The sequence below is a fragment of the Paroedura picta genome, chromosome 5, assembly GCF_049243985.1.
Source record: "Paroedura picta isolate Pp20150507F chromosome 5, Ppicta_v3.0, whole genome shotgun sequence".
In the NCBI taxonomy this organism is placed as follows: Eukaryota; Metazoa; Chordata; class Lepidosauria; order Squamata; family Gekkonidae; genus Paroedura; species Paroedura picta.
Window position 1 is genome coordinate 25,383,193 of NC_135373.1, and position 144,179 is coordinate 25,527,371.

A 144,179-nucleotide genomic window follows, 5' to 3' on the forward strand; every position below is an offset into this window, starting at 1 on the left:
CATGGCCTTTCCCAACCATTTAAATTTTTCTCTTACAGGTCTAACACTTCCGAAAAACCAATACAACGCCCACCCGGAAATATGTATAAAGCTAAACGAACCGTTCACTGGGTACTTATCCGTACGAAAATCCCTATTGATTTACCTGTTTTTACAAGGAAATAAAATGTGAAAAAAATATTTCTACATCCCATGGCCTTTCCCAACCATTTAAATTTTTCTCTTACAGGTCTAACACTTCCGAAAAACCAATACAACGCCCACCCGGAACAATGTATAAAGCTAAACGAACCGTTCACTGGGTACTTATCCGTGCGAAAAGCCCTATTGATTTCCCTCTTTTTACAAGGAAGTAAAATGTGAAAAAAATATTTCTACATCCCATGGCCTTTCCCAACCATTTAAATTTTTCTCTTACAGGTCTAACAGTTACGAAAAACCAATACAACGCCCACCCGGAAAAATATATAAAGCTAAACGAACCATTCACTGGGTACTAATCCATACGAAAATCCCTATTGATTTACCTGTTTTTACAAGGAAATAAAATGTGAAAAAAATATTTCTACATTCCATGGCCTTTCCCAACCATTTAAATTTTTCTCTTACAGGTCTAACACTTCCGAAAAACCAATACAACGCCCACCCGGAACAATTTATAAAGCTAAACGAACCGTTCACTGGGTACTTATCCGTACGAAAATCCCTATTGATTTACCTGTTTTTACAAGGAAATAAAATGTGAAAAAAATATTTCTACATCCCATGGCCTTTCCCAGCCATTTAAATTTTTCTCTTACAGGTCTAACAGTTGCGAAAAACCAATACAACGCCCACCCGGAACAATGTATAAAGCTAAACGAACCGTTCACTGGGTACTAATCCATACGAAAATCCCTATTGATTTACCTGTTTTTACAAGGAAATAAAATGTGAAAAAAATATTTCTACATCCCATGGCCTTTCCCAACCATTTAAATTTTTATCTTACAGGTCTAACACTACCAAAAAACCAATACAACTCCCACCCGGAACAATATATAAAGCTAAACGAACCGTTCACTGGGTACTTATACGTACGAAAATCCCTATTGATTTACCTGTTTTTACAAGGAAATAAAATGTGAAAAAAATATTTCTACATCCCATGCCCTTTCCCAACCATTTAAATTTTTCTCTTACAGGTCTAACACTTCCGAAAAACCAATACAACGCCCACCCGGAACAATGTATAAAGCTAAACGAACCGTTCACTGGGTACTTATCTGTGCGAAAAGCCCTATTGATTTACCTGTTTTTACAAGGAAGTAAAATGTGAAAAAAATATTTCTACATCCCATGGCCTTTCCCAACCATTTAAATTTTTCTCTTACAGGTCTAACACTACCGAAAAACCAATACAACTCCCACCCGGAACAATATATAAAGCTAAACGAACCGTTCACTGGGTACTTATACGTACGAAAATCCCTATTGATTTACCTGTTTTTACAAGAAAATAAAATGTTAAAAAAATATTTCTACATCCCATGGCCTTTCCCAACCATTTAAATTTTTCTCTTACAGGTCTAACACTTCCGAAAAACCAATACAACGCCCACCCGGAAAAATATATAAAGCTAAACGAACCGTTCACTGGGTACTTATCCGTACGAAAATCCCTATTGATTTACCTGTTTTTACAAGGAAATAAAATGTGAAAAAAATATTTCTACATCCCATGGCCTTTCCCTACCATTTAAATTTTTCTCTTACAGGTCTAACACTTCCGAAAAACCAATACAACGCCCACCCGGAACAATGTATAAAGCTAAACGAACCGTTAACTGGGTACTTATCCGTGCGAAAAGCCCTATTGATTTCCCTCTTTTTACAAGGAAGTAAAATGTGAAAAAAATATTTCTACATCCCATGGCCTTTCCCAACCATTTAAATTTTTCTCTTACAGGTCTAACAGTTGCGAAAAACCAATACAACGCCCACCCGGAAATATATATAAAGCTAAACGAACCGTTCACTGGGTACTTATCCGTACGAAAATCCCTATTGATTTACCTGTTTTTACAAGGAAGTAAAATGTGAAAAAAATATTTCTACATCCCATGGCCTTTCCCAACCATTTAAATTTTTCTCTTACAGGTGTAACAGTTGCGAAAATCAATACAACGCCCACCCGGAAAAATATATAAAGCTAAACGAACCATTCACTGGGTACTTATACGTACGAAAATCCCTATTGATTTACCTGTTTTTACAAGGAAATAAAATGTGAAAAAAATATTTCTACATCCCATGGCCTTTCCCAGCCATTTAAATTTTTCTCTTACAGGTCTAACACTTCCAAAAAACCAATACAACGCCCACCCGGAACAATGTATTAAGCTAAATGAACCGTTCACTGGGTACTTATCCGTGCGAAAAGCCCTATAGATTTACCTGTTTTTACAAGGAAGTAAAATGTGAAAAAAATATTTCTACATCCCATGGCCTTTCCCAACCATTTAAATTTTTATCTTACAGGTCTAACACTACCAAAAAAACAATACAACTCCCACCCGGAACAATATATAAAGCTAAACGAACCGTTCACTGGGTACTTATACGTACGAAAATCCCTATTGATTTACCTGTTTTTACAAGGAAATAAAATGTGAAAAAAATATTTCTACATCCCATGGCCTTTCCCAACCATTTAAATTTTTCTCTTACAGGTCTAACACTTCCGAAAAACCAATACAACGCCCACCCGGAACAATGTATAAAGCTAAACGAACCGTTCACTGGGTACTTATCTGTGCGAAAAGCCCTATTGATTTACCTGTTTTTACAAGGAATTAAAATGTGAAAAAAATATTTCTACATCCCATGGCCTTTCCCAACCATTTAAATTTTTCTCTTACAGGTCTAACAGTTGCGAAAAACCAATACAATGCCCACCCGGAACAATGTATAAAGCTAAACGAACCGTTCACTGGGTACTTATACGTGCGAAAAGCCCTATTGATTTACCTGTTTTTACAAGGAAGTAAAATGTGAAAAAAATATTTCTACACCCCATGGCCTTTCCCAACCATTTAAATTTTTCTCTTACAGGTCTAACACTACCGAAAAACCAATACAACTCCCACCCGGAACAATATATAAATCTAAACGAACCGTTCACTGGGTACTTATACGTACGAAAATCCCTATTGATTTACCTGTTTTTACAAGGAAATAAAATGTGAAAAAAATATTTCTACATCCCATGGCCTTTCCCAACCATTTAAATTTTTCTCTTACAGGTCTAACACGTCCGAAAAACCAATACAACGCCCACCCGGAAAAATATATAAAGCTAAACGAACCGTTCACTGGGTACTTATCCGTACGAAAATCCCTATTGATTCACCTGTTTTTACAAGGAAATAAAATGTGAAAAAAATATTTCTACACCCCATGGCCTTTCCCAACCATTTAAATTTTTCTCTTACAGGTCTAACACTACCGAAAAACCAATACAACGCCCACCCGGAACAATGTATAAAGATAAGCGAACCTTTCACTGGGTACTTATCCGTACGAAAATCCCTATTGATTTACCTGTTTTTACAAGGAAATAAAATGTGAAAAAAATATTTCTACATCCCATGGCCTTTCCCAACCATTTAAATTTTTCTCTTACAGGTCTAAGACTTCCGAAAAACCAATACAACGCCCACCCAGAACAATGTATAAAGCTAAACGAACCGTTCACTGGGTTCTTATCCGTGCGAAAAGCCCTATTGATTTCCCTCTTTTTACAAGGAAGTAAAATGTGAAAAAAATATTTCTACATCCCATGGCCTTTCCCAACCATTTAAATTTTTCTCTTACAGGTCTAACAGTTGCGAAAATCAATACAACGCCCACCCGGAAAAATATATAAAGCTAAACGAACCATTCACTGGGTACTTATACGTACGAAAATCCCTATTGATTTACCTGTTTTTACAAGGAAATAAAATGTGAAAAAAATATTTCTACATCCCATGGCCTTTCCCAGCCATTTAAATTTTTCTCTTACAGGTCTAACACTTCCGAAAAACCAATACAACGCCCACCCGGAACAATGTATAAAGCTAAATGAACCGTTCACTGGGTACTTATCCGTGCGAAAAGCCCTATAGATTTACCTGTTTTTACAAGGAAGTAAAATGTGAAAAAAATATTTCTACATCCCATGGCCTTTCCCAACCATTTAAATTTTTATCTTACAGGTCTAACACTACCAAAAAAACAATACAACTCCCACCCGGAACAATATATAAAGCTAAACGAACCGTTCACTGGGTACTTATACGTACGAAAATCCCTATTGATTTACCTGTTTTTACAAGGAAATAAAATGTGAAAAAAATATTTCTACATCCCATGGCCTTTCCCAACCATTTAAATTTTTCTCTTACAGGTCTAACACTTCCGAAAAACCAATACAACGCCCACCCGGAACAATGTATAAAGCTAAACGAACCGTTCACTGGGTACTTATCTGTGCGAAAAGCCCTATTGATTTACCTGTTTTTACAAGGAATTAAAATGTGAAAAAAATATTTCTACATCCCATGGCCTTTCCCAACCATTTAAATTTTTCTCTTACAGGTCTAACAGTTGCGAAAAACCAATACAACGCCCACCCGGAACAATGTATAAAGCTAAACGAACCGTTCACTGGGTACTTATACGTGCGAAAAGCCCTATTGATTTACCTGTTTTTACAAGGAAGTAAAATGTGAAAAAAATATTTCTACACCCCATGGCCTTTCCCAACCATTTAAATTTTTCTCTTACAGGTCTAACACTACCGAAAAACCAATACAACTCCCACCCGGAACAATATATAAATCTAAACGAACCGTTCACTGGGTACTTATACGTACGAAAATCCCTATTGATTTACCTGTTTTTACAAGGAAATAAAATGTGAAAAAAATATTTCTACATCCCATGGCCTTTCCCAACCATTTAAATTTTTCTCTTACAGGTCTAACACGTCCGAAAAACCAATACAACGCCCACCCGGAAAAATATATAAAGCTAAACGAACCGTTCACTGGGTACTTATCCGTACGAAAATCCCTATTGATTTACCTGTTTTTACAAGGAAATAAAATGTGAAAAAAATATTTCTACACCCCATGGCCTTTCCCAACCATTTAAATTTTTCTCTTACAGGTCTAACACGTCCGAAAAACCAATACAACGCCCACCCGGAAAAATATATAAAGCTAAACGAACCGTTCACTGGGTACTTATCCGTACGAAAATCCCTATTGATTTACCTGTTTTTACAAGGAAATAAAATGTGAAAAAAATATTTCTACATCCCATGGGCTTTCCCAACCAATTCAATTTTTCTCTTACAGGTCTAACAGTTGCGAAAAACCAATACAACGCCCACCCGGAACAATGTATAAAGATAAGCGAACCTTTCACTGGGTACTTATACGTGCGAAAAGCCCTATTGATTTACCTATTTTTACAAGGAAGTAAAATGTGAAAAAAATATTTCTACATCCCATGGCCTTTCCCAACCATTTAAATTTTTCTCTTACAGGTCTAACACTTCCGAAAAACCAATACAACGCCCATCCGGAACAATATATAAAGCTAAACGAACAGTTCACTGGGTAGTTATCCGTACGAAAATCCCTATTGATTTACCTGTTTTTACAAGGAAATAAAATGTGAAAAAAATATTTCTACATCCCATGGCCTTTCCCAACCATTTAAATTTTTCTCTTACAGGTCTAACACGTCCGAAAAACCAATACAACGCCCACCCGAAAAAATATATAAAGCTAAACGAACCGTTCACTGGGTACTTATCCGTACGAAAATCCCTATTGATTTACCTGTTTTTACAAGGAAATAAAATGTGAAAAAAATATTTCTACATCCCATGGGCTTTCCCAACCATTTCAATTTTTCTCTTACAGGTCTAACAGTTGCGAAAAACCAATACAACGCCCACCCGGAACAATGTATAAAGCTAAACGAACCGTTCACTGGGTACTTATACGTGCGAAAAGCCCTATTGATTTACCTGTTTTTACAAGGAAGTAAAATGTGAAAAAAATATTTCTACATCCCATGGCCTTTCCCAACCATTTAAATTTTTCTCTTACATGTCTAACACTTCCGAAAAACCAATACAACGCCCACCCGGAACAATATATAAAGCTAAACGAACAGTTCACTGGGTACTTATCCGTACGAAAATCCCTATTGATTTACCTGTTTTTACAAGGAAATAAAATGTGAAAAAAATATTTCTACATCCCATGGCCGTTCCCAGCCATTTAAATTTTTCTCTTATAGGTCTAACAGTTGCGAAAAACCAATACAACGCCCACCCGGAACAATGTATAAAGCTAAACGAACCGTTCACTGGGTACTTATACGTGCGAAAAGCCCTATTGATTTACCTGTTTTTACAAGGAAGTAAAATGTGAAAAAAATATTTCTACACCCCATGGCCTTTCCCAACCATTTAAATTTTTCTCTTACAGGTCTAACACTACCGAAAAACCAATACAACTCCCACCCGGAACAATATATAAATCTAAACGAACCGTTCACTGGGTACTTATACGTACGAAAATCCCTATTGATTTACCTGTTTTTACAAGGAAATAAAATGTGAAAAAAATATTTCTACATCCCATGGCCTTTCCCAACCATTTAAATTTTTCTCTTACAGGTCTAACACGTCCGAAAAACCAATACAACGCCCACCCGGAAAAATATATAAAGCTAAACGAACCGTTCACTGGGTACTTATCCGTACGAAAATCCCTATTGATTTACCTGTTTTTACAAGGAAATAAAATGTGAAAAAAATATTTCTACACCCCATGGCCTTTCCCAACCATTTAAATTTTTCTCTTACAGGTCTAACACGTCCGAAAAACCAATACAACGCCCACCCGGAAAAATATATAAAGCTAAACGAACCGTTCACTGGGTACTTATCCGTACGAAAATCCCTATTGATTTACCTGTTTTTACAAGGAAATAAAATGTGAAAAAAATATTTCTACATCCCATGGGCTTTCCCAACCAATTCAATTTTTCTCTTACAGGTCTAACAGTTGCGAAAAACCAATACAACGCCCACCCGGAACAATGTATAAAGATAAGCGAACCTTTCACTGGGTACTTATACGTGCGAAAAGCCCTATTGATTTACCTATTTTTACAAGGAAGTAAAATGTGAAAAAAATATTTCTACATCCCATGGCCTTTCCCAACCATTTAAATTTTTCTCTTACAGGTCTAACACTTCCGAAAAACCAATACAACGCCCATCCGGAACAATATATAAAGCTAAACGAACAGTTCACTGGGTAGTTATCCGTACGAAAATCCCTATTGATTTACCTGTTTTTACAAGGAAATAAAATGTGAAAAAAATATTTCTACATCCCATGGCCTTTCCCAACCATTTAAATTTTTCTCTTACAGGTCTAACACGTCCGAAAAACCAATACAACGCCCACCCGAAAAAATATATAAAGCTAAACGAACCGTTCACTGGGTACTTATCCGTACGAAAATCCCTATTGATTTACCTGTTTTTACAAGGAAATAAAATGTGAAAAAAATATTTCTACATCCCATGGGCTTTCCCAACCATTTCAATTTTTCTCTTACAGGTCTAACAGTTGCGAAAAACCAATACAACGCCCACCCGGAACAATGTATAAAGCTAAACGAACCGTTCACTGGGTACTTATACGTGCGAAAAGCCCTATTGATTTACCTGTTTTTACAAGGAAGTAAAATGTGAAAAAAATATTTCTACATCCCATGGCCTTTCCCAACCATTTAAATTTTTCTCTTACATGTCTAACACTTCCGAAAAACCAATACAACGCCCACCCGGAACAATATATAAAGCTAAACGAACAGTTCACTGGGTACTTATCCGTACGAAAATCCCTATTGATTTACCTGTTTTTACAAGGAAATAAAATGTGAAAAAAATATTTCTACATCCCATGGCCGTTCCCAGCCATTTAAATTTTTCTCTTATAGGTCTAACAGTTGCGAAAAACCAATACAACGCCCACCCGGAACAATGTATAAAGCTAAACGAACTGTTCACTGGGTACTAATCCATACGAAAATCCCTATTGATTTACCTGTTTTTACAAGGAAATAAAATGTGAAAAAAATATTTCTACATCCCATGGCCTTTCCCAGCCATTTAAATTTTTCTCTTACAGTTCTAACACTTCCGAAAAACCAATACAACGCCCACCCGGAACAATGTGTAAAGCTAAACGAACCGTTCACTGGGTACTTATCCGTGCGAAAAGCCCTATTGATTTACCTGTTTTTACAAGGAAGTAAAATGTGAAAAAAATATTTCTACATCCCATGGCCTTTCCCAACCATTTAAATTTTTATCTTACAGGTCTAACACTACCGAAAAACCAATACAACTCCCACCCGGAACAATATATAAAGCTAAACGAACCGTTCACTGGGTACTTATACGTACGAAATTCCCTATTGATTTACCTGTTTTTACAAGGAAATAAAATGTGAAAAAAATATTTCTACATCCCATGGCCTTTCCCAACCATTTAAATTTTTCTCTTACAGGTCTAACACTTCCGAAAAACCAATACAACGCCCACCCGGAACAATGTATAAAGCTAAACGAACCGTTCACTGGGTACTTATCTGTGCGAAAAGCCCTATTGATTTACCTGTTTTTACAAGGAAGTAAAATGTGAAAAAAATATTTCTACATCCCATGGCCTTTCCCAACCATTTAAATTTTTCTCTTACAGGTCTAACAGTTGCGAAAAACCAATACAACGCCCACCCGGAACAATGTATAAAGCTAAACGAACCGTTCACTGGGTACTTATACGTGCGAAAAGCCCTATTGATTTACCTGTTTTTACAAGGAAGTAAAATGTGAAAAAAATATTTCTACATCCCATGGCCTTTCCCAACCATTTAAATTTTTCTCTTACAGGTCTAACACTACCGAAAAACCAATACAACTCCCACCCGGAACAATATATAAAGCTAAACGAACCGTTCACTGGGTACTTATACGTACGAAAATCCCTATTGATTTACCTGTTTTTACAAGGAAATAAAATGTGAAAAAAATATTTCTACATCCCATGGCCTTTCCCAACCATTTAAACTTTTATCTTACAGGTCTAACACTACCGAAAAACCGATACAACGGCCACCCGGAACAATATATAAAGCTAAACGAACCGTTCACTGGGTACTTATACGTACGAAAATCCCTATTGATTTACCTGTTTTTACAAGGAAATAAAATGTAAAAAAAATATTTCTACATCCCATGGCCTTTCCCAGCCATTTAAATTTTTCTCTTACAGGTCTAACACTTCCGAAAAACCAATACAACGCCCACCCGGAACAATGTATAAAGCTAAACGAACCGTTCACTGGGTACTTATCCGTGCGAAAAGCCCTATTGATTTACCTGTTTTTACAAGGAAATAAAATGTGAAAAAAATATTTCTACATCCCATGGCCTTTCCCAACCATTTAAATTTTTCTCTTACAGGTCTAACACTTCCAAAAAACCAATACAACGCCCAACCGGAAAAATATATAAAGCTAAACGAACCGTTCACTGGGTACTTATCCGTACGAAAATACCTATTGATTTACCTGTTTTTACAAGGAAGTAAAATGTGAAAAAAATATTTCTACATCCCATGGCCTTTCCCAACCATTTAAATTTTTCTCTTACAGGTCTAACACTTCCGAAAAACCAATACAACGCCCACACGGAACAATGTATAAAGCTAAACGAACCGTTCACTGGGTACTTATCCGTGCGAAAAGCCCTATTGATTTACCTGTTTTTACAAGGAAATAAAATGTGAAAAAAATATTTCTACATCCCATGGCCTTTCCCAACCATTTAAATTTTTCTCTTACAGGTCTAACCGTTGCGAAAAACCAATACAACGCCCACCCGGAAAAATATATAAAGCTAAACGAACCGTTCACTGGGTACTTATCCGTACGAAAATCCCTATTGATTTACCTGTTTTTACAAGGAAGTAAAATGTGAAAAAAATATTTCTACATCCCATGGCCTTTCCCAACCATTTAAATTTTTCTCTTACAGGTCTAACACTTCCGAAAAACCAATACAACGCCCACCCGGAACAATGTATAAAGCTAAACGAACCGTTCACTGGGTACTTATCCGTGCGAAAAGCCCTATTGATTTCCCTCTTTTTACAAGGAAGTAAAATGTGAAAAAAATATTTTTACATCCCATGGCCTTTCCCAACCATTTAAATTTTTCTCTTACAGGTCTAACACTACCGAAAAACCAATACAACTCCCACCCGGAACAATATATAAAGCTAAACGAACCGTTCACTGGGTACTTATCCGTGCGAAAAGCCCTATTGATTTACCTGTTTTTACAAGGAAGTAAAATGTGAAAAAAATATTTCTACATCCCATGGCCTTTCCCAACCATTTAAATTTTTATCTTACAGGTCTAACACTACCGAAAAACCAATACAACTCCCACCCGGAACAATATATAAAGCTAAACGAACCGTTCACTGGGTACTTATACGTACGAAAATCCCTATTGATTTACCTGTTTTTACAAGGAAATAAAATGTGAAAAAAATATTTCTACAACCCATGGCCTTTCCCAACCATTTAAATTTTTCTCTTAAAGGTCTAACACTTCCGAAAAACCAGTACAACGCCCACCTGGCACCATATATAAAGCTAAACGAACCGTTCACTGGGCACTTATCCGTACGAAAATCCCTATTGTTTTACCTGTTTTTACAAGGAAATAAAATGTGAAAAAAATATTTCTACATCCCATGGCCTTTCCCAACCATTTAAATTTTTCTCTTACAGGTCTAACACTTCCATAAAACCAATACAACGCCCACCCGGAACAATATATAAAGCCAAACGAACCGTTCACTGGGCACTTATCAGTACGAAAATCCCTATTGATTTACCTGTTTTTACAAGGAAATAAAATGTGAAAAAATATTTCTACATCACATGGCCTTTCCCAACCATTTAAATTTTTCTCTTTCAGGTCTAACACTTCCAAAAAACCAATACAACGCCCACCCGGAACAATGTATAAAGCTAAACGAACCGTTCACTGGGTACTTATACGTACGAAAATCCCTATTGATTTACCTGTTTTTACAAGGAAATAAAATGTGAAAAAAATATTTCTACATCCCATGGCCTTTCCCAACCATTTAAATTTTTCTCTTACAGGTCTAACACTTCTGAAAAACAAATACAACACCCACCTGGAACCATATATAAAGCTAAACGAAATGTTCTCTGGGTACTTATCCGTACGAAAATACCTATTGATTTACCTGTTTCTACAAGGAAGTAAAATATGAAAAAAGTATTTCTACATCCCATGGCCTTTCCCAACCATTTAAATTTTTCTCTTACAGGTCTAACACTTCCAAAAAACAGATACAACGCCCACCCGGAACGATATATAAAGCTAAACGAACCATTCACTGGGCACTAATCCGTACGAAAATCCCTATTGATTTACCTGTTTTTACAAGGAAATAAAATGTGAAAAAAAAATTTCTACATCCCATGGCCTTTCCCAACCATTTAAATTTTTCTCTTACAGGTCTAACACTTCTGAAAAACCAATACAACGCCCACCCGGAACAATATATAAAGCCAAACGAACCGTTCACTGGGCACTTATCCGTACGAAAATCCCTATTGATTTACCTGTTTTTACAAGGAAATAAAATGTGAAAAAATATTTCTACATCACATGGCCTTTCCCAACCATTTAAATTTTTCTCTTTCAGGTCTAACACTTCCGAAAAACAAATACAACGCCCACCCGGAAAAATGTATAAAGCTAAACGAACCGTTCACTGGGTACTTATGCGCACGAAAATCCCTATTGATTTACCTGTTTTTACAAGGAAATAAAATGTGAAAAAAATATTTCTACATCCCATGGCCTTTCCCAATCATTTACATTTTTCTCTTACAGGTCTAACACTTCCGAAAAACCAATACAACGCCCTCCCAGAACAATATATAAAGATAAACGAACCGTTCACTGGGTACTTACACGTACGAAAATCCCTATTGATTTACCTGTTTTTACAAGGAAGTAAAATATGAAAAAAGTATTTCTACATCCCATGGCCTTTCCCAACCATTTAAATTTTTCTCTTACAGGTCTAACACTTCTGAAAAACCAATACAACGCCCACCCGGAACAATGTATAAAGCCAAACGAACCGTTCACTGGGCACTTATCCGTACGAAAATCCCTATTGATTTACCTGTTTTTACAAGGAAATAAAATGTGAAAAAATATTTCTACATCACATGGCCTTTCCCAACCATTTAAATTTTTCTCTTTCAGGTCTAACACTTCCGAAAAACAAATACAACGCCCACCCGGAACAATGTATAAAGCTAAACTAACCGTTCACTGGGTACTTATGCGTACGAAAATCCCTATTGATTTACCTGTTTTTACAAGGAAATAAAATGTGAAAAAAATATTTCTACAACCCATGGCCTTTCCCAACCATTTAAATTTTTCTCTTAAAGGTCTAACACTTCCGAAAAACCAATACAACGCCCACCTGGCACCATATATAAAGCTAAACGAACCGTTCACTGGGCACTTATCCGTACGAAAATCCCTATTGTTTTACCTGTTTTTACAAGGAAATAAAATGTGAAAAAAATATTTCTACATCCCATGGCCTTTCCCAACCATTTAAATTTTTCTCTTACAGGTCTAACACTTCCGAAAAACCAATACAACGCCCACCCGGAACAATATATAAAGCCAAACGAACCGTTCACTGGGCACTTATCAGTACGAAAATCCCTATTGATTTACCTTTTTTTACAAGGAAATAAAATGTGAAAAAATATTTCTACATCACATGGCCTTTCCCAACCATTTAAATTTTTCTCTTTCAGGTCTAACACTTCCAAAAAACCAATACAACGCCCACCCGGAACAATGTATAAAGCTAAACTAACCGTTCACTGGGTACTTATGCGTACGAAAATCCCTATTGATTTACCTGATTTTACAAGGAAATAAAATGTGAAAAAAATATTTCTACAACCCATGGCCTTTCCCAACCATTTAAATTATTCTCTTACAGGTCTAACACTTCCGAAAAACCAATACAACGCCCACCTGGCACCATATATAAAGCTAAACGAACCATTCACTGGGCACTTATCCGTACGAAAATCCCTATTGTTTTACCTGTTTTTACAAGGAAATAAAATGTGAAAAAAATATTTCTACATCCCATGGCCTTTCCCAATCATTAACATTTTTCTCTTACAGGTCTAACACTTCCGAAAAACCAATACAACGCCCTCCCAGAACAATATATAAAGATAAACGAACCCTTCACTGGGTACTTACACGTACGAAAATCCCTATTGATTTACCTGTTTTTACAAGGAAATAAAATGTGAAAAAAATATTTCTACATCCCATGGCCTTTCCCAACCATTTAAATTTTTCTCTTACAGGTCTAACACTTCTGAAAAACAAATACAACGCCCACCTGGAACCATATATAAAGCTAAACGAAATGTTCTCAGGGTAATTATCCGTACGAAAATCCCTATTGATTTACCTGTTTCTACAAGGAAGTAAAATATGAAAAAAGTATTTCTACATCCCATGGCCTTTCCCAACCATTTAAATTTTTCTCTTACAGGTCTAACACTTCCAAAAAACAGATACAACGCCCACCCGGAACAATATATAAAGCTAAACGTACCATTCACTGGGCACTAATCCGTACGAAAATCCCTATTGATTTACCTGTTTTTACAAGGAAATAAAATGTGAAAAAAAAATTTCTACATCCCATGGCCTTTCCCAACCATTTAAATTTTTCTCTTACAGGTCTAACACTTCCGAAAAACCAATACAACGCCCACCCGGAACAATATATAAAGCCAAACGAACCGTTCACTGGGCACTTATCCGTACGAAAATCCCTATTGATTTACCTGTTTTTACAAGGAAATAAAATGTGAAAAAATATTTCTACATCACATGGCCTTTCCCAACCATTTAAATTTTTCTCTTTCAGGTCTAACACTTCAGAAAAACAAATACAACGCCCACCCGGAACAATGTATAAAGCTAAACGAACCGTTCACTGGGTACTTATGCGCACGAAAATCCCTATTGATTTACCTGTTTTTACAAGGAAATAAAATGTGAAAAAAATATTTCTACAACCCATGGCCTTTCCCAACCATTTAAATTTTTCTCTTACAGGTCTAACACTTCCGAAAAACCAATACAACGCCCACCTGGCACCATATATAAAGCTAAACGAACCGTTCACTGGGCACTTATCCGTACGAAAATCCCTATTGTTTTACCTGTTTTTACAAGGAAATAAAATGTGAAAAAAATATTTCTACATCCCATGGCCTTTCCCAACCATTTAAATTTTTCTCTTACAGGTCTAACACTTCCGAAAAACCAATACAACGCCCACCTGGAACCATATATAAAGCTAAACGAAATGTTCACTGGGTACTTATCCGTACGAAAATCCCTATTGATTTACCTGTTTCTACAAGGAAGTAAAATATGAAAAAAGTATTTCTACATCCCATGGCCTTTCCCAACCATTTAAATTTTTCTCTTACAGGTCTAACACTTCTGAAAAACCAATACAACGCCCACCCGGAACAATGTATAAAGCCAAACGAACCGTTCACTGGGCACTTATCCGTACGAAAATCCCTATTGATTTACCTGTTTTTATAAGGAAATAAAATGTGAAAAAATATTTCTACATCACATGGCCTTTCCCAACCATTTAAATTTTTCTCTTTCAGGTCTAACACTTCCGAAAAACAAATACAACGCCCACCCGGAACAATGTATAAAGCTAAACTAACCGTTCACTGGGTACTTATGCGTACGAAAATCCCTATTGATTTACCTGTTTTTACAAGGAAATAAAATGTGAAAAAAATATTTCTACAACCCATGGCCTTTCCCAACCATTTAAATTTTTCTCTTAAAGGTCTAACACTTCCGAAAAACCAATACAACGCCCACCTGGCACCATATATAAAGCTAAACGAACCGTTCACTGGGCACTTATCCGTACGAAAATCCCTATTGTTTTACCTGTTTTTACAAGGAAATAAAATGTGAAAAAAATATTTCTACATCCCATGGCCTTTCCCAACCATTTAAATTTTTCTCTTACAGGTCTAACACTTCCGAAAAACCAATACAACGCCCACCCGGAACAATATATAAAGCCAAACGAACCGTTCACTGGGCACTTATCAGTACGAAAATCCCTATTGATTTACCTGTTTTTACAAGGAAATAAAATGTGAAAAAATATTTCTACATCACATGGCCTTTCCCAACCATTTAAATTTTTCTCTTTCAGGTCTAACACTTCCGAAAAACCAATACAACGCCCACCCGGAACAATATATAAAGCTAAACGAACAGTTCACTGGGTACTTATCCGTACGAAAATCCCTATTGATTTACCTGTTTTTACAAGGAAATAAAATGTGAAAAAAATATTTCTACATCCCATGGGCTTTCCCAACCATTTCAATTTTTCTCTTACAGGTCTAACAGTTGCGAAAAACCAATATAACGCCCACCCGGAACAATGTGTAAAGCTAAACGAACCGTTCACTGGGTACTTATACGTGCGAAAAGCCCTATTGATTTACCTGTTTTTACAAGGAAGTAAAATGTGAAAAAAATATTTCTACATCCCATGGCCTTTCCCAACCATTTAAATTTTTATCTTACAGGTCTAACACTACCGAAAAACCAATACAACTCCCACCCGGAACAATATATAAAGCTAAACGAACCGTTCACTGGGTACTTATACGTACGAAATTCCCTATTGATTTACCTGTTTTTACAAGGAAATAAAATGTGAAAAAAATATTTCTACATCCCATGGCCTTTCCCAACCATTTAAATTTTTCTCTTACAGGTCTAACACTTCCGAAAAACCAATACAACGCCCACCCGGAACAATGTATAAAGCTAAACGAACCGTTCACTGGGTACTTATCTGTGCGAAAAGCCCTATTGATTTACCTGTTTTTACAAGGAAGTAAAATGTGAAAAAAATATTTCTACATCCCATGGCCTTTCCCAACCATTTAAATTTTTCTCTTACAGGTCTAACAGTTGCGAAAAACCAATACAACGCCCACCCGGAACAATGTATAAAGCTAAACGAACCGTTCACTGGGTACTTATACGTGCGAAAAGCCCTATTGATTTACCTGTTTTTACAAGGAAGTAAAATGTGAAAAAAATATTTCTACATCCCATGGCCTTTCCCAGCCATTTAAATTTTTCTCTTACAGGTCTAACACTACCGAAAAACCAATACAACTCCCACCCGGAACAATATATAAAGCTAAACGAACCGTTCACTGGGTACTTATACGTACGAAAATCCCTATTGATTTACCTGTTTTTACAAGGAAATAAAATGTGAAAAAAATATTTCTACATCCCATGGCCTTTCCCAACCATTTAAACTTTTATCTTACAGGTCTAACACTACCGAAAAACCGATACAACGGCCACCCGGAACAATATATAAAGCTAAACGAACCGTTCACTGGGTACTTATACGTACGAAAATCCCTATTGATTTACCTGTTTTTACAAGGAAATAAAATGTAAAAAAAATATTTCTACATCCCATGGCCTTTCCCAGCCATTTAAATTTTTCTCTTACAGGTCTAACACTTCCGAAAAACCAATACAACGCCCACCCGGAACAATGTATAAAGCTAAACGAACCGTTCACTGGGTACTTATCCGTGCGAAAAGCCCTATTGATTTACCTGTTTTTACAAGGAAATAAAATGTGAAAAAAATATTTCTACATCCCATGGCCTTTCCCAACCATTTAAATTTTTCTCTTACAGGTCTAACACTTCCAAAAAACCAATACAACGCCCAACCGGAAAAATATATAAAGCTAAACGAACCGTTCACTGGGTACTTATCCGTACGAAAATCCCTATTGATTTACCTGTTTTTACAAGGAAGTAAAATGTGAAAAAAATATTTCTACATCCCATGGCCTTTCCCAACCATTTAAATTTTTCTCTTACAGGTCTAACACTTCCGAAAAACCAATACAACGCCCACCCGGAACAATGTATAAAGCTAAACGAACCGTTCACTGGGTACTTATCCGTACGAAAATCCCTATTGATTTCCCTCTTTTTACAAGGAAGTAAAATGTGAAAAAAATATTTCTACATCCCATGGCCTTTACCAGCCATTTAAATTTTTCTCTTACAGGTCTAACACTTCCGAAAAATCAATACAACGCCCACCCGGAACAATGTATAAAGCTAAACGAACCGTTCACTGGGTACTTATCCGTGCGAAAAGCCCTATTGATTTACCTGTTTTTACAAGGAAGTAATATGTGAAAAAAATATTTCTACATCCCATGGCCTTTCCCAGCCATTTAAATTTTTCTCTTACAGGTCTAACACTTCCGAAAAACCAATACAACGCCCACCCGGAACAATATATAAAGCTAAACGAACAGTTCACTGGGTACTTATCCGTACGAAAAGCCCTATTGATTTACCTGTTTTTACAAGGAAGTAAAATGTGAAAAAAATATTTCTACATCCCATGGCCTTTACCAGCCATTTAAATTTTTCTCTTACAGGTCTAACAGTACCGAAAAACCGATACAACTCCCACCCGGAACAATATATAAAGCTAAATGAACCGTTCACTGGGTACTTATACGTATGAAAATCCCTATTGATTTACCTGTTTTTACAAGGAAGTAAAATGTGAAAAAAATATTTCTACATCCCATGGCCTTTCCCAACCATTTAAACATTTCTCTTACAGGTCTAACACTTCCGAAAAACCAATACAACGCCCACCCGGAACAATATATAAAGGTAAACGAACCGTTCACTGGGTACTTATCCGTACGAAAATCCCTATTGATTAACCTGTTTTTACAAGGAAATAAAATGTGAAAAAAATATTTCTACATCCCATGGCCATTCCCAACCATTTAAACTTTTCTCTTACAGGTCTAACACTTCCGAAAAACCAATACAACGGCCACCCGGAACAATGTATAAAGCTAAACGAACCGTTCACTGGGTACTTATCCGTACGAAAATCCCTATTGATTTACCTGTTTTTACAAGGAAGTAAAATGTGACAAAAATATTTCTACATCCCATGGCCTTTCCCAACCATTTAAACATTTCTCTTACAGGTCTAACACTTCCGAAAAACCAATACAACACCCACGCGGAACAATATATAAAGCTAAACGAACCGTTCACTGGGTACTTATCCATACGAAAATCCCTATTGATTTACCTGTATTTACAAGGAAATAAAATGTGAAAAAAATATTTCTACATCTCATGGCCTTTCCCAACCATTTAAATATTTATCTTACCGGTCTAACACTACCGAAAAACCAATACAACGCCCACCCGGAACAATATATAAAGCTAAACGAACCGTTCACTGGGTACTTATCCGTACGAAAATCCCTATTGATTTACCTGTTTTTACAAGGAAGTAAAATGTGAAAAAAATATTTCTACATCCCATGGCCTTTCCCAGCCATTTAAATTTTTCTCTTACAGGTCTAACACTTCCGAAAAACCAATACAACGCCCACCCGGAACAATATATAAAGCTAAACGAACAGTTCACTGGGTACTTATCCGTACGAAAAGCCCTATTGATTTACCTGTTTTTACAAGGAAGTAAAATGTGAAAAAAATATTTCTACATCCCATGGCCTTTCCCAACCATTTAAATTTTTATCTTACAGGTCTAACACTACCGAAAAACCGATACAACGGCCACCCGGAACAATATATAAAGCTAAACGAACCGTTCACTGGGTACTTATCCGTACGAAAATCCCTATTGATTTACCTGTTTTTACAAGGAAATAAAATGTAAAAAAAATATTTCTACATCCCATGGCCTTTCCCAGCCATTTAAATTTTTCTCTTACAGGTCTAACACTTCCGAAAAACCAATACAACGCCCACCCGGAACAATGTATAAAGCTAAACGAACCGTTCACTGGGTACTTATCCGTACGAAAATCCCTATTGATTTCCCTCTTTTTACAAGGAAGTAAAATGTGAAAAAAATATTTCTACATCCCATGGCCTTTCCCAGCCATTTAAATTTTTCTCTTACAGGTCTAACACTTCCGAAAAATCAATACAACGCCCACCCGGAACAATTTATAAAGCTAAACGAACCGTTCACTGGGTACTTATCCGTGCGAAAAGCCCTATTGATTTACCTGTTTTTACAAGGAAGTAATATGTGAAAAAAATATTTCTACATCCCATGGCCTTTCCCAGCCATTTAAATTTTTCTCTTACAGGTCTAACACTTCCGAAAAACCAATACAACGCCCACCCGGAACAATATATAAAGCTAAACGAACAGTTCACTGGGTACTTATCCGTACGAAAAGCCCTATTGATTTACCTGTTTTTACAAGGAAGTAAAATGTGAAAAAAATATTTCTACATCCCATGGCCTTTCCCAACCATTTAAATTTTTATCTTACAGGTCTAACACTACCGAAAAACCGATACAACGGCCACCCGGAACAATATATAAAGCTAAACGAACCGTTCACTGGGTACTTATCCGTACGAAAATCCCTATTGATTTACCTGTTTTTACAAGGAAATAAAATGTAAAAAAAATATTTCTACATCCCATGGCCTTTCCCAGCCATTTAAATTTTTCTCTTACAGGTCTAACACTTCCGAAAAACCAATACAACGCCCACCCGGAACAATGTATAAAGCTAAACGAACCGTTCACTGGGTACTTATCCGTACGAAAATCCCTATTGATTTACCTGTTTTTACAAGGAAATAAAATGTGAAAAAAATATTTCTACATCCCATGGCCTTTCCCAACCATTTAAACTTTTCTCTTACAGGTCTAACACTTCCGAAAAACCAATACAACGCATACCTGGAACAATATATAAAGCTAAACGAACCGTTCACTGGGCACTTATCCGTAAAAAAATCCCTATTGAATTCCCTCTTTTTACAAGGAAGTAAAATGTGAAAAAAATATTTCTACATCCCATGGCCTTTCCCAACCATTTAAATTTTTCTCTTACAGGTCTAACACTACCGAAAAACCGATACAACGGCCACCCGGAACAATAAATAAAGCTAAACGAACCGTTCACTGGGTACTTATCCGTACGAAAATCCCTATTGATTTACCTGTTTTTACAAGGAAATAAAATGTAAAAAAAACATTTCTACATCCCATGGCCTTTCCCAGCCATTTAAATTTTTCTCTTACAGGTCTAACACTTCCGAAAAACCAATACAACGCCCACCCGGAACAATATATAAAGCTAAACGAACAGTTCACTGGGTACTTATCCGTACGAAAAGCCCTATTGATTTACCTGTTTTTACAAGGAAGTAAAATGTGAAAAAAATATTTCTACATCCCATGGCCTTTCCCAACCATTTAAACATTTCTCTTACAGGTCTAACACTTCCGAAAAACCAATACAACGCCCACCCGGAACAATATATAAAGGTAAACGAACCGTTCACTGGGTACTTATCCGTACGAAAAGCCCTATTGATTTACCTGTTTTTACAAGGAAGTAAAATGTGAAAAAAATATTTCTACATCCCATGGCCTTTCCCAACCATTTAAACATTTCTCTTACAGGTCTAACACTTCCGAAAAACCAATACAACGCCCACCCGGAACAATATATAAAGGTAAACGAACCGTTCACTGGGTACTTATCCGTACGAAAATCCCTATTGATTTACCTGTTTTTACAAGGAAATAAAATGTGAAAAAAATATTTCTACATCCCATGGCCATTCCCAACCATTTAAACTTTTCTCTTACAGGTCTAACACTTCCGAAAAACCAATACAACGGCCACCCGGAACAATGTATAAAGCTAAACGAACCGTTCACTGGGTACTTATCCGTACGAAAATCCCTATTGATTTACCTGTTTTTACAAGGAAGTAAAATGTGACAAAAATATTTCTACATCCCATGGCCTTTCCCAACCATTTAAACATTTCTCTTACAGGTCTAACACTTCCGAAAAACCAATACAACACCCACGCGGAACAATATATAAAGCTAAACGAACCGTTCACTGGGTACTTATCCATACGAAAATCCCTATTGATTTACCTGTATTTACAAGGAAATAAAATGTGAAAAAAATATTTCTACATCTCATGGCCTTTCCCAACCATTTAAATATTTATCTTACCGGTCTAACACTACCGAAAAACCAATACAACGCCCACCCGGAACAATATATAAAGCTAAACGAACCGTTCACTGGGTACTTATCCGTACGAAAATCCCTATTGATTTACCTGTTTTTACAAGGAAATAAAATGTGAAAAAAATATTTCTACATCCCATGGCCTTTCCCAACCATTTAAATTTTTATCTTACAGGTCTAACACTTCTGAAAAACCAATACAACGGCCACCCGGAACAATGTATAAAGCTAAACGAACCGTTCACTGGGTACTTATACGTACGAAAATACCTATTGATTTACCTGTTTTTACAAGGAAATAAAATGTGAAAAAAATATTTCTACAACCCATAGCCTTTCCCAACCATTTATATTTTTCTCTTACAGGTCTAACACTACAAAAAAACCGATACAACTCCCACCCGGAACAATATATAAAGCTAAATGAACCGTTCACTGGGTACTTATACGTATGAAAATCCCTATTGATTTACCTGTTTTTACAAGGAAGTAAAATGTGAAAAAAATATTTCTACATCCCATGGCCTTTCCCAGCCATTTAAATTTTTCTCTTACAGGTCTAACACTTCCGAAAAACCAATACAACGCCCACCCGGAACAATATATAAAGCTAAACGAACAGTTCACTGAGTACTTATCCGTACGAAAAGCCCTATTGATTTACCTGTTTTTACAAGGAAGTAAAATGTGAAAAAAATATTTCTACATCCCATGGCCTTTCCCAACCATTTAAATTTTTATCTTACAGGTCTAACAGTACCGAAAAACCGATACAACTCCCACCCGGAACAATATATAAAGCTAAATGAACCGTTCACTGGGTACTTATCCGTACGAAAATCCCTATTGATTTACCTGTTTTTACAAGGAAGTAAAATGTGAAAAAAATATTTCTACATCCCATGGCCTTTCCCAACCATTTAAATTTTTCTCTTACAGGTCTAACACTTCCGAAAAACCAATACAACGCCCACCCGGAACAATGTATAAAGCTAAACGAACCGTTCACTGGGTACTTATCCGTACGAAAATCCCTATTGATTTCCCTCTTTTTACAAGGAAGTAAAATGTGAAAAAAATATTTCTACATCCCATGGCCTTTCCCAGCCATTTAAATTTTTCTCTTACAGGTCTAACACTTCCGAAAAATCAATACAACGCCCACCCGGAACAATGTATAAAGCTAAACGAACCGTTAACTGGGTACTTATCCGTGCGAAAAGCCCTATTGATTTACCTGTTTTTACAAGGAAGTAATATGTGAAAAAAATATTTCTACATCCCATGGCCTTTCCCAGCCATTTAAATTTTTCTCTTACAGGTCTAACACTTCCGAAAAACCAATACAACGCCCACCCGGAACAATATATAAAGCTAAACGAACAGTTCACTGGGTACTTATCCGTACGAAAAGCCCTATTGATTTACCTGTTTTTACAAGGAAGTAAAATGTGAAAAAAATATTTCTACATCCCATGGCCTTTACCAGCCATTTAAATTTTTCTCTTACAGGTCTAACAGTACCGAAAAACCGATACAACTCCCACCCGGAACAATATATAAAGCTAAATGAACCGTTCACTGGGTACTTATACGTATGAAAATCCCTATTGATTAACCTGTTTTTACAAGGAAGTAAAATGTGAAAAAAATATTTCTACATCCCATGGCCTTTCCCAACCATTTAAACATTTCTCTTACAGGTCTAACACTTCCGAAAAACCAATACAACGCCCACCCGGAACAATATATAAAGGTAAACGAACCGTTCACTGGGTACTTATCCGTACGAAAATCCCTATTGATTTACCTGTTTTTACAAGGAAATAAAATGTGAAAAAAATATTTCTACATCCCATGGCCATTCCCAACCATTTAAACTTTTCTCTTACAGGTCTAACACTTCCGAAAAACCAATACAACGGCCACCCGGAACAATGTATAAAGCTAAACGAACCGTTCACTGGGTACTTATCCGTACGAAAATCCCTATTGATTTACCTGTATTTACAAGGAAATAAAATGTGAAAAAAATATTTCTACATCTCATGGCCTTTCCCAACCATTTAAATATTTATCTTACCGGTCTAACACTACCGAAAAACCAATACAACGCCCACCCGGAACAATATATAAAGCTAAACGAACCGTTCACTGGGTACTTATCCGTACGAAAATCCCTATTGATTTACCTGTTTTTACAAGGAAATAAAATGTGAAAAAAATATTTCTACATCCCATGGCCATTCCCAACCATTTAAATTTTTCTCTTACAGGTCTAACACTTCTGAAAAACCAATACAACGGCCACCCGGAACAATGTATAAAGCTAAACGAACCGTTCACTGGGTACTTATACGTACGAAAATACCTATTGATTTACCTGTTTTTACAAGGAAATAAAATGTGAAAAAAATATTTCTACAACCCATAGCCTTTCCCAACCATTTATATTTTTCTCTTACAGGTCTAACACTACAAAAAAACCGATACAACTCCCACCCGGAACAATATATAAAGCTAAATGAACCGTTCACTGGGTACTTATACGTATGAAAATCCCTATTGATTTACCTGTTTTTACAAGGAAGTAAAATGTGAAAAAAATATTTCTACATCCCATGGCCTTTCCCAGCCATTTAAATTTTTCTCTTACAGGTCTAACACTTCCGAAAAACCAATACAACGCCCACCCGGAACAATATATAAAGCTAAACGAACAGTTCACTGGGTACTTATCCGTACGAAAAGCCCTATTGATTTACCTGCTTTTACAAGGAAGTAAAATGTGAAAAAAATATTTCTACATCCCATGGCCTTTCCCAACCATTTAAATTTTTATCTTACAGGTCTAACACTACCGAAAAACCGATACAACGGCCACCCGGAACAATATATAAAGCTAAACGAACCGTTCACTGGGTACTTATCCGTACGAAAATCCCTATTGATTTACCTGTTTTTACAAGGAAATAAAATGTAAAAAAAATATTTCTACATCCCATGGCCTTTCCCAGCCATTTAAATTTTTCTCTTACAGGTCTAACACTTCCGAAAAACCAATACAACGCCCACCCGGAACAATGTATAAAGCTAAACGAACCGTTCACTGGGTACTTATCCGTACGAAAATCCCTATTGATTTACCTGTTTTTACAAGGAAATAAAATGTAAAAAAAACATTTCTACATCCCATGGCCTTTCCCAGCCATTTAAATTTTTCTCTTACAGGTCTAACACTTCCGAAAAACCAAGACAACGCCCACCCGGAACAATGTATAAAGCTAAACGAACCGTTCACTGGGTACTTATCCGTACGAAAATCCCTATTGATTTCCCTCTTTTTACAAGGAAGTAAAATGTGAAAAAAATATTTCTACATCCCATGGCCTTTCCCAGCCATTTAAATTTTTCTCTTACAGGTCTAACACTTCCGAAAAATCAATACAACGCCCACCCGGAACAATGTATAAAGCTAAACGAACCGTTCACTGGGTACTTATCCGTGCGAAAAGCCCTATTGATTTACCTGTTTTTACAAGGAAGTAATATGTGAAAAAAATATTTCTACATCCCATGGCCTTTCCCAGCCATTTAAATTTTTCTCTTACAGGTCTAACACTTCCGAAAAACCAATACAACGCCCACCCGGAACAATATATAAAGCTAAACGAACAGTTCACTGGGTACTTATCCGTACGAAAAGCCCTATTGATTTACCTGTTTTTACAAGGAAGTAAAATGTGAAAAAAATATTTCTACATCCCATGGCCTTTCCCAACCATTTAAATTTTTATCTTACAGGTCTAACACTACCGAAAAACCGATACAACGGCCACCCGGAACAATATATAAAGCTAAACGAACCGTTCACTGGGTACTTATCCGTACGAAAATCCCTATTGATTTACCTGTTTTTACAAGGAAATAAAATGTAAAAAAAATATTTCTACATCCCATGGCCTTTCCCAGCCATTTAAATTTTTCTCTTACAGGTCTAACACTTCCGAAAAACCAATACAACGCCCACCCGGAACAATGTATAAAGCTAAACGAACCGTTCACTGGGTACTTATCCGTACGAAAATCCCTATTGATTTACCTGTTTTTACAAGGAAATAAAATGTGAAAAAAATATTTCTACATCCCATGGCCTTTCCCAACCATTTAAACTTTTCTCTTACAGGTCTAACACTTCCGAAAAACCAATACAACGCACACCTGGAACAATATATAAAGCTAAACGAACCGTTCACTGGGCACTTATCCGTAAAAAAATCCCTATTGAATTCCCTCTTTTTACAAGGAAGTAAAATGTGAAAAAAATATTTCTACATCCCATGGCCTTTCCCAACCATTTAAATTTTTCTCTTACAGGTCTAACACTACCGAAAAACCGATACAACGGCCACCCGGAACAATAAATAAAGCTAAACGAACCGTTCACTGGGTACTTATCCGTACGAAAATCCCTATTGATTTACCTGTTTTTACAAGGAAATAAAATGTAAAAAAAACATTTCTACATCCCATGGCCTTTCCCAGCCATTTAAATTTTTCTCTTACAGGTCTAACACTTCCGAAAAACCAAGACAACGCCCACCCGGAACAATGTATAAAGCTAAACGAACCGTTCACTGGGTACTTATCCGTACGAAAATCCCTATTGATTTCCCTCTTTTTACAAGGAATTAAAATGTGAAAAAAATATTTCTACATCCCATGGCCTTTCCCAGCCATTTAAATTTTTCTCTTACAGGTCTAACACTTCCGAAAAATCAATACAACGCCCACCCGGAACAATGTATAAAGCTAAACGAACCGTTCACTGGGTACTTATCCGTGCGAAAAGCCCTATTGATTTACCTGTTTTTACAAGGAAGTAATATGTGAAAAAAATATTTCTACATCCCATGGCCTTTCCCAGCCATTTAAATTTTTCTCTTACAGGTCTAACACTTCCGAAAAACCAATACAACTCCCACCCGGAACAATATATAAAGCTAAATGAACCGTTCACTGGGTACTTATACGTATGAAAATCCCTATTGATTTACCTGTTTTTACAAGGAAGTAAAATGTGAAAAAAATATTTCTACATCCCATGGCCTTTCCCAACCATTTAAACATTTCTCTTACAGGTCTAACACTTCCGAAAAACCAATACAACGCCCACCCGGAACAATATATAAAGGTAAACGAACCGTTCACTGGGTACTTATCCGTACGAAAATCCCTATTGATTTACCTGTTTTTACAAGGAAATAAAATGTGAAAAAAATATTTCTACATCCCATGGCCATTCCCAACCATTTAAACTTTTCTCTTACAGGTCTAACACTTCCGAAAAACCAATACAACGGCCACCCGGAACAATGTATAAAGCTAAACGAACCGTTCACTGGGTACTTATCCGTACGAAAATCCCTATTGATTTACCTGTTTTTACAAGGAAGTAAAATGTGACAAAAATATTTCTACATCCCATGGCCTTTCCCAACCATTTAAACATTTCTCTTACAGGTCTAACACTTCCGAAAAACCAATACAACACCCACGCGGAACAATATATAAAGCTAAACGAACCGTTCACTGGGTACTTATCCATACGAAAATCCCTATTGATTTACCTGTATTTACAAGGAAATAAAATGTGAAAAAAATATTTCTACATCTCATGGCCTTTCCCAACCATTTAAATATTTATCTTACCGGTCTAACACTACCGAAAAACCAATACAACGCCCACCCGGAACAATATATAAAGCTAAACGAACCGTTCACTGGGTACTTATCCGTACGAAAATCCCTATTGATTTACCTGTTTTTACAAGGAAATAAAATGTGAAAAAAATATTTCTACATCCCATGGCCATTCCCAACCATTTAAATTTTTCTCTTACAGGTCTAACACTTCTGAAAAACCAATACAACGGCCACCCGGAACAATGTATAAAGCTAAACGAACCGTTCACTGGGTACTTATACGTACGAAAATACCTATTGATTTACCTGTTTTTACAAGGAAATAAAATGTGAAAAAAATATTTCTACAACCCATAGCCTTTCCCAACCATTTATATTTTTCTCTTACAGGTCTAACACTACAAAAAAACCGATACAACTCCCACCCGGAACAATATATAAAGCTAAATGAACCGTTCACTGGGTACTTATACGTATGAAAATCCCTATTGATTTACCTGTTTTTACAAGGAAGTAAAATGTGAAAAAAATATTTCTACATCCCATGGCCTTTCCCAGCCATTTAAATTTTTCTCTTACAAGTCTAACACTTCCGAAAAACCAATACAACGCCCACCCGGAACAATATATAAAGCTAAACGAACAGTTCACTGAGTACTTATCCGTACGAAAAGCCCTATTGATTTACCTGTTTTTACAAGGAAGTAAAATGTGAAAAAAATATTTCTACATCCCATGGCCTTTCCCAACCATTTAAATTTTTATCTTACAGGTCTAACAGTACCGAAAAACCGATACAACTCCCACCCGGAACAATATATAAAGCTAAATGAACCGTTCACTGGGTACTTATACGTATGAAAATCCCTATTGATTTACCTGTTTTTACATGGAAGTAAAATGTGAAAAAAATATTTCTACATCCCATGGCCTTTCCCAACCATTTAAACATTTCTCTTACAGGTCTAACACTTCCGAAAAACCAATACAACGCCCACCCGGAACAATATATAAAGGTAAACGAACCGTTCACTGGGTACTTATCCGTACGAAAATCCCTATTGATTTACCTGTTTTTACAAGGAAATAAAATGTGAAAAAAATATTTCTACATCCCATGGCCATTCCCAGCCATTTAAACTTTTCTCTTACAGGTCTAACACTTCCGAAAAACCAATACAACGGCCACCCGGAACAATGTATAAAGCTAAACGAACCGTTCACTGGGTACTTATCCGTACGAAAATCGCTATTGATTTACCTGTTTTTACAAGGAAGTAAAATGTGAAAAAAATATTTCTACATCCCATGGCCTTTCCCAACCATTTAAACATTTCTCTTACAGGTCTAACACTTCCGAAAAACCAATACAACGCCCACCCGGAACAATATATAAAGGTAAACGAACCGTTCACTGGGTACTTATCCGTACGAAAATCCCTATTGATTTACCTGTTTTTACAAGGAAATAAAATGTGAAAAAAATATTTCTACATCCCATGGCCATTCCCAGCCATTTAAACTTTTCTCTTACAGGTCTAACACTTCCGAAAAACCAATACAACGGCCACCCGGAACAATGTATAAAGCTAAACGAACCGTTCACTGGGTACTTATCCGTACGAAAATCGCTATTGATTTACCTGTTTTTACAAGGAAGTAAAATGTGACAAAAATATTTCTACATCCCATGGCCTTTCCCAACCATTTAAACATTTCTCTTACAGGTCTAACACTTCCGAAAAACCAATACAACTCCCACCCGGAACAATATATAAAGCTAAATGAACCGTTCACTGGGTACTTATACGTATGAAAATCCCTATTGATTTACCTGTTTTTACAAGGAAGTAAAATGTGAAAAAAATATTTCTACATCCCATGGCCTTTCCCAACCATTTAAACATTTCTCTTACAGGTCTAACACTTCTGAAAAATCAATACAACGCCCACCCGGAACAATATATAAAGGTAAACGAACCGTTCACTGGGTACTTATCCGTACGAAAATCCCTATTGATTTACCTGTTTTTACAAGGAAATAAAATGTGAAAAAAATATTTCTACATCCCATGGCCATTCCCAACCATTTAAACTTTTCTCTTACAGGTCTAACACTTCCGAAAAACCAATACAACGGCCACCCGGAACAATGTATAAAGCTAAACGAACCGTTCACTGGGTACTTATCCGTACGAAAATCCCTATAGATTTACCTGTTTTTACAAGGAAGTAAAATGTGACAAAAATATTTCTACATCCCATGGCCTTTCCCAACCATTTAAACATTTCTCTTACAGGTCTAACACTTCCGAAAAACCAATACAACACCCACGCGGAACAATATATAAAGCTAAACGAACCGTTCACTGGGTACTTATCCATACGAAAATCCCTATTGATTTACCTGTATTTACAAGGAAATAAAATGTGACAAAAATATTTCTACATCCCATGGCCTTTCCCAACCATTTAAACATTTCTCTTACAGGTCTAACACTTCCGAAAAACCAATACAACGCCCACCCGGAACAATATATAAAGGTAAACGAACCGTTCACTGGGTACTTATCCGTACGAAAATCCCTATTGATTTACCTGTTTTTACAAGGAAATAAAATGTGAAAAAAATATTTCTACATCCCATGGCCATTCCCAGCCATTTAAACTTTTCTCTTACAGGTCTAACACTTCCGAAAAACCAATACAACGGCCACCCGGAACAATGTATAAAGCTAAACGAACCGTTCACTGGGTACTTATCCGTACGAAAATCGCTATTGATTTACCTGTTTTTACAAGGAAGTAAAATGTGACAAAAATATTTCTACATCCCATGGCCTTTCCCAACCATTTAAACATTTCTCTTACAGGTCTAACACTTCCGAAAAACCAATACAACTCCCACCCGGAACAATATATAAAGCTAAATGAACCGTTCACTGGGTACTTATACGTATGAAAATCCCTATTGATTTACCTGTTTTTACAAGGAAGTAAAATGTGAAAAAAATATTTCTACATCCCATGGCCTTTCCCAACCATTTAAACATTTCTCTTACAGGTCTAACACTTCTGAAAAATCAATACAACGCCCACCCGGAACAATATATAAAGGTAAACGAACCGTTCACTGGGTACTTATCCGTACGAAAATCCCTATTGATTTACCTGTTTTTACAAGGAAATAAAATGTGAAAAAAATATTTCTACATCCCATGGCCATTCCCAACCATTTAAACTTTTCTCTTACAGGTCTAACACTTCCGAAAAACCAATACAACGGCCACCCGGAACAATGTATAAAGCTAAACGAACCGTTCACTGGGTACTTATCCGTACGAAAATCCCTATAGATTTACCTGTTTTTACAAGGAAGTAAAATGTGACAAAAATATTTCTACATCCCATGGCCTTTCCCAACCATTTAAACATTTCTCTTACAGGTCTAACACTTCCGAAAAACCAATACAACACCCACGCGGAACAATATATAAAGCTAAACGAACCGTTCACTGGGTACTTATCCATACGAAAATCCCTATTGATTTACCTGTATTTACAAGGAAATAAAATGTGAAAAAAATATTTCTACATCCCATGGCCTTTCCCAACCATTTAAATATTTATCTTACCGGTCTAACACTACCGAAAAACCAATACAACGCCCACCCGGAACAATATATAAAGCTAAACGAACCGTTCACTGGGTACTTATCCGTACGAAAATCCCTATTGATTTACCTGTTTTTACAAGGAAATAAAATGTGAAAAAAATATTTCTACATCCCATGGCCATTCCCAACCATTTAAATTTTTCTCTTACAGGTCTAACACTTCTGAAAAACCAATACAACGGCCACCCGGAACAATGTATAAAGCTAAACGAACCGTTCACTGGGTACTTATACGTACGAAAATACCTATTGATTTACCTGTATTTACAAGGAAATAAAATGTGAAAAAAATATTTCTACAACCCATAGCCTTTCCCAACCATTTAAATTTTTCTCTTACAGGTCTAACACTACAAAAAAACCGATACAACTCCCACCCGGAACAATATATAAAGCTAAATGAACCGTTCACTGGGTACTTATCCGTACGAAAATCCCTATTGATTTACCTGTTTTTACAAGGAAATAAAATGTGAAAAAAATATTTCTACATCCCATGGCCATTCCCAACCATTTAAACTTTTCTCTTACAGGTCTAACACTTCCGAAAAACCAATACAACGGCCACCCGGAACAATGTATAAAGCTAAACGAACCGTTCACTGGGTACTTATCCGTACGAAAATCCCTATTGATTTACCTGTTTTTACAAGGAAGTAAAATGTGACAAAAATATTTCTACATCCCATGGCCTTTCCCAACCATTTAAACATTTCTCTTACAGGTCTAACACTTCCGAAAAACCAATACAACACCCACGCGGAACAATATATAAAGCTAAACGAACCGTTCACTGGGTACTTATCCATACGAAAATCCCTATTGATTTACCTGTATTTACAAGGAAATAAAATGTGAAAAAAATATTTCTACATCTCATGGCCTTTCCCAACCATTTAAATATTTATCTTACCGGTCTAACACTACCGAAAAACCAATACAACGCCCACCCGGAACAATATATAAAGCTAAACGAACCGTTCACTGGGTACTTATCCGTACGAAAATCCCTATTGATTTACCTGTTTTTACAAGGAAATAAAATGTGAAAAAAATATTTCTACATCCCATGGCCATTCCCAACCATTTAAATTTTTCTCTTACAGGTCTAACACTTCTGAAAAACCAATACAACTGCCACCCGGAACAATGTATAAAGCTAAACGAACCGTTCACTGGGTACTTATACGTACGAAAATACCTATTGATTTACCTGTTTTTACAAGGAAATAAAATGTGAAAAAAATATTTCTACAACCCATAGCCTTTCCCAACCATTTATATTTTTCTCTTACAGGTCTAACACTACAAAAAAACCGATACAACTCCCACCCGGAACAATATATAAAGCTAAATGAACCGTTCACTGGGTACTTATACGTATGAAAATCCCTATTGATTTACCTGTTTTTACAAGGAAGTAAAATGTGAAAAAAATATTTCTACATCCCATGGCCTTTCCCAGCCATTTAAATTTTTCTCTTACAGGTCTAACACTTCCGAAAAACCAATACAACGCCCACCCGGAACAATATATAAAGCTAAACGAACAGTTCACTGGGTACTTATCCGTACGAAAAGCCCTATTGATTTACCTGTTTTTACAAGGAAGTAAAATGTGAAAAAAATATTTCTACATCCCATGGCCTTTCCCAACCATTTAAATTTTTATCTTACAGGTCTAACAGTACCGAAAAACCGATACAACTCCCACCCGGAACAATATATAAAGCTAAATGAACCGTTCACTGGGTACTTATACGTATGAAAATCCCTATTGATTTACCTGTTTTTACAAGGAAGTAAAATGTGAAAAAAATATTTCTACATCCCATGGCCTTTCCCAACCATTTGAACATTTCTCTTACAGGTCTAACACTTCCGAAAAACCAATACAACGCCCACCCGGAACAATATATAAAGGTAAACGAACCGTTCACTGGGTACTTATCCGTACGAAAATCCCTATTGATTTACCTGTTTTTACAAGGAAATAAAATGTGAAAAAAATATTTCTACATCCCATGGCCGTTCCCAGCCATTTAAATTTTTCTCTTATAGGTCTAACAGTTGCGAAAAACCAATACAACGCCCACCCGGGACAATGTATAAAGCTAAACGAACCGTTCACTGGGTACTAATCCATACGAAAATCCCTATTGATTTACCTGTTTTTACAAGGAAATAAAATGTGAAAAAAATATTTCTACATCCCATGGCCTTTCCCAGCCATTTAAATTTTTCTCTTACAGGTCTAACACTTCCGAAAAACCAATACAACGCCCACCCGGAACAATGTGTAAAGCTAAACGAACCGTTCACTGGGTACTTATCCGTGCGAAAAGCCCTATTGATTTACCTGTTTTTACAAGGAAGTAAAATGTGAAAAAAATATTTCTACATCCCATGGCCTTTCCCAACCATTTAAATTTTTATCTTACAGGTCTAACACTACCGAAAAACCAATACAACTCCCACCCGGAACAATATATAAAGCTAAACGAACCGTTCACTGGGTACTTATACGTACGAAATTCCCTATTGATTTACCTGTTTTTACAAGGAAATAAAATGTGAAAAAAATATTTCTACATCCCATGGCCTTTCCCAACCATTTAAATTTTTCTCTTACAGGTCTAACACTTCCGAAAAACCAATACAACGCCCACCCGGAACAATGTATAAAGCTAAACGAACCGTTCACTGGGTACTTATCTGTGCGAAAAGCCCTATTGATTTACCTGTTTTTACAAGGAAGTAAAATTTGAAAAAAATATTTCTACATCCCATGGCCTTTCCCAACCATTTAAATTTTTCTCTTACAGGTCTAACAGTTGCGAAAAACCAATACAACGCCCACCCGGAACAATGTATAAAGCTAAACGAACCGTTCACTGGGTACTTATACGTGCGAAAAGCCCTATTGATTTACCTGTTTTTACAAGGAAGTAAAATGTGAAAAAAATATTTCTACATCCCATGGCCTTTCCCAACCATTTAAATTTTTCTCTTACAGGTCTAACACTACCGAAAAACCAATACAACTCCCACCCGGAACAATATATAAAGCTAAACGAACCGTTCACTGGGTACTTATACGTACGAAAATCCCTATTGATTTACCTGTTTTTACAAGGAAATAAAATGTGAAAAAAATATTTCTACATCCCATGGCCTTTCCCAACCATTTAAACTTTTATCTTACAGGTCTAACACTACCGAAAAACCGATACAACGGCCACCCGGAACAATATATAAAGCTAAACGAACCGTTCACTGGGTACTTATCCGTGCGAAAATCCCTATTGATTTACCTGTTTTTACAAGGAAATAAAATGTGAAAAAAATATTTCTACATCCCATGGCCTTTCCCAACCATTTAAATTTTTCTCTTACAGGTCTAACACTTCCGAAAAACCAATACAACGCCCACCCGGAACAATGTATAAAGCTAAACGAACCGTTCACTGGGTACTTATCCGTGCGAAAAGCCCTATTGATTTACCTGTTTTTACAAGGAAATAAAATGTGAAAAAAAATATTTCTACATCCCATGGCCTTTCCCAACCATTTAAATTTTTCTCTTACAGGTCTAACCGTTGCGAAAAACCAATACAACGCCCACCCGGAAAAATATATAAAGCTAAACGAACCGTTCACTGGGTACTTATCCGTACGAAAATCCCTATTGATTTACCTGTTTTTACAAGGAAGTAAAATGTGAAAAAAATATTTCTACATCCCATGGCCTTTCCCAACCATTTAAATTTTTCTCTTACAGGTCTAACACTTCCGAAAAACCAATACAACGCCCACCCGGAACAATGTATAAAGCTAAACGAACCGTTCACTGGGTACTTATCCGTGCGAAAAGCCCTATTGATTTCCCTCTTTTTACAAGGAAGTAAAATGTGAAAAAAATATTTTTACATCCCATGGCCTTTCCCAACCATTTAAATTTTTCTCTTACAGGTCTAACACTACCGAAAAACCAATACAACTCCCACCCGGAACAATATATAAAGCTAAACGAACCGTTCACTGGGTACTTATCCGTACGAAAATCCCTATTGATTTACCTGTTTTTACAAGGAAATAAAATGTGAAAAAAATATTTCTACATCCCATGGCCATTCCCAACCATTTAAATTTTTCTCTTACAGGTCTAACACTTCTGAAAAACCAATACAACGGCCACCCGGAACAATGTATAAAGCTAAACGAACCGTTCACTGGGTACTTATACGTACGAAAATACCTATTGATTTACCTGTTTTTACAAGGAAATAAAATGTGAAAAAAATATTTCTACAACCCATAGCCTTTCCCAACCATTTATATTTTTCTCTTACAGGTCTAACACTACAAAAAAACCGATACAACTCCCACCCGGAACAATATATAAAGCTAAATGAACCGTTCACTGGGTACTTATACGTATGAAAATCCCTATTGATTTACCTGTTTTTACAAGGAAGTAAAATGTGAAAAAAATATTTCTACATCCCATGGCCTTTCCCAGCCATTTAAATTTTTCTCTTACAGGTCTAACACTTCCGAAAAACCAATACAACGCCCACCCGGAACAATATATAAAGCTAAACGAACAGTTCACTGGGTACTTATCCGTACGAAAAGCCCTATTGATTTACCTGTTTTTACAAGGAAGTAAAATGTGAAAAAAATATTTCTACATCCCATGGCCTTTCCCAACCATTTAAATTTTTATCTTACAGGTCTAACAGTACCGAAAAACCGATACAACTCCCACCCGGAACAATATATAAAGCTAAATGAACCGTTCACTGGGTACTTATACGTATGAAAATCCCTATTGATTTACCTGTTTTTACAAGGAAGTAAAATGTGAAAAAAATATTTCTACATCCCATGGCCTTTCCCAACCATTTAAACATTTCTCTTACAGGTCTAACACTTCCGAAAAACCAATACAACGTCCACCCGGAACAATATATAAAGGTAAACGAACCGTTCACTGGGTACTTATCCGTACGAAAATCCCTATTGATTTACCTGTTTTTACAAGGAAATAAAATGTGAAAAAAATATTTCTACATCCCATGGCCATTCCCAACCATTTAAACTTTTCTCTTACAGGTCTAACACTTCCGAAAAACCAATACAACGGCCACCCGGAACAATGTATAAAGCTAAACGAACCGTTCACTGGGTACTTATCCGTACGAAAATCCCTATTGATTTACCTGTTTTTACAAGGAAGTAAAATGTGACAAAAATATTTCTACATCCCATGGCCTTTCCCAACCATTTAAACATTTCTCTTACAGGTCTAACACTTCCGAAAAACCAATACAACACCCACGCGGAACAATATATAAAGCTAAACGAACCGTTCACTGGGTACTTATCCATACGAAAATCCCTATTGATTTACCTGTATTTACAAGGAAATAAAATGTGAAAAAAATATTTCTACATCCCATGGCCTTTCCCAACCATTTAAATATTTATCTTACCGGTCTAACACTACCGAAAAACCAATACAACGCCCACCCGGAACAATATATAAAGCTAAACGAACCGTTCACTGGGTACTTATCCGTACGAAAATCCCTATTGATTTACCTGTTTTTACAAGGAAATAAAATGTGAAAAAAATATTTCTACATCCCATGGCCATTCCCAACCATTTAAATTTTTCTCTTACAGGTCTAACACTTCTGAAAAACCAATACAACGGCCACCCGGAACAATGTATAAAGCTAAACGAACCGTTCACTGGGTACTTATACGTACGAAAATACCTATTGATTTACCTGTATTTACAAGGAAATAAAATGTGAAAAAAATATTTCTACAACCCATAGCCTTTCCCAACCATTTAAATTTTTCTCTTACAGGTCTAACACTACAAAAAAACCAATACAACTCCCACCCGGAACAATATATAAAGCTAAATGAACCGTTCACTGGGTACTTATCCGTACGAAAATCCCTATTGATTTACCTGTTTTTACAAGGAAATAAAATGTGAAAAAAATATTTCTACATCCCATGGCCATTCCCAACCATTTAAACTTTTCTCTTACAGGTCTAACACTTCCGAAAAACCAATACAACGGCCACCCGGAACAATGTATAAAGCTAAACGAACCGTTCACTGGGTACTTATCCGTACGAAAATCCCTATTGATTTACCTGTTTTTACAAGGAAGTAAAATGTGACAAAAATATTTCTACATCCCATGGCCTTTCCCAACCATTTAAACATTTCTCTTACAGGTCTAACACTTCCGAAAAACCAATACAACACCCACGCGGAAGAATATATAAAGCTAAACGAACCGTTCACTGGGTACTTATCCATACGAAAATCCCTATTGATTTACCTGTATTTACAAGGAAATAAAATGTGAAAAAAATATTTCTACATCTCATGGCCTTTCCCAACCATTTAAATATTTATCTTACCGGTCTAACACTACCGAAAAACCAATACAACGCCCACCCGGAACAATATATAAAGCTAAACGAACCGTTAACTGGGTACTTATCCGTACGAAAATCCCTATTGATTTACCTGTTTTTACAAGGAAATAAAATGTGAAAAAAATATTTCTACATCCCATGGCCATTCCCAACCATTTAAATTTTTCTCTTACAGGTCTAACACTTCTGAAAAACCAATACAACTGCCACCCGGAACAATGTATAAAGCTAAACGAACCGTTCACTGGGTACTTATACGTACGAAAATACCTATTGATTTACCTGTTTTTACAAGGAAATAAAATGTGAAAAAAATATTTCTACAACCCATAGCCTTTCCCAACCATTTATATTTTTCTCTTACAGGTCTAACACTACAAAAAAACCGATACAACTCCCACCCGGAACAATATATAAAGCTAAATGAACCGTTCACTGGGTACTTATACGTATGAAAATCCCTATTGATTTACCTGTTTTTACAAGGAAGTAAAATGTGAAAAAAATATTTCTACATCCCATGGCCTTTCCCAGCCATTTAAATTTTTCTCTTACAGGTCTAACACTTCCGAAAAACCAATACAACGCCCACCCGGAACAATATATAAAGCTAAACGAACAGTTCACTGGGTACTTATCCGTACGAAAAGCCCTATTGATTTACCTGTTTTTACAAGGAAGTAAAATGTGAAAAAAATATTTCTACATCCCATGGCCTTTCCCAACCATTTAACTTTTTATCTTACAGGTCTAACAGTACCGAAAAACCGATACAACTCCCACCCGGAACAATATATAAAGCTAAATGAACCGTTCACTGGGTACTTATACGTATGAAAATCCCTATTGATTTACCTGTTTTTACAAGGAAATAAAATGTGAAAAAAATATTTCTACATCCCATGGCCATTCCCAACCATTTAAACTTTTCTCTTACAGGTCTAACACATCCGAAAAACCAATACAACGGCCACCCGGAACAATGTATAAAGCTAAACGAACCGTTCACTGGGTACTTATCCGTACGAAAATCCCTATTGATTTACCTGTTTTTACAAGGAAGTAAAATGTGACAAAAATATTTCTACATCCCATGGCCTTTCCCAACCATTTAAACATTTCTCTTACAGGTCTAACACTTCCGAAAAACCAATACAACACCCACGCGGAACAATATATAAAGCTAAACGAACCGTTCACTGGGTACTTATCCATACGAAAATCCCTATTGATTTACCTGTATTTACAAGGAAATAAAATGTGAAAAAAATATTTCTACATCCCATGGCCTTTCCCAACCATTTAAATATTTATCTTACCGGTCTAACACTACCGAAAAACCAATACAACGCCCACCCGGAACAATATATAAAGCTAAACGAACCGTTCACTGGGTACTTATCCGTACGAAAATCCCTATTGATTTACCTGTTTTTACAAGGAAATAAAATGTGAAAAAAATATTTCTACATCCCATGGCCATTCCCAACCATTTAAATTTTTCTCTTACAGGTCTAACACTTCTGAAAAACCAATACAACGGCCACCCGGAACAATGTATAAAGCTAAACGAACCGTTCACTGGGTACTTATACGTACGAAAATACCTATTGATTTACCTGTATTTACAAGGAAATAAAATGTGAAAAAAATATTTCTACAACCCATAGCCTTTCCCAACCATTTAAATTTTTCTCTTACAGGTCTAACACTACAAAAAAACCAATACAACTCCCACCCGGAACAATATATAAAGCTAAATGAACCGTTCACTGGGTACTTATCCGTACGAAAATCCCTATTGATTTACCTGTTTTTACAAGGAAATAAAATGTGAAAAAAATATTTCTACATCCCATGGCCATTCCCAACCATTTAAACTTTTCTCTTACAGGTCTAACACTTCCGAAAAACCAATACAACGGCCACCCGGAACAATGTATAAAGCTAAACGAACCGTTCACTGGGTACTTATCCGTACGAAAATCCCTATTGATTTACCTGTTTTTACAAGGAAGTAAAATGTGACAAAAATATTTCTACATCCCATGGCCTTTCCCAACCATTTAAACATTTCTCTTACAGGTCTAACACTTCCGAAAAACCAATACAACACCCACGCGGAAGAATATATAAAGCTAAACGAACCGTTCACTGGGTACTTATCCATACGAAAATCCCTATTGATTTACCTGTATTTACAAGGAAATAAAATGTGAAAAAAATATTTCTACATCTCATGGCCTTTCCCAACCATTTAAATATTTATCTTACCGGTCTAACACTACCGAAAAACCAATACAACGCCCACCCGGAACAATATATAAAGCTAAACGAACCGTTAACTGGGTACTTATCCGTACGAAAATCCCTATTGATTTACCTGTTTTTACAAGGAAATAAAATGTGAAAAAAATATTTCTACATCCCATGGCCATTCCCAACCATTTAAATTTTTCTCTTACAGGTCTAACACTTCTGAAAAACCAATACAACTGCCACCCGGAACAATGTATAAAGCTAAACGAACCGTTCACTGGGTACTTATACGTACGAAAATACCTATTGATTTACCTGTTTTTACAAGGAAATAAAATGTGAAAAAAATATTTCTACAACCCATAGCCTTTCCCAACCATTTATATTTTTCTCTTACAGGTCTAACACTACAAAAAAACCGATACAACTCCCACCCGGAACAATATATAAAGCTAAATGAACCGTTCACTGGGTACTTATACGTATGAAAATCCCTATTGATTTACCTGTTTTTACAAGGAAGTAAAATGTGAAAAAAATATTTCTACATCCCATGGCCTTTCCCAGCCATTTAAATTTTTCTCTTACAGGTCTAACACTTCCGAAAAACCAATACAACGCCCACCCGGAACAATATATAAAGCTAAACGAACAGTTCACTGGGTACTTATCCGTACGAAAAGCCCTATTGATTTACCTGTTTTTACAAGGAAGTAAAATGTGAAAAAAATATTTCTACATCCCATGGCCTTTCCCAACCATTTAACTTTTTATCTTACAGGTCTAACAGTACCGAAAAACCGATACAACTCCCACCCGGAACAATATATAAAGCTAAATGAACCGTTCACTGGGTACTTATACGTATGAAAATCCCTATTGATTTACCTGTTTTTACAAGGAAATAAAATGTGAAAAAAATATTTCTACATCCCATGGCCATTCCCAACCATTTAAACTTTTCTCTTACAGGTCTAACACATCCGAAAAACCAATACAACGGCCACCCGGAACAATGTATAAAGCTAAACGAACCGTTCACTGGGTACTTATCCGTACGAAAATCCCTATTGATTTACCTGTTTTTACAAGGAAGTAAAATGTGACAAAAATATTTCTACATCCCATGGCCTTTCCCAACCATTTAAACATTTCTCTTACAGGTCTAACACTTCCGAAAAACCAATACAACACCCACGCGGAACAATATATAAAGCTAAACGAACCGTTCACTGGGTACTTATCCATACGAAAATCCCTATTGATTTACCTGTATTTACAAGGAAATAAAATGTGAAAAAAATATTTCTACATCTCATGGCCTTTCCCAACCATTTAAATATTTATCTTACCGGTCTAACACTACCGAAAAACCAATACAACGCCCACCCGGAACAATATATAAAGCTAAACGAACCGTTCACTGGGTACTTATCCGTACGAAAATCCCTATTGATTTACCTGTTTTTACAAGGAAATAAAATGTGAAAAAAATATTTCTACATCCCATGGCCATTCCCAACCATTTAAATTTTTCTCTTACAGGTCTAACACTTCTGAAAAACCAATACAACTGCCACCCGGAACAATGTATAAAGCTAAACGAACCGTTCACTGGGTACTTATACGTACGAAAATACCTATTGATTTACCTGTTTTTACAAGGAAATAAAATGTGAAAAAAATATTTCTACAACCCATAGCCTTTCCCAACCATTTATATTTTTCTCTTACAGGTCTAACACTACAAAAAAACCGATACAACTCCCACCCGGAACAATATATAAAGCTAAATGAACCGTTCACTGGGTACTTATACGTATGAAAATCCCTATTGATTTACCTGTTTTTACAAGGAAGTAAAATGTGAAAAAAATATTTCTACATCCCATGGCCTTTCCCAGCCATTTAAATTTTTCTCTTACAGGTCTAACACTTCCGAAAAACCAATACAACGCCCACCCGGAACAATATATAAAGCTAAACGAACAGTTCACTGGGTACTTATCCGTACGAAAAGCCCTATTGATTTACCTGTTTTTACAAGGAAGTAAAATGTGAAAAAAATATTTCTACATCCCATGGCCTTTCCCAACCATTTAACTTTTTATCTTACAGGTCTAACAGTACCGAAAAACCGATACAACTCCCACCCGGAACAATATATAAAGCTAAATGAACCGTTCACTGGGTACTTATACGTATGAAAATCCCTATTGATTTACCTGTTTTTACAAGGAAGTAAAATGTGAAAAAAATATTTCTACATCCCATGGCCTTTCCCAACCATTTAAACATTTCTCTTACAGGTCTAACACTTCCGAAAAACCAATACAACGCCCACCCGGAACAATATATAAAGGTAAACGAACCGTTCACTGGGTACTTATCCGTACGAAAATCCCTACTGATTTACCTGTTTTTACAAGGAAATAAAATGTGAAAAAATTATTTCTACATCCCATGGCCGTTCCCAGCCATTTAAATTTTTCTCTTATAGGTCTAACAGTTGCGAAAAACCAATACAACGCCCACCCGGGACAATGTATAAAGCTAAACGAACCGTTCACTGGGTACTAATCCATACGAAAATCCCTATTGATTTACCTGTTTTTACAAGGAAATAAAATGTGAAAAAAATATTTCTACATCCCATGGCCTTTCCCAGCCATTTAAATTTTTCTCTTACAGGTCTAACACTTCTGAAAAACCAATACAACGCCCACCCGGAACAATGTGTAAAGCTAAACGAACCGTTCACTGGGTACTTATCCGTGCGAAAAGCCCTATTGATTTACCTGTTTTTACAAGGAAGTAAAATGTGAAAAAAATATTTCTACATCCCATGGCCTTTCCCAACCATTTAAATTTTTATCTTACAGGTCTAACACTACCGAAAAACCAATACAACTCCCACCCGGAACAATATATAAAGCTAAACGAACCGTTCACTGGGTACTTATACGTACGAAATTCCCTATTGATTTACCTGTTTTTACAAGGAAATAAAATGTGAAAAAAATATTTCTACATCCCATGGCCTTTCCCAACCATTTAAATTTTTCTCTTACAGGTCTAACACTTCCGAAAAACCAATACAACGCCCACCCGGAACAATGTATAAAGCTAAACGAACCGTTCACTGGGTACTTATCTGTGCGAAAAGCCCTATTGATTTACCTGTTTTTACAAGGAAGTAAAATGTGAAAAAAATATTTCTACATCCCATGGCCTTTCCCAACCATTTAAATTTTTCTCTTACAGGTCTAACAGTTGCGAAAAACCAATACAACGCCCACCCGGAACAATGTATAAAGCTAAACGAACCGTTCACTGGGTACTTATACGTGCGAAAATCCCTATTGATTTACCTGTTTTTACAAGGAAGTAAAATGTGAAAAAAATATTTCTACATCCCATGGCCTTTCCCAACCATTTAAATTTTTCTCTTACAGGTCTAACACTACCGAAAAACCAATACAACTCCCACCCGGAACAATATATAAAGCTAAACGAACCGTTCACTGGGTACTTATACGTACGAAAATCCCTATTGATTTACCTGTTTTTACAAGGAAATAAAATGTGAAAAAAATATTTCTACATCCCATGGCCTTTCCCAACCATTTAAACTTTTATCTTACAGGTCTAACACTACCGAAAAACCGATACAACGGCCACCCGGAACAATATATAAAGCTAAACGAACCGTTCACTGGGTACTTATACGTACGAAAATCCCTATTGATTTACCTGTTTTTACAAGGAAATAAAATGTAAAAAAAATATTTCTACATCCCATGGCCTTTCCCAGCCATTTAAATTTTCTCTTACAGGTCTAACACTTCCGAAAAACCAATACAACGCCCACCCGGAACAATGTATAAAGCTAAACGAACCGTTCACTGGGTACTTATCCGTGCGAAAAGCCCTATTGATTTACCTGTTTTTACAAGGAAATAAAATGTGAAAAAAATATTTCTACATCCCATGGCCTTTCCCAACCATTTAAATTTTTCTCTTACAGGTCTAACACTTCCAAAAAACCAATACAACGCCCAACCGGAAAAATATATAAAGCTAAACGAACCGTTCACTGGGTACTTATCCGTACGAAAATCCCTATTGATTTACCTGTTTTTACAAGGAAGTAAAATGTGAAAAAAATATTTCTACATCCCATGGCCTTTCCCAACCATTTAAATTTTTCTCTTACAGGTCTAACACTTCCGAAAAACCAATACAACGCCCACCCGGAACAATGTATAAAGCTAAACGAACCGTTCACTGGGTACTTATCCGTGCGAAAAGCCCTATTGATTTACCTGTTTTTACAAGGAAATAAAATGTGAAAAAAAATATTTCTACATCCCATGGCCTTTCCCAACCATTTAAATTTTTCTCTTACAGGTCTAACCGTTGCGAAAAACCAATACAACGCCCACCCGGAAAAATATATAAAGCTAAACGAACCGTTCACTGGGTACTTATCCGTACGAAAATCCCTATTGATTTACCTGTTTTTACAAGGAAATAAAATGTGAAAAAAATATTTCTACATCCCATGGCCTTTCCCAACCATTTAAACTTTTATCTTACAGGTCTAACACTACCGAAAAACCGATACAACGGCCACCCGGAACAATATATAAAGCTAAACGAACCGTTCACTGGGTACTTATACGTACGAAAATCCCTATTGATTTACCTGTTTTTACAAGGAAATAAAATGTAAAAAAAATATTTCTACATCCCATGGCCTTTCCCAGCCATTTAAATTTTCTCTTACAGGTCTAACACTTCCGAAAAACCAATACAACGCCCACCCGGAACAATGTATAAAGCTAAACGAACCGTTCACTGGGTACTTATCCGTGCGAAAAGCCCTATTGATTTACCTGTTTTTACAAGGAAATAAAATGTGAAAAAAATATTTCTACATCCCATGGCCTTTCCCAACCATTTAAATTTTTCTCTTACAGGTCTAACACTTCCAAAAAACCAATACAACGCCCAACCGGAAAAATATATAAAGCTAAACGAACCGTTCACTGGGTACTTATCCGTACGAAAATCCCTATTGATTTACCTGTTTTTACAAGGAAGTAAAATGTGAAAAAAATATTTCTACATCCCATGGCCTTTCCCAACCATTTAAATTTTTCTCTTACAGGTCTAACACTTCCGAAAAACCAATACAACGCCCACCCGGAACAATGTATAAAGCTAAACGAACCGTTCACTGGGTACTTATCCGTGCGAAAAGCCCTATTGATTTACCTGTTTTTACAAGGAAATAAAATGTGAAAAAAAATATTTCTACATCCCATGGCCTTTCCCAACCATTTAAATTTTTCTCTTACAGGTCTAACCGTTGCGAAAAACCAATACAACGCCCACCCGGAAAAATATATAAAGCTAAACGAACCGTTCACTGGGTACTTATCCGTACGAAAATCCCTATTGATTTACCTGTTTTTACAAGGAAGTAAAATGTGAAAAAAATATTTCTACATCCCATGGCCTTTCCCAACCATTTAAATTTTTCTCTTACAGGTCTAACACTTCCGAAAAACCAATACAACGCCCACCCGGAACAATGTATAAAGCTAAATGAACCGTTCACTGGGTACTTATCCGTGCGAAAAGCCCTATTGATTTCCCTCTTTTTACAAGGAAGTAAAATGTGAAAAAAATATTTTTACATCCCATGGCCTTTCCCAACCATTTAAATTTTTCTCTTACAGGTCTAACACTACCGAAAAACCAATACAACTCCCACCCGGAACAATATATAAAGCTAAACGAACCGTTCACTGGGTACTTATCCGTGCGAAAAGCCCTATTGATTTACCTGTTTTTACAAGGAAGTAAAATGTGAAAAAAATATTTCTACATCCCATGGCCTTTCCCAACCATTTAAATTTTTATCTTACAGGTCTAACACTACCGAAAAACCAATACAACTCCCACCCGGAACAATATATAAAGCTAAACGAACCGTTCACTGGGTACTTATACGTACGAAAATCCCTATTGATTTACCTGTTTTTACAAGGAAATAAAATGTGAAAAAAATATTTCTACATCCCATGGCCTTTCCCAACCATTTAAATTTTTCTCTTACAGGTCTAACACTACCGAAAAACCAATACAACTCCCACCCGGAACAATATATAAAGCTAAACGAACCGTTCACTGGGTACTTATCCGTACGAAAATCCCTATTGATATACCTGTTTTTACAAGGAAATAAAATGTGAAAAAAATATTTCTACATCCCATGGCCTTTCCCAACCATTTAAACTTTTCTCTTACAGGTCTAACACTTCCGAAAAACCAATACAACGCCCACCCGGAACAATATATAAAGCTAAACGAACCGTTCACTGGGCACTTATCCGTAAAAAAATCCCTATTGATTTTCCTGTTTTTACAAGGAAATAAAATGTGAAAAAAATATTTCTACATCCCATGGCCTTTCCCAACCATTTAAATTTTTATCTTACAGGTCTAACACTACCGAAAAACCGATACAACGGCCACCCGGAACAATATATAAAGCTAAACGAACCGTTCACTGGGTACTTATCCGTACGAAAATCCCTATTGATTTACCTGTTTTTACAAGGAAATAAAATGTAAAAAAAATATTTCTACATCCCATGGCCTTTCCCAGCCATTTAAATTTTTCTCTTACAGGTCTAACACTTCCGAAAAACCAATACAACGCCCACCCGGAACAATGTATAAAGCTAAACGAACCGTTCACTGGGTACTTATCCGTACGAAAATCCCTATTGATTTACCTGTTTTTACAAGGAAATAAAATGTGAAAAAAATATTTCTACATCCCATGGCCTTTCCCAACCATTTAAACTTTTCTCTTACAGGTCTAACACTTCCGAAAAACCAATACAACGCACACCTGGAACAATATATAAAGCTAAACGAACCGTTCACTGGGCACTTATCCGTAAAAAAATCCCTATTGAATTCCCTCTTTTTACAAGGAAGTAAAATGTGAAAAAAATATTTCTACATCCCATGGCCTTTCCCAACCATTTAAATTTTTCTCTTACAGGTCTAACACTACCGAAAAACCGATACAACGGCCACCCGGAACAATAAATAAAGCTAAACGAACCGTTCACTGGGTACTTATCCGTACGAAAATCCCTATTGATTTACCTGTTTTTACAAGGAAATAAAATGTAAAAAAAACATTTCTACATCCCATGGCCTTTCCCAGCCATTTAAATTTTTCTCTTACAGGTCTAACACTTCTGAAAAACCAAGACAACGCCCACCCGGAACAATGTATAAAGCTAAACGAACCGTTCACTGGGTACTTATCCGTACGAAAATCCCTATTGATTTCCCTCTTTTTACAAGGAAGTAAAATGTGAAAAAAATATTTCTACATCCCATGGCCTTTCCCAGCCATTTAAATTTTTCTCTTACAGGTCTAACACTTCCGAAAAATCAATACAACGCCCACCCGGAACAATGTATAAAGCTAAACGAACCGTTCACTGGGTACTTATCCGTGCGAAAAGCCCTATTGATTTACCTGTTTTTACAAGGAAGTAATATGTGAAAAAAATATTTCTACATCCCATGGCCTTTCCCAGCCATTTAAATTTTTCTCTTACAGGTCTAACACTTCCGAAAAACCAATACAACGCCCACCCGGAACAATATATAAAGCTAAACGAACAGTTCACTGGGTACTTATCCGTACGAAAAGCCCTATTGATTTACCTGTTTTTACAAGGAAGTAAAATGTGAAAAAAATATTTCTACATCCCATGGCCTTTCCCAACCATTTAAATTTTTATCTTACAGGTCTAACAGTACCGAAAAACCGATACAACTCCCACCCGGAACAATATATAAAGCTAAATGAACCGTTCACTGGGTACTTATACGTATGAAAATCCCTATTGATTTACCTGTTTTTACAAGGAAGTAAAATGTGAAAAAAATATTTCTACATCCCATGGCCTTTCCCAACCATTTAAACATTTCTCTTACAGGTCTAACACTTCCGAAAAACCAATACAACGCCCACCCGGAACAATATATAAAGGTAAACGAACCGTTCACTGGGTACTTATCCGTACGAAAATCCCTATTGATTTACCTGTTTTTACAAGGAAATAAAATGTGAAAAAAATATTTCTACATCCCATGGCCATTCCCAACCATTTAAATTTTTCTCTTACAGGTCTAACACTTCTGAAAAACCAATACAACGGCCACCCGGAACAATGTATAAAGCTAAACGAACCGTTCACTGGGTACTTATACGTACGAAAATACCTATTGATTTACCTGTTTTTACAAGGAAATAAAATGTGAAAAAAATATTTCTACAACCCATAGCCTTTCCCAACCATTTATATTTTTCTCTTACAGGTCTAACACTACAAAAAAACCGATACAACTCCCACCCGGAACAATATATAAAGCTAAATGAACCGTTCACTGGGTACTTATACGTATGAAAATCCCTATTGATTTACCTGTTTTTACAAGGAAGTAAAATGTGAAAAAAATATTTCTACATCCCATGGCCTTTCCCAGCCATTTAAATTTTTCTCTTACAGGTCTAACACTTCCGAAAAACCAATACAACGCCCACCCGGAACAATATATAAAGCTAAACGAACAGTTCACTGGGTACTTATCCGTACGAAAAGCCCTATTGATTTACCTGTTTTTACAAGGAAGTAAAATGTGAAAAAAATATTTCTACATCCCATGGCCTTTCCCAACCATTTAAATTTTTATCTTACAGGTCTAACAGTACCGAAAAACCGATACAACTCCCACCCGGAACAATATATAAAGCTAAATGAACCGTTCACTGGGTACTTATACGTATGAAAATCCCTATTGATTTACCTGTTTTTACAAGGAAGTAAAATGTGAAAAAAATATTTCTACATCCCATGGCCTTTCCCAACCATTTAAACATTTCTCTTACAGGTCTAACACTTCCGAAAAACCAATACAACGCCCACCCGGAACAATATATAAAGGTAAACGAACCGTTCACTGGGTACTTATCCGTACGAAAATCCCTATTGATTTACCTGTTTTTACAAGGAAATAAAATGTGAAAAAAATATTTCTACATCCCATGGCCATTCCCAGCCATTTAAACTTTTCTCTTACAGGTCTAACACTTCCGAAAAACCAATACAACGGCCACCCGGAACAATGTATAAAGCTAAACGAACCGTTCACTGGGTACTTATCCGTACGAAAATCCCTATTGATTTACCTGTTTTTACAAGGAAATAAAATGTGAAAAAAATATTTCTACATCCCATGGCCTTTCCCAACCATTTAAACTTTTCTCTTACAGGTCTAACACTTCCGAAAAACCAATACAACGCACACCTGGAACAATATATAAAGCTAAACGAACCGTTCACTGGGCACTTATCCGTAAAAAAATCCCTATTGAATTCCCTCTTTTTACAAGGAAGTAAAATGTGAAAAAAATATTTCTACATCCCATGGCCTTTCCCAACCATTTAAATTTTTCTCTTACAGGTCTAACACTACCGAAAAACCGATACAACGGCCACCCGGAACAATAAATAAAGCTAAACGAACCGTTCACTGGGTACTTATCCGTACGAAAATCCCTATTGATTTACCTGTTTTTACAAGGAAATAAAATGTAAAAAAAACATTTCTACATCCCATGGCCTTTCCCAGCCATTTAAATTTTTCTCTTACAGGTCTAACACTTCTGAAAAACCAAGACAACGCCCACCCGGAACAATGTATAAAGCTAAACGAACCGTTCACTGGGTACTTATCCGTACGAAAATCCCTATTGATTTCCCTCTTTTTACAAGGAAGTAAAATGTGAAAAAAATATTTCTACATCCCATGGCCTTTCCCAGCCATTTAAATTTTTCTCTTACAGGTCTAACACTTCCGAAAAATCAATACAACGCCCACCCGGAACAATGTATAAAGCTAAACGAACCGTTCACTGGGTACTTATCCGTGCGAAAAGCCCTATTGATTTACCTGTTTTTACAAGGAAGTAATATGTGAAAAAAATATTTCTACATCCCATGGCCTTTCCCAGCCATTTAAATTTTTCTCTTACAGGTCTAACACTTCCGAAAAACCAATACAACGCCCACCCGGAACAATATATAAAGCTAAACGAACAGTTCACTGGGTACTTATCCGTACGAAAAGCCCTATTGATTTACCTGTTTTTACAAGGAAGTAAAATGTGAAAAAAATATTTCTACATCCCATGGCCTTTCCCAACCATTTAAATTTTTATCTTACAGGTCTAACAGTACCGAAAAACCGATACAACTCCCACCCGGAACAATATATAAAGCTAAATGAACCGTTCACTGGGTACTTATACGTATGAAAATCCCTATTGATTTACCTGTTTTTACAAGGAAGTAAAATGTGAAAAAAATATTTCTACATCCCATGGCCTTTCCCAACCATTTAAACATTTCTCTTACAGGTCTAACACTTCCGAAAAACCAATACAACGCCCACCCGGAACAATATATAAAGGTAAACGAACCGTTCACTGGGTACTTATCCGTACGAAAATCCCTATTGATTTACCTGTTTTTACAAGGAAATAAAATGTGAAAAAAATATTTCTACATCCCATGGCCATTCCCAACCATTTAAATTTTTCTCTTACAGGTCTAACACTTCTGAAAAACCAATACAACGGCCACCCGGAACAATGTATAAAGCTAAACGAACCGTTCACTGGGTACTTATACGTACGAAAATACCTATTGATTTACCTGTTTTTACAAGGAAATAAAATGTGAAAAAAATATTTCTACAACCCATAGCCTTTCCCAACCATTTATATTTTTCTCTTACAGGTCTAACACTACAAAAAAACCGATACAACTCCCACCCGGAACAATATATAAAGCTAAATGAACCGTTCACTGGGTACTTATACGTATGAAAATCCCTATTGATTTACCTGTTTTTACAAGGAAGTAAAATGTGAAAAAAATATTTCTACATCCCATGGCCTTTCCCAGCCATTTAAATTTTTCTCTTACAGGTCTAACACTTCCGAAAAACCAATACAACGCCCACCCGGAACAATATATAAAGCTAAACGAACAGTTCACTGGGTACTTATCCGTACGAAAAGCCCTATTGATTTACCTGTTTTTACAAGGAAGTAAAATGTGAAAAAAATATTTCTACATCCCATGGCCTTTCCCAACCATTTAAATTTTTATCTTACAGGTCTAACAGTACCGAAAAACCGATACAACTCCCACCCGGAACAATATATAAAGCTAAATGAACCGTTCACTGGGTACTTATACGTATGAAAATCCCTATTGATTTACCTGTTTTTACAAGGAAGTAAAATGTGAAAAAAATATTTCTACATCCCATGGCCTTTCCCAACCATTTAAACATTTCTCTTACAGGTCTAACACTTCCGAAAAACCAATACAACGCCCACCCGGAACAATATATAAAGGTAAACGAACCGTTCACTGGGTACTTATCCGTACGAAAATCCCTATTGATTTACCTGTTTTTACAAGGAAATAAAATGTGAAAAAAATATTTCTACATCCCATGGCCATTCCCAGCCATTTAAACTTTTCTCTTACAGGTCTAACACTTCCGAAAAACCAATACAACGGCCACCCGGAACAATGTATAAAGCTAAACGAACCGTTCACTGGGTACTTATCCGTACGAAAATCGCTATTGATTTACCTGTTTTTACAAGGAAGTAAAATGTGACAAAAATATTTCTACATCCCATGGCCTTTCCCAACCATTTAAACATTTCTCTTACAGGTCTAACACTTCCGAAAAACCAATACAACTCCCACCCGGAACAATATATAAAGCTAAATGAACCGTTCACTGGGTACTTATACGTATGAAAATCCCTATTGATTTACTTGTTTTTACAAGGAAGTAAAATGTGAAAAAAATATTTCTACATCCCATGGCCTTTCCCAACCATTTAAACATTTCTCTTACAGGTCTAACACTTCTGAAAAACCAATACAACGCCCACCCGGAACAATATATAAAGGTAAACGAACCGTTCACTGGGTACTTATCCGTACGAAAATCCCTATTGATTTACCTGTTTTTACAAGGAAATAAAATGTGAAAAAAATATTTCTACATCCCATGGCCATTCCCAACCATTTAAACTTTTCTCTTACAGGTCTAACACTTCCGAAAAACCAATACAACGGCCACCCGGAACAATGTATAAAGCTAAACGAACCGTTCACTGGGTACTTATCCGTACGAAAATCCCTATTGATTTACCTGTTTTTACAAGGAAGTAAAATGTGACAAAAATATTTCTACATCCCATGGCCTTTCCCAACCATTTAAACATTTCTCTTACAGGTCTAACACTTCCGAAAAACCAATACAACACCCACGCGGAACAATATATAAAGCTAAACGAACCGTTCACTGGGTACTTATCCGTACGAAAATCCCTATTGATTTACCTGTTTTTACAAGGAAATAAAATGTGAAAAAAATATTTCTACATCCCATGGCCATTCCCAACCATTTAAATTTTTCTCTTACAGGTCTAACACTTCTGAAAAACCAATACAACGGCCACCCGGAACAATGTATAAAGCTAAACGAACCGTTCACTGGGTACTTATACGTACGAAAATACCTATTGATTTACCTGTTTTTACAAGGAAATAAAATGTGAAAAAAATATTTCTACAACCCATAGCCTTTCCCAACCATTTAAATTTTTCTCTTACAGGTCTAACACTACAAAAAAACCGATACAACTCCCACCCGGAACAATATATAAAGCTAAATGAACCGTTCACTGGGTACTTATCCGTACGAAAATCCCTATTGATTTACCTGTTTTTACAAGGAAATAAAATGTGAAAAAAATATTTCTACATCCCATGGCCATTCCCAACCATTTAAACTTTTCTCTTACAGGTCTAACACTTCCGAAAAACCAATACAACGGCCACCCGGAACAATGTATAAAGCTAAACGAACCGTTCACTGGGTACTTATCCGTACGAAAATCCCTATTGATTTACCTGTTTTTACAAGGAAGTAAAATGTGACAAAAATATTTCTACATCCCATGGCCTTTCCCAACCATTTAAACATTTCTCTTACAGGTCTAACACTTCCGAAAAACCAATACAACACCCACGCGGAACAATATATAAAGCTAAACGAACCGTTCACTGGGTACTTATCCATACGAAAATCCCTATTGATTTACCTGTATTTACAAGGAAATAAAATGTGAAAAAAATATTTCTACATCTCATGGCCTTTCCCAACCATTTAAATATTTATCTTACCGGTCTAACACTACCGAAAAACCAATACAACGCCCACCCGGAACAATATATAAAGCTAAACGAACCGTTCACTGGGTACTTATCCGTACGAAAATCCCTATTGATTTACCTGTTTTTACAAGGAAATAAAATGTGAAAAAAATATTTCTACATCCCATGGCCATTCCCAACCATTTAAATTTTTCTCTTACAGGTCTAACACTTCTGAAAAACCAATACAACGGCCACCCGGAACAATGTATAAAGCTAAACGAACCGTTCACTGGGTACTTATACGTACGAAAATACCTATTGATTTACCTGTTTTTACAAGGAAATAAAATGTGAAAAAAATATTTCTACAACCCATAGCCTTTCCCAACCATTTATATTTTTCTCTTACAGGTCTAACACTACAAAAAAACCGATACAACTCCCACCCGGAACAATATATAAAGCTAAATGAACCGTTCACTGGGTACTTATACGTATGAAAATCCCTATTGATTTACCTGTTTTTACAAGGAAGTAAAATGTGAAAAAAATATTTCTACATCCCATGGCCTTTCCCAGCCATTTAAATTTTTCTCTTACAGGTCTAACACTTCCGAAAAACCAATACAACGCCCACCCGGAACAATATATAAAGCTAAACGAACAGTTCACTGGGTACTTATCCGTACGAAAAGCCCTATTGATTTACCTGTTTTTACAAGGAAGTAAAATGTGAAAAAAATATTTCTACATCCCATGGCCTTTCCCAACCATTTAAATTTTTATCTTACAGGTCTAACACTTCCGAAAAACCAATACAACGCCCACCCGGAACAATATATAAAGGTAAACGAACCGTTCACTGGGTACTTATCCGTACGAAAATCCCTATTGATTTACCTGTTTTTACAAGGAAATAAAATGTGAAAAAAATATTTCTACATCCCACGGCCATTCCCAGCCATTTAAACTTTTCTCTTACAGGTCTAACACTTCCGAAAAACCAATACAACGGCCACCCGGAACAATGTATAAAGCTAAACGAACCGTTCACTGGGTACTTATCCGTACGAAAATCGCTATTGATTTACCTGTTTTTACAAGGAAGTAAAATGTGACAAAAATATTTCTACATCCCATGGCCTTTCCCAACCATTTAAACATTTCTCTTACAGGTCTAACACTTCCGAAAAACCAATACAACTCCCACCCGGAACAATATATAAAGCTAAATGAACCGTTCACTGGGTACTTATACGTATGAAAATCCCTATTGATTTACTTGTTTTTACAAGGAAGTAAAATGTGAAAAAAATATTTCTACATCCCATGGCCTTTCCCAACCATTTAAACATTTCTCTTACAGGTCTAACACTTCTGAAAAACCAATACAACGCCCACCCGGAACAATATATAAAGGTAAACGAACCGTTCACTGGGTACTTATCCGTACGAAAATCCCTATTGATTTACCTGTTTTTACAAGGAAATAAAATGTGAAAAAAATATTTCTACATCCCATGGCCATTCCCAACCATTTAAACTTTTCTCTTACAGGTCTAACACTTCCGAAAAACCAATACAACGGCCACCCGGAACAATGTATAAAGCTAAACGAACCGTTCACTGGGTACTTATCCGTACGAAAATCCCTATTGATTTACCTGTTTTTACAAGGAAGTAAAATGTGACAAAAATATTTCTACATCCCATGGCCTTTCCCAACCATTTAAACATTTCTCTTACAGGTCTAACACTTCCGAAAAACCAATACAACACCCACGCGGAACAATATATAAAGCTAAACGAACCGTTCACTGGGTACTTATCCGTACGAAAATCCCTATTGATTTACCTGTTTTTACAAGGAAATAAAATGTGAAAAAAATATTTCTACATCCCATGGCCATTCCCAACCATTTAAATTTTTCTCTTACAGGTCTAACACTTCTGAAAAACCAATACAACGGCCACCCGGAACAATGTATAAAGCTAAACGAACCGTTCACTGGGTACTTATACGTACGAAAATACCTATTGATTTACCTGTTTTTACAAGGAAATAAAATGTGAAAAAAATATTTCTACAACCCATAGCCTTTCCCAACCATTTAAATTTTTCTCTTACAGGTCTAACACTACAAAAAAACCGATACAACTCCCACCCGGAACAATATATAAAGCTAAATGAACCGTTCACTGGGTACTTATCCGTACGAAAATCCCTATTGATTTACCTGTTTTTACAAGGAAATAAAATGTGAAAAAAATATTTCTACATCCCATGGCCATTCCCAACCATTTAAACTTTTCTCTTACAGGTCTAACACTTCCGAAAAACCAATACAACGGCCACCCGGAACAATGTATAAAGCTAAACGAACCGTTCACTGGGTACTTATCCGTACGAAAATCCCTATTGATTTACCTGTTTTTACAAGGAAGTAAAATGTGACAAAAATATTTCTACATCCCATGGCCTTTCCCAACCATTTAAACATTTCTCTTACAGGTCTAACACTTCCGAAAAACCAATACAACACCCACGCGGAACAATATATAAAGCTAAACGAACCGTTCACTGGGTACTTATCCATACGAAAATCCCTATTGATTTACCTGTATTTACAAGGAAATAAAATGTGAAAAAAATATTTCTACATCTCATGGCCTTTCCCAACCATTTAAATATTTATCTTACCGGTCTAACACTACCGAAAAACCAATACAACGCCCACCCGGAACAATATATAAAGCTAAACGAACCGTTCACTGGGTACTTATCCGTACGAAAATCCCTATTGATTTACCTGTTTTTACAAGGAAATAAAATGTGAAAAAAATATTTCTACATCCCATGGCCATTCCCAACCATTTAAATTTTTCTCTTACAGGTCTAACACTTCTGAAAAACCAATACAACGGCCACCCGGAACAATGTATAAAGCTAAACGAACCGTTCACTGGGTACTTATACGTACGAAAATACCTATTGATTTACCTGTTTTTACAAGGAAATAAAATGTGAAAAAAATATTTCTACAACCCATAGCCTTTCCCAACCATTTATATTTTTCTCTTACAGGTCTAACACTACAAAAAAACCGATACAACTCCCACCCGGAACAATATATAAAGCTAAATGAACCGTTCACTGGGTACTTATACGTATGAAAATCCCTATTGATTTACCTGTTTTTACAAGGAAGTAAAATGTGAAAAAAATATTTCTACATCCCATGGCCTTTCCCAGCCATTTAAATTTTTCTCTTACAGGTCTAACACTTCCGAAAAACCAATACAACGCCCACCCGGAACAATATATAAAGCTAAACGAACAGTTCACTGGGTACTTATCCGTACGAAAAGCCCTATTGATTTACCTGTTTTTACAAGGAAGTAAAATGTGAAAAAAATATTTCTACATCCCATGGCCTTTCCCAACCATTTAAATTTTTATCTTACAGGTCTAACAGTACCGAAAAACCGATACAACTCCCACCCGGAACAATATATAAAGCTAAATGAACCGTTCACTGGGTACTTATACGTATGAAAATCCCTATTGATTTACCTGTTTTTACAAGGAAGTAAAATGTGAAAAAAATATTTCTACATCCCATGGCCTTTCCCAACCATTTAAACATTTCTCTTACAGGTCTAACACTTCCGAAAAACCAATACAACACCCACGCGGAACAATATATAAAGCTAAACGAACCGTTCACTGGGTACTTATCCGTACGAAAATCCCTATTGATTTACCTGTTTTTACAAGGAAATAAAATGTGAAAAAAATATTTCTACATCCCATGGCCATTCCCAACCATTTAAATTTTTCTCTTACAGGTCTAACACTTCTGAAAAACCAATACAACGGCCACCCGGAACAATGTATAAAGCTAAACGAACCGTTCACTGGGTACTTATACGTACGAAAATACCTATTGATTTACCTGTTTTTACAAGGAAATAAAATGTGAAAAAAATATTTCTACAACCCATAGCCTTTCCCAACCATTTAAATTTTTCTCTTACAGGTCTAACACTACAAAAAAACCGATACAACTCCCACCCGGAACAATATATAAAGCTAAATGAACCGTTCACTGGGTACTTATCCGTACGAAAATCCCTATTGATTTACCTGTTTTTACAAGGAAATAAAATGTGAAAAAAATATTTCTACATCCCATGGCCATTCCCAACCATTTAAACTTTTCTCTTACAGGTCTAACACTTCCGAAAAACCAATACAACGGCCACCCGGAACAATGTATAAAGCTAAACGAACCGTTCACTGGGTACTTATCCGTACGAAAATCCCTATTGATTTACCTGTTTTTACAAGGAAGTAAAATGTGACAAAAATATTTCTACATCCCATGGCCTTTCCCAACCATTTAAACATTTCTCTTACAGGTCTAACACTTCCGAAAAACCAATACAACACCCACGCGGAACAATATATAAAGCTAAACGAACCGTTCACTGGGTACTTATCCATACGAAAATCCCTATTGATTTACCTGTATTTACAAGGAAATAAAATGTGAAAAAAATATTTCTACATCTCATGGCCTTTCCCAACCATTTAAATATTTATCTTACCGGTCTAACACTACCGAAAAACCAATACAACGCCCACCCGGAACAATATATAAAGCTAAACGAACCGTTCACTGGGTACTTATCCGTACGAAAATCCCTATTGATTTACCTGTTTTTACAAGGAAATAAAATGTGAAAAAAATATTTCTACATCCCATGGCCATTCCCAACCATTTAAATTTTTCTCTTACAGGTCTAACACTTCTGAAAAACCAATACAACGGCCACCCGGAACAATGTATAAAGCTAAACGAACCGTTCACTGGGTACTTATACGTACGAAAATACCTATTGATTTACCTGTTTTTACAAGGAAATAAAATGTGAAAAAAATATTTCTACAACCCATAGCCTTTCCCAACCATTTATATTTTTCTCTTACAGGTCTAACACTACAAAAAAACCGATACAACTCCCACCCGGAACAATATATAAAGCTAAATGAACCGTTCACTGGGTACTTATACGTATGAAAATCCCTATTGATTTACCTGTTTTTACAAGGAAGTAAAATGTGAAAAAAATATTTCTACATCCCATGGCCTTTCCCAGCCATTTAAATTTTTCTCTTACAGGTCTAACACTTCCGAAAAACCAATACAACGCCCACCCGGAACAATATATAAAGCTAAACGAACAGTTCACTGGGTACTTATCCGTACGAAAAGCCCTATTGATTTACCTGTTTTTACAAGGAAGTAAAATGTGAAAAAAATATTTCTACATCCCATGGCCTTTCCCAACCATTTAAATTTTTATCTTACAGGTCTAACAGTACCGAAAAACCGATACAACTCCCACCCGGAACAATATATAAAGCTAAATGAACCGTTCACTGGGTACTTATACGTATGAAAATCCCTATTGATTTACCTGTTTTTACAAGGAAGTAAAATGTGAAAAAAATATTTCTACATCCCATGGCCTTTCCCAACCATTTAAACATTTCTCTTACAGGTCTAACACTTCCGAAAAACCAATACAACGCCCACCCGGAACAATATATAAAGGTAAACGAACCGTTCACTGGGTACTTATCCGTACGAAAATCCCTATTGATTTACCTGTTTTTACAAGGAAATAAAATGTGAAAAAAATATTTCTACATCCCATGGCCATTCCCAGCCATTTAAACTTTTCTCTTACAGGTCTAACACTTCCGAAAAACCAATACAACGGCCACCCGGAACAATGTATAAAGCTAAACGAACCGTTCACTGGGTACTTATCCGTACGAAAATCCCTATTGATTTACCTGTTTTTACAAGGAAGTAAAATGTGACAAAAATATTTCTACATCCCATGGCCTTTCCCAACCATTTAAACATTTCTCTTACAGGTCTAACACTTCCGAAAAACCAATACAACTCCCACCCGGAACAATATATAAAGCTAAATGAACCATTCACTGGGTACTTATACGTATGAAAATCCCTATTGATTTACCTGTTTTTACAAGGAAGTAAAATGTGAAAAAAATATTTCTACATCCCATGGCCTTTCCCAACCATTTAAACATTTCTCTTACAGGTCTAACACTTCTGAAAAACCAATACAACGCCCACCCGGAACAATATATAAAGGTAAACGAACCGTTCACTGGGTACTTATCCGTACGAAAATCCCTATTGATTTACCTGTTTTTACAAGGAAATAAAATGTGAAAAAAATATTTCTACATCCCATGGCCATTCCCAACCATTTAAACTTTTCTCTTACAGGTCTAACACTTCCGAAAAACCAATACAACGGCCACCCGGAACAATGTATAAAGCTAAACGAACCGTTCACTGGGTACTTATCCGTACGAAAATCCCTATTGATTTACCTGTTTTTACAAGGAAGTAAAATGTGACAAAAATATTTCTACATCCCATGGCCTTTCCCAACCATTTAAACATTTCTCTTACAGGTCTAACACTTCCGAAAAACCAATACAACACCCACGCGGAACAATATATAAAGCTAAACGAACCGTTCACTGGGTACTTATCCATACGAAAATCCCTATTGATTTACCTGTATTTACAAGGAAATAAAATGTGAAAAAAATATTTCTACATCCCATGGCCTTTCCCAACCATTTAAATATTTATCTTACCGGTCTAACACTACCGAAAAACCAATACAACGCCCACCCGGAACAATATATAAAGCTAAACGAACCGTTCACTGGGTACTTATCCGTACGAAAATCCCTATTGATTTACCTGTTTTTACAAGGAAATAAAATGTGAAAAAAATATTTCTACATCCCATGGCCATTCCCAACCATTTAAATTTTTCTCTTACAGGTCTAACACTTCTGAAAAACCAATACAACGGCCACCCGGAACAATGTATAAAGCTAAACGAACCGTTCACTGGGTACTTATACGTACGAAAATACCTATTGATTTACCTGTTTTTACAAGGAAATAAAATGTGAAAAAAATATTTCTACAACCCATAGCCTTTCCCAACCATTTAAATTTTTCTCTTACAGGTCTAACACTACAAAAAAACCGATACAACTCCCACCCGGAACAATATATAAAGCTAAATGAACCGTTCACTGGGTACTTATACGTATGAAAATCCCTATTGATTTACCTGTTTTTACAAGGAAGTAAAATGTGAAAAAAATATTTCTACATCCCATGGCCTTTCCCAGCCATTTAAATTTTTCTCTTACAGGTCTAACACTTCCGAAAAACCAATACAACGCCCACCCGGAACAATATATAAAGCTAAACGAACAGTTCACTGGGTACTTATCCGTACGAAAAGCCCTATTGATTTACCTGTTTTTACAAGGAAGTAAAATGTGAAAAAAATATTTCTACATCCCATGGCCTTTCCCAACCATTTAAATTTTTATCTTACAGGTCTAACAGTACCGAAAAACCGATACAACACCCACCCGGAACAATATATAAAGCTAAATGAACCGTTCACTGGGTACTTATACGTATGAAAATCCCTATTGATTTACCTGTTTTTACAAGGAAGTAAAATGTGAAAAAAATATTTCTACATCCCATGGCCTTTCCCAACCATTTAAACATTTCTCTTACAGGTCTAACACTTCCGAAAAACCAATACAACGCCCACCCGGAACAATATATAAAGGTAAACGAACCGTTCACTGGGTACTTATCCGTACGAAAATCCCTATTGATTTACCTGTTTTTACAAGGAAATAAAATGTGAAAAAAATATTTCTACATCCCATGGCCATTCCCAGCCATTTAAACTTTTCTCTTACAGGTCTAACACTTCCGAAAAACCAATACAACGGCCACCCGGAACAATGTATAAAGCTAAACGAACCGTTCACTGGGTACTTATCCGTACGAAAATCCCTATTGATTTACCTGTTTTTACAAGGAAGTAAAATGTGACAAAAATATTTCTACATCCCATGGCCTTTCCCAACCATTTAAACATTTCTCTTACAGGTCTAACACTTCCGAAAAACCAATACAACACCCACGCGGAACAATATATAAAGCTAAACGAACCGTTCACTGGGTACTTATCCATACGAAAATCCGTATTGATTTACCTGTATTTACAAGGAAATAAAATGTGAAAAAAATATTTCTACATCCCATGGCCTTTCCCAACCATTTAAATATTTATCTTACAGGTCTAACACTACCGAAAAACCAATACAACTCCCACCCGGAACAATATATAAAGGTAAACGAACCGTTCACTGGGTACTTATCCGTACGAAAATCCCTATTGATTTACCTGTTTTTACAAGGAAATAAAATGTGAAAAAAATATTTCTACATCCCATGGCCATTCCCAACCATTTAAATTTTTCTCTTACAGGTCTAACACTTCTGAAAAACCAATACAACGGCCACCCGGAACAATGTATAAAGCTAAACGAACCGTTCACTGGGTACTTATCCGTACGAAAATCCCTATTGATTTACCTGTTTTTACAAGGAAATAAAATGTGAAAAAAATATTTCTACATCCCATGGCCATTCCCAACCATTTAAACTTTTCTCTTACAGGTCTAACACTTCTGAAAAACCAATACAACGGCCACCCGGAACAATGTATAAAGCTAAACGAACCGTTCACTGGGTACTTATCCGTACGAAAATCCCTATTGATTTACCTGTTTTTACAAGGAAGTAAAATGTGAAAAAAATGTTTCTACATCCCATGGCCTTTCCCAACCATTTAAATTTTTCTCTTACAGGTCTAACACTTCCGAAAAACCAATACAACGCCCACCCGGAACAATATATAAAGCTAAACGAACAGTTCACTGGGTACTTATCCGTACAAAAAGCCCTATTGATTTACCTGTTTTTACAAGGAAGTAAAATGTGAAAAAAATATTTCTACATCCCATGGCCTTTCCCAACCATTTAAATTTTTATCTTACAGGTCTAACAGTACCGAAAAACCGATACAACTCCCACCCGGAACAATATATAAAGCTAAATGAACCGTTCACTGGGTACTTATCCGTACGAAAATCCCTATTGATTTACCTGTTTTTACAAGGAAGTAAAATGTGACAAAAATATTTCTACATCCCATGGCCTTTCCCAACCATTTAAACATTTCTCTTACAGGTCTAACACTTCCGAAAAACCAATACAACTCCCACCCGGAACAATATATAAAGCTAAATGAACCATTCACTGGGTACTTATACGTATGAAAATCCCTATTGATTTACCTGTTTTTACAAGGAAGTAAAATGTGAAAAAAATATTTCTACATCCCATGGCCTTTCCCAACCATTTAAACATTTCTCTTACAGGTCTAACACTTCTGAAAAACCAATACAACGCCCACCCGGAACAATATATAAAGGTAAACGAACCGTTCACTGGGTACTTATCCGTACGAAAATCCCTATTGATTTACCTGTTTTTACAAGGAAATAAAATGTGAAAAAAATATTTCTACATCCCATGGCCATTCCCAACCATTTAAACTTTTCTCTTACAGGTCTAACACTTCCGAAAAACCAATACAACGGCCACCCGGAACAATGTATAAAGCTAAACGAACCGTTCACTGGGTACTTATCCGTACGAAAATCCCTATTGATTTACCTGTTTTTACAAGGAAGTAAAATGTGACAAAAATATTTCTACATCCCATGGCCTTTCCCAACCATTTAAACATTTCTCTTACAGGTCTAACACTTCCGAAAAACCAATACAACACCCACGCGGAACAATATATAAAGCTAAACGAACCGTTCACTGGGTACTTATCCATACGAAAATCCCTATTGATTTACCTGTATTTACAAGGAAATAAAATGTGAAAAAAATATTTCTACATCCCATGGCCTTTCCCAACCATTTAAATATTTATCTTACCGGTCTAACACTACCGAAAAACCAATACAACGCCCACCCGGAACAATATATAAAGCTAAACGAACCGTTCACTGGGTACTTATCCGTACGAAAATCCCTATTGATTTACCTGTTTTTACAAGGAAATAAAATGTGAAAAAAATATTTCTACATCCCATGGCCATTCCCAACCATTTAAATTTTTCTCTTACAGGTCTAACACTTCTGAAAAACCAATACAACGGCCACCCGGAACAATGTATAAAGCTAAACGAACCGTTCACTGGGTACTTATACGTACGAAAATACCTATTGATTTACCTGTTTTTACAAGGAAATAAAATGTGAAAAAAATATTTCTACAACCCATAGCCTTTCCCAACCATTTAAATTTTTCTCTTACAGGTCTAACACTACAAAAAAACCGATACAACTCCCACCCGGAACAATATATAAAGCTAAATGAACCGTTCACTGGGTACTTATACGTATGAAAATCCCTATTGATTTACCTGTTTTTACAAGGAAGTAAAATGTGAAAAAAATATTTCTACATCCCATGGCCTTTCCCAGCCATTTAAATTTTTCTCTTACAGGTCTAACACTTCCGAAAAACCAATACAACGCCCACCCGGAACAATATATAAAGCTAAACGAACAGTTCACTGGGTACTTATCCGTACGAAAAGCCCTATTGATTTACCTGTTTTTACAAGGAAGTAAAATGTGAAAAAAATATTTCTACATCCCATGGCCTTTCCCAACCATTTAAATTTTTATCTTACAGGTCTAACAGTACCGAAAAACCGATACAACACCCACCCGGAACAATATATAAAGCTAAATGAACCGTTCACTGGGTACTTATACGTATGAAAATCCCTATTGATTTACCTGTTTTTACAAGGAAGTAAAATGTGAAAAAAATATTTCTACATCCCATGGCCTTTCCCAACCATTTAAACATTTCTCTTACAGGTCTAACACTTCCGAAAAACCAATACAACGCCCACCCGGAACAATATATAAAGGTAAACGAACCGTTCACTGGGTACTTATCCGTACGAAAATCCCTATTGATTTACCTGTTTTTACAAGGAAATAAAATGTGAAAAAAATATTTCTACATCCCATGGCCATTCCCAGCCATTTAAACTTTTCTCTTACAGGTCTAACACTTCCGAAAAACCAATACAACGGCCACCCGGAACAATGTATAAAGCTAAACGAACCGTTCACTGGGTACTTATCCGTACGAAAATCCCTATTGATTTACCTGTTTTTACAAGGAAGTAAAATGTGACAAAAATATTTCTACATCCCATGGCCTTTCCCAACCATTTAAACATTTCTCTTACAGGTCTAACACTTCCGAAAAACCAATACAACACCCACGCGGAACAATATATAAAGCTAAACGAACCGTTCACTGGGTACTTATCCATACGAAAATCCGTATTGATTTACCTGTATTTACAAGGAAATAAAATGTGAAAAAAATATTTCTACATCCCATGGCCTTTCCCAACCATTTAAATATTTATCTTACAGGTCTAACACTACCGAAAAACCAATACAACTCCCACCCGGAACAATATATAAAGGTAAACGAACCGTTCACTGGGTACTTATCCGTACGAAAATCCCTATTGATTTACCTGTTTTTACAAGGAAATAAAATGTGAAAAAAATATTTCTACATCCCATGGCCATTCCCAACCATTTAAATTTTTCTCTTACAGGTCTAACACTTCTGAAAAACCAATACAACGGCCACCCGGAACAATGTATAAAGCTAAACGAACCGTTCACTGGGTACTTATCCGTACGAAAATCCCTATTGATTTACCTGTTTTTACAAGGAAATAAAATGTGAAAAAAATATTTCTACATCCCATGGCCATTCCCAACCATTTAAACTTTTCTCTTACAGGTCTAACACTTCTGAAAAACCAATACAACGGCCACCCGGAACAATGTATAAAGCTAAACGAACCGTTCACTGGGTACTTATCCGTACGAAAATCCCTATTGATTTACCTGTTTTTACAAGGAAGTAAAATGTGAAAAAAATGTTTCTACATCCCATGGCCTTTCCCAACCATTTAAATTTTTCTCTTACAGGTCTAACACTTCCGAAAAACCAATACAACGCCCACCCGGAACAATATATAAAGCTAAACGAACAGTTCACTGGGTACTTATCCGTACAAAAAGCCCTATTGATTTACCTGTTTTTACAAGGAAGTAAAATGTGAAAAAAATATTTCTACATCCCATGGCCTTTCCCAACCATTTAAATTTTTATCTTACAGGTCTAACAGTACCGAAAAACCGATACAACTCCCACCCGGAACAATATATAAAGCTAAATGAACCGTTCACTGGGTACTTATACGTATGAAAATCCCTATTGATTTACCTGTTTTTACAAGGAAGTAAAATGTGAAAAAAATATTTCTACATCCCATGGCCTTTCCCAACCATTTAAACATTTCTCTTACAGGTCTAACACTTCCGAAAAACCAATACAACGCCCACCCGGAACAATATATAAAGGTAAACGAACCGTTCACTGGGTACTTATCCGTACGAAAATCCCTATTGATTTACCTGTTTTTACAAGGAAATAAAATGTGAAAAAAATATTTCTACATCCCATGGCCATTCCCAACCATTTAAACTTTTCTCTTACAGGTCTAACACTTCCGAAAAACCAATACAACGGCCACCCGGAACAATGTATAAAGCTAAACGAACCGTTCACTGGGTACTTATCCGTACGAAAATCCCTATTGATTTACCTGTTTTTACAAGGAAGTAAAATGTGACAAAAATATTTCTACATCCCATGGCCTTTCCCAACCATTTAAACATTTCTCTTACAGGTCTAACACTTCCGAAAAACCAATACAACACCCACGCGGAACAATATATAAAGCTAAACGAACCGTTCACTGGGTACTTATCCATACGAAAATCCCTATTGATTTACCTGTATTTACAAGGAAATAAAATGTGAAAAAAATATTTCTACATCCCATGGCCTTTCCCAACCATTTAAATATTTATCTTACAGGTCTAACACTACCGAAAAACCAATACAACTCCCACCCGGAACAATATATAAAGGTAAACGAACCGTTCACTGGGTATTTATCCGTACGAAAATCCGTATTGATTTACCTGTATTTACAAGGAAATAAAATGTGAAAAAAATATTTCTACATCCCATGGCCTTTCCCAACCATTTAAATATTTATCTTACAGGTCTAACACTACCGAAAAACCAATACAACTCCCACCCGGAACAATATATAAAGGTAAACGAACCGTTCACTGGGTACTTATCCGTACGAAAATCCCTATTGATTTACCTGTTTTTACAAGGAAATAAAATGTGAAAAAAATATTTCTACATCCCATGGCCATTCCCAACCATTTAAATTTTTCTCTTACAGGTCTAACACTTCTGAAAAACCAATACAACGGCCACCCGGAACAATGTATAAAGCTAAACGAACCGTTCACTGGGTACTTATCCGTACGAAAATCCCTATTGATTTACCTGTTTTTACAAGGAAGTAAAATGTGACAAAAATATTTCTACATCCCATGGCCTTTCCCAACCATTTAAACATTTCTCTTACAGGTCTAACACTTCCGAAAAACCAATACAACACCCACGCGGAACAATATATAAAGCTAAACGAACCGTTCACTGGGTACTTATCCATACGAAAATCCCTATTGATTTACCTGTATTTACAAGGAAATAAAATGTGAAAAAAATATTTCTACATCCCATGGCCTTTCCCAACCATTTAAATATTTATCTTACAGGTCTAACACTACCGAAAAACCAATACAACTCCCACCCGGAACAATATATAAAGGTAAACGAACCGTTCACTGGGTACTTATCCGTACGAAAATCCCTATTGATTTACCTGTTTTTACAAGGAAATAAAATGTGAAAAAAATATTTCTACATCCCATGGCCATTCCCAACCATTTAAATTTTTTTCTTACAGGTCTAACACTTCTGAAAAACCAATACAACGGCCACCCGGAACAATGTATAAAGCTAAACGAACCGTTCACTGGGTACTTATCCGTACGAAAATCCCTATTGATTTACCTGTTTTTACAAGGAAGTAAAATGTGAAAAAATATTTCTACATCCCATGGCCTTTCCCAACTATTTAAATTTTTCTCTTACATGTCTAACACTTCCGAAAAACCAATACAACGCCCACCCGGAACAATATATAAAGGTAAACGAACCGTTCACTGGGTACTTATCCGTACGAAAATCCCTATTGATTTACCTGTTTTTACAAGGAAATAAAATGTGAAAAAAATATTTCTACATCCCATGGCCATTCCCAACCATTTAAACTTTTCTCTTACAGGTCTAACACTTCCAAAAAACCAATACAACGGCCACCCGGAACAATGTATAAAGCTAAACGAACCGTTCACTGGGTACTTATCCGTACGAAAATCCCTATTGATTTACCTGTTTTTACAAGGAAGTAAAATGTGACAAAAATATTTCTACATCCCATGGCCTTTCCCAACCATTTAAACATTTCTCTTACAGGTCTAACACTTCCGAAAAACCAATACAACACCCACGCGGAACAATATATAAAGCTAAACGAACCGTTCACTGGGTACTTATCCATACGAAAATCCCTATTGATTTACCTGTATTTACAAGGAAATAAAATGTGAAAAAAATATTTCTACATCCCATGGCCTTTCCCAACCATTTAAATATTTATCTTACAGGTCTAACACTACCGAAAAACCAATACAACTCCCACCCGGAACAATATATAAAGGTAAACGAACCGTTCACTGGGTACTTATCCGTACGAAAATCCGTATTGATTTACCTGTATTTACAAGGAAATAAAATGTGAAAAAAATATTTCTACATCCCATGGCCTTTCCCAACCATTTAAATATTTATCTTACAGGTCTAACACTACCGAAAAACCAATACAACTCCCACCCGGAACAATATATAAAGGTAAACGAACCGTTCACTGGGTACTTATCCGTACGAAAATCCCTATTGATTTACCTGTTTTTACAAGGAAATAAAATGTGAAAAAAATATTTCTACATCCCATGGCCATTCCCAACCATTTAAATTTTTCTCTTACAGGTCTAACACTTCTGAAAAACCAATACAACGGCCACCCGGAACAATGTATAAAGCTAAACGAACCGTTCACTGGGTACTTATCCGTACGAAAATCCCTATTGATTTACCTGTTTTTACAAGGAAGTAAAATGTGACAAAAATATTTCTACATCCCATGGCCTTTCCCAACCATTTAAACATTTCTCTTACAGGTCTAACACTTCCGAAAAACCAATACAACACCCACGCGGAACAATATATAAAGCTAAACGAACCGTTCACTGGGTACTTATCCATACGAAAATCCCTATTGATTTACCTGTATTTACAAGGAAATAAAATGTGAAAAAAATATTTCTACATCCCATGGCCTTTCCCAACCATTTAAATATTTATCTTACAGGTCTAACACTACCGAAAAACCAATACAACTCCCACCCGGAACAATATATAAAGGTAAACGAACCGTTCACTGGGTACTTATCCGTACGAAAATCCCTATTGATTTACCTGTTTTTACAAGGAAATAAAATGTGAAAAAAATATTTCTACATCCCATGGCCATTCCCAACCATTTAAATTTTTTTCTTACAGGTCTAACACTTCTGAAAAACCAATACAACGGCCACCCGGAACAATGTATAAAGCTAAACGAACCGTTCACTGGGTACTTATCCGTACGAAAATCCCTATTGATTTACCTGTTTTTACAAGGAAGTAAAATGTGAAAAAATATTTCTACATCCCATGGCCTTTCCCAACTATTTAAATTTTTCTCTTACATGTCTAACACTTCCGAAAAACCAATACAACGCCCACCCGGAACAATATATAAAGCTAAACGAACCGTTCACTGGGTACTTATACGTACCAAAATCCCTATTGATTTACCTGTTTTTACAAGGAAATAAAATGTGAAAAAAATATTTCTACATCCCATGGCCATTCCCAACCATTTAAATTTTTCTCTTACAGGTCTAACACTTCCGAAAAACCAATACAACGCCCACCCGGAACAATATATAAAGCTAAACGAACAGTTCACTGGGTACTTATCCGTACAAAAAGCCCTATTGATTTACCTGTTTTTATAAGGAAGTAAAATGTGAAAAAAATATTTCTACATCCCATGGCCTTTCCCAACCATTTAAATTTTTATCTTACAGGTCTAACAGTACCGAAAAACCGATACAACTCCCACCCGGAACAATATATAAAGCTAAATGAACCGTTCACTGGGTACTTATACGTATGAAAATCCCTATTGATTTACCTGTTTTTACAAGGAAGTAAAATGTGAAAAAAATATTTCTACATCCCATGGCCTTTCCCAACCATTTAAACATTTCTCTTACAGGTCTAACACTTCCGAAAAACCAATACAACGCCCACCCGGAACAATATATAAAGCTAAACGAACCGTTCACTGGGTACTTATACGTACCAAAATCCCTATTGATTTACCTGTTTTTACAAGGAAATAAAATGTGAAAAAAATATTTCTACATCCCATGGCCATTCCCAACCATTTAAATTTTTCTCTTACAGGTCTAACACTTCCGAAAAACCAATACAACGCCCACCCGGAACAATATATAAAGCTAAACGAACAGTTCACTGGGTACTTATCCGTACAAAAAGCCCTATTGATTTACCTGTTTTTATAAGGAAGTAAAATGTGAAAAAAATATTTCTACATCCCATGGCCTTTCCCAACCATTTAAATTTTTATCTTACAGGTCTAACAGTACCGAAAAACCGATACAACTCCCACCCGGAACAATATATAAAGCTAAATGAACCGTTCACTGGGTACTTATACGTATGAAAATCCCTATTGATTTACCTGTTTTTACAAGGAAGTAAAATGTGAAAAAAATATTTCTACATCCCATGGCCTTTCCCAACCATTTAAACATTTCTCTTACAGGTCTAACACTTCCGAAAAACCAATACAACGCCCACCCGGAACAATATATAAAGGTAAACGAACCGTTCACTGGGTACTTATCCGTACGAAAATCCCTATTGATTTACCTGTTTTTACAAGGAAATAAAATGTGAAAAAAATATTTCTACATCCCATGGCCATTCCCAACCATTTAAATTTTTCTCTTACAGGTCTAACACTTCTGAAAAACCAATACAACGGCCACCCGGAACAATGTATAAAGCTAAACGAACCGTTCACTGGGTACTTATCCGTACGAAAATCCCTATTGATTTACCTGTTTTTACAAGGAAGTAAAATGTGACAAAAATATTTCTACATCCCATGGCCTTTCCCAACCATTTAAACATTTCTCTTACAGGTCTAACACTTCCGAAAAACCAATACAACACCCACGCGGAACAATATATAAAGCTAAACGAACCGTTCACTGGGTACTTATCCATACGAAAATCCCTATTGATTTACCTGTATTTACAAGGAAATAAAATGTGAAAAAAATATTTCTACATCCCATGGCCTTTCCCAACCATTTAAATATTTATCTTACAGGTCTAACACTACCGAAAAACCAATACAACTCCCACCCGGAACAATATATAAAGGTAAACGAACCGTTCACTGGGTACTTATCCGTACGAAAATCCCTATTGATTTACCTGTTTTTACAAGGAAATAAAATGTGAAAAAATATTTCTACATCCCATGGCCATTCCCAACCATTTAAATTTTTTTCTTACAGGTCTAACACTTCTGAAAAACCAATACAACGGCCACCCGGAACAATGTATAAAGCTAAACGAACCGTTCACTGGGTACTTATCCGTACGAAAATCCCTATTGATTTACCTGTTTTTACAAGGAAGTAAAATGTGAAAAAATATTTCTACATCCCATGGCCTTTCCCAACTATTTAAATTTTTCTCTTACATGTCTAACACTTCCGAAAAACCAATACAACGCCCACCCGGAACAATATATAAAGCTAAACGAACCGTTCACTGGGTACTTATACGTACCAAAATCCCTATTGATTTACCTGTTTTTACAAGGAAATAAAATGTGAAAAAAATATTTCTACATCCCATGGCCATTCCCAACCATTTAAATTTTTCTCTTACAGGTCTAACACTTCCGAAAAACCAATACAACGCCCACCCGGAACAATATATAAAGCTAAACGAACAGTTCACTGGGTACTTATCCGTACAAAAAGCCCTATTGATTTACCTGTTTTTATAAGGAAGTAAAATGTGAAAAAAATATTTCTACATCCCATGGCCTTTCCCAACCATTTAAATTTTTATCTTACAGGTCTAACAGTACCGAAAAACCGATACAACTCCCACCCGGAACAATATATAAAGCTAAATGAACCGTTCACTGGGTACTTATACGTATGAAAATCCCTATTGATTTACCTGTTTTTACAAGGAAGTAAAATGTGAAAAAAATATTTCTACATCCCATGGCCTTTCCCAACCATTTAAACATTTCTCTTACATGTCTAACACTTCCGAAAAACCAATACAACGCCCACCCGGAACAATATATAAAGCTAAACGAACCGTTCACTGGGTACTTATACGTACCAAAATCCCTATTGATTTACCTGTTTTTACAAGGAAATAAAATGTGAAAAAAATATTTCTACATCCCATGGCCATTCCCAACCATTTAAATTTTTCTCTTACAGGTCTAACACTTCCGAAAAACCAATACAACGCCCACCCGGAACAATATATAAAGCTAAACGAACAGTTCACTGGGTACTTATCCGTACAAAAAGCCCTATTGATTTACCTGTTTTTATAAGGAAGTAAAATGTGAAAAAAATATTTCTACATCCCATGGCCTTTCCCAACCATTTAAATTTTTATCTTACAGGTCTAACAGTACCGAAAAACCGATACAACTCCCACCCGGAACAATATATAAAGCTAAATGAACCGTTCACTGGGTACTTATACGTATGAAAATCCCTATTGATTTACCTGTTTTTACAAGGAAGTAAAATGTGAAAAAAATATTTCTACATCCCATGGCCTTTCCCAACCATTTAAACATTTCTCTTAGAGGTCTAACACTTCCGAAAAACCAATACAACGCCCACCCGGAACAATATATAAAGGTAAACGAACCGTTCACTGGGTACTTATCCGTACGAAAATCCCTATTGATTTACCTGTTTTTACAAAGAAATAAAATGTGAAAAAAATATTTCTACATCCCATGGCCATTCCCAACCATTTAAACTTTTCTCTTACAGGTCTAACACTTCCGAAAAACCAATACAACGGCCACCCGGAACAATGTATAAAGCTAAACGAACCGTTCACTGGGTACTTATCCGTACGAAAATCCCTATTGATTTACCTGTTTTTACAAGGAAGTAAAATGTGACAAAAATATTTCTACATCCCATGGCCTTTCCCAACCATTTAAACATTTCTCTTACAGGTCTAACACTTCCGAAAAACCAATACAACACCCACGGGGAACAATATATAAAGCTAAACGAACCGTTCATTGGGTACTTATCCATACGAAAATCCCTATTGATTTACCTGTATTTACAAGGAAATAAAATGTGAAAAAAATATTTCTACATCCCATGGCCTTTCCCAACCATTTAAATATTTATCTTACAGGTCTAACACTACCGAAAAACCAATACAACTCCCACCCGGAACAATATATAAAGGTAAACGAACCGTTCACTGGGTACTTATCCGTACGAAAATCCCTATTGATTTACCTGTTTTTACAAGGAAATAAAATGTGAAAAAAATATTTCTACATCCCATGGCCATTCCCAACCATTTAAATTTTTCTCTTACAGGTCTAACACTTCTGAAAAACCAATACAACGGCTACCCGGAACAATGTTTAAAGCTAAACGAACCGTTCACTGGGTACTTATCCGTACGAAAATCCCTATTGATTTACCTGTTTTTACAAGGAAGTAAAATGTGAAAAAATATTTCTACATCCCATGGCCTTTCCCAACTATTTAAATTTTTCTCTTACATGTCTAACACTTCCGAAAAACCAATACAACGCCCACCCGGAACAATATATAAAGCTAAACGAACCGTTCACTGGGTACTTATACGTACCAAAATCCCTATTGATTTACCTGTTTTTACAAGGAAATAAAATGTGAAAAAAATATTTCTACATCCCATGGCCATTCCCAACCATTTAAACTTTTCTCTTACAGGTCTAACACTTCTGAAAAACCAATACAACGGCCACCCGGAACAATGTATAAAGCTAAACGAACCGTTCACTGGGTACTTATCCGTACGAAAATCCCTATTGATTTACCTGTTTTTACAAGGAAGTAAAATGTGAAAAAAATGTTTCTACATCCCATGGCCTTTCCCAACCATTTAAATTTTTATCTTACAGGTCTAACAGTACCGAAAAACCGATACAACTCCCACCCGGAACAATATATAAAGCTAAATGAACCGTTCACTGGGTACTTATACGTATGAAAATCCCTATTGATTTACGTGTTTTTACAAGGAAGTAAAATGTGAAAAAAATATTTCTACATCCCATGGCCTTTCCCAACCATTTAAACATTTCTCTTACAGGTCTAACGCTTCCGAAAAACCAATACAACGCCCACGCGGAACAATATATAAAGCTAAACGAACCGTTCACTGGGTACTTATCCGTACGAAAATCCCTATTGATTTACCTGTATTCATAAGGAAATAAAATGTGAAAAAAATATTTCTACATCCCATGGCCTTTCCCAACCATTTAAATATTTATCTTACAGGTCTAACACTACCGAAATCCAATACAACTCCCTCCCGGAACAATATATAAAGCTAAACGAACCGTTCACTGGGTACTTATCCGTACGAAAATCCCTATTGATTTACCTGTTTTTACAAGGAAATAAAATGTGAAAAAAATATTTCTACATCCCATGGCCATTCCCAACCATTTAAACTTTTCTCTTACAGGTCTAACACTTCCGAAAAACCGATACAACGCCCTCCTGGAACGATATATAAAGCTAAACGAACCGTTCACTGGGTACTTATCCGTACAAAAAGCCCAATTGATTTACCTGTTTTTACAAGGAAGTAAAATGTGAAAAAAATATTACTACATCCCATGGCCTTTCCCAGCCATTTAAATTTTTCTCTTACAGGTCTAACACTTCCGAAAAACCAATACAACGGCCACCCGGAACAATATATAAAGCTAAACGAACCGTTCACTGGGCACTTATCCCTACAAAAATCCCTATTGATTTTCCTGTTTTTACAAGGAAATAAAATGTGAAAAAAATATTTCTACATCCCATTGCCTTTCCCAACCATTTAAATTTTTATCTTACACGTCTAACACTTCCGAAAAACCAATACAACGCCCACCCGGAACAATATATAAAGCTAAACGAACCGTTCACTGGGTACTTATCCGTACGAAAATCCCTATTGATTTACCTGTTTTTACAAGGAAATAAAATGTGAAAAAAATATTTCTACATCCCATGGCCTTTCCCAACCATTTAAATTTTTCTCTTACATGTCTAACACTTCCGAAAAACCAATACAACGCCCATCCGGAACAATGTATAAAGCTAAACGAACCGTTCACTGGGTACTTATCCGTGCGAAAAGCCCTATTGATTCACCTGTTTTTACAAGGAAGTAAAATGTGAAAAAAATATTTCTACATTCCATGGCCTTTCCCAACCATTTAAATTTTTCTCTTACATGTCTAACAGTTGCGAAAAACCAATACAACACCCACCCGGAAAAATATATACAGCTAAACGAACCGTTTACTGGGTACTAATCCATACGAAAATCCCTATAGATTTACCTGTTTTTACAAGGAAATAAAATGTGAAAAAAATATTTCTACATCCCATGGCCTTTCCCAACCATTTAAATTTTTCTCTTACAGGTCTAACACTTCCGAAAAACCGATACAACGCCCTCCCGGAACAATATATAAAGCTAAACGGACCGTTCACTGGGTACTTATCCGTACGAAAAACCCTATTGATTTACCTTTTTTTACAAGGAAGTAAAATGTGAAAAAAATATTTCTACATCCCATGGCCTTTCCCAGCCATTTAAATTTTTCTCTTACAGGTCTAACGCTTCTGAAAAACCAATACAACGCCCACGCGGAACAATATATAAAGCTAAACGAACCGTTCACTGGGTACTTATCCGTACGAAAATCCCTATTGATTTACCTGTTTTTACAAGGAAATAAAATGTGAAAAAAATATTTCTACATCCCATGGCCTTTCCCAACCATTTAAATTTTTCTCTTACATGTCTAACACTTCCGAAAAACCAATACAACGCCCACCCGGAACAATGTATAAAGCTAAACGAACCGTTCACTGGGTACTTATCCGTGCGAAAAGCCCTATTGATTTACCTGTTTTTACAAGGAAATAAAATGTGAAAAAAATATTTCTACATCCCATGGCCTTTCCCAACCATTTAAATTTTTCTCTTACATGTCTAACACTTCCGAAAAACCAATACAACGCCCACCCGGAACAATATATAAAGCTAAACGAACCGTTCACTGGGTACTTATCCGTACGAAAAGCCCTATTCATTTACCTGTTTTTACAAGGAAGTAAAATGTGAAAAAAATATTTCTACATCCCATGGCCTTTCCCAGCCATTTAAATATTTCTCTTACAGGTCTAACACTTCCGAAAAACCAATACAACCCCCACCCGGAACAATATATAAAGCTAAACGAACCGTTCACTGGGTACTTATACGTACGAAAATCCCTATTGATTTACCTGTTTTTACAAGGAAATAAAATGTGAAAAAAATATTTCTACATCCCATGGCCATTCCCAACCATTTAAACTTTTCTCTTACAGGTCTAACACTTCTGAAAAACCAATACAACGGCCACCCGGAACAATGTATAAAGCTAAACGAACCGTTCACTGGGTACTTATCCGTACGAAAATCCCTATTGATTTACCTGTTTTTACAAGGAAGTAAAATGTGAAAAAAATATTTCTACATCCCATGGCTTTTCCCAACCATTTAAATTTTTCTCTTACATGTCTAACACTTCCGAAAAACCAATACAACGCCCACCCGGAACAATATATAAAGCTAAACGAACCGTTCACTGGGTACTTATACGTACGAAAATCCCTATTGATTTACCTGTTTTTACAAGGAAGTAAAATGTGAAAAAAATATTTCTACATCCCATGGCCTTTACCAGCCATTTAAATTTTTCTCTTACAGGTCTAACACTTCTGAAAAACCAATACAACGCCCACCCGGAACAATATATAAAGCTAAACGAACAGTTCACTGGGTACTTATCCGTACGAAAAGCCCTATTGATTTACCTGTTTTTACAAGGAAGTAAAATGTGAAAAAAATATTTCTACATCCCATGGCCTTTCCCAACCATTTAAATTTTTATCTTACAGGTCTAACAGTACCTAAAAACCGATACAACTCCCACCCGGAACAATATATAAAGCTAAATGTACCGTTCACTGGGTACTTATACGTATGAAAATCCCTATTGATTTACCTGTTTTTACAAGGAAGTAAAATGTGAAAAAAATATTTCTACATCCCATGGCCTTTCCCAACCATTTAAACATTTCTCTTACATGTCTAACACTACCGAAAAACCAATACAACTCCCACCCGGAACAATATATAAATCTAAACGAACCGTTCACTGGGTACTTATACGTACGAAAATCCCTATTGATTTACCTGTTTTTACAAGGAAATAAAATGTGAAAAAAATATTTCTACATCCCATGGCCTTTCCCAACCATTTAAATTTTTCTCTTACAGGTCTAACACGTCCGAAAAACCAATACAACGCCCACCCGGAAAAATATATAAAGCTAAACGAACCGTTCACTGGGTACTTATCCGTACGAAAATCCCTATTGATTCACCTGTTTTTACAAGGAAATAAAATGTGAAAAAAATATTTCTACATCCCATGGCCTTTCCCAGCCATTTAAATATTTCTCTTACAGGTCTAACACTTCCGAAAAACCAATACAACCCCCACCCGGAACAATATATAAAGCTAAACGAACCGTTCACTGGGTACTTATACGTACGAAAATCCCTATTGATTTACCTGTTTTTACAAGGAAATAAAATGTGAAAAAAATATTTCTACATCCCATGGCCATTCCCAACCATTTAAACTTTTCTCTTACAGGTCTAACACTTCTGAAAAACCAATACAACGGCCACCCGGAACAATGTATAAAGCTAAACGAACCGTTCACTGGGTACTTATCCGTACGAAAATCCCTATTGATTTACCTGTTTTTACAAGGAAGTAAAATGTGAAAAAAATATTTCTACATCCCATGGCTTTTCCCAACCATTTAAATTTTTCTCTTACATGTCTAACACTTCCGAAAAACCAATACAACGCCCACCCGGAACAATATATAAAGCTAAACGAACCGTTCACTGGGTACTTATACGTACGAAAATCCCTATTGATTTACCTGTTTTTACAAGGAAGTAAAATGTGAAAAAAATATTTCTACATCCCATGGCCTTTACCAGCCATTTAAATTTTTCTCTTACAGGTCTAACACTTCTGAAAAACCAATACAACGCCCACCCGGAACAATATATAAAGCTAAACGAACAGTTCACTGGGTACTTATCCGTACGAAAAGCCCTATTGATTTACCTGTTTTTACAAGGAAGTAAAATGTGAAAAAAATATTTCTACATCCCATGGCCTTTCCCAACCATTTAAATTTTTATCTTACAGGTCTAACAGTACCTAAAAACCGATACAACTCCCACCCGGAACAATATATAAAGCTAAATGTACCGTTCACTGGGTACTTATACGTATGAAAATCCCTATTGATTTACCTGTTTTTACAAGGAAGTAAAATGTGAAAAAAATATTTCTACATCCCATGGCCTTTCCCAACCATTTAAACATTTCTCTTACATGTCTAACACTACCGAAAAACCAATACAACTCCCACCCGGAACAATATATAAATCTAAACGAACCGTTCACTGGGTACTTATACGTACGAAAATCCCTATTGATTTACCTGTTTTTACAAGGAAATAAAATGTGAAAAAAATATTTCTACATCCCATGGCCTTTCCCAACCATTTAAATTTTTCTCTTACAGGTCTAACACGTCCGAAAAACCAATACAACGCCCACCCGGAAAAATATATAAAGCTAAACGAACCGTTCACTGGGTACTTATCCGTACGAAAATCCCTATTGATTCACCTGTTTTTACAAGGAAATAAAATGTGAAAAAAATATTTCTACACCCCATGGCCTTTCCCAACCATTTAAATTTTTCTCTTACAGGTCTAACACTACCGAAAAACCAATACAACGCCCACCCGGAACAATGTATAAAGATAAGCGAACCTTTCACTGGGTACTTATCCGTACGAAAATCCCTATTGATTTACCTGTTTTTACAAGGAAATAAAATGTGAAAAAAATATTTCTACATCCCATGGCCTTTCCCAACCATTTAAATTTTTCTCTTACAGGTCTAAGACTTCCGAAAAACCAATACAACGCCCACCCAGAACAATGTATAAAGCTAAACGAACCGTTCACTGGGTTCTTATCCGTGCGAAAAGCCCTATTGATTTCCCTCTTTTTACAAGGAAGTAAAATGTGAAAAAAATATTTCTACATCCCATGGCCTTTCCCAACCATTTAAATTTTTCTCTTACAGGTCTAACAGTTGCGAAAATCAATACAACGCCCACCCGGAAAAATATATAAAGCTAAACGAACCATTCACTGGGTACTTATACGTACGAAAATCCCTATTGATTTACCTGTTTTTACAAGGAAATAAAATGTGAAAAAAATATTTCTACATCCCATGGCCTTTCCCAGCCATTTAAATTTTTCTCTTACAGGTCTAACACTTCCGAAAAACCAATACAACACCCACCCGGAACAATGTATAAAGCTAAATGAACCGTTCACTGGGAACTTATCCGTGCGAAAAGCCCTATAGATTTACCTGTTTTTACAAGGAAGTAAAATGTGAAAAAAATATTTCTACATCCCATGGCCTTTCCCAACCATTTAAATTTTTATCTTACAGGTCTAACACTACCAAAAAAACAATACAACTCCCACCCGGAACAATATATAAAGCTAAACGAACCGTTCACTGGGTACTTATACGTACGAAAATCCCTATTGATTTACCTGTTTTTACAAGGAAATAAAATGTGAAAAAAATATTTCTACATCCCATGGCCTTTCCCAACCATTTAAATTTTTCTCTTACAGGTCTAACACTTCCGAAAAACCAATACAACGCCCACCCGGAACAATGTATAAAGCTAAACGAACCGTTCACTGGGTACTTATCTGTGCGAAAAGCCCTATTGATTTACCTGTTTTTACAAGGAATTAAAATGTGAAAAAAATATTTCTACATCCCATGGCCTTTCCCAACCATTTAAATTTTTCTCTTACAGGTCTAACAGTTGCGAAAAACCAATACAACGCCCACCCGGAACAATGTATAAAGCTAAACGAACCGTTCACTGGGTACTTATACGTGCGAAAAGCCCTATTGATTTACCTGTTTTTACAAGGAAGTAAAATGTGAAAAAAATATTTCTACACCCCATGGCCTTTCCCAACCATTTAAATTTTTCTCTTACAGGTCTAACACTACCGAAAAACCAATACAACTCCCACCCGGAACAATATATAAATCTAAACGAACCGTTCACTGGGTACTTATACGTACGAAAATCCCTATTGATTTACCTGTTTTTACAAGGAAATAAAATGTGAAAAAAATATTTCTACATCCCATGGCCTTTCCCAACCATTTAAATTTTTCTCTTACAGGTCTAACACGTCCGAAAAACCAATACAACGCCCACCCGGAAAAATATATAAAGCTAAACGAACCGTTCACTGGGTACTTATCCGTACGAAAATCCCTATTGATTTACCTGTTTTTACAAGGAAATAAAATGTGAAAAAAATATTTCTACACCCAATGGCCTTTCCCAACCATTTAAATTTTTCTCTTACAGGTCTAACACTACCGAAAAACCAATACAACTCCCACCCGGAACAATATATAAATCTAAACGAACCGTTCACTGGGTACTTATACGTACGAAAATCCCTATTGATTTACCTGTTTTTACAAGGAAATAAAATGTGAAAAAAATATTTCTACATCCCATGGCCTTTCCCAACCATTTAAATTTTTCTCTTACAGGTCTAACACGTCCGAAAAACCAATACAACGCCCACCCGGAAAAATATATAAAGCTAAACGAACCGTTCACTGGGTACTTATCCGTACGAAAATCCCTATTGATTTACCTGTTTTTACAAGGAAATAAAATGTGAAAAAAATATTTCTACATCCCATGGCCTTTCCCAACCATTTAAATTTTTCTCTTACAGGTCTAACACGTCCGAAAAACCAATACAACGCCCACCCGGAAAAATATATAAAGCTAAACGAACCGTTCACTGGGTACTTATCCGTACGAAAATCCCTATTGATTTACCTGTTTTTACAAGGAAATAAAATGTGAAAAAAATATTTCTACATCCCATGGGCTTTCCCAACCAATTCAATTTTTCTCTTACAGGTCTAACAGTTGCGAAAAACCAATACAACGCCCACCCGGAACAATGTATAAAGATAAGCGAACCTTTCACTGGGTACTTATACGTGCGAAAAGCCCTATTGATTTACCTATTTTTACAAGGAAGTAAAATGTGAAAAAAATATTTCTACATCCCATGGCCTTTCCCAACCATTTAAATTTTTCTCTTACAGGTCTAACACTTCCGAAAAACCAATACAACGCCCATCCGGAACAATATATAAAGCTAAACGAACAGTTCACTGGGTAGTTATCCGTACGAAAATCCCTATTGATTTACCTGTTTTTACAAGGAAATAAAATGTGAAAAAAATATTTCTACATCCCATGGCCTTTCCCAACCATTTAAATTTTTCTCTTACAGGTCTAACACGTCCGAAAAACCAATACAACGCCCACCCGAAAAAATATATAAAGCTAAACGAACCGTTCACTGGGTACTTATCCGTACGAAAATCCCTATTGATTTACCTGTTTTTACAAGGAAATAAAATGTGAAAAAAATATTTCTACATCCCATGGGCTTTCCCAACCATTTCAATTTTTCTCTTACAGGTCTAACAGTTGCGAAAAACCAATACAACGCCCACCCGGAACAATGTATAAAGCTAAACGAACCGTTCACTGGGTACTTATACGTGCGAAAAGCCCTATTGATTTACCTGTTTTTACAAGGAAGTAAAATGTGAAAAAAATATTTCTACATCCCATGGCCTTTCCCAACCATTTAAATTTTTCTCTTACATGTCTAACACTTCCGAAAAACCAATACAACGCCCACCCGGAACAATATATAAAGCTAAACGAACAGTTCACTGGGTACTTATCCGTACGAAAATCCCTATTGATTTACCTGTTTTTACAAGGAAATAAAATGTGAAAAAAATATTTCTACATCCCATGGCCGTTCCCAGCCATTTAAATTTTTCTCTTATAGGTCTAACAGTTGCGAAAAACCAATACAACGCCCACCCGGAACAATGTATAAAGCTAAACGAACTGTTCACTGGGTACTAATCCATACGAAAATCCCTATTGATTTACCTGTTTTTACAAGGAAATAAAATGTGAAAAAAATATTTCTACATCCCATGGCCTTTCCCAGCCATTTAAATTTTTCTCTTACAGTTCTAACACTTCCGAAAAACCAATACAACGCCCACCCGGAACAATGTGTAAAGCTAAACGAACCGTTCACTGGGTACTTATCCGTGCGAAAAGCCCTATTGATTTACCTGTTTTTACAAGGAAGTAAAATGTGAAAAAAATATTTCTACATCCCATGGCCTTTCCCAACCATTTAAATTTTTATCTTACAGGTCTAACACTACCGAAAAACCAATACAACTCCCACCCGGAACAATATATAAAGCTAAACGAACCGTTCACTGGGTACTTATACGTACGAAATTCCCTATTGATTTACCTGTTTTTACAAGGAAATAAAATGTGAAAAAAATATTTCTACATCCCATGGCCTTTCCCAACCATTTAAATTTTTCTCTTACAGGTCTAACACTTCCGAAAAACCAATACAACGCCCACCCGGAACAATGTATAAAGCTAAACGAACCGTTCACTGGGTACTTATCTGTGCGAAAAGCCCTATTGATTTACCTGTTTTTACAAGGAAGTAAAATGTGAAAAAAATATTTCTACATCCCATGGCCTTTCCCAACCATTTAAATTTTTCTCTTACAGGTCTAACAGTTGCGAAAAACCAATACAACGCCCACCCGGAACAATGTATAAAGCTAAACGAACCGTTCACTGGGTACTTATACGTGCGAAAAGCCCTATTGATTTACCTGTTTTTACAAGGAAGTAAAATGTGAAAAAAATATTTCTACATCCCATGGCCTTTCCCAACCATTTAAATTTTTCTCTTACAGGTCTAACACTACCGAAAAACCAATACAACTCCCACCCGGAACAATATATAAAGCTAAACGAACCGTTCACTGGGTACTTATACGTACGAAAATCCCTATTGATTTACCTGTTTTTACAAGGAAATAAAATGTGAAAAAAATATTTCTACATCCCATGGCCTTTCCCAACCATTTAAACTTTTATCTTACAGGTCTAACACTACCGAAAAACCGATACAACGGCCACCCGGAACAATATATAAAGCTAAACGAACCGTTCACTGGGTACTTATACGTACGAAAATCCCTATTGATTTACCTGTTTTTACAAGGAAATAAAATGTAAAAAAAATATTTCTACATCCCATGGCCTTTCCCAGCCATTTAAATTTTTCTCTTACAGGTCTAACACTTCCGAAAAACCAATACAACGCCCACCCGGAACAATGTATAAAGCTAAACGAACCGTTCACTGGGTACTTATCCGTGCGAAAAGCCCTATTGATTTACCTGTTTTTACAAGGAAATAAAATGTGAAAAAAATATTTCTACATCCCATGGCCTTTCCCAACCATTTAAATTTTTCTCTTACAGGTCTAACACTTCCAAAAAACCAATACAACGCCCAACCGGAAAAATATATAAAGCTAAACGAACCGTTCACTGGGTACTTATCCGTACGAAAATCCCTATTGATTTACCTGTTTTTACAAGGAAGTAAAATGTGAAAAAAATATTTCTACATCCCATGGCCTTTCCCAACCATTTAAATTTTTCTCTTACAGGTCTAACACTTCCGAAAAACCAATACAACGCCCACACGGAACAATGTATAAAGCTAAACGAACCGTTCACTGGGTACTTATCCGTGCGAAAAGCCCTATTGATTTACCTGTTTTTACAAGGAAATAAAATGTGAAAAAAATATTTCTACATCCCATGGCCTTTCCCAACCATTTAAATTTTTCTCTTACAGGTCTAACCGTTGCGAAAAACCAATACAACGCCCACCCGGAAAAATATATAAAGCTAAACGAACCGTTCACTGGGTACTTATCCGTACGAAAATCCCTATTGATTTACCTGTTTTTACAAGGAATTAAAATGTGAAAAAAATATTTCTACATCCCATGGCCTTTCCCAACCATTTAAATTTTTCTCTTACAGGTCTAACACTTCCGAAAAACCAATACAACGCCCACCCGGAACAATGTATAAAGCTAAACGAACCGTTCACTGGGTACTTATCCGTGCGAAAAGCCCTATTGATTTCCCTCTTTTTACAAGGAAGTAAAATGTGAAAAAAATATTTTTACATCCCATGGCCTTTCCCAACCATTTAAATTTTTCTCTTACAGGTCTAACACTACCGAAAAACCAATACAACTCCCACCCGGAACAATATATAAAGCTAAACGAACCGTTCACTGGGTACTTATCCGTGCGAAAAGCCCTATTGATTTACCTGTTTTTACAAGGAAGTAAAATGTGAAAAAAATATTTCTACATCCCATGGCCTTTCCCAACCATTTAAATTTTTATCTTACAGGTCTAACACTACCGAAAAACCAATACAACTCCCACCCGGAACAATATATAAAGCTAAACGAACCGTTCACTGGGTACTTATACGTACGAAAATCCCTATTGATTTACCTGTTTTTACAAGGAAATAAAATGTGAAAAAAATATTTCTACAACCCATGGCCTTTCCCAACCATTTAAATTTTTCTCTTAAAGGTCTAACACTTCCGAAAAACCAGTACAACGCCCACCTGGCACCATATATAAAGCTAAACGAACCGTTCACTGGGCACTTATCCGTACGAAAATCCCTATTGTTTTACCTGTTTTTACAAGGAAATAAAATGTGAAAAAAATATTTCTACATCCCATGGCCTTTCCCAACCATTTAAATTTTTCTCTTACAGGTCTAACACTTCCGAAAAACCAATACAACGCCCACCCGGAACAATATATAAAGCCAAACGAACCGTTCACTGGGCACTTATCAGTACGAAAATCCCTATTGATTTACCTGTTTTTACAAGGAAATAAAATGTGAAAAAATATTTCTACATCACATGGCCTTTCCCAACCATTTAAATTTTTCTCTTTCAGGTCTAACACTTCCAAAAAACCAATACAACGCCCACCCGGAACAATGTATAAAGCTAAACGAACCGTTCACTGGGTACTTATACGTACGAAAATCCCTATTGATTTACCTGTTTTTACAAGGAAATAAAATGTGAAAAAAATATTTCTACATCCCATGGCCTTTCCCAACCATTTAAATTTTTCTCTTACAGGTCTAACACTTCTGAAAAACAAATACAACGCCCACCTGGAACCATATATAAAGCTAAACGAAATGTTCTCTGGGTACTTATCCGTACGAAAATCCCTATTGATTTACCTGTTTCTACAAGGAAGTAAAATATGAAAAAAGTATTTCTACATCCCATGGCCTTTCCCAACCATTTAAATTTTTCTCTTACAGGTCTAACACTTCCAAAAAACAGATACAACGCCCACCCGGAACGATATATAAAGCTAAACGAACCATTCACTGGGCACTAATCCGTACGAAAATCCCTATTGATTTACCTGTTTTTACAAGGAAATAAAATGTGAAAAAAAAATTTCTACATCCCATGGCCTTTCCCAACCATTTAAATTTTTCTCTTACAGGTCTAACACTTCTGAAAAACCAATACAACGCCCACCCGGAACAATATATAAAGCCAAACGAACCGTTCACTGGGCACTTATCCGTACGAAAATCCCTATTGATTTACCTGTTTTTACAAGGAAATAAAATGTGAAAAAATATTTCTACATCACATGGCCTTTCCCAACCATTTAAATTTTTCTCTTTCAGGTCTAACACTTCCGAAAAACAAATACAACGCCCACCCGGAAAAATGTATAAAGCTAAACGAACCGTTCACTGGGTACTTATGCGCACGAAAATCCCTATTGATTTACCTGTTTTTACAAGGAAATAAAATGTGAAAAAAATATTTCTACATCCCATGGCCTTTCCCAATCATTTACATTTTTCTCTTACAGGTCTAACACTTCCGAAAAACCAATACAACGCCCTCCCAGAACAATATATAAAGATAAACGAACCGTTCACTGGGTACTTACACGTACGAAAATCCCTATTGATTTACCTGTTTTTACAAGGAAGTAAAATATGAAAAAAGTATTTCTACATCCCATGGCCTTTCCCAACCATTTAAATTTTTCTCTTACAGGTCTAACACTTCTGAAAAACCAATACAACGCCCACCCGGAACAATGTATAAAGCCAAACGAACCGTTCACTGGGCACTTATCCGTACGAAAATCCCTATTGATTTATCTGTTTTTACAAGGAAATAAAATGTGAAAAAATATTTCTACATCACATGGCCTTTCCCAACCATTTAAATTTTTCTCTTTCAGGTCTAACACTTCCGAAAAACAAATACAACGCCCACCCGGAACAATGTATAAAGCTAAACTAACCGTTCACTGGGTACTTATGCGTACGAAAATCCCTATTGATTTACCTGTTTTTACAAGGAAATAAAATGTGAAAAAAATATTTCTACAACCCATGGCCTTTCCCAACCATTTAAATTTTTCTCTTAAAGGTCTAACACTTCCGAAAAACCAATACAACGCCCACCTGGCACCATATATAAAGCTAAACGAACCGTTCACTGGGCACTTATCCGTACGAAAATCCCTATTGTTTTACCTGTTTTTACAAGGAAATAAAATGTGAAAAAAATATTTCTACATCCCATGGCCTTTCCCAACCATTTAAATTTTTCTCTTACAGGTCTAACACTTCCGAAAAACCGATACAACGCCCACCCGGAACAATATATAAAGCCAAACGAACCGTTCACTGGGCACTTATCAGTACGAAAATCCCTATTGATTTACCTTTTTTTACAAGGAAATAAAATGTGAAAAAATATTTCTACATCACATGGCCTTTCCCAACCATTTAAATTTTTCTCTTTCAGGTCTAACACTTCCAAAAAACCAATACAACGCCCACCCGGAACAATGTATAAAGCTAAACTAACCGTTCACTGGGTACTTATGCGTACGAAAATCCCTATTGATTTACCTGATTTTACAAGGAAATAAAATGTGAAAAAAATATTTCTACAACCCATGGCCTTTCCCAACCATTTAAATTATTCTCTTACAGGTCTAACACTTCCGAAAAACCAATACAACGCCCACCTGGCACCATATATAAAGCTAAACGAACCGTTCACTGGGCACTTATCCGTACGAAAATCCCTATTGTTTTACCTGTTTTTACAAGGAAATAAAATGTGAAAAAAATATTTCTACATCCCATGGCCTTTCCCAATCATTAACATTTTTCTCTTACAGGTCTAACACTTCCGAAAAACCAATACAACGCCCTCCCAGAACAATATATAAAGATAAACGAACCCTTCACTGGGTACTTACACGTACGAAAATCCCTATTGATTTACCTGTTTTTACAAGGAAATAAAATGTGAAAAAAATATTTCTACATCCCATGGCCTTTCCCAACCATTTAAATTTTTCTCTTACAGGTCTAACACTTCTGAAAAACAAATACAACGCCCACCTGGAACCATATATAAAGCTAAACGAAATGTTCTCAGGGTACTTATCCGTACGAAAATCCCTATTGATTTACCTGTTTCTACAAGGAAGTAAAATATGAAAAAAGTATTTCTACATCCCATGGCCTTTCCCAACCATTTAAATTATTCTCTTACAGGTCTAACACTTCCAAAAAACAGATACAACGCCCACCCGGAACAATATATAAAGCTAAACGTACCATTCACTGGGCACTAATCCGTACGAAAATCCCTATTGATTTACCTGTTTTTACAAGGAAATAAAATGTGAAAAAAAAATTTCTACATCCCATGGCCTTTCCCAACCATTTAAATTTTTCTCTTACAGGTCTAACACTTCTGAAAAACCAATACAACGCCCACCCGGAACAATATATAAAGCCAAACGAACCGTTCACTGGGCACTTATCCGTACGAAAATCCCTATTGATTTACCTGTTTTTACAAGGAAATAAAATGTGAAAAAATATTTCTACATCACATGGCCTTTCCCAACCATTTAAATTTTTCTCTTTCAGGTCTAACACTTCAGAAAAACAAATACAACGCCCACCCGGAACAATGTATAAAGCTAAACGAACCGTTCACTGGGTACTTATGCGCACGAAAATCCCTATTGATTTACCTGTTTTTACAAGGAAATAAAATGTGAAAAAAATATTTCTACAACCCATGGCCTTTCCCAACCATTTAAATTTTTCTCTTACAGGTCTAACACTTCCGAAAAACCAATACAACGCCCACCTGGCACCATATATAAAGCTAAACGAACCGTTCACTGGGCACTTATCCGTACGAAAATCCCTATTGTTTTACCTGTTTTTACAAGGAAATAAAATGTGAAAAAAATATTTCTACATCCCATGGCCTTTCCCAATCATTAACATTTTTCTCTTACAGGTCTAACACTTCCGAAAAACCAATACAACGCCCTCCCAGAACAATATATAAAGATAAACGAACCCTTCACTGGGTACTTACACGTACGAAAATCCCTATTGATTTACCTGTTTTTACAAGGAAATAAAATGTGAAAAAAATATTTCTACATCCCATGGCCTTTCCCAACCATTTAAATTTTTCTCTTACAGGTCTAACACTTCCGAAAAACCAATACAACGCCCACCTGGAACCATATATAAAGCTAAACGAAATGTTCACTGGGTACTTATCCGTACGAAAATCCCTATTGATTTACCTGTTTCTACAAGGAAGTAAAATATGAAAAAAGTATTTCTACATCCCATGGCCTTTCCCAACCATTTAAATTTTTCTCTTACAGGTCTAACACTTCTGAAAAACCAATACAACGCCCACCCGGAACAATGTATAAAGCCAAACGAACCGTTCACTGGGCACTTATCCGTACGAAAATCCCTATTGATTTACCTGTTTTTACAAGGAAATAAAATGTGAAAAAATATTTCTACATCACATGGCCTTTCCCAACCATTTAAATTTTTCTCTTTCAGGTCTAACACTTCCGAAAAACAAATACAACGCCCACCCGGAACAATGTATAAAGCTAAACTAACCGTTCACTGGGTACTTATGCGTACGAAAATCCCTATTGATTTACCTGTTTTTACAAGGAAATAAAATGTGAAAAAAATATTTCTACAACCCATGGCCTTTCCCAACCATTTAAATTTTTCTCTTAAAGGTCTAACACTTCCGAAAAACCAATACAACGCCCACCTGGCACCATATATAAAGCTAAACGAACCGTTCACTGGGCACTTATCCGTACGAAAATCCCTATTGTTTTACCTGTTTTTACAAGGAAATAAAATGTGAAAAAAATATTTCTACATCCCATGGCCTTTCCCAACCATTTAAATTTTTCTCTTACAGGTCTAACACTTCCGAAAAACCAATACAACGCCCACCCGGAACAATATATAAAGCCAAACGAACCGTTCACTGGGCACTTATCAGTACGAAAATCCCTATTGATTTACCTGTTTTTACAAGGAAATAAAATGTGAAAAAATATTTCTACATCACATGGCCTTTCCCAACCATTTAAATTTTTCTCTTTCAGGTCTAACACTTCCGAAAAACCAATACAACGCCCACCCGGAACAATATATAAAGCTAAACGAACAGTTCACTGGGTACTTATCCGTACGAAAATCCCTATTGATTTACCTGTTTTTACAAGGAAATAAAATGTGAAAAAAATATTTCTACATCCCATGGGCTTTCCCAACCATTTCAATTTTTCTCTTACAGGTCTAACAGTTGCGAAAAACCAATACAACGCCCACCCGGAACAATGTGTAAAGCTAAACGAACCGTTCACTGGGTACTTATACGTGCGAAAAGCCCTATTGATTTACCTGTTTTTACAAGGAAGTAAAATGTGAAAAAAATATTTCTACATCCCATGGCCTTTCCCAACCATTTAAATTTTTATCTTACAGGTCTAACACTACCGAAAAACCAATACAACTCCCACCCGGAACAATATATAAAGCTAAACGAACCGTTCACTGGGTACTTATACGTACGAAATTCCCTATTGATTTACCTGTTTTTACAAGGAAATAAAATGTGAAAAAAATATTTCTACATCCCATGGCCTTTCCCAACCATTTAAATTTTTCTCTTACAGGTCTAACACTTCCGAAAAACCAATACAACGCCCACCCGGAACAATGTATAAAGCTAAACGAACCGTTCACTGGGTACTTATCTGTGCGAAAAGCCCTATTGATTTACCTGTTTTTACAAGGAAGTAAAATGTGAAAAAAATATTTCTACATCCCATGGCCTTTCCCAACCATTTAAATTTTTCTCTTACAGGTCTAACAGTTGCGAAAAACCAATACAACGCCCACCCGGAACAATGTATAAAGCTAAACGAACCGTTCACTGGGTACTTATACGTGCGAAAAGCCCTATTGATTTACCTGTTTTTACAAGGAAGTAAAATGTGAAAAAAATATTTCTACATCCCATGGCCTTTCCCAGCCATTTAAATTTTTCTCTTACAGGTCTAACACTACCGAAAAACCAATACAACTCCCACCCGGAACAATATATAAAGCTAAACGAACCGTTCACTGGGTACTTATACGTATGAAAATCCCTATTGATTTACCTGTTTTTACAAGGAAGTAAAATGTGAAAAAAATATTTCTACAACCCATAGCCTTTCCCAACCATTTATATTTTTCTCTTACAGGTCTAACACTACCGAAAAACCGATACAACGGCCACCCGGAACAATATATAAAGCTAAACGAACCGTTCACTGGGTACTTATACGTACGAAAATCCCTATTGATTTACCTGTTTTTACAAGGAAATAAAATGTAAAAAAAATATTTCTACATCCCATGGCCTTTCCCAGCCATTTAAATTTTTCTCTTACAGGTCTAACACTTCCGAAAAACCAATACAACGCCCACCCGGAACAATGTATAAAGCTAAACGAACCGTTCACTGGGTACTTATCCGTGCGAAAAGCCCTATTGATTTACCTGTTTTTACAAGGAAATAAAATGTGAAAAAAATATTTCTACATCCCATGGCCTTTCCCAACCATTTAAATTTTTCTCTTACAGGTCTAACACTTCCAAAAAACCAATACAACGCCCAACCGGAAAAATATATAAAGCTAAACGAACCGTTCACTGGGTACTTATCCGTACGAAAATCCCTATTGATTTACCTGTTTTTACAAGGAAGTAAAATGTGAAAAAAATATTTCTACATCCCATGGCCTTTCCCAACCATTTAAATTTTTCTCTTACAGGTCTAACACTTCCGAAAAACCAATACAACGCCCACCCGGAACAATGTATAAAGCTAAACGAACCGTTCACTGGGTACTTATCCGTACGAAAATCCCTATTGATTTCCCTCTTTTTACAAGGAAGTAAAATGTGAAAAAAATATTTCTACATCCCATGGCCTTTACCAGCCATTTAAATTTTTCTCTTACAGGTCTAACACTTCCGAAAAATCAATACAACGCCCACCCGGAACAATGTATAAAGCTAAACGAACCGTTCACTGGGTACTTATCCGTGCGAAAAGCCCTATTGATTTACCTGTTTTTACAAGGAAGTAATATGTGAAAAAAATATTTCTACATCCCATGGCCTTTCCCAGCCATTTAAATTTTTCTCTTACAGGTCTAACACTTCCGAAAAACCAATACAACGCCCACCCGGAACAATATATAAAGCTAAACGAACAGTTCACTGGGTACTTATCCGTACGAAAAGCCCTATTGATTTACCTGTTTTTACAAGGAAGTAAAATGTGAAAAAAATATTTCTACATCCCATGGCCTTTACCAGCCATTTAAATTTTTCTCTTACAGGTCTAACAGTACCGAAAAACCGATACAACTCCCACCCGGAACAATATATAAAGCTAAATGAACCGTTCACTGGGTACTTATACGTATGAAAATCCCTATTGATTTACCTGTTTTTACAAGGAAGTAAAATGTGAAAAAAATATTTCTACATCCCATGGCCTTTCCCAACCATTTAAACATTTCTCTTACAGGTCTAACACTTCCGAAAAACCAATACAACGCCCACCCGGAACAATATATAAAGGTAAACGAACCGTTCACTGGGTACTTATCCGTACGAAAATCCCTATTGATTAACCTGTTTTTACAAGGAAATAAAATGTGAAAAAAATATTTCTACATCCCATGGCCATTCCCAACCATTTAAACTTTTCTCTTACAGGTCTAACACTTCCGAAAAACCAATACAACGGCCACCCGGAACAATGTATAAAGCTAAACGAACCGTTCACTGGGTACTTATCCGTACGAAAATCCCTATTGATTTACCTGTTTTTACAAGGAAGTAAAATGTGACAAAAATATTTCTACATCCCATGGCCTTTCCCAACCATTTAAACATTTCTCTTACAGGTCTAACACTTCCGAAAAACCAATACAACACCCACGCGGAACAATATATAAAGCTAAACGAACCGTTCACTGGGTACTTATCCATACGAAAATCCCTATTGATTTACCTGTATTTACAAGGAAATAAAATGTGAAAAAAATATTTCTACATCTCATGGCCTTTCCCAACCATTTAAATATTTATCTTACCGGTCTAACACTACCGAAAAACCAATACAACGCCCACCCGGAACAATATATAAAGCTAAACGAACCGTTCACTGGGTACTTATCCGTACGAAAATCCCTATTGATTTACCTGTTTTTACAAGGAAATAAAATGTGAAAAAAATATTTCTACATCCCATGGCCATTCCCAACCATTTAAATTTTTCTCTTACAGGTCTAACACTTCTGAAAAACCAATACAACGGCCACCCGGAACAATGTATAAAGCTAAACGAACCGTTCACTGGGTACTTATACGTACGAAAATACCTATTGATTTACCTGTTTTTACAAGGAAATAAAATGTGAAAAAAATATTTCTACAACCCATAGCCTTTCCCAACCATTTATATTTTTCTCTTACAGGTCTAACACTACAAAAAAACCGATACAACTCCCACCCGGAACAATATATAAAGCTAAATGAACCGTTCACTGGGTACTTATACGTATGAAAATCCCTATTGATTTACCTGTTTTTACAAGGAAGTAAAATGTGAAAAAAATATTTCTACATCCCATGGCCTTTCCCAGCCATTTAAATTTTTCTCTTACAGGTCTAACACTTCCGAAAAACCAATACAACGCCCACCCGGAACAATATATAAAGCTAAACGAACAGTTCACTGGGTACTTATCCGTACGAAAAGCCCTATTGATTTACCTGTTTTTACAAGGAAGTAAAATGTGAAAAAAATATTTCTACATCCCATGGCCTTTCCCAACCATTTAAATTTTTATCATACAGGTCTAACACTACCGAAAAACCGATACAACGGCCACCCGGAACAATATATAAAGCTAAACGAACCGTTCACTGGGTACTTATCCGTACGAAAATCCCTATTGATTTACCTGTTTTTACAAGGAAATAAAATGTAAAAAAAATATTTCTACATCCCATGGCCTTTCCCAGCCATTTAAATTTTTCTCTTACAGGTCTAACACTTCCGAAAAACCAATACAACGCCCACCCGGAACAATGTATAAAGCTAAACGAACCGTTCACTGGGTACTTATCCGTACGAAAATCCCTATTGATTTACCTGTTTTTACAAGGAAATAAAATGTAAAAAAAACATTTCTACATCCCATGGCCTTTCCCAGCCATTTAAATTTTTCTCTTACAGGTCTAACACTTCCGAAAAACCAAGACAACGCCCACCCGGAACAATGTATAAAGCTAAACGAACCGTTCACTGGGTACTTATCCGTACGAAAATCCCTATTGATTTCCCTCTTTTTACAAGGAAGTAAAATGTGAAAAAAATATTTCTACATCCCATGGCCTTTCCCAGCCATTTAAATTTTTCTCTTACAGGTCTAACACTTCCGAAAAACCAATACAACTCCCACCCGGAACAATATATAAAGCTAAACGAACCGTTCACTGGGTACTTATACGTACGAAAATCCCTATTGATTTACCTGTTTTTACAAGGAAATAAAATGTGAAAAAAATATTTCTACATCCCATGGCCTTTCCCAACCATTTAAACTTTTATCTTACAGGTCTAACACTACCGAAAAACCGATACAACGGCCACCCGGAACAATATATAAAGCTAAACGAACCGTTCACTGGGTACTTATACGTACGAAAATCCCTATTGATTTACCTGTTTTTACAAGGAAATAAAATGTAAAAAAAATATTTCTACATCCCATGGCCTTTCCCAGCCATTTAAATTTTTCTCTTACAGGTCTAACACTTCCGAAAAACCAATACAACGCCCACCCGGAACAATGTATAAAGCTAAACGAACCGTTCACTGGGTACTTATCCGTGCGAAAAGCCCTATTGATTTACCTGTTTTTACAAGGAAATAAAATGTGAAAAAAATATTTCTACATCCCATGGCCTTTCCCAACCATTTAAATTTTTCTCTTACAGGTCTAACACTTCCAAAAAACCAATACAACGCCCAACCGGAAAAATATATAAAGCTAAACGAACCGTTCACTGGGTACTTATCCGTACGAAAATCCCTATTGATTTACCTGTTTTTACAAGGAAGTAAAATGTGAAAAAAATATTTCTACATCCCATGGCCTTTCCCAACCATTTAAATTTTTCTCTTACAGGTCTAACACTTCCGAAAAACCAATACAACGCCCACCCGGAACAATGTATAAAGCTAAACGAACCGTTCACTGGGTACTTATCCGTACGAAAATCCCTATTGATTTCCCTCTTTTTACAAGGAAGTAAAATGTGAAAAAAATATTTCTACATCCCATGGCCTTTACCAGCCATTTAAATTTTTCTCTTACAGGTCTAACACTTCCGAAAAATCAATACAACGCCCACCCGGAACAATGTATAAAGCTAAACGAACCGTTCACTGGGTACTTATCCGTGCGAAAAGCCCTATTGATTTACCTGTTTTTACAAGGAAGTAATATGTGAAAAAAATATTTCTACATCCCATGGCCTTTCCCAGCCATTTAAATTTTTCTCTTACAGGTCTAACACTTCCGAAAAACCAATACAACGCCCACCCGGAACAATATATAAAGCTAAACGAACAGTTCACTGGGTACTTATCCGTACGAAAAGCCCTATTGATTTACCTGTTTTTACAAGGAAGTAAAATGTGAAAAAAATATTTCTACATCCCATGGCCTTTACCAGCCATTTAAATTTTTCTCTTACAGGTCTAACAGTACCGAAAAACCGATACAACTCCCACCCGGAACAATATATAAAGCTAAATGAACCGTTCACTGGGTACTTATACGTATGAAAATCCCTATTGATTTACCTGTTTTTACAAGGAAGTAAAATGTGAAAAAAATATTTCTACATCCCATGGCCTTTCCCAACCATTTAAACATTTCTCTTACAGGTCTAACACTTCCGAAAAACCAATACAACGCCCACCCGGAACAATATATAAAGGTAAACGAACCGTTCACTGGGTACTTATCCGTACGAAAATCCCTATTGATTAACCTGTTTTTACAAGGAAATAAAATGTGAAAAAAATATTTCTACATCCCATGGCCATTCCCAACCATTTAAACTTTTCTCTTACAGGTCTAACACTTCCGAAAAACCAATACAACGGCCACCCGGAACAATGTATAAAGCTAAACGAACCGTTCACTGGGTACTTATCCGTACGAAAATCCCTATTGATTTACCTGTTTTTACAAGGAAGTAAAATGTGACAAAAATATTTCTACATCCCATGGCCTTTCCCAACCATTTAAACATTTCTCTTACAGGTCTAACACTTCCGAAAAACCAATACAACACCCACGCGGAACAATATATAAAGCTAAACGAACCGTTCACTGGGTACTTATCCATACGAAAATCCCTATTGATTTACCTGTATTTACAAGGAAATAAAATGTGAAAAAAATATTTCTACATCTCATGGCCTTTCCCAACCATTTAAATATTTATCTTACCGGTCTAACACTACCGAAAAACCAATACAACGCCCACCCGGAACAATATATAAAGCTAAACGAACCGTTCACTGGGTACTTATCCGTACGAAAATCCCTATTGATTTACCTGTTTTTACAAGGAAATAAAATGTGAAAAAAATATTTCTACATCCCATGGCCATTCCCAACCATTTAAATTTTTCTCTTACAGGTCTAACACTACTGAAAAACCAATACAACGGCCACCCGGAACAATGTATAAAGCTAAACGAACCGTTCACTGGGTACTTATACGTACGAAAATACCTATTGATTTACCTGTTTTGACAAGGAAATAAAATGTGAAAAAAATATTTCTACAACCCATAGCCTTTCCCAACCATTTATATTTTTCTCTTACAGGTCTAACACTACAAAAAAACCGATACAACTCCCACCCGGAACAATATATAAAGCTAAATGAACCGTTCACTGGGTACTTATACGTATGAAAATCCCTATTGATTTACCTGTTTTTACAAGGAAGTAAAATGTGAAAAAAATATTTCTACATCCCATGGCCTTTCCCAGCCATTTAAATTTTTCTCTTACAGGTCTAACACTTCCGAAAAACCAATACAACGCCCACCCGGAACAATATATAAAGCTAAACGAACAGTTCACTGGGTACTTATCCGTACGAAAAGCCCTATTGATTTACCTGTTTTTACAAGGAAGTAAAATGTGAAAAAAATATTTCTACATCCCATGGCCTTTCCCAACCATTTAAATTTTTATCTTACAGGTCTAACACTACCGAAAAACCGATACAACGGCCACCCGGAACAATATATAAAGCTAAACGAACCGTTCACTGGGTACTTATCCGTACGAAAATCCCTATTGATTTACCTGTTTTTACAAGGAAATGAAATGTAAAAAAAATATTTCTACATCCCATGGCCTTTCCCAGCCATTTAAATTTTTCTCTTACAGGTCTAACACTTCCGAAAAACCAATACAACGCCCACCCGGAACAATGTATAAAGCTAAACGAACCGTTCACTGGGTACTTATCCGTACGAAAATCCCTATTGATTTACCTGTTTTTACAAGGAAATAAAATGTAAAAAAAACATTTCTACATCCCATGGCCTTTCCCAGCCATTTAAATTTTTCTCTTACAGGTCTAACACTTCCGAAAAACCAAGACAACGCCCACCCGGAACAATGTATAAAGCTAAACGAACCGTTCACTGGGTACTTATCCGTACGAAAATCCCTATTGATTTCCCTCTTTTTACAAGGAAGTAAAATGTGAAAAAAATATTTCTACATCCCATGGCCTTTCCCAGCCATTTAAATTTTTCTCTTACAGGTCTAACACTTCCGAAAAATCAATACAACGCCCACCCGGAACAATGTATAAAGCTAAACGAACCGTTCACTGGGTACTTATCCGTGCGAAAAGCCCTATTGATTTACCTGTTTTTACAAGGAAGTAATATGTGAAAAAAATATTTCTACATCCCATGGCCTTTCCCAGCCATTTAAATTTTTCTCTTACAGGTCTAACACTTCCGAAAAACCAATACAACGCCCACCCGGAACAATATATAAAGCTAAACGAACAGTTCACTGGGTACTTATCCGTACGAAAAGCCCTATTGATTTACCTGTTTTTACAAGGAAGTAAAATGTGAAAAAAATATTTCTACATCCCATGGCCTTTCCCAACCATTTAAATTTTTATCTTACAGGTCTAACACTACCGAAAAACCGATACAACGGCCACCCGGAACAATATATAAAGCTAAACGAACCGTTCACTGGGTACTTATCCGTACGAAAATCCCTATTGATTTACCTGTTTTTACAAGGAAATAAAATGTAAAAAAAATATTTCTACATCCCATGGCCTTTCCCAGCCATTTAAATTTTTCTCTTACAGGTCTAACACTTCCGAAAAACCAATACAACGCCCACCCGGAACAATGTATAAAGCTAAACGAACCGTTCACTGGGTACTTATCCGTACGAAAATCCCTATTGATTTACCTGTTTTTACAAGGAAATAAAATGTGAAAAAAATATTTCTACATCCCATGGCCTTTCCCAACCATTTAAACTTTTCTCTTACAGGTCTAACACTTCCGAAAAACCAATACAACGCACACCTGGAACAATATATAAAGCTAAACGAACCGTTCACTGGGCACTTATCCGTAAAAAAATCCCTATTGAATTCCCTCTTTTTACAAGGAAGTAAAATGTGAAAAAAATATTTCTACATCCCATGGCCTTTCCCAACCATTTAAATTTTTCTCTTACAGGTCTAACACTACCGAAAAACCGATACAACGGCCACCCGGAACAATAAATAAAGCTAAACGAACCGTTCACTGGGTACTTATCCGTACGAAAATCCCTATTGATTTACCTGTTTTTACAAGGAAATAAAATGTAAAAAAAACATTTCTACATCCCATGGCCTTTCCCAGCCATTTAAATTTTTCTCTTACAGGTCTAACACTTCCGAAAAACCAATACAACGCCCACCCGGAACAATATATAAAGCTAAACGAACAGTTCACTGGGTACTTATCCGTACGAAAAGCCCTATTGATTTACCTGTTTTTACAAGGAAGTAAAATGTGAAAAAAATATTTCTACATCCCATGGCCTTTCCCAACCATTTAAACATTTCTCTTACAGGTCTAACACTTCCGAAAAACCAATACAACGCCCACCCGGAACAATATATAAAGGTAAACGAACCGTTCACTGGGTACTTATCCGTACGAAAAGCCCTATTGATTTACCTGTTTTTACAAGGAAGTAAAATGTGAAAAAAATATTTCTACATCCCATGGCCTTTCCCAACCATTTAAACATTTCTCTTACAGGTCTAACACTTCCGAAAAACCAATACAACGCCCACCCGGAACAATATATAAAGGTAAACGAACTGTTCACTGGGTACTTATCCGTACGAAAATCCCTATTGATTTACCTGTTTTTACAAGGAAATAAAATGTGAAAAAAATATTTCTACATCCCATGGCCATTCCCAACCATTTAAACTTTTCTCTTACAGGTCTAACACTTCCGAAAAACCAATACAACGGCCACCCGGAACAATGTATAAAGCTAAACGAACCGTTCACTGGGTACTTATCCGTACGAAAATCCCTATTGATTTACCTGTTTTTACAAGGAAGTAAAATGTGACAAAAATATTTCTACATCCCATGGCCTTTCCCAACCATTTAAACATTTCTCTTACAGGTCTAACACTTCCGAAAAACCAATACAACACCCACGCGGAACAATATATAAAGCTAAACGAACCGTTCACTGGGTACTTATCCATACGAAAATCCCTATTGATTTACCTGTATTTACAAGGAAATAAAATGTGAAAAAAATATTTCTACATCTCATGGCCTTTCCCAACCATTTAAATATTTATCTTACCGGTCTAACACTACCGAAAAACCAATACAACGCCCACCCGGAACAATATATAAAGCTAAACGAACCGTTCACTGGGTACTTATCCGTACGAAAATCCCTATTGATTTACCTGTTTTTACAAGGAAATAAAATGTGAAAAAAATATTTCTACATCCCATGGCCTTTCCCAACCATTTAAATTTTTATCTTACAGGTCTAACACTTCTGAAAAACCAATACAACGGCCACCCGGAACAATGTATAAAGCTAAACGAACCGTTCACTGGGTACTTATACGTACGAAAATACCTATTGATTTACCTGTTTTTACAAGGAAATAAAATGTGAAAAAAATATTTCTACAACCCATAGCCTTTCCCAACCATTTATATTTTTCTCTTACAGGTCTAACACTACAAAAAAACCGATACAACTCCCACCCGGAACAATATATAAAGCTAAATGAACCGTTCACTGGGTACTTATACGTATGAAAATCCCTATTGATTTACCTGTTTTTACAAGGAAGTAAAATGTGAAAAAAATATTTCTACATCCCATGGCCTTTCCCAGCCATTTAAATTTTTCTCTTACAGGTCTAACACTTCCGAAAAACCAATACAAAACGCCCACCCGGAACAATATATAAAGCTAAACGAACAGTTCACTGAGTACTTATCCGTACGAAAAGCCCTATTGATTTACCTGTTTTTACAAGGAAGTAAAATGTGAAAAAAATATTTCTACATCCCATGGCCTTTCCCAACCATTTAAATTTTTATCTTACAGGTCTAACAGTACCGAAAAACCGATACAACTCCCACCCGGAACAATATATAAAGCTAAATGAACCGTTCACTGGGTACTTATCCGTACGAAAATCCCTATTGATTTACCTGTTTTTACAAGGAAGTAAAATGTGAAAAAAATATTTCTACATCCCATGGCCTTTCCCAACCATTTAAATTTTTCTCTTACAGGTCTAACACTTCCGAAAAACCAATACAACGCCCACCCGGAACAATGTATAAAGCTAAACGAACCGTTCACTGGGTACTTATCCGTACGAAAATCCCTATTGATTTCCCTCTTTTTACAAGGAAGTAAAATGTGAAAAAAATATTTCTACATCCCATGGCCTTTCCCAGCCATTTAAATTTTTCTCTTACAGGTCTAACACTTCCGAAAAATCAATACAACGCCCACCCGGAACAATGTATAAAGCTAAACGAACCGTTCACTGGGTACTTATCCGTGCGAAAAGCCCTATTGATTTACCTGTTTTTACAAGGAAGTAATATGTGAAAAAAATATTTCTACATCCCATGGCCTTTCCCAGCCATTTAAATTTTTCTCTTACAGGTCTAACACTTCCGAAAAACCAATACAACGCCCACCCGGAACAATATATAAAGCTAAACGAACAGTTCACTGGGTACTTATCCGTACGAAAAGCCCTATTGATTTACCTGTTTTTACAAGGAAGTAAAATGTGAAAAAAATATTTCTACATCCCATGGCCTTTACCAGCCATTTAAATTTTTCTCTTACAGGTCTAACAGTACCGAAAAACCGATACAACTCCCACCCGGAACAATATATAAAGCTAAATGAACCGTTCACTGGGTACTTATACGTATGAAAATCCCTATTGATTAACCTGTTTTTACAAGGAAGTAAAATGTGAAAAAAATATTTCTACATCCCATGGCCTTTCCCAACCATTTAAACATTTCTCTTACAGGTCTAACACTTCCGAAAAACCAATACAACGCCCACCCGGAACAATATATAAAGGTAAACGAACCGTTCACTGGGTACTTATCCGTACGAAAATCCCTATTGATTTACCTGTTTTTACAAGGAAATAAAATGTGAAAAAAATATTTCTACATCCCATGGCCATTCCCAACCATTTAAACTTTTCTCTTACAGGTCTAACACTTCCGAAAAACCAATACAACGGCCACCCGGAACAATGTATAAAGCTAAACGAACCGTTCACTGGGTACTTATCCGTACGAAAATCCCTATTGATTTACCTGTTTTTACAAGGAAGTAAAATGTGACAAAAATATTTCTACATCCCATGGCCTTTCCCAACCATTTAAACATTTCTCTTACAGGTCTAACACTTCCGAAAAACCAATACAACACCCACGCGGAACAATATATAAAGCTAAACGAACCGTTCACTGGGTACTTATCCGTACGAAAATCCCTATTGATTTACCTGTTTTTACAAGGAAATAAAATGTGAAAAAAATATTTCTACATCCCATGGCCATTCCCAACCATTTAAATTTTTCTCTTACAGGTCTAACACTACTGAAAAACCAATACAACGGCCACCCGGAACAATGTATAAAGCTAAACGAACCGTTCACTGGGTACTTATACGTACGAAAATACCTATTGATTTACCTGTTTTTACAAGGAAATAAAATGTGAAAAAAATATTTCTACAACCCATAGCCTTTCCCAACCATTTATATTTTTCTCTTACAGGTCTAACACTACAAAAAAACCGATACAACTCCCACCCGGAACAATATATAAAGCTAAATGAACCGTTCACTGGGTACTTATACGTATGAAAATCCCTATTGATTTACCTGTTTTTACAAGGAAGTAAAATGTGAAAAAAATATTTCTACATCCCATGGCCTTTCCCAGCCATTTAAATTTTTCTCTTACAGGTCTAACACTTCCGAAAAACCAATACAACGCCCACCCGGAACAATATATAAAGCTAAACGAACAGTTCACTGGGTACTTATCCGTACGAAAAGCCCTATTGATTTACCTGTTTTTACAAGGAAGTAAAATGTGAAAAAAATATTTCTACATCCCATGGCCTTTCCCAACCATTTAAATTTTTATCTTACAGGTCTAACACTACCGAAAAACCGATACAACGGCCACCCGGAACAATATATAAAGCTAAACGAACCGTTCACTGGGTACTTATCCGTACGAAAATCCCTATTGATTTACCTGTTTTTACAAGGAAATAAAATGTAAAAAAAATATTTCTACATCCCATGGCCTTTCCCAGCCATTTAAATTTTTCTCTTACAGGTCTAACACTTCCGAAAAACCAATACAACGCCCACCCGGAACAATGTATAAAGCTAAACGAACCGTTCACTGGGTACTTATCCGTACGAAAATCCCTATTGATTTACCTGTTTTTACAAGGAAATAAAATGTAAAAAAAACATTTCTACATCCCATGGCCTTTCCCAGCCATTTAAATTTTTCTCTTACAGGTCTAACACTTCCGAAAAACCAAGACAAAGCCCACCCGGAACAATGTATAAAGCTAAACGAACCGTTCACTGGGTACTTATCCGTACGAAAATCCCTATTGATTTCCCTCTTTTTACAAGGAAGTAAAATGTGAAAAAAATATTTCTACATCCCATGGCCTTTCCCAGCCATTTAAATTTTTCTCTTACAGGTCTAACACTTCCGAAAAATCAATACAACGCCCACCCGGAACAATGTATAAAGCTAAACGAACCGTTCACTGGGTACTTATCCGTGCGAAAAGCCCTATTGATTTACCTGTTTTTACAAGGAAGTAATATGTGAAAAAAATATTTCTACATCCCATGGCCTTTCCCAGCCATTTAAATTTTTCTCTTACAGGTCTAACACTTCCGAAAAACCAATACAACGCCCACCCGGAACAATATATAAAGCTAAACGAACAGTTCACTGGGTACTTATCCGTACGAAAAGCCCTATTGATTTACCTGTTTTTACAAGGAAGTAAAATGTGAAAAAAATATTTCTACATCCCATGGCCTTTCCCAACCATTTAAATTTTTATCTTACAGGTCTAACACTACCGAAAAACCGATACAACGGCCACCCGGAACAATATATAAAGCTAAACGAACCGTTCACTGGGTACTTATCCGTACGAAAATCCCTATTGATTTACCTGTTTTTACAAGGAAATAAAATGTAAAAAAAATATTTCTACATCCCATGGCCTTTCCCAGCCATTTAAATTTTTCTCTTACAGGTCTAACACTTCCGAAAAACCAATACAACGCCCACCCGGAACAATGTATAAAGCTAAACGAACCGTTCACTGGGTACTTATCCGTACGAAAATCCCTATTGATTTACCTGTTTTTACAAGGAAATAAAATGTGAAAAAAATATTTCTACATCCCATGGCCTTTCCCAACCATTTAAACTTTTCTCTTACAGGTCTAACACTTCCGAAAAACCAATACAACGCACACCTGGAACAATATATAAAGCTAAACGAACCGTTCACTGGGCACTTATCCGTAAAAAAATCCCTATTGAATTCCCTCTTTTTACAAGGAAGTAAAATGTGAAAAAAATATTTCTACATCCCATGGCCTTTCCCAACCATTTAAATTTTTCTCTTACAGGTCTAACACTACCGAAAAACCGATACAACGGCCACCCGGAACAATAAATAAAGCTAAACGAACCGTTCACTGGGTACTTATCCGTACGAAAATCCCTATTGATTTACCTGTTTTTACAAGGAAATAAAATGTAAAAAAAACATTTCTACATCCCATGGCCTTTCCCAGCCATTTAAATTTTTCTCTTACAGGTCTAACACTTCCGAAAAACCAAGACAACGCCCACCCGGAACAATGTATAAAGCTAAACGAACCGTTCACTGGGTACTTATCCGTACGAAAATCCCTATTGATTTCCCTCTTTTTACAAGGAAGTAAAATGTGAAAAAAATATTTCTACATCCCATGGCCTTTCCCAGCCATTTAAATTTTTCTCTTACAGGTCTAACACTTCCGAAAAATCAATACAACGCCCACCCGGAACAATGTATAAAGCTAAACGAACCGTTCACTGGGTACTTATCCGTGCGAAAAGCCCTATTGATTTACCTGTTTTTACAAGGAAGTAATATGTGAAAAAAATATTTCTACATCCCATGGCCTTTCCCAGCCATTTAAATTTTTCTCTTACAGGTCTAACACTTCCGAAAAACCAATACAACGCCCACCCGGAACAATATATAAAGCTAAACGAACAGTTCACTGGGTACTTATCCGTACGAAAAGCCCTATTGATTTACCTGTTTTTACAAGGAAGTAAAATGTGAAAAAAATATTTCTACATCCCATGGCCTTTCCCAACCATTTAAATTTTTATCTTACAGGTCTAACAGTACCGAAAAACCGATACAACTCCCACCCGGAACAATATATAAAGCTAAATGAACCGTTCACTGGGTACTTATACGTATGAAAATCCCTATTGATTTACCTGTTTTTACAAGGAAGTAAAATGTGAAAAAAATATTTCTACATCCCATGGCCTTTCCCAACCATTTAAACATTTCTCTTACAGGTCTAACACTTCCGAAAAACCAATACAACGCCCACCCGGAACAATATATAAAGGTAAACGAACCGTTCACTGGGTACTTATCCGTACGAAAATCCCTATTGATTTACCTGTTTTTACAAGGAAATAAAATGTGAAAAAAATATTTCTACATCCCATGGCCATTCCCAACCATTTAAACTTTTCTCTTACAGGTCTAACACTTCCGAAAAACCAATACAACGGCCACCCGGAACAATGTATAAAGCTAAACGAACCGTTCACTGGGTACTTATCCGTACGAAAATCCCTATTGATTTACCTGTTTTTACAAGGAAGTAAAATGTGACAAAAATATTTCTACATCCCATGGCCTTTCCCAACCATTTAAACATTTCTCTTACAGGTCTAACACTTCCGAAAAACCAATACAACACCCACGCGGAACAATATATAAAGCTAAACGAACCGTTCACTGGGTACTTATCCATACGAAAATCCCTATTGATTTACCTGTATTTACAAGGAAATAAAATGTGAAAAAAATATTTCTACATCTCATGGCCTTTCCCAACCATTTAAATATTTATCTTACCGGTCTAACACTACCGAAAAACCAATACAACGCCCACCCGGAACAATATATAAAGCTAAACGAACCGTTCACTGGGTACTTATCCGTACGAAAATCCCTATTGATTTACCTGTTTTTACAAGGAAATAAAATGTGAAAAAAATATTTCTACATCCCATGGCCATTCCCAACCATTTAAATTTTTCTCTTACAGGTCTAACACTTCTGAAAAACCAATACAACGGCCACCCGGAACAATGTATAAAGCTAAACGAACCGTTCACTGGGTACTTATACGTACGAAAATACCTATTGATTTACCTGTTTTTACAAGGAAATAAAATGTGAAAAAAATATTTCTACAACCCATAGCCTTTCCCAACCATTTATATTTTTCTCTTACAGGTCTAACACTACAAAAAAACCGATACAACTCCCACCCGGAACAATATATAAAGCTAAATGAACCGTTCACTGGGTACTTATACGTATGAAAATCCCTATTGATTTACCTGTTTTTACAAGGAAGTAAAATGTGAAAAAAATATTTCTACATCCCATGGCCTTTCCCAGCCATTTAAATTTTTCTCTTACAGGTCTAACACTTCCGAAAAACCAATACAACGCCCACCCGGAACAATATATAAAGCTAAACGAACAGTTCACTGAGTACTTATCCGTACGAAAAGCCCTATTGATTTACCTGTTTTTACAAGGAAGTAAAATGTGAAAAAAATATTTCTACATCCCATGGCCTTTCCCAACCATTTAAATTTTTATCTTACAGGTCTAACAGTACCGAAAAACCGATACAACTCCCACCCGGAACAATATATAAAGCTAAATGAACCGTTCACTGGGTACTTATACGTATGAAAATCCCTATTGATTTACCTGTTTTTACAAGGAAGTAAAATGTGAAAAAAATATTTCTACATCCCATGGCCTTTCCCAACCATTTAAACATTTCTCTTACAGGTCTAACACTTCCGAAAAACCAATACAACGCCCACCCGGAACAATATATAAAGGTAAACGAACCGTTCACTGGGTACTTATCCGTACGAAAATCCCTATTGATTTACCTGTTTTTACAAGGAAATAAAATGTGAAAAAAATATTTCTACATCCCATGGCCATTCCCAGCCATTTAAACTTTTCTCTTACAGGTCTAACACTTCCGAAAAACCAATACAACGGCCACCCGGAACAATGTATAAAGCTAAACGAACCGTTCACTGGGTACTTATCCGTACGAAAATCGCTATTGATTTACCTGTTTTTACAAGGAAGTAAAATGTGACAAAAATATTTCTACATCCCATGGCCTTTCCCAACCATTTAAACATTTCTCTTACAGGTCTAACACTTCCGAAAAACCAATACAACTCCCACCCGGAACAATATATAAAGCTAAATGAACCGTTCACTGGGTACTTATACGTATGAAAATCCCTATTGATTTACCTGTTTTTACAAGGAAGTAAAATGTGAAAAAAATATTTCTACATCCCATGGCCTTTCCCAACCATTTAAACATTTCTCTTACAGGTCTAACACTTCTGAAAAATCAATACAACGCCCACCCGGAACAATATATAAAGGTAAACGAACCGTTCACTGGGTACTTATCCGTACGAAAATCCCTATTGATTTACCTGTTTTTACAAGGAAATAAAATGTGAAAAAAATATTTCTACATCCCATGGCCATTCCCAACCATTTAAACTTTTCTCTTACAGGTCTAACACTTCCGAAAAACCAATACAACGGCCACCCGGAACAATGTATAAAGCTAAACGAACCGTTCACTGGGTACTTATCCGTACGAAAATCCCTATAGATTTACCTGTTTTTACAAGGAAGTAAAATGTGACAAAAATATTTCTACATCCCATGGCCTTTCCCAACCATTTAAACATTTCTCTTACAGGTCTAACACTTCCGAAAAACCAATACAACACCCACGCGGAACAATATATAAAGCTAAACGAACCGTTCACTGGGTACTTATCCATACGAAAATCCCTATTGATTTACCTGTATTTACAAGGAAATAAAATGTGACAAAAATATTTCTACATCCCATGGCCTTTCCCAACCATTTAAACATTTCTCTTACAGGTCTAACACTTCCGAAAAACCAATACAACGCCCACCCGGAACAATATATAAAGGTAAACGAACCGTTCACTGGGTACTTATCCGTACGAAAATCCCTATTGATTTACCTGTTTTTACAAGGAAATAAAATGTGAAAAAAATATTTCTACATCCCATGGCCATTCCCAGCCATTTAAACTTTTCTCTTACAGGTCTAACACTTCCGAAAAACCAATACAACGGCCACCCGGAACAATGTATAAAGCTAAACGAACCGTTCACTGGGTACTTATCCGTACGAAAATCGCTATTGATTTACCTGTTTTTACAAGGAAGTAAAATGTGACAAAAATATTTCTACATCCCATGGCCTTTCCCAACCATTTAAACATTTCTCTTACAGGTCTAACACTTCCGAAAAACCAATACAACTCCCACCCGGAACAATATATAAAGCTAAATGAACCGTTCACTGGGTACTTATACGTATGAAAATCCCTATTGATTTACCTGTTTTTACAAGGAAGTAAAATGTGAAAAAAATATTTCTACATCCCATGGCCTTTCCCAACCATTTAAACATTTCTCTTACAGGTCTAACACTTCCGAAAAACCAATACAACGCCCACCCGGAACAATATATAAAGGTAAACGAACCGTTCACTGGGTACTTATCCGTACGAAAATCCCTATTGATTTACCTGTTTTTACAAGGAAATAAAATGTGAAAAAAATATTTCTACATCCCATGGCCATTCCCAACCATTTAAACTTTTCTCTTACAGGTCTAACACTTCCGAAAAACCAATACAACGGCCACCCGGAACAATGTATAAAGCTAAACGAACCGTTCACTGGGTACTTATCCGTACGAAAATCCCTATTGATTTACCTGTTTTTACAAGGAAGTAAAATGTGACAAAAATATTTCTACATCCCATGGCCTTTCCCAACCATTTAAACATTTCTCTTACAGGTCTAACACTTCCGAAAAACCAATACAACACCCACGCGGAACAATATATAAAGCTAAACGAACCGTTCACTGGGTACTTATCCATACGAAAATCCCTATTGATTTACCTGTATTTACAAGGAAATAAAATGTGAAAAAAATATTTCTACATCTCATGGCCTTTCCCAACCATTTAAATATTTATCTTACCGGTCTAACACTACCGAAAAACCAATACAACGCCCACCCGGAACAATATATAAAGCTAAACGAACCGTTCACTGGGTACTTATCCGTACGAAAATCCCTATTGATTTACCTGTTTTTACAAGGAAATAAAATGTGAAAAAAATATTTCTACATCCCATGGCCATTCCCAACCATTTAAATTTTTCTCTTACAGGTCTAACACTTCTGAAAAACCAATACAACGGCCACCCGGAACAATGTATAAAGCTAAACGAACCGTTCACTGGGTACTTATACGTACGAAAATACCTATTGATTTACCTGTTTTTACAAGGAAATAAAATGTGAAAAAAATATTTCTACAACCCATAGCCTTTCCCAACCATTTATATTTTTCTCTTACAGGTCTAACACTACAAAAAAACCGATACAACTCCCACCCGGAACAATATATAAAGCTAAATGAACCGTTCACTGGGTACTTATACGTATGAAAATCCCTATTGATTTACCTGTTTTTACAAGGAAGTAAAATGTGAAAAAAATATTTCTACATCCCATGGCCTTTCCCAGCCATTTAAATTTTTCTCTTACAGGTCTAACACTTCCGAAAAACCAATACAACGCCCACCCGGAACAATATATAAAGCTAAACGAACAGTTCACTGAGTACTTATCCGTACGAAAAGCCCTATTGATTTACCTGTTTTTACAAGGAAGTAAAATGTGAAAAAAATATTTCTACATCCCATGGCCTTTCCCAACCATTTAAATTTTTATCTTACAGGTCTAACAGTACCGAAAAACCGATACAACTCCCACCCGGAACAATATATAAAGCTAAATGAACCGTTCACTGGGTACTTATACGTATGAAAATCCCTATTGATTTACCTGTTTTTACAAGGAAGTAAAATGTGAAAAAAATATTTCTACATCCCATGGCCTTTCCCAACCATTTAAACATTTCTCTTACAGGTCTAACACTTCCGAAAAACCAATACAACGCCCACCCGGAACAATATATAAAGGTAAACGAACCGTTCACTGGGTACTTATCCGTACGAAAATCCCTATTGATTTACCTGTTTTTACAAGGAAATAAAATGTGAAAAAAATATTTCTACATCCCATGGCCATTCCCAGCCATTTAAACTTTTCTCTTACAGGTCTAACACTTCCGAAAAACCAATACAACGGCCACCCGGAACAATGTATAAAGCTAAACGAACCGTTCACTGGGTACTTATCCGTACGAAAATCGCTATTGATTTACCTGTTTTTACAAGGAAGTAAAATGTGACAAAAATATTTCTACATCCCATGGCCTTTCCCAACCATTTAAACATTTCTCTTACAGGTCTAACACTTCCGAAAAACCAATACAACTCCCACCCGGAACAATATATAAAGCTAAATGAACCGTTCACTGGGTACTTATACGTATGAAAATCCCTATTGATTTACCTGTTTTTACAAGGAAGTAAAATGTGAAAAAAATATTTCTACATCCCATGGCCTTTCCCAACCATTTAAACATTTCTCTTACAGGTCTAACACTTCTGAAAAATCAATACAACGCCCACCCGGAACAATATATAAAGGTAAACGAACCGTTCACTGGGTACTTATCCGTACGAAAATCCCTATTGATTTACCTGTTTTTACAAGGAAATAAAATGTGAAAAAAATATTTCTACATCCCATGGCCATTCCCAACCATTTAAACTTTTCTCTTACAGGTCTAACACTTCCGAAAAACCAATACAACGGCCACCCGGAACAATGTATAAAGCTAAACGAACCGTTCACTGGGTACTTATCCGTACGAAAATCCCTATAGATTTACCTGTTTTTACAAGGAAGTAAAATGTGACAAAAATATTTCTACATCCCATGGCCTTTCCCAACCATTTAAACATTTCTCTTACAGGTCTAACACTTCCGAAAAACCAATACAACACCCACGCGGAACAATATATAAAGCTACACGAACCGTTCACTGGGTACTTATCCATACGAAAATCCCTATTGATTTACCTGTATTTACAAGGAAATAAAATGTGACAAAAATATTTCTACATCCCATGGCCTTTCCCAACCATTTAAACATTTCTCTTACAGGTCTAACACTTCCGAAAAACCAATACAACGCCCACCCGGAACAATATATAAAGGTAAACGAACCGTTCACTGGGTACTTATCCGTACGAAAATCCCTATTGATTTACCTGTTTTTACAAGGAAATAAAATGTGAAAAAAATATTTCTACATCCCATGGCCATTCCCAGCCATTTAAACTTTTCTCTTACAGGTCTAACACTTCCGAAAAACCAATACAACGGCCACCCGGAACAATGTATAAAGCTAAACGAACCGTTCACTGGGTACTTATCCGTACGAAAATCGCTATTGATTTACCTGTTTTTACAAGGAAGTAAAATGTGACAAAAATATTTCTACATCCCATGGCCTTTCCCAACCATTTAAACATTTCTCTTACAGGTCTAACACTTCCGAAAAACCAATACAACTCCCACCCGGAACAATATATAAAGCTAAATGAACCGTTCACTGGGTACTTATACGTATGAAAATCCCTATTGATTTACCTGTTTTTACAAGGAAGTAAAATGTGAAAAAAATATTTCTACATCCCATGGCCTTTCCCAACCATTTAAACATTTCTCTTACAGGTCTAACACTTCTGAAAAATCAATACAACGCCCACCCGGAACAATATATAAAGGTAAACGAACCGTTCACTGGGTACTTATCCGTACGAAAATCCCTATTGATTTACCTGTTTTTACAAGGAAATAAAATGTGAAAAAAATATTTCTACATCCCATGGCCATTCCCAACCATTTAAACTTTTCTCTTACAGGTCTAACACTTCCGAAAAACCAATACAACGGCCACCCGGAACAATGTATAAAGCTAAACGAACCGTTCACTGGGTACTTATCCGTACGAAAATCCCTATAGATTTACCTGTTTTTACAAGGAAGTAAAATGTGACAAAAATATTTCTACATCCCATGGCCTTTCCCAACCATTTAAACATTTCTCTTACAGGTCTAACACTTCCGAAAAACCAATACAACACCCACGCGGAACAATATATAAAGCTAAACGAACCGTTCACTGGGTACTTATCCATACGAAAATCCCTATTGATTTACCTGTATTTACAAGGAAATAAAATGTGAAAAAAATATTTCTACATCCCATGGCCTTTCCCAACCATTTAAATATTTATCTTACCGGTCTAACACTACCGAAAAACCAATACAACGCCCACCCGGAACAATATATAAAGCTAAACGAACTGTTCACTGGGTACTTATCCGTACGAAAAGCCCTATTGATTTACCTGTTTTTACAAGGAAATAAAATGTGAAAAAAATATTTCTACATCCCATGGCCATTCCCAACCATTTAAATTTTTCTCTTACAGGTCTAACACTTCTGAAAAACCAATACAACGGCCACCCGGAACAATGTATAAAGCTAAACGAACCGTTCACTGGGTACTTATACGTACGAAAATACCTATTGATTTACCTGTATTTACAAGGAAATAAAATGTGAAAAAAATATTTCTACAACCCATAGCCTTTCCCAACCATTTAAATTTTTCTCTTACAGGTCTAACACTACAAAAAAACCGATACAACTCCCACCCGGAACAATATATAAAGCTAAATGAACCGTTCACTGGGTACTTATCCGTACGAAAATCCCTATTGATTTACCTGTTTTTACAAGGAAATAAAATGTGAAAAAAATATTTCTACATCCCATGGCCATTCCCAACCATTTAAACTTTTCTCTTACAGGTCTAACACTTCCGAAAAACCAATACAACGGCCACCCGGAACAATGTATAAAGCTAAACGAACCGTTCACTGGGTACTTATCCGTACGAAAATCCCTATTGATTTACCTGTTTTTACAAGGAAGTAAAATGTGACAAAAATATTTCTACATCCCATGGCCTTTCCCAACCATTTAAACATTTCTCTTACAGGTCTAACACTTCCGAAAAACCAATACAACACCCACGCGGAACAATATATAAAGCTAAACGAACCGTTCACTGGGTACTTATCCATACGAAAATCCCTATTGATTTACCTGTATTTACAAGGAAATAAAATGTGAAAAAAATATTTCTACATCTCATGGCCTTTCCCAACCATTTAAATATTTATCTTACCGGTCTAACACTACCGAAAAACCAATACAACGCCCACCCGGAACAATATATAAAGCTAAACGAACCGTTCACTGGGTACTTATCCGTACGAAAATCCCTATTGATTTACCTGTTTTTACAAGGAAATAAAATGTGAAAAAAATATTTCTACATCCCATGGCCATTCCCAACCATTTAAATTTTTCTCTTACAGGTCTAACACTTCTGAAAAACCAATACAACTGCCACCCGGAACAATGTATAAAGCTAAACGAACCGTTCACTGGGTACTTATACGTACGAAAATACCTATTGATTTACCTGTTTTTACAAGGAAATAAAATGTGAAAAAAATATTTCTACAACCCATAGCCTTTCCCAACCATTTATATTTTTCTCTTACAGGTCTAACACTACAAAAAAACCGATACAACTCCCACCCGGAACAATATATAAAGCTAAATGAACCGTTCACTGGGTACTTATACGTATGAAAATCCCTATTGATTTACCTGTTTTTACAAGGAAGTAAAATGTGAAAAAAATATTTCTACATCCCATGGCCTTTCCCAGCCATTTAAATTTTTCTCTTACAGGTCTAACACTTCCGAAAAACCAATACAACGCCCACCCGGAACAATATATAAAGCTAAACGAACAGTTCACTGGGTACTTATCCGTACGAAAAGCCCTATTGATTTACCTGTTTTTACAAGGAAGTAAAATGTGAAAAAAATATTTCTACATCCCATGGCCTTTCCCAACCATTTAAATTTTTATCTTACAGGTCTAACAGTACCGAAAAACCGATACAACTCCCACCCGGAACAATATATAAAGCTAAATGAACCGTTCACTGGGTACTTATACGTATGAAAATCCCTATTGATTTACCTGTTTTTACAAGGAAGTAAAATGTGAAAAAAATATTTCTACATCCCATGGCCTTTCCCAACCATTTAAACATTTCTCTTACAGGTCTAACACTTCCGAAAAACCAATACAACGCCCACCCGGAACAATATATAAAGGTAAACGAACCGTTCACTGGGTACTTATCCGTACGAAAATCCCTATTGATTTACCTGTTTTTACAAGGAAATAAAATGTGAAAAAAATATTTCTACATCCCATGGCCGTTCCCAGCCATTTAAATTTTTCTCTTATAGGTCTAACAGTTGCGAAAAACCAATACAACGCCCACCCGGGACAATGTATAAAGCTAAACGAACCGTTCACTGGGTACTAATCCATACGAAAATCCCTATTGATTTACCTGTTTTTACAAGGAAATAAAATGTGAAAAAAATATTTCTACATCCCATGGCCTTTCCCAGCCATTTAAATTTTTCTCTTACAGGTCTAACACTTCCGAAAAACCAATACAACGCCCACCCGGAACAATGTGTAAAGCTAAACGAACCGTTCACTGGGTACTTATCCGTGCGAAAAGCCCTATTGATTTACCTGTTTTTACAAGGAAGTAAAATGTGAAAAAAATATTTCTACATCCCATGGCCTTTCCCAACCATTTAAATTTTTATCTTACAGGTCTAACACTACCGAAAAACCAATACAACTCCCACCCGGAACAATATATAAAGCTAAACGAACCGTTCACTGGGTACTTATACGTACGAAATTCCCTATTGATTTACCTGTTTTTACAAGGAAATAAAATGTGAAAAAAATATTTCTACATCCCATGGCCTTTCCCAACCATTTAAATTTTTCTCTTACAGGTCTAACACTTCCGAAAAACCAATACAACGCCCACCCGGAACAATGTATAAAGCTAAACGAACCGTTCACTGGGTACTTATCTGTGCGAAAAGCCCTATTGATTTACCTGTTTTTACAAGGAAGTAAAATTTGAAAAAAATATTTCTACATCCCATGGCCTTTCCCAACCATTTAAATTTTTCTCTTACAGGTCTAACCGTTGCGAAAAACCAATACAACGCCCACCCGGAACAATGTATAAAGCTAAACGAACCGTTCACTGGGTACTTATACGTGCGAAAAGCCCTATTGATTTACCTGTTTTTACAAGGAAGTAAAATGTGAAAAAAATATTTCTACATCCCATGGCCTTTCCCAACCATTTAAATTTTTCTCTTACAGGTCTAACACTACCGAAAAACCAATACAACTCCCACCCGGAACAATATATAAAGCTAAACGAACCGTTCACTGGGTACTTATACGTACGAAAATCCCTATTGATTTACCTGTTTTTACAAGGAAATAAAATGTGAAAAAAATATTTCTACATCCCATGGCCTTTCCCAACCATTTAAACTTTTATCTTACAGGTCTAACACTACCGAAAAACCGATACAACGGCCACCCGGAACAATATATAAAGCTAAACGAACCGTTCACTGGGTACTTATCCGTGCGAAAAGCCCTATTGATTTACCTGTTTTTACAAGGAAATAAAATGTGAAAAAAATATTTCTACATCCCATGGCCTTTCCCAACCATTTAAATTTTTCTCTTACAGGTCTAACACTTCCAAAAAACCAATACAACGCCCAACCGGAAAAATATATAAAGCTAAACGAACCGTTCACTGGGTACTTATCCGTACGAAAATCCCTATTGATTTACCTGTTTTTACAAGGAAGTAAAATGTGAAAAAAATATTTCTACATCCCATGGCCTTTCCCAACCATTTAAATTTTTCTCTTACAGGTCTAACACTTCCGAAAAACCAATACAACGCCCACCCGGAACAATGTATAAAGCTAAACGAACCGTTCACTGGGTACTTATCCGTGCGAAAAGCCCTATTGATTTACCTGTTTTTACAAGGAAATAAAATGTGAAAAAAAATATTTCTACATCCCATGGCCTTTCCCAACCATTTAAATTTTTCTCTTACAGGTCTAACCGTTGCGAAAAACCAATACAACGCCCACCCGGAAAAATATATAAAGCTAAACGAACCGTTCACTGGGTACTTATCCGTACGAAAATCCCTATTGATTTACCTGTTTTTACAAGGAAGTAAAATGTGAAAAAAATATTTCTACATCCCATGGCCTTTCCCAACCATTTAAATTTTTCTCTTACAGGTCTAACACTTCCGAAAAACCAATACAACGCCCACCCGGAACAATGTATAAAGCTAAACGAACCGTTCACTGGGTACTTATCCGTGCGAAAAGCCCTATTGATTTCCCTCTTTTTACAAGGAAGTAAAATGTGAAAAAAATATTTTTACATCCCATGGCCTTTCCCAACCATTTAAATTTTTCTCTTACAGGTCTAACACTACCGAAAAACCAATACAACACCCACGCGGAACAATATATAAAGCTAAACGAACCGTTCACTGGGTACTTATCCATACGAAAATCCCTATTGATTTACCTGTATTTACAAGGAAATAAAATGTGAAAAAAATATTTCTACATCTCATGGCCTTTCCCAACCATTTAAATATTTATCTTACCGGTCTAACACTACCGAAAAACCAATACAACGCCCACCCGGAACAATATATAAAGCTAAACGAACCGTTCACTGGGTACTTATCCGTACGAAAATCCCTATTGATTTACCTGTTTTTACAAGGAAATAAAATGTGAAAAAAATATTTCTACATCCCATGGCCATTCCCAACCATTTAAATTTTTCTCTTACAGGTCTAACACTTCTGAAAAACCAATACAACTGCCACCCGGAACAATGTATAAAGCTAAACGAACCGTTCACTGGGTACTTATACGTACGAAAATACCTATTGATTTACCTGTTTTTACAAGGAAATAAAATGTGAAAAAAATATTTCTACAACCCATAGCCTTTCCCAACCATTTATATTTTTCTCTTACAGGTCTAACACTACAAAAAAACCGATACAACTCCCACCCGGAACAATATATAAAGCTAAATGAACCGTTCACTGGGTACTTATACGTATGAAAATCCCTATTGATTTACCTGTTTTTACAAGGAAGTAAAATGTGAAAAAAATATTTCTACATCCCATGGCCTTTCCCAGCCATTTAAATTTTTCTCTTACAGGTCTAACACTTCCGAAAAACCAATACAACGCCCACCCGGAACAATATATAAAGCTAAACGAACAGTTCACTGGGTACTTATCCGTACGAAAAGCCCTATTGATTTACCTGTTTTTACAAGGAAGTAAAATGTGAAAAAAATATTTCTACATCCCATGGCCTTTCCCAACCATTTAAATTTTTATCTTACAGGTCTAACAGTACCGAAAAACCGATACAACTCCCACCCGGAACAATATATAAAGCTAAATGAACCGTTCACTGGGTACTTATACGTATGAAAATCCCTATTGATTTACCTGTTTTTACAAGGAAGTAAAATGTGAAAAAAATATTTCTACATCCCATGGCCTTTCCCAACCATTTAAACATTTCTCTTACAGGTCTAACACTTCCGAAAAACCAATACAACGCCCACCCGGAACAATATATAAAGGTAAACGAACCGTTCACTGGGTACTTATCCGTACGAAAATCCCTATTGATTTACCTGTTTTTACAAGGAAATAAAATGTGAAAAAAATATTTCTACATCCCATGGCCGTTCCCAGCCATTTAAATTTTTCTCTTATAGGTCTAACAGTTGCGAAAAACCAATACAACGCCCACCCGGGACAATGTATAAAGCTAAACGAACCGTTCACTGGGTACTAATCCATACGAAAATCCCTATTGATCTACCTGTTTTTACAAGGAAATAAAATGTGAAAAAAATATTTCTACATCCCATGGCCTTTCCCAGCCATTTAAATTATTCTCTTACAGGTCTAACACTTCCGAAAAACCAATACAACGCCCACCCGGAACAATGTGTAAAGCTAAACGAACCGTTCACTGGGTACTTATCCGTGCGAAAAGCCCTATTGATTTACCTGTTTTTACAAGGAAGTAAAACGTGAAAAAAATATTTCTACATCCCATGGCCTTTCCCAACCATTTAAATTTTTATCTTACAGGTCTAACACTACCGAAAAACCAATACAACTCCCACCCGGAACAATATATAAAGCTAAACGAACCGTTCACTGGGTACTTATACGTACGAAATTCCCTATTGATTTACCTGTTTTTACAAGGAAATAAAATGTGAAAAAAATATTTCTACATCCCATGGCCTTTCCCAACCATTTAAATTTTTCTCTTACAGGTCTAACACTTCCGAAAAACCAATACAACGCCCACCCGGAACAATGTATAAAGCTAAACGAACCGTTCACTGGGTACTTATCTGTGCGAAAAGCCCTATTGATTTACCTGTTTTTACAAGGAAGTAAAATTTGAAAAAAATATTTCTACATCCCATGGCCTTTCCCAACCATTTAAATTTTTCTCTTACAGGTCTAACACTTCCGAAAAACCAATACAACGCCCACCCGGAACAATGTATAAAGCTAAACGAACCGTTCACTGGGTACTTATCCGTGCGAAAAGCCCTATTGATTTACCTGTTTTTACAAGGAAATAAAATGTGAAAAAAAATATTTCTACATCCCATGGCCTTTCCCAACCATTTAAATTTTTCTCTTACAGGTCTAACCGTTGCGAAAAACCAATACAACGCCCACCCGGAAAAATATATAAAGCTAAACGAACCGTTCACTGGGTACTTATCCGTACGAAAATCCCTATTGATTTACCTGTTTTTACAAGGAAGTAAAATGTGAAAAAAATATTTCTACATCCCATGGCCTTTCCCAACCATTTAAATTTTTCTCTTACAGGTCTAACACTTCCGAAAAACCAATACAACGCCCACCCGGAACAATGTATAAAGCTAAACGAACCGTTCACTGGGTACTTATCCGTGCGAAAAGCCCTATTGATTTCCCTCTTTTTACAAGGAAGTAAAATGTGAAAAAAATATTTTTACATCCCATGGCCTTTCCCAACCATTTAAATTTTTCTCTTACAGGTCTAACACTACCGAAAAACCAATACAACACCCACGCGGAACAATATATAAAGCTAAACGAACCGTTCACTGGGTACTTATCCATACGAAAATCCCTATTGATTTACCTGTATTTACAAGGAAATAAAATGTGAAAAAAATATTTCTACATCTCATGGCCTTTCCCAACCATTTAAATATTTATCTTACCGGTCTAACACTACCGAAAAACCAATACAACGCCCACCCGGAACAATATATAAAGCTAAACGAACCGTTCACTGGGTACTTATCCGTACGAAAATCCCTATTGATTTACCTGTTTTTACAAGGAAATAAAATGTGAAAAAAATATTTCTACATCCCATGGCCATTCCCAACCATTTAAATTTTTCTCTTACAGGTCTAACACTTCTGAAAAACCAATACAACTGCCACCCGGAACAATGTATAAAGCTAAACGAACCGTTCACTGGGTACTTATACGTACGAAAATACCTATTGATTTACCTGTTTTTACAAGGAAATAAAATGTGAAAAAAATATTTCTACAACCCATAGCCTTTCCCAACCATTTATATTTTTCTCTTACAGGTCTAACACTACAAAAAAACCGATACAACTCCCACCCGGAACAATATATAAAGCTAAATGAACCGTTCACTGGGTACTTATACGTATGAAAATCCCTATTGATTTACCTGTTTTTACAAGGAAGTAAAATGTGAAAAAAATATTTCTACATCCCATGGCCTTTCCCAGCCATTTAAATTTTTCTCTTACAGGTCTAACACTTCCGAAAAACCAATACAACGCCCACCCGGAACAATATATAAAGCTAAACGAACAGTTCACTGGGTACTTATCCGTACGAAAAGCCCTATTGATTTACCTGTTTTTACAAGGAAGTAAAATGTGAAAAAAATATTTCTACATCCCATGGCCTTTCCCAACCATTTAAATTTTTATCTTACAGGTCTAACAGTACCGAAAAACCGATACAACTCCCACCCGGAACAATATATAAAGCTAAATGAACCGTTCACTGGGTACTTATACGTATGAAAATCCCTATTGATTTACCTGTTTTTACAAGGAAGTAAAATGTGAAAAAAATATTTCTACATCCCATGGCCTTTCCCAACCATTTAAACATTTCTCTTACAGGTCTAACACTTCCGAAAAACCAATACAACGCCCACCCGGAACAATATATAAAGGTAAACGAACCGTTCACTGGGTACTTATCCGTACGAAAATCCCTATTGATTTACCTGTTTTTACAAGGAAATAAAATGTGAAAAAAATATTTCTACATCCCATGGCCGTTCCCAGCCATTTAAATTTTTCTCTTATAGGTCTAACAGTTGCGAAAAACCAATACAACGCCCACCCGGGACAATGTATAAAGCTAAACGAACCGTTCACTGGGTACTAATCCATACGAAAATCCCTATTGATCTACCTGTTTTTACAAGGAAATAAAATGTGAAAAAAATATTTCTACATCCCATGGCCTTTCCCAGCCATTTAAATTATTCTCTTACAGGTCTAACACTTCCGAAAAACCAATACAACGCCCACCCGGAACAATGTGTAAAGCTAAACGAACCGTTCACTGGGTACTTATCCGTGCGAAAAGCCCTATTGATTTACCTGTTTTTACAAGGAAGTAAAATGTGAAAAAAATATTTCTACATCCCATGGCCTTTCCCAACCATTTAAATTTTTATCTTACAGGTCTAACACTACCGAAAAACCAATACAACTCCCACCCGGAACAATATATAAAGCTAAACGAACCGTTCACTGGGTACTTATACGTACGAAATTCCCTATTGATTTACCTGTTTTTACAAGGAAATAAAATGTGAAAAAAATATTTCTACATCCCATGGCCTTTCCCAACCATTTAAATTTTTCTCTTACAGGTCTAACACTTCCGAAAAACCAATACAACGCCCACCCGGAACAATGTATAAAGCTAAACGAACCGTTCACTGGGTACTTATCTGTGCGAAAAGCCCTATTGATTTACCTGTTTTTACAAGGAAGTAAAATTTGAAAAAAATATTTCTACATCCCATGGCCTTTCCCAACCATTTAAATTTTTCTCTTACAGGTCTAACAGTTGCGAAAAACCAATACAACGCCCACCCGGAACAATGTATAAAGCTAAACGAACCGTTCACTGGGTACTTATACGTGCGAAAAGCCCTATTGATTTACCTGTTTTTACAAGGAAGTAAAATGTGAAAAAAATATTTCTACATCCCATGGCCTTTCCCAACCATTTAAATTTTTCTCTTACAGGTCTAACACTACCGAAAAACCAATACAACTCCCACCCGGAACAATATATAAAGCTAAACGAACCGTTCACTGGGTACTTATACGTACGAAAATCCCTATTGATTTACCTGTTTTTACAAGGAAATAAAATGTGAAAAAAATATTTCTACATCCCATGGCCTTTCCCAACCATTTAAACTTTTATCTTACAGGTCTAACACTACCGAAAAACCGATACAACGGCCACCCGGAACAATATATAAAGCTAAACGAACCGTTCACTGGGTACTTATCCGTGCGAAAAGCCCTATTGATTTACCTGTTTTTACAAGGAAATAAAATGTGAAAAAAATATTTCTACATCCCATGGCCTTTCCCAACCATTTAAATTTTTCTCTTACAGGTCTAACACTTCCAAAAAACCAATACAACGCCCAACCGGAAAAATATATAAAGCTAAACGAACCGTTCACTGGGTACTTATCCGTACGAAAATCCCTATTGATTTACCTGTTTTTACAAGGAAGTAAAATGTGAAAAAAATATTTCTACATCCCATGGCCTTTCCCAACCATTTAAAATTTTCTCTTACAGGTCTAACACTTCCGAAAAACCAATACAACGCCCACCCGGAACAATGTATAAAGCTAAACGAACCGTTCACTGGGTACTTATCCGTGCGAAAAGCCCTATTGATTTACCTGTTTTTACAAGGAAATAAAATGTGAAAAAAAATATTTCTACATCCCATGGCCTTTCACAACCATTTAAATTTTTCTCTTACAGGTCTAACCGTTGCGAAAAACCAATACAACGCCCACCCGGAAAAATATATAAAGCTAAACGAACCGTTCACTGGGTACTTATCCGCACGAAAATCCCTATTGATTTACCTGTTTTTACAAGGAAGTAAAATGTGAAAAAAATATTTCTACATCCCATGGCCTTTCCCAACCATTTAAATTTTTCTCTTACAGGTCTAACACTTCCGAAAAACCAATACAACGCCCACCCGGAACAATGTATAAAGCTAAACGAACCGTTCACTGGGTACTTATCCGTGCGAAAAGCCCTATTGATTTCCCTCTTTTTACAAGGAAGTAAAATGTGAAAAAAATATTTTTACATCCCATGGCCTTTCCCAACCATTTAAATTTTTCTCTTACAGGTCTAACACTACCGAAAAACCAATACAACTCCCACCCGGAACAATATATAAAGCTAAACGAACCGTTCACTGGGTACTTATCCGTACGAAAATCCCTATTGATTTACCTGTTTTTACAAGGAAATAAAATGTGAAAAAAATATTTCTACATCCCATGGCCATTCCCAACCATTTAAATTTTTCTCTTACAGGTCTAACACTTCTGAAAAACCAATACAACGGCCACCCGGAACAATGTATAAAGCTAAACGAACCGTTCACTGGGTACTTATACGTACGAAAATACCTATTGATTTACCTGTTTTTACAAGGAAATAAAATGTGAAAAAAATATTTCTACAACCCATAGCCTTTCCCAACCATTTATATTTTTCTCTTACAGGTCTAACACTACAAAAAAACCGATACAACTCCCACCCGGAACAATATATAAAGCTAAATGAACCGTTCACTGGGTACTTATACGTATGAAAATCCCTATTGATTTACCTGTTTTTACAAGGAAGTAAAATGTGAAAAAAATATTTCTACATCCCATGGCCTTTCCCAGCCATTTAAATTTTTCTCTTACAGGTCTAACACTTCCGAAAAACCAATACAACGCCCACCCGGAACAATATATATAGCTAAACGAACAGTTCACTGGGTACTTATCCGTACGAAAAGCCCTATTGATTTACCTGTTTTTACAAGGAAGTAAAATGTGAAAAAAATATTTCTACATCCCATGGCCTTTCCCAACCATTTAAATTTTTATCTTACAGGTCTAACAGTACCGAAAAACCGATACAACTCCCACCCGGAACAATATATAAAGCTAAATGAACCGTTCACTGGGTACTTATACGTATGAAAATCCCTATTGATTTACCTGTTTTTACAAGGAAGTAAAATGTGAAAAAAATATTTCTACATCCCATGGCCTTTCCCAACCATTTAAACATTTCTCTTACAGGTCTAACACTTCCGAAAAACCAATACAACGCCCACCCGGAACAATATATAAAGGTAAACGAACCGTTCACTGGGTACTTATCCGTACGAAAATCCCTATTGATTTACCTGTTTTTACAAGGAAATAAAATGTGAAAAAAATATTTCTACATCCCATGGCCATTCCCAACCATTTAAACTTTTCTCTTACAGGTCTAACACTTCCGAAAAACCAATACAACGGCCACCCGGAACAATGTATAAAGCTAAACGAACCGTTCACTGGGTACTTATCCGTACGAAAATCCCTATTGATTTACCTGTTTTTACAAGGAAGTAAAATGTGACAAAAATATTTCTACATCCCATGGCCTTTCCCAACCATTTAAACATTTCTCTTACAGGTCTAACACTTCCGAAAAACCAATACAACACCCACGCGGAACAATATATAAAGCTAAACGAACCGTTCACTGGGTACTTATCCATACGAAAATCCCTATTGATTTACCTGTATTTACAAGGAAATAAAATGTGAAAAAAATATTTCTACATCCCATGGCCTTTCCCAACCATTTAAATATTTATCTTACCGGTCTAACACTACCGAAAAACCAATACAACGCCCACCCGGAACAATATATAAAGCTAAACGAACCGTTCACTGGGTACTTATCCGTACGAAAATCCCTATTGATTTACCTGTTTTTACAAGGAAATAAAATGTGAAAAAAATATTTCTACATCCCATGGCCATTCCCAACCATTTAAATTTTTCTCTTACAGGTCTAACACTTCTGAAAAACCAATACAACGGCCACCCGGAACAATGTATAAAGCTAAACGAACCGTTCACTGGGTACTTATACGTACGAAAATACCTATTGATTTACCTGTATTTACAAGGAAATAAAATGTGAAAAAAATATTTCTACAACCCATAGCCTTTCCCAACCATTTAAATTTTTCTCTTACAGGTCTAACACTACAAAAAAACCGATACAACTCCCACCCGGAACAATATATAAAGCTAAATGAACCGTTCACTGGGTACTTATCCGTACGAAAATCCCTATTGATTTACCTGTTTTTACAAGGAAATAAAATGTGAAAAAAATATTTCTACATCCCATGGCCATTCCCAACCATTTAAACTTTTCTCTTACAGGTCTAACACTTCCGAAAAACCAATACAACGGCCACCCGGAACAATGTATAAAGCTAAACGAACCGTTCACTGGGTACTTATCCGTACGAAAATCCCTATTGATTTACCTGTTTTTACAAGGAAGTAAAATGTGACAAAAATATTTCTACATCCCATGGCCTTTCCCAACCATTTAAACATTTCTCTTACAGGTCTAACACTTCCGAAAAACCAATACAACACCCACGCGGAACAATATATAAAGCTAAACGAACCGTTCACTGGGTACTTATCCATACGAAAATCCCTATTGATTTACCTGTATTTACAAGGAAATAAAATGTGAAAAAAATATTTCTACATCTCATGGCCTTTCCCAACCATTTAAATATTTATCTTACCGGTCTAACACTACCGAAAAACCAATACAACGCCCACCCGGAACAATATATAAAGCTAAACGAACCGTTCACTGGGTACTTATCCGTACGAAAATCCCTATTGATTTACCTGTTTTTACAAGGAAATAAAATGTGAAAAAAATATTTCTACATCCCATGGCCATTCCCAACCATTTAAATTTTTCTCTTACAGGTCTAACACTTCTGAAAAACCAATACAACTGCCACCCGGAACAATGTATAAAGCTAAACGAACCGTTCACTGGGTACTTATACGTACGAAAATACCTATTGATTTACCTGTTTTTACAAGGAAATAAAATGTGAAAAAAATATTTCTACAACCCATAGCCTTTCCCAACCATTTATATTTTTCTCTTACAGGTCTAACACTACAAAAAAACCGATACAACTCCCACCCGGAACAATATATAAAGCTAAATGAACCGTTCACTGGGTACTTATACGTATGAAAATCCCTATTGATTTACCTGTTTTTACAAGGAAGTAAAATGTGAAAAAAATATTTCTACATCCCATGGCCTTTCCCAGCCATTTAAATTTTTCTCTTACAGGTCTAACACTTCCGAAAAACCAATACAACGCCCACCCGGAACAATATATAAAGCTAAACGAACAGTTCACTGGGTACTTATCCGTACGAAAAGCCCTATTGATTTACCTGTTTTTACAAGGAAGTAAAATGTGAAAAAAATATTTCTACATCCCATGGCCTTTCCCAACCATTTAACTTTTTATCTTACAGGTCTAACAGTACCGAAAAACCGATACAACTCCCACCCGGAACAATATATAAAGCTAAATGAACCGTTCACTGGGTACTTATACGTATGAAAATCCCTATTGATTTACCTGTTTTTACAAGGAAGTAAAATGTGAAAAAAATATTTCTACATCCCATGGCCTTTCCCAACCATTTAAACATTTCTCTTACAGGTCTAACACTTCCGAAAAACCAATACAACGCCCACCCGGAACAATATATAAAGGTAAACGAACCGTTCACTGGGTACTTATCCGTACGAAAATCCCTATTGATTTACCTGTTTTTACAAGGAAATAAAATGTGAAAAAATTATTTCTACATCCCATGGCCGTTCCCAGCCATTTAAATTTTTCTCTTATAGGTCTAACAGTTGCGAAAAACCAATACAACGCCCACCCGGGACAATGTATAAAGCTAAACGAACCGTTCACTGGGTACTAATCCATACGAAAATCCCTATTGATTTACCTGTTTTTACAAGGAAATAAAATGTGAAAAAAATATTTCTACATCCCATGGCCTTTCCCAGCCATTTAAATTTTTCTCTTACAGGTCTAACACTTCTGAAAAACCAATACAACGCCCACCCGGAACAATGTGTAAAGCTAAACGAACCGTTCACTGGGTACTTATCCGTGCGAAAAGCCCTATTGATTTACCTGTTTTTACAAGGAAGTAAAATGTGAAAAAAATATTTCTACATCCCATGGCCTTTCCCAACCATTTAAATTTTTATCTTACAGGTCTAACACTACCGAAAAACCAATACAACTCCCACCCGGAACAATATATAAAGCTAAACGAACCGTTCACTGGGTACTTATACGTACGAAATTCCCTATTGATTTACCTGTTTTTACAAGGAAATAAAATGTGAAAAAAATATTTCTACATCCCATGGCCTTTCCCAACCATTTAAATTTTTCTCTTACAGGTCTAACACTTCCGAAAAACCAATACAACGCCCACCCGGAACAATGTATAAAGCTAAACGAACCGTTCACTGGGTACTTATCTGTGCGAAAAGCCCTATTGATTTACCTGTTTTTACAAGGAAGTAAAATGTGAAAAAAATATTTCTACATCCCATGGCCTTTCCCAACCATTTAAATTTTTCTCTTACAGGTCTAACAGTTGCGAAAAACCAATACAACGCCCACCCGGAACAATGTATAAAGCTAAACGAACCGTTCACTGGGTACTTATACGTGCGAAAAGCCCTATTGATTTACCTGTTTTTACAAGGAAGTAAAATGTGAAAAAAATATTTCTACATCCCATGGCCTTTCCCAACCATTTAAATTTTTCTCTTACAGGTCTAACACTACCGAAAAACCAATACAACTCCCACCCGGAACAATATATAAAGCTAAACGAACCGTTCACTGGGTACTTATACGTACGAAAATCCCTATTGATTTACCTGTTTTTACAAGGAAATAAAATGTGAAAAAAATATTTCTACATCCCATGGCCTTTCCCAACCATTTAAACTTTTATCTTACAGGTCTAACACTACCGAAAAACCGATACAACGGCCACCCGGAACAATATATAAAGCTAAACGAACCGTTCACTGGGTACTTATACGTACGAAAATCCCTATTGATTTACCTGTTTTTACAAGGAAATAAAATGTAAAAAAAATATTTCTACATCCCATGGCCTTTCCCAGCCATTTAAATTTTCTCTTACAGGTCTAACACTTCCGAAAAACCAATACAACGCCCACCCGGAACAATGTATAAAGCTAAACGAACCGTTCACTGGGTACTTATCCGTGCGAAAAGCCCTATTGATTTACCTGTTTTTACAAGGAAATAAAATGTGAAAAAAATATTTCTACATCCCATGGCCTTTCCCAACCATTTAAATTTTTCTCTTACAGGTCTAACACTTCCAAAAAACCAATACAACGCCCAACCGGAAAAATATATAAAGCTAAACGAACCGTTCACTGGGTACTTATCCGTACGAAAATCCCTATTGATTTACCTGTTTTTACAAGGAAGTAAAATGTGAAAAAAATATTTCTACATCCCATGGCCTTTCCCAACCATTTAAATTTTTCTCTTACAGGTCTAACACTTCCGAAAAACCAATACAACGCCCACCCGGAACAATGTATAAAGCTAAACGAACCGTTCACTGGGTACTTATCCGTGCGAAAAGCCCTATTGATTTACCTGTTTTTACAAGGAAATAAAATGTGAAAAAAAATATTTCTACATCCCATGGCCTTTCCCAACCATTTAAATTTTTCTCTTACAGGTCTAACCGTTGCGAAAAACCAATACAACGCCCACCCGGAAAAATATATAAAGCTAAACGAACCGTTCACTGGGTACTTATCCGTACGAAAATCCCTATTGATTTACCTGTTTTTACAAGGAAGTAAAATGTGAAAAAAATATTTCTACATCCCATGGCCTTTCCCAACCATTTAAATTTTTCTCTTACAGGTCTAACACTTCCGAAAAACCAATACAACGCCCACCCGGAACAATGTATAAAGCTAAACGAACCGTTCACTGGGTACTTATCCGTGCGAAAAGCCCTATTGATTTCCCTCTTTTTACAAGGAAGTAAAATGTGAAAAAAATATTTTTACATCCCATGGCCTTTCCCAACCATTTAAATTTTTCTCTTACAGGTCTAACACTACCGAAAAACCAATACAACTCCCACCCGGAACAATATATAAAGCTAAACGAACCGTTCACTGGGTACTTATCCGTGCGAAAAGCCCTATTGATTTACCTGTTTTTACAAGGAAGTAAAATGTGAAAAAAATATTTCTACATCCCATGGCCTTTCCCAACCATTTAAATTTTTATCTTACAGGTCTAACACTACCGAAAAACCAATACAACTCCCACCCGGAACAATATATAAAGCTAAACGAACCGTTCACTGGGTACTTATACGTACGAAAATCCCTATTGATTTACCTGTTTTTACAAGGAAATAAAATGTGAAAAAAATATTTCTACATCCCATGGCCTTTCCCAACCATTTAAATTTTTCTCTTACAGGTCTAACACTACCGAAAAACCAATACAACTCCCACCCGGAACAATATATAAAGCTAAACGAACCGTTCACTGGGTACTTATCCGTACGAAAATCCCTATTGATATACCTGTTTTTACAAGGAAATAAAATGTGAAAAAAATATTTCTACATCCCATGGCCTTTCCCAACCATTTAAACTTTTCTCTTACAGGTCTAACACTTCCGAAAAACCAATACAACGCCCACCCGGAACAATATATAAAGCTAAACGAACCGTTCACTGGGCACTTATCCGTAAAAAAATCCCTATTGATTTTCCTGTTTTTACAAGGAAATAAAATGTGAAAAAAATATTTCTACATCCCATGGCCTTTCCCAACCATTTAAATTTTTATCTTACAGGTCTAACACTACCGAAAAACCGATACAACGGCCACCCGGAACAATATATAAAGCTAAACGAACCGTTCACTGGGTACTTATCCGTACGAAAATCCCTATTGATTTACCTGTTTTTACAAGGAAATAAAATGTAAAAAAAATATTTCTACATCCCATGGCCTTTCCCAGCCATTTAAATTTTTCTCTTACAGGTCTAACACTTCCGAAAAACCAATACAACGCCCACCCGGAACAATGTATAAAGCTAAACGAACCGTTCACTGGGTACTTATCCGTACGAAAATCCCTATTGATTTACCTGTTTTTACAAGGAAATAAAATGTGAAAAAAATATTTCTACATCCCATGGCCTTTCCCAACCATTTAAACTTTTCTCTTACAGGTCTAACACTTCCGAAAAACCAATACAACGCACACCTGGAACAATATATAAAGCTAAACGAACCGTTCACTGGGCACTTATCCGTAAAAAAATCCCTATTGAATTCCGTCTTTTTACAAGGAAGTAAAATGTGAAAAAAATATTTCTACATCCCATGGCCTTTCCCAACCATTTAAATTTTTCTCTTACAGGTCTAACACTACCGAAAAACCGATACAACGGCAACCCGGAACAATAAATAAAGCTAAACGAACCGTTCACTGGGTACTTATCCGTACGAAAATCCCTATTGATTTACCTGTTTTTACAAGGAAATAAAATGTAAAAAAAACATTTCTACATCCCATGGCCTTTCCCAGCCATTTAAATTTTTCTCTTACAGGTCTAACACTTCTGAAAAACCAAGACAACGCCCACCCGGAACAATGTATAAAGCTAAACGAACCGTTCACTGGGTACTTATCCGTACGAAAATCCCTATTGATTTCCCTCTTTTTACAAGGAAGTAAAATGTGAAAAAAATATTTCTACATCCCATGGCCTTTCCCAGCCATTTAAATTTTTCTCTTACAGGTCTAACACTTCCGAAAAATCAATACAACGCCCACCCGGAACAATGTATAAAGCTAAACGAACCGTTCACTGGGTACTTATCCGTGCGAAAAGCCCTATTGATTTACCTGTTTTTACAAGGAAGTAATATGTGAAAAAAATATTTCTGCATCCCATGGCCATTCCCAACCATTTAAATTTTTCTCTTACAGGTCTAACACTTCTGAAAAACCAATACAACGGCCACCCGGAACAATGTATAAAGCTAAACGAACCGTTCACTGGGTACTTATACGTACGAAAATACCTATTGATTTACCTGTTTTTACAAGGAAATAAAATGTGAAAAAAATATTTCTACAACCCATAGCCTTTCCCAACCATTTATATTTTTCTCTTACAGGTCTAACACTACAAAAAAACCGATACAACTCCCACCCGGAACAATATATAAAGCTAAATGAACCGTTCACTGGGTACTTATACGTATGAAAATCCCTATTGATTTACCTGTTTTTACAAGGAAGTAAAATGTGAAAAAAATATTTCTACATCCCATGGCCTTTCCCAGCCATTTAAATTTTTCTCTTACAGGTCTAACACTTCCGAAAAACCAATACAACGCCCACCCGGAACAATATATAAAGCTAAACGAACAGTTCACTGGGTACTTATCCGTACGAAAAGCCCTATTGATTTACCTGTTTTTACAAGGAAGTAAAATGTGAAAAAAATATTTCTACATCCCATGGCCTTTCCCAACCATTTAAATTTTTATCTTACAGGTCTAACAGTACCGAAAAACCGATCCAACTCCCACCCGGAACAATATATAAAGCTAAATGAACCGTTCACTGGGTACTTATACGTATGAAAATCCCTATTGATTTACCTGTTTTTACAAGGAAGTAAAATGTGAAAAAAATATTTCTACATCCCATGGCCTTTCCCAACCATTTAAACATTTCTCTTACAGGTCTAACACTTCCGAAAAACCAATACAACGCCCACCCGGAACAATATATAAAGGTAAACGAACCGTTCACTGGGTACTTATCCGTACGAAAATCCCTATTGATTTACCTGTTTTTACAAGGAAATAAAATGTGAAAAAAATATTTCTACATCCCATGGCCATTCCCAGCCATTTAAACTTTTCTCTTACAGGTCTAACACTTCCGAAAAACCAATACAACGGCCACCCGGAACAATGTATAAAGCTAAACGAACCGTTCACTGGGTACTTATCCGTACGAAAATCGCTATTGATTTACCTGTTTTTACAAGGAAGTAAAATGTGACAAAAATATTTCTACATCCCATGGCCTTTCCCAACCATTTAAACATTTCTCTTACAGGTGTAACACTTCCGAAAAACCAATACAACTCCCACCCGGAACAATATATAAAGCTAAATGAACCGTTCACTGGGTACTTATACGTATGAAAATCCCTATTGATTTACTTGTTTTTACAAGGAAGTAAAATGTGAAAAAAATATTTCTACATCCCATGGCCTTTCCCAACCATTTAAACATTTCTCTTACAGGTCTAACACTTCTGAAAAACCAATACAACGCCCACCCGGAACAATATATAAAGGTAAACGAACCGTTCACTGGGTACTTATCCGTACGAAAATCCCTATTGATTTACCTGTTTTTACAAGGAAATAAAATGTGAAAAAAATATTTCTACATCCCATGGCCATTCCCAACCATTTAAACTTTTCTCTTACAGGTCTAACACTTCCGAAAAACCAATACAACGGCCACCCGGAACAATGTATAAAGCTAAACGAACCGTTCACTGGGTACTTATCCGTACGAAAATCCCTATTGATTTACCTGTTTTTACAAGGAAGTAAAATGTGACAAAAATATTTCTACATCCCATGGCCTTTCCCAACCATTTAAACATTTCTCTTACAGGTCTAACACTTCCGAAAAACCAATACAACACCCACGCGGAACAATATATAAAGCTAAACGAACCGTTCACTGGGTACTTATCCGTACGAAAATCCCTATAGATTTACCTGTTTTTACAAGGAAATAAAATGTGAAAAAAATATTTCTACATCCCATGGCCATTCCCAACCATTTAAATTTTTCTCTTACAGGTCTAACACTTCTGAAAAACCAATACAACGGCCACCCGGAACAATGTATAAAGCTAAACGAACCGTTCACTGGGTACTTATACGTACGAAAATACCTATTGATTTACCTGTTTTTACAAGGAAATAAAATGTGAAAAAAATATTTCTACAACCCATAGCCTTTCCCAACCATTTAAATTTTTCTCTTACAGGTCTAACACTACAAAAAAACCGATACAACTCCCACCCGGAACAATATATAAAGCTAAATGAACCGTTCACTGGGTACTTATCCGTACGAAAATCCCTATTGATTTACCTGTTTTTACAAGGAAATAAAATGTGAAAAAAATATTTCTACATCCCATGGCCATTCCCAACCATTTAAACTTTTCTCTTACAGGTCTAACACTTCCGAAAAACCAATACAACGGCCACCCGGAACAATGTATAAAGCTAAACGAACCGTTCACTGGGTACTTATCCGTACGAAAATCCCTATTGATTTACCTGTTTTTACAAGGAAGTAAAATGTGACAAAAATATTTCTACATCCCATGGCCTTTCCCAACCATTTAAACATTTCTCTTACAGGTCTAACACTTCCGAAAAACCAATACAACACCCACGCGGAACAATATATAAAGCTAAACGAACCGTTCACTGGGTACTTATCCATACGAAAATCCCTATTGATTTACCTGTATTTACAAGGAAATAAAATGTGAAAAAAATATTTCTACATCTCATGGCCTTTCCCAACCATTTAAATATTTATCTTACCGGTCTAACACTACCGAAAAACCAATACAACGCCCACCCGGAACAATATATAAAGCTAAACGAACCGTTCACTGGGTACTTATCCGTACGAAAATCCCTATTGATTTACCTGTTTTTACAAGGAAATAAAATGTGAAAAAAATATTTCTACATCCCATGGCCATTCCCAACCATTTAAATTTTTCTCTTACAGGTCTAACACTTCTGAAAAACCAATACAACGGCCACCCGGAACAATGTATAAAGCTAAACGAACCGTTCACTGGGTACTTATACGTACGAAAATACCTATTGATTTACCTGTTTTTACAAGGAAATAAAATGTGAAAAAAATATTTCTACAACCCATGGCCTTTCCCAACCATTTATATTTTTCTCTTACAGGTCTAACACTACAAAAAAACCGATACAACTCCCACCCGGAACAATATATAAAGCTAAATGAACCGTTCACTGGGTACTTATACGTATGAAAATCCCTATTGATTTACCTGTTTTTACAAGGAAGTAAAATGTGAAAAAAATATTTCTACATCCCATGGCCTTTCCCAGCCATTTAAATTTTTCTCTTACAGGTCTAACACTTCCGAAAAACCAATACAACGCCCACCCGGAACAATATATAAAGCTAAACGAACAGTTCACTGGGTACTTATCCGTACGAAAAGCCCTATTGATTTACCTGTTTTTACAAGGAAGTAAAATGTGAAAAAAATATTTCTACATCCCATGGCCTTTCCCAACCATTTAAATTTTTATCTTACAGATCTAACAGTACCGAAAAACCGATACAACTCCCACCCGGAACAATATATAAAGCTAAATGAACCGTTCACTGGGTACTTATACGTATGAAAATCCCTATTGATTTACCTGTTTTTACAAGGAAGTAAAATGTGAAAAAAATATTTCTACATCCCATGGCCTTTCCCAACCATTTAAACATTTCTCTTACAGGTCTAACACTTCCGAAAAACCAATACAACGCCCACCCGGAACAATATATAAAGGTAAACGAACCGTTCACTGGGTACTTATCCGTACGAAAATCCCTATTGATTTACCTGTTTTTACAAGGAAATAAAATGTGAAAAAAATATTTCTACATCCCATGGCCATTCCCAGCCATTTAAACTTTTCTCTTACAGGTCTAACACTTCCGAAAAACCAATACAACGGCCACCCGGAACAATGTATAAAGCTAAACGAACCGTTCACTGGGTACTTATCCGTACGAAAATCGCTATTGATTTACCTGTTTTTACAAGGAAGTAAAATGTGACAAAAATATTTCTACATCCCATGGCCTTTCCCAACCATTTAAACATTTCTCTTACAGGTCTAACACTTCCGAAAAACCAATACAACTCCCACCCGGAACAATATATAAAGCTAAATGAACCGTTCACTGGGTACTTATACGTATGAAAATCCCTATTGATTTACTTGTTTTTACAAGGAAGTAAAATGTGAAAAAAATATTTCTACATCCCATGGCCTTTCCCAACCATTTAAACATTTCTCTTACAGGTCTAACACTTCCGAAAAACCAATACAACGCCCACCCGGAACAATATATAAAGGTAAACGAACCGTTCACTGGGTACTTATCCGTACGAAAATCCCTATTGATTTACCTGTTTTTACAAGGAAATAAAATGTGAAAAAAATATTTCTACATCCCATGGCCATTCCCAACCATTTAAACTTTTCTCTTACAGGTCTAACACTTCCGAAAAACCAATACAACGGCCACCCGGAACAATGTATAAAGCTAAACGAACCGTTCACTGGGTACTTATCCGTACGAAAATCCCTATTGATTTACCTGTTTTTACAAGGAAGTAAAATGTGACAAAAATATTTCTACATCCCATGGCCTTTCCCAACCATTTAAACATTTCTCTTACAGGTCTAACACTTCCGAAAAACCAATACAACACCCACGCGGAACAATATATAAAGCTAAACGAACCGTTCACTGGGTACTTATCCGTACGAAAATCCCTATTGATTTACCTGTTTTTACAAGGAAATAAAATGTGAAAAAAATATTTCTACATCCCATGGCCATTCCCAACCATTTAAATTTTTCTCTTACAGGTCTAACACTTCTGAAAAACCAATACAACGGCCACCCGGAACAATGTATAAAGCTAAATGAACCGTTCACTGGGTACTTATACGTACGAAAATACCTATTGATTTACCTGTTTTTACAAGGAAATAAAATGTGAAAAAAATATTTCTACAACCCATAGCCTTTCCCAACCATTTAAATTTTTCTCTTACAGGTCTAACACTACAAAAAAACCGATACAACTCCCACCCGGAACAATATATAAAGCTAAATGAACCGTTCACTGGGTACTTATCCGTACGAAAATCCCTATTGATTTACCTGTTTTTACAAGGAAATAAAATGTGAAAAAAATATTTCTACATCCCATGGCCATTCCCAACCATTTAAACTTTTCTCTTACAGGTCTAACACTTCCGAAAAACCAATACAACGGCCACCCGGAACAATGTATAAAGCTAAACGAACCGTTCACTGGGTACTTATCCGTACGAAAATCCCTATTGATTTACCTGTTTTTACAAGGAAGTAAAATGTGACAAAAATATTTCTACATCCCATGGCCTTTCCCAACCATTTAAACATTTCTCTTACAGGTCTAACACTTCCGAAAAACCAATACAACACCCACGCGGAACAATATATAAAGCTAAACGAACCGTTCACTGGGTACTTATCCATACGAAAATCCCTATTGATTTACCTGTATTTACAAGGAAATAAAATGTGAAAAAAATATTTCTACATCTCATGGCCTTTCCCAACCATTTAAATATTTATCTTACCGGTCTAACACTACCGAAAAACCAATACAACGCCCACCCGGAACAATATATAAAGCTAAACGAACCGTTCACTGGGTACTTATCCGTACGAAAATCCCTATTGATTTACCTGTTTTTACAAGGAAATAAAATGTGAAAAAAATATTTCTACATCCCATGGCCATTCCCAACCATTTAAATTTTTCTCTTACAGGTCTAACACTTCTGAAAAACCAATACAACGGCCACCCGGAACAATGTATAAAGCTAAACGAACCGTTCACTGGGTACTTATACGTACGAAAATACCTATTGATTTACCTGTTTTTACAAGGAAATAAAATGTGAAAAAAATATTTCTACAACCCATAGCCTTTCCCAACCATTTATATTTTTCTCTTACAGGTCTAACACTACAAAAAAACCGATACAACTCCCACCCGGAACAATATATAAAGCTAAATGAACCGTTCACTGGGTACTTATACGTATGAAAATCCCTATTGATTTACATGTTTTTACAAGGAAGTAAAATGTGAAAAAAATATTTCTACATCCCATGGCCTTTCCCAGCCATTTAAATTTTTCTCTTACAGGTCTAACACTTCCGAAAAACCAATACAACGCCCACCCGGAACAATATATAAAGCTAAACGAACAGTTCACTGGGTACTTATCCGTACGAAAAGCCCTATTGATTTACCTGTTTTTACAAGGAAGTAAAATGTGAAAAAAATATTTCTACATCCCATGGCCTTTCCCAACCATTTAAATTTTTATCTTACAGGTCTAACAGTACCGAAAAACCGATACAACTCCCACCCGGAACAATATATAAAGCTAAATGAACCGTTCACTGGGTACTTATACGTATGAAAATCCCTATTGATTTACCTGTTTTTACAAGGAAGTAAAATGTGAAAAAAATATTTCTACATCCCATGGCCTTTCCCAACCATTTAAACATTTCTCTTACAGGTCTAACACTTCCGAAAAACCAATACAACGCCCACCCGGAACAATATATAAAGGTAAACGAACCGTTCACTGGGTACTTATCCGTACGAAAATCCCTATTGATTTACCTGTTTTTACAAGGAAATAAAATGTGAAAAAAATATTTCTACATCCCATGGCCATTCCCAGCCATTTAAACTTTTCTCTTACAGGTCTAACACTTCCGAAAAACCAATACAACGGCCACCCGGAACAATGTATAAAGCTAAACGAACCGTTCACTGGGTACTTATCCGTACGAAAATCCCTATTGATTTACCTGTTTTTACAAGGAAGTAAAATGTGACAAAAATATTTCTACATCCCATGGCCTTTCCCAACCATTTAAACATTTCTCTTACAGGTCTAACACTTCCGAAAAACCAATACAACTCCCACCCGGAACAATATATAAAGCTAAATGAACCATTCACTGGGTACTTATACGTATGAAAATCCCTATTGATTTACCTGTTTTTACAAGGAAGTAAAATGTGAAAAAAATATTTCTACATCCCATGGCCTTTCCCAACCATTTAAACATTTCTCTTACAGGTCTAACACTTCTGAAAAACCAATACAACGCCCACCCGGAACAATATATAAAGGTAAACGAACCGTTCACTGGGTACTTATCCGTACGAAAATCCCTATTGATTTACCTGTTTTTACAAGGAAATAAAATGTGAAAAAAATATTTCTACATCCCATGGCCATTCCCAACCATTTAAACTTTTCTCTTACAGGTCTAACACTTCCGAAAAACCAATACAACGGCCACCCGGAACAATGTATAAAGCTAAACGAACCGTTCACTGGGTACTTATCCGTACGAAAATCCCTATTGATTTACCTGTTTTTACAAGGAAGTAAAATGTGACAAAAATATTTCTACATCCCATGGCCTTTCCCAACCATTTAAACATTTCTCTTACAGGTCTAACACTTCCGAAAAACCAATACAACACCCACGCGGAACAATATATAAAGCTAAACGAACCGTTCACTGGGTACTTATCCATACGAAAATCCCTATTGATTTACCTGTATTTACAAGGAAATAAAATGTGAAAAAAATATTTCTACATCCCATGGCCTTTCCCAACCATTTAAATATTTATCTTACCGGTCTAACACTACCGAAAAACCAATACAACGCCCACCCGGAACAATATATAAAGCTAAACGAACCGTTCACTGGGTACTTATCCGTACGAAAATCCCTATTGATTTACCTGTTTTTACAAGGAAATAAAATGTGAAAAAAATATTTCTACATCCCATGGCCATTCCCAACCATTTAAATTTTTCTCTTACAGGTCTAACACTTCTGAAAAACCAATACAACGGCCACCCGGAACAATGTATAAAGCTAAACGAACCGTTCACTGGGTACTTATCCGTACGAAAAGCCCTATTGATTTACCTGTTTTTACAAGGAAGTAAAATGTGAAAAAAATATTTCTACATCCCATGGCCTTTCCCAACCATTTAAATTTTTATCTTACAGGTCTAACAGTACCGAAAAACCGATACAAATCCCACCCGGAACAATATATAAAGCTAAATGAACCGTTCACTGGGTACTTATACGTATGAAAATCCCTATTGATTTACCTGTTTTTACAAGGAAGTAAAATGTGAAAAAAATATTTCTACATCCCATGGCCTTTCCCAACCATTTAAACATTTCTCTTACAGGTCTAACACTTCCGAAAAACCAATACAACGCCCACCCGGAACAATATATAAAGGTAAACGAACCGTTCACTGGGTACTTATCCGTACGAAAATCCCTATTGATTTACCTGTTTTTACAAGGAAATAAAATGTGAAAAAAATATTTCTACATCCCATGGCCATTCCCAGCCATTTAAACTTTTCTCTTACAGGTCTAACACTTCCGAAAAACCAATACAACGGCCACCCGGAACAATGTATAAAGCTAAACGAACCGTTCACTGGGTACTTATCCGTACGAAAATCCCTATTGATTTACCTGTTTTTACAAGGAAGTAAAATGTGACAAAAATATTTCTACATCCCATGGCCTTTCCCAACCATTTAAACATTTCTCTTACAGGTCTAACACTTCCGAAAAACCAATACAACTCCCACCCGGAACAATATATAAAGCTAAATGAACCATTCACTGGGTACTTATACGTATGAAAATCCCTATTGATTTACCTGTTTTTACAAGGAAGTAAAATGTGAAAAAAATATTTCTACATCCCATGGCCTTTCCCAACCATTTAAACATTTCTCTTACAGGTCTAACACTTCTGAAAAACCAATACAACGCCCACCCGGAACAATATATAAAGGTAAACGAACCGTTCACTGGGTACTTATCCGTACGAAAATCCCTATTGATTTACCTGTTTTTACAAGGAAATAAAATGTGAAAAAAATATTTCTACATCCCATGGCCATTCCCAACCATTTAAACTTTTCTCTTACAGGTCTAACACTTCCGAAAAACCAATACAACGGCCACCCGGAACAATGTATAAAGCTAAACGAACCGTTCACTGGGTACTTATCCGTACGAAAATCCCTATTGATTTACCTGTTTTTACAAGGAAGTAAAATGTGACAAAAATATTTCTACATCCCATGGCCTTTCCCAACCATTTAAACATTTCTCTTACAGGTCTAACACTTCCGAAAAACCAATACAACACCCACGCGGAACAATATATAAAGCTAAACGAACCGTTCACTGGGTACTTATCCATACGAAAATCCCTATTGATTTACCTGTATTTACAAGGAAAGAAAATGTGAAAAAAATATTTCTACATCCCATGGCCTTTCCCAACCATTTAAATATTTATCTTACCGGTCTAACACTACCGAAAAACCAATACAACGCCCACCCGGAACAATATATAAAGCTAAACGAACCGTTCACTGGGTACTTATCCGTACGAAAATCCCTATTGATTTACCTGTTTTTACAAGGAAATAAAATGTGAAAAAAATATTTCTACAACCCATAGCCTTTCCCAACCATTTAAATTTTTCTCTTACAGGTCTAACACTACAAAAAAACCGATACAACTCCCACCCGGAACAATATATAAAGCTAAATGAACCGTTCACTGGGTACTTATACGTATGAAAATCCCTATTGATTTACCTGTTTTTACAAGGAAGTAAAATGTGAAAAAAATATTTCTACATCCCATGGCCTTTCCCAGCCATTTAAATTTTTCTCTTACAGGTCTAACACTTCCGAAAAACCAATACAACGCCCACCCGGAACAATATATAAAGCTAAACGAACAGTTCACTGGGTACTTATCCGTACGAAAAGCCCTATTGATTTACCTGTTTTTACAAGGAAGTAAAATGTGAAAAAAATATTTCTACATCCCATGGCCTTTCCCAACCATTTAAATTTTTATCTTACAGGTCTAACAGTACCGAAAAACCGATACAACACCCACCCGGAACAATATATAAAGCTAAATGAACCGTTCACTGGGTACTTATACGTATGAAAATCCCTATTGATTTACCTGTTTTTACAAGGAAGTAAAATGTGAAAAAAATATTTCTACATCCCATGGCCTTTCCCAACCATTTAAACATTTCTCTTACAGGTCTAACACTTCCGAAAAACCAATACAACGCCCACCCGGAACAATATATAAAGGTAAACGAACCGTTCACTGGGTACTTATCCGTACGAAAATCCCTATTGATTTACCTGTTTTTACAAGGAAATAAAATGTGAAAAAAATATTTCTACATCCCATGGCCTTTCCCAACCATTTAAATATTTATCTTACAGGTCTAACACTACCGAAAAACCAATACAACTCCCACCCGGAACAATATATAAAGGTAAACGAACCGTTCACTGGGTACTTATCCGTACGAAAATCCGTATTGATTTACCTGTATTTACAAGGAAATAAAATGTGAAAAAAATATTTCTACATCCCATGGCCTTTCCCAACCATTTAAATATTTATCTTACAGGTCTAACACTACCGAAAAACCAATACAACTCCCACCCGGAACAATATATAAAGGTAAACGAACCGTTCACTGGGTACTTATCCGTACGAAAATCCCTATTGATTTACCTGTTTTTACAAGGAAATAAAATGTGAAAAAAATATTTCTACATCCCATGGCCATTCCCAACCATTTAAATTTTTCTCTTACAGGTCTAACACTTCTGAAAAACCAATACAACGGCCACCCGGAACAATGTATAAAGCTAAACGAACCGTTCACTGGGTACTTATCCGTACGAAAATCCCTATTGATTTACCTGTTTTTACAAGGAAGTAAAATGTGAAAAAATATTTCTACATCCCATGGCCTTTCCCAACTATTTAAATTTTTCTCTTACATGTCTAACACTTCCGAAAAACCAATACAACGCCCACCCGGAACAATATATAAAGCTAAACGAACCGTTCACTGGGTACTTATACGTACCAAAATCCCTATTGATTTACCTGTTTTTACAAGGAAATAAAATGTGAAAAAAATATTTCTACATCCCATGGCCATTCCCAACCATTTAAATTTTTCTCTTACAGGTATAACACTTCCGAAAAACCAATACAACGCCCACCCGGAACAATATATAAAGCTAAACGAACAGTTCACTGGGTACTTATCCGTACAAAAAGCCCTATTGATTTACCTGTTTTTATAAGGAAGTAAAATGTGAAAAAAATATTTCTACATCCCATGGCCTTTCCCAACCATTTAAATTTTTATCTTACAGGTCTAACAGTACCGAAAAACCGATACAACTCCCACCCGGAACAATATATAAAGCTAAATGAACCGTTCACTGGGTACTTATACGTATGAAAATCCCTATTGATTTACCTGTTTTTACAAGGAAGTAAAATGTGAAAAAAATATTTCTACATCCCATGGCCTTTCCCAACCATTTAAACATTTCTCTTACAGGTCTAACACTTCCGAAAAACCAATACAACGCCCACCCGGAACAATATATAAAGGTAAACGAACCGTTCACTGGGTACATATCCGTACGAAAATCCCTATTGATTTACCTGTTTTTACAAGGAAATAAAATGTGAAAAAAATATTTCTACATCCCATGGCCATTCCCAACCATTTAAACTTTTCTCTTACAGGTCTAACACTTCCGAAAAACCAATACAACGGCCACCCAGAACAATGTATAAAGCTAAACGAACCGTTCACTGGGTACTTATCCGTACGAAAATCCCTATTGATTTACCTGTTTTTACAAGGAAGTAAAATGTGACAAAAATATTTCTACATCCCATGGCCTTTCCCAACCATTTAAACATTTCTCTTACAGGTCTAACACTTCCGAAAAACCAATACAACACCCACGCGGAACAATATATAAAGCTAAACGAACCGTTCATTGGGTACTTATCCATACGAAAATCCCTATTGATTTACCTGTATTTACAAGGAAATAAAATGTGAAAAAAATATTTCTACATCCCATGGCCTTTCCCAACCATTTAAATATTTATCTTACAGGTCTAACACTACCGAAAAACCAATACAACTCCCACCCGGAACAATATATAAAGGTAAACGAACCGTTCACTGGGTACTTATCCGTACGAAAATCCCTATTGATTTACCTGTTTTTACAAGGAAATAAAATGTGAAAAAAATATTTCTACATCCCATGGCCATTCCCAACCATTTAAATTTTTCTCTTACAGGTCTAACACTTCTGAAAAACCAATACAACGGCTACCCGGAACAATGTTTAAAGCTAAACGAACCGTTCACTGGGTACTTATCCGTACGAAAATCCCTATTGATTTACCTGTTTTTACAAGGAAGTAAAATGTGAAAAAATATTTCTACATCCCATGGCCTTTCCCAACTATTTAAATTTTTCTCTTACATGTCTAACACTTCCGAAAAACCAATACAACGCCCACCCGGAACAATATATAAAGCTAAACGAACCGTTCACTGGGTACTTATACGTACCAAAATCCCTATTGATTTACCTGTTTTTACAAGGAAATAAAATGTGAAAAAAATATTTCTACATCCCATGGCCATTCCCAACCATTTAAACTTTTCTCTTACAGGTCTAACACTTCTGAAAAACCAATACAACGGCCACCCGGAACAATGTATAAAGCTAAACGAACCGTTCACTGGGTACTTATCCGTACGAAAATCCCTATTGATTTACCTGTTTTTACAAGGAAGTAAAATGTGAAAAAAATGTTTCTACATCCCATGGCCTTTCCCAACCATTTAAATTTTTATCTTACAGGTCTAACAGTACCGAAAAACCGATACAACTCCCACCCGGAACAATATATAAAGCTAAATGAACCGTTCACTGGGTACTTATACGTATGAAAATCCCTATTGATTTACGTGTTTTTACAAGGAAGTAAAATGTGAAAAAAATATTTCTACATCCCATGGCCTTTCCCAACCATTTAAACATTTCTCTTACAGGTCTAACGCTTCCGAAAAACCAATACAACGCCCACGCGGAACAATATATAAAGCTAAACGAACCGTTCACTGGGTACTTATCCGTACGAAAATCCCTATTGATTTACCTGTATTTATAAGGAAATAAAATGTGAAAAAAATATTTCTACATCCCATGGCTTTTCCCAACCATTTAAATATTTATCTTACAGGTCTAACACTACCGAAATCCAATACAACTCCCTCCCGGAACAATATATAAAGCTAAACGAACCGTTCACTGGGTACTTATCCGTACGAAAATCCCTATTGATTTACCTGTTTTTACAAGGAAATAAAATGTGAAAAAAATATTTCTACATCCCATGGCCATTCCCAACCATTTAAACTTTTCTCTTACAGGTCTAACACTTCCGAAAAACCGATACAACGCCCTCCTGGAACGATATATATAGCTAAACGAACCGTTCACTGGGTACTTATCCGTACAAAAAGCCCAATTGATTTACCTGTTTTTACAAGGAAGTAAAATGTGAAAAAAATATTACTACATCCCATGGCCTTTCCCAGCCATTTAAATTTTTCTCTTACAGGTCTAACACTTCCGAAAAACCAATACAACGGCCACCCGGAACAATATATAAAGCTAAACGAACCGTTCACTGGGCACTTATCCCTACAAAAATCCCTATTGATTTTCCTGTTTTTACAAGGAAATAAAATGTGAAAAAAATATTTCTACATCCCATTGCCTTTCCCAACCATTTAAATTTTTATCTTACACGTCTAACACTTCCGAAAAACCAATACAACGCCCACCCGGAACAATATATAAAGCTAAACGAACCGTTCACTGGGTACTTATCCGTACGAAAATCCCTATTGATTTACCTGTTTTTACAAGGAAATAAAATGTGAAAAAAATATTTCTACATCCCATGGCCTTTCCCAACCATTTAAATTTTTCTCTTACATGTCTAACACTTCCGAAAAACCAATACAACGCCCATCCGGAACAATGTATAAAGCTAAACGAACCGTTCACTGGGTACTTATCCGTGCGAAAAGCCCTATTGATTCACCTGTTTTTACAAGGAAGTAAAATGTGAAAAAAATATTTCTACATTCCATGGCCTTTCCCAACCATTTAAATTTTTCTCTTACAGGTCTAACAGTTGCGAAAAACCAATACAACACCCACCCGGAAAAATATATACAGCTAAACGAACGGTTTACTGGGTACTAATCCATACGAAAATCCCTATAGATTTACCTGTTTTTACAAGGAAATAAAATGTGAAAAAAATATTTCTACATCCCATGGCCTTTCCCAACCATTTAAATTTTTCTCTTACAGGTCTAACACTTCCGAAAAACCGATACAACGCCCTCCCGGAACAATATATAAAGCTAAACGGACCGTTCACTGGGTACTTATCCGTACGAAAACCCCTATTGATTTACCTTTTTTTACAAGGAAGTAAAATGTGAAAAAAATATTTCT